We start from the raw sequence: 144,179 nt of genomic DNA, 5'->3' as shown, positions 1-144,179 counted from the left end.
GGACTGTTCCTAGAATTGGTCATCTGGCTAGACTGAGTAACCAGGTAAGAAAGACCTTGGTCAGGGAGATGACCAAGAACCTGATGGTCACTGTAACAGAGATTTAGAAGTCCTGTGGTGAGATGGGAGAGCCTGTTGGAAGTACAGACATCTCAGCAGCACTCCATCAATCAGATGTTTATTGTAAAGTGACTAGATGGAAGCCACTCTTTAGTAAAAGGCATTAGAACGTTAGAACAATCTAGACGAGAACAGTCCATTCAGCTTAACAAAGCTCACCATTCCTATCCACTTAATTCTTCTAAAGTAACATCAAGTCTAGTTTAGTTCTAAAGTTTTACTGTCTACCACACTACTTGATAACTTATTCCATGTGTCTATGCTTCTCAATGTAAAGAAAAACTTTGTAATGTTTATGTGAAATTCACCCTTAACAAGTTTCCAGCTGTCTCCCCTTGTTCTTGTTGAAGTCATTTTAAAATAATAGTCTCAATTCACTGTACTAATTCCCTTCATAATTTTAAACACTAAAGCATGTCTCCTCTCAATCTATTTTTGCTTAACCTGAAATAGTTCAACTCCTTTAATCTTTCCTCAAAATTCATTCATTCCCTGCAGTCCTTGATTCAGCGTAGTTGCTCTTCTCTGGACTTTTCCTAGCACTGCTATGTCTTTGTTTGGTGCCTGAAGACCAAAGCCGTCATCCAGATGAGGCCTCACCAGTGCATAATAAAGCTTGATCATAACCTCTTTGGACTTGTACTCTACACATTGTGCTATACAGTATAACCTAAGGTTCTGTTAGCCTTCTTAATGGCTTCTGAACACTGTCTGACAGTTGACAGAGTCCACTACCACTCCAAAATCCTTCTCATAAGGTGACCTCCCATTGTATATTCAAACCTAATATTTTTACTTCCTCTGTGTAATACTTTAAATTTACTTATGAATTTCATCTGCCACAAATTTGCCCAAGCCTATATGCTGTCCAAGTCCCTTTGTAATGACTCGACAGATTCTAGATTATCTGCCAAGCCACCTAGCTTGGTATCATCTGTAAACTTAACCAACTTGTTACATGTATTCCTATGTAAATCATTTATATATGTTAAAAATAGCAGTGTCCCTAGCACCTGTGGAACACCACTCTTAACATCAACCAATTCTGATTAGGTTCCTCGTACCATAACCCCCTACTTCCTGTATCTGAGCCAATTTTGCATCCATCTGCAAACAACACCCTGAACTAGCACTTCTTTTAGTTTGATGCCCAACCTTTCACATGGTACTTTATCAAATGCTTTTGGAAGATCAAGATAAATAATATCATAATCATAAGCTCCACTTTGATCATATCATTTTGTTGCTTCCACATAGAATTCCAGCATGTTGGTAAAACATGACCTCACTCTTCTGAATTCATGCTGACTGTTCAGTAAAATTCCTGTTCCTGTCATTTGATGCTCAATTGTATCCTTAATAATTCCTTCCATTAATTTACCTGTGATGCACGTTAAGCTTACTGACCCATAGTTGCTTGGTTCTGTCCGGTCACCCTATTTATATAATTGGATAGTTGTCATTTTCCAGTCCTTCGGAATTTCCCCAGTGAGACAACAAATATGCATCAAGGGTTTGTATATGTATTTGCTAACATCCTTAAGAACTCAATGATAACTATTATCAGGTCCTGTGTGATTTGTTTGATTTCAGCCTATTTAACCTGAGTTCTCCCTCTACAATTTACAAATCACTCAGTACCTTTAGTACTCCTTTTTACTGCTGGGAGGTTATCTTCTTCCTCACATGTGAAAACCTCAGAAAAATGTGAGTTTAGAGCATCTGCTATTTCACTCTGTATTTTTTAATTCCCCTTTACTATTCTTGCTGCACTTCACCCCCTCCTTGACTCTTCTTTTACTACTAAAATACAGAAAGAATCTCTTTGGGTCATCTTTTGCCTTATCTGCTATATTCCCCTATAACTTCCTTTTAGCCTTCATAATATCCTTCTTAATGGTTGCCCTCATGTTCTCACACGCCCTATGATTCATATTGGAGTTATTAGTTTTATACACCTTATACAGCTGTTTTTTCCTTTGTAGCTTCTTTTTCAACTCTTTATTAACCCACTGCAGAGTTTTTTTTTTCAATTTCCTACTAATTCCAAATTTAGGTATGTACTGTACCTGCTCTGCATTGTATGTAAAATGTTTTTAAACATATTCCACTGCTCCTCATTGTCTCCACATTTAAAAGCTTATCCTAGTCTATCCTCTTTAGACTTTGCCTCATCTGCTGAAAATTTGCCCCACAAGTTAAACTGAACAGTTTCAGTCTTAGCATTCGCACTCCTCCAAAACACTAAGAACTATATTATATTATGGTCGCTTGAACCTAGTGGTTCAATCACCTGTACACCCTCAGTTCTATCTTGTTTATTACAAATACTAAATCCAGACAGGCTTCACCCAGCATTGGTGCTTTAACATACTGTGTTAAAAACAGTCAGTGATTACTTCTAAAAACTTCTGCTCTTGTGCTCTTCTATTTGCAAGGTTATCCCAGTAATATCCCCCTCTAAACTTGCCTTTTTAGTATTAACAATAAGATTAACTTATTGTCTGCATTAGGCAGTCTATGACACAGTCCTAAAATAAGACCTTTTTCCCTAATGCTTTCCAGACTAGCCACATGTCCTCAACTAAGATGGGGCTCATCATCCAATTGAAGAGGACTTGTGTTTCAATTCTGTTTGACATAAACAGCAACCCCACTCCTTTTCTCTTATGTCTATCCTTTCAAAAAATGTGTATCCCTTTATGTTATTTTCTTCCCTAGCTTTGTTATTTAGCCATATTATAATTTTGCTCTGCTATATACAACTCCAACTCACTTGTTTTATTTTTGATACTTCTAGTATTAAGGCAAGGTATTTTACCTTTGCATTTAAATGTTGGGTTAGAATTTACATTACTATGTATTTTTATTTTTACACTATTGTTTGTTCTTTCATGTACAGTTCTAAACCTGGCATGTCCTAAACTCCCTGCACACCCATATCCTAGTTTAAACAATCTTTGTCTAACCTACTCATATTCGCCCCAGCACATTGATGCTCCTCCAGTTCAGATATAACCTGTTGCGTCAGAACATGTCCCATCACTCCCAAAAGGAGCTGCAATGCCCCATAAACCTATACCCGTCTATCATACACTAAGATTTGAGCCATGCATTAAGCCTTCTAATCTCCTGAATCTTATGTGGACTGGCGTGTAACACAGGCAGAACTTCAGAGAAGACTGCCTTGTCAGTTCTGCTCCTCAGCCTGGTACCTAACTCTTTAAATTTGGATCGGAGAACTGACAGACTACCCTTACGCATGTCATTTTTTCCAACATGGACAATTACCACTGTACCCCACTAGCTCTGGCCAAGAGCCTGACAACCCTTCCATGGAGGTCTTCTACCTGTGCACCCAGAAGGCTACACACCATGTGAGACTCTATGTCTCTGGAGCGTACCTATGCTTCAATTCCCCTGATGACTGAGTTCCCAGCTATCACTACCTTTCTCTTTCTGGGAACTGGTTTTGAGGTGGCACGCATTGGCTCCTCATCCCTGCTTACCACCTCAGAATCTTCAGAGACACAGTCCATGTCCACAACATTATTACTCTTCCAGGTCTGAGGATGATGGCCATGGACAGTGTTCACCCTTCCTTACCTTGTGACTGTGACCTACCTATCTTTACAGACCTATGACAGCATGCATGGAGTTTGTCAAAGGGCATTTAAAGGAATCTGGTCTCATGGGACAAAAATTGAAGTTTTTGTACAGAATTCCAAGCACTATGTCTTAGGAAGACCAGGCACTGCTTGTCACCTGCCTGATAGTTTGCCTATGGTGAAGCATGATTATGATTATGACAGCATCATACCACGGAGGTGCATCTCATCAACAGGTACAAGGAGACTGGTCATTAAAGTAAACCTGCTCCAGAATGCAAGTGACCTCAGTTGGAATGACAGTTAATCTTTCATCACTTTAGTTACCAGAAGAATACAGCCAAGATGATGCTGGAGTGGCCACGGGGAAATTCTCTGACTGTCCTTGAGTAGACCAGCCAAAGCCCAGACTTAAATTCCATAGAATATTTGTGAAAAGACCTGAAGATGGCAATTTACAGACACTTCCCTTCCAATACAATGGAACTAGAGAGGATCTGCCAGAAAACAATGTTATAAACTACCTAAATCCGGAATGTGCAAAGCTTGTAGGGACTTACCCAAGAAGACTCAAAGCTGTAATTGCTGCCAAAGGGCTTCTACAAATTACTGAATTACGGGCCTAAATACTTACAAGAATGAGTGATTTCAGTTTTTGATTTTTAATAAATTTGCAAACCTTTCTACTCCATTGGGTCCTTGAACAAGGCCCTTAACCTGCAATTGTGTTGTCCTGGGTATGAGATTAATCTACATCCAGCTCTGCAAGCAGGTCCTCCATCTTACAGTGAAAACTTGGGGCATGGTGGCAGGATTGAAACTCTGTCCATCATAAAAAACTTCACACTGTTCCAGTGTGGTGCTGAGGTGTCACTCGCTGCACTCGGGTCCCAATCCAGGTGATTAGTTGTGTGGTGGGTGTAGCAACGTGCTATTAGCACATGCTCCCAATCAACCTCTCTGAAGACTTGTTTGCTGCCTTTTATTATGGGCTATTAACTGTAGACTAAAATGTAAAAATGACACATTTATCCTTTTAAAATTAAATATACAACACAATAAAGTGTTATGAAAGTGAAGGGGTCTGAATACTTTCTGAATCGACAGTATATATAAAATACACATACAGAATTCTGCATTTCCTTAAATTTATGCATTATTACATTCAATATCCACTACTAGCTCACTGCAACTTTACCTACACCCATCTCTTAGATACATCTGAATAACACAAACACTGCCCAACTGTCTTTGCCAAGTCTGATTATACCTTTTATTGGCTAACTGAAAAGACTAAAATATGCAAGCTTTCGAGACAGCATAGGCCCCTTCTTCAGGCAATTCATACTCATTGATTACATGATTACAAGTTGCTTGAAGAAGGGTCCTAAGCTGCCTTGAAAGCTTGCATATTGTAATCTGTTCAGTTAGCTAATAAAATGTGTCATTTTTCTTGACTTCTCATTGCATCCATTATGGCTAACATGATACAACACCCTACTGCTCAAATCTGATTTTAAGTTAACTAAGTCTTTCTTCTTCATTAATTACCATTTTAGATTTTTGGTCCAAACTTTTCTGGTCCTTCATCATCCTCTGTGAGTGCCTGTAAGTATACCTTTGAAGTTGTGCCATACAGGTTGGTTTCCAGTACTCATCTCCATTTGATGTTTACAAATTTGCATTTTTGGAAATGTGAGTCCTTTCTAGACCCTGGATGGTTTTTCCTTCTACAGCCTGGTGAGCAGATAGAGTTACATGCTACCAACAACTTGGCCAGCAGGTGGCTAATGAAAACAGTACCCGGGCTCCAGCCTTGTGTAGTCTGTCAACACCAGAAGTCCTAATTAGCCTGTTCCCAGGGCAAAACAGAGATTTCCTTCTGCTTATCCTGTACCTTGCAGACAGAGCCTAATTATAAAACTAATTTAAGAGAAAAATCAGATGTCGAGACTCGAAAGCTGATGCTGCCTTATCTGTCTTCCTTACTATGGACACTTTTTTCATGAAAAAACTTCCAAATAAAGGTGCAAGTCAGTGAAAAAAGTCCTGATTGTTGTCTAGGGTCAGGATGTGATTGTTGAGAGGCATGAGAGTGATGCAGAGCTTCCTAACAGTCAGTGCCATACATGCTGCTTTACAATTGCTGTCTTGTTGCCCTTCCAGTGATTTTGCAGCCTGCCATTCCTTGTCAACATACAGGTCTAGTTTCAAAGAAACAGGCTGCATGGTTCCAGATCTTTACTGCAGAGGCAGCCAGTGTGTATGATAACAAGACATATGATAGATTCTCTTAAAGGGGCTTTTCATTCATTCATTGTTTGATTCAGTCATTTATTCAGTTTCTGAACGATATACAGATTTGCAGGAAGCTGTAGCCTCAGTCTCAGTCAGGCTAACAGGCACATGTTTAGAGTGTGAGATCACCCAGAGAAAAAAACAATTTCAAATTCTGTATAGGCTATGATTTATCCCCAGGATCCTGGAGCAGAGGCAGGAGCACTAATCATTGTGCAACCACTATCTATCTATCTATCTATCTATCTATCTATCTATCTATCTATCTATCTATCTATCTATCTATCTATCTATAACAAAATAAATTTTCTATATACCTATCTATTACATAGTTCATTTCATATTTAATAAATAGTATATTTTTATGTCTATGTTCTTTTTACACATACACTTTGCATATGTCTGTCTAAGCACTTGTTCCATCTGGAAGGTGATGGTCTTGCTAAACAGGAAACCCTGCATTCAGAAATGTTAATGGATATTTTTTTTAACTTTGAGGTAGCTTTTCTGAAGGAGGGATATGATCTTGAAACTCTGCTGCCCCCTTCTGTCACTTTGGGGTATTTTTATACCAACTTCTACCTACTGTACAGTATATAATTAAGGTAATTGTTCCCACAGGTCATTCATTCACAGAACATAATGGCTAAGCAAGCCAAAAATAACACATTTTTAAAAAATAAAAATAAAAAGGAATGAGAAACACTGAGACTGAACAACATACAATACAAGCAGATACTGTATCAGCTAAACTAATCATATGCTTTTTCAGTTGTTCAGCACAGGCTATGTAAGTATTTAAACACTTCGACATGCCCTTCTTTGTATATTTGTCATAGTGAAAGTAAAGTTGAACTGTTCTTTTTCTATTTGTCTAAGTAAATAAAGATAGAACATAACTGCTTACTTTATTTGCTATGAAATTCCTGATGCAAACCCCTGCAAATTTTGAGAAAAATAAATGACCGCTGTCATTGTCATGCAAAATTCTCTGTATAAGTATAATATTAAGTATAATCCTGAAAAGACTGTCCTCACTGTGAAGCACTGTTGTCGCAGCTTTAAGCTACAGGGATCCTGCTCTGTATCATGGTGTCTAAGAATTGTGAAGAAAGAAGACACAAAATTCTGGAGGAAAACCACCAGCAGCCTACTGGAGACTTCACATTTTTGAGAAGATTCAGTTTGTCTATGAAGATGCACATTTTCTATTAGCTATAAGGAACAATATTTTTGGCATGTTTTTTGTTAAAGACATAAATGGATCAGCTCATGTTTATACTATACAATTTACTCTATGGTTTATGTTATAAAATGTAATAATACCCATTATTTAATTCTGCGCACAGTTTGATTAAAAGGTTAAAGTCTTCTGAAAATGTACATAAATGAAATTACCTCAGGAGTTTGAGCTCAGAATTTTAATTAAGACTGAAGCCTCATTACTTAAGTGACATGGTTTGCTTCACTCTGGACAGTCCACCATTCATCCACATGATATCAAATCTGCTTAAGCCTATTGTGGACAGTCAGCCACCTCAAAAAAAGGATAAGTGTCTGTCTTCTTGTATGTAATAGATGGCATATCACAAATATTTACAGTGCATTTACAAATCCCTTACCAAAAGGCATATAACAGAGACATATGCATTGCTTGGTGCACAATAAACATTAATGTTGAGGTCTACAGTGATTACTGTATAAATTCGTGTATAAGTCAGGTCTTGAAACCCGAAAAATTGATCATAAAATCAGACCCTGACTTCAAAGATACATTTAATTTATTTATTTTTTTTTACTTCGTCTTGCTTCCTCCAATCTCGCATCAGTTTCTCAGACACATTGAATTTTGTTGCAGCAGCACAGTTACCAATTTCTTTTGCAACTTCAATGACTTTTAATTTAAAAACAGCTTTATATCTTCTTCTGATTGAACGCTCCATCGTAGATAAGTGATGCTCTTATGATAAAGGTGTATGAGGGTGTGAGATACAAAAAGCACAAAACAGTGCAAACGTCGCTTCTGAATAGTTTGGCTATTACCGTGTGGTCACATAGGCACAATACATAGAAAAAAAGGCAGTGTGCACTGTGGTTATTCTCTCAGGTGGGCTTCAGCATATCATAATCTCTTGGACCAATAGCGCGAGTTTTCCGCATCTGACTTATACAATTGACATTATTAAATACAGGAAATTATACGGTAAAAATCAAGCCCCAACTTATCCACAGGGGAACTAAAATGCGTGTATATACGGTAATTAGATTTCAACCTGTCTTAGACATATAGCACAACTAGTTCTGCAATACCCTAATAATACAATAATATTAACTTAGAATAATTTGTAAGTATTACAATATAACACACTTATAATAATAACTTATAATATTATATAAGTATATTATAAGTATTTAACTTTATCTTATTTTTATTAGTAGGAACTAATATGTAATGCAATATATTTTACTTACTGTCATAACAGTTCTATTGCATTATCAAAATGTCATAAATAAAACCAAAGGAATTAACAAAATTATTCTTAAATTTCAGGCAGTATTTCAGTAAGTAATAGTAATTCAATAATTTAATAAGCTAATATACTTGAAGAAGCCAAAATGGCCACTAGATTGTTACCTTTCAGGTAGTGTGTGTAACATAGCTGGACTATATCACATATATAAATTGTGTTATCAAAGTGTCACAATATAACATAAAATATAAATGAAAAGAAAATCAAATAATTAGAAGCATAAAATAGTTCAACCCAAAGCTGATCTGTTTTTTACGCCTTCTCTCATTTGATATGAAATAAATTGTTGAACAATACAATTTCTTATCAGATTTTGGCCTCCCATTATTTTGAATACATTTAAGCAAGTTTTTATTAAATATATGGGGAATTAATGGCCCAGAGTATTAAAATGGTGTCTGTTTTGTAGATTTTTCTGTAGTATATTTCATGCAATGTTAATATAAACCTTTAAATCACTTGCTGTATGCCTGTGGTAAGGCAGTGAAAATGGCGTTTACTACAATGAGTTAAGGATTTACTGTACAAATGATTCCCAGAAATTCAAAGTTAATATTCAGGGAAATAATTTAAATCTAGCTGCTCTAATTCATTGTTTTATTTTAAGAAAGCTGTTCCATCCATCCATCCACCCATTATCCAACCCATCCATCCATCCATCCATTTTACAACCCGCTATATCCTAACTACAGGGTCATGGGGGTCTGCAGGAGCCAATCCCAAACAACACAGGGCGCAAGGCAGGAAACAAACCCCGGGCAGGGTGCCAACCCACTGCAGGGCACACACACACACACACACACACACACACCCACACACCAAGCACACAATAGGGACAATTTAGAATTGCTAATGCACCTAACCTGCATGTCTTTGGACTATGGGAGGAAACCGGAGCACTCGGAGGAAACCCACATAGACACGGGGAGAACATGCAAACTCCACGCAGGGAGGACCCGGGAAGCAAACCCTGGTCTCCTAAGAGCTGTTCCATCCATCCATCCATTTTCCAACCCGCTGAATCCGAACACAGGGTCACGGGGGTCTGCTGGAGCCAATCCCAGCCAACACAGGGCACAAGGCAGGAAACAATCCTGGGCAGGGTGCCAACCCACCGCAGGACACCCACACACCAAGCACACACTAGGGCCAATTTAGAATCGCCAATCCACCTAACCTGCATGTCTTTGGACTGTGGGAGGAAACCGGAGCCCCCGGAGGAAACCCACGCAGACACGGGGAGAACATGCAAACTCCACACAGGGAGGACCGGGAATTGAACCCAGGTCCCCAGATCTCCCAACTGCAAGGCAGCAGCGCTACCCACTGCGCCACCATGCCGCCCAGAGCTGTTCCTACTTCTTTAAATAAAATTTTTAATAGTGTCTATTTTTGTCATAACCTACCCGCTGGTGATCATTTATAAAAGACTCAGACTAACAGGGTGATTTTACTAACACTCCATTTGATATTGATATCACATCTATAATCCTAAATGCATCCAGTCTTTTTCTGACTCTGCTTTTTACTTGATGTGGCCACAATAAGCCAAAACACATCTCAAAGATGCCAAGCACAAAGCAAAAAACAAACATGGACAGGGTACTAACTTCTCCAAAGTCACACAAATCATGGGCCAGTTTTGAATCACCACACAGAAAGTGATCAGGCTTGGAATTGAGTGCCTAAATAGTGCCTTGCATCCAACTCATCCTTTTGTTGATTTGCTTAATCTGTTTTTATCAGAAGACAGTTGCATGGTGCCTGAGCCTCTCACAGCAGCATTAGGTCTAGGGCAGGCACCAACCATAAATGGGTTGCCATTTGTTCACATACACACTGGGCTAATTTTTGAGATACCAGTTACAATAATACAATAGTCATTTGCAGGACCAGATTAAGACCTTTGGAGGCCCTCAGATATACTTGGTGCCCCCATATATATCCAATCCAAAATATAAACAATTATAAACCATAAAATACTTTTTTTTTTTCTAAATGAGACAAAACTTATAGTAAGATGGAAAATAATGTTTGTTTTGTATTTTTGCACCATATAGTCCATGGTAAATCTGGCAATGGAACATTTTTGTGGTGCCCCTCATCCCTTGATGTCTTATGCACATGCTTATTTTGCTTAATGGTAAATCCAGCCCTGGGGCCTCATGCATAACGCCGTGCCTAGAATTCGCACTATAACATGACGTAAGCACAAAAGCCGGAATGTGCTTACGCACAGAAAAATCCAGATGCAGGAATCTGTGCGTTCGCCAACTTCCGCGTTCTTCCGCTACATAAATCCCACTCAGGGTGGAAATAAACACACGTGCACGCGCCTTCTGTCCCGCCCCAACTCCTCCCAGAATAACGCCTCTTTGAATATGTAAATCAATATAAATAGCCCTTAAGCCTAGCATTCTGTGAAAAGGCAATGGCAAAAGTACGAGGAAAAAAATAAAAGAATTTCAGCAACTACCAAATGGAGGCAAAGAAAAACGTACTATTTGTTGGTTTAAACAGTTATATAAGCAACAAAAGGAAGTTGATCGAGTGACATAGCGTGTCTGAGAAACTCGAAAGTTCAAGTTCACAAAGTCGCACAGTGCCCGAAATAAAAAAGTTGTCACATATCAAAGTCGGCATGAAAAGGTGACTCGTAGCCCACCGTCTGAGTGTCATATGAAAGCTTATTAGGTTACAGACAAAAAAAAACTAGGCGCACAGTGGGAAAAAAGCACGAAATGTCAACTGTAATCTCGAAATTTCCACTTTAATCATGTAGTTTATTTTGTCATTAAAGTAGAACATCATAAACTTCATCTTAAAATCGTTTAATTTACTAGTTTCTCAAATCCCATCGTAACTAAAGTAGCACATTAAATGCTTTGTTGTGTATTTGATCTTATATGTGCTCTATGTGCCTGAATCACTACGTGCTCTTCCTCCGACAGGACACAGAATCCATTACATTCGTAATATTACAGCTCTCTGAATAATTAAAATACTGAGAAGTATACATGATATCATTTTCATGATGATATAAGTTAAAGTATATTTTTAAACATGGGAACACGGTGGCGCAGTGATTGTTCATGTCTTACAGCAAGAGGCTTTCTGCGCCAATGCGCGACCTTCAATGAAATGCTTTATTACAGACGTACTGTCTTTTTCAAACGTACTAACCCCCAATTCCTGTCCTTACTTTTCTTTCTCCAAATACCCAATCGCCACACAATCAGCTCTGTAATAGACATTAAGCCATCTGTAAGCTTAGAACGGCAATTCTTCAAAACTTTTATGGAACATCGAAATATCTTCGTAATGTTTAATTATTCTATTAATCTATCCTTCCAGTGTCGCGCCAGCCACAGCATAAATACAGCGCGAGGCACGAACAATCCGTGAACGAAGCTCAAGCTCGCTAGCACTGCGGCACCGTGTAGTTAAAGTTTTATCTGTGCAATATAATCAACTTATTTTGCTGCATTTCATCTTAAAAATGATATCGTCATCATATGTAAATACGAGCTTTATAAAGTGGCTCAGGTTGTGCAATATTATAACCTCATGGTAACTTGCAAGTACAAACAGTTCTACAAGGAGCACTTGATGGACTGATTGAGTGCGTGTATGGTTCTTGGGATGAAACTGTTTGTGAACCGCGAGGTCCAAACAGGAAAGGCTGTGAAGCGTTGGTTGGATGAGAGCAGTTCAAATAGCGAATGGCTGAGGCAGCGAGTGCTTGATGCTGTATACCAATAATTCCCTTTCTAATCGCTGTAGGTCTGTGATTCACACACAGATACAGTGATATAAATACTCCGAGTGGTGCAGTGAGAGTAATATGGAAAAAGATGATCCGCTGTGGCAACCCCTAACGGGAGCAGCTGACAGAAGAAGAAGAAGGTGCAGTGAGAGTAACAACACTAAAGCAGTTATGATATTTAGAATAGTTTGACCATTCTGTGGACCATTATATTGTTACAGGTTAATTACAATCAGATGCATTAAAGTTATGAATGATATGCAGTTAATTTCAGTGTATTTGATAAAGCCGCTGTCGTGGATGTGGATCTAAGAAAGGTTAACCACACAGGAACAGTAGCACTGCTTTGACAATGGGTGCCGCCACTCTGCAAAACCGTGCGGAGAACTTGCGTACGACAGGGTATGAGGTACTGTGGAAAAGTGCGTGGCTTTACGCCAAGTGTAGGTTTTATACATCGTGATTTGAACGTGCAAACTTTCTTACGCAACATTTCTGTGCGTATGCACTGTCGGGGGCCTCATGTATAACGGCGTGCGTAGAACTCACACTATAACATGGCGTAAGCACAAAAGCGGGAATGTGCGTACGCTCAGAAAAATCCAGATGCAGGAATCTGTACATGCGCAAACTTTCACATTCTTCCTCTACATAAATCCCGATCAGCGTGAAAAGTAACGCACGTGCACACGCCTTCTGTCCCGCCCCAACTCCTCCCAGAATTACGCCACTTTGAATATGCAAATCAATATAAATAGCCCTTAAGCTCAGCCTTCTGTGAAAAGACAATGGGAAAAGCACGGGGGAAAATATAAGAATTTCAGCGAATACCAAGTGGAGGCAAAGGAACAACGTACTATTCTTGGTTTAAACAGTGATATAAACAACAAAAGGAAGTTGATCAAGTGACAGAGTGTTGGAGAAACTCGAAAGCTCAAGTTCACAAAGTTGCACAGTGCCCGAAATAAAAAAAGAAGTCACATATCAAAGTTGCCGTGAAAAGGCGTGTTGTAGCCCACCGTCTGAGTGTCATATGAAAGCTTATTAGGGTACAGACAAAAAAAATAGGCACACAGTGGGGAAAAAAAGCATGAAATGTCAACTTTAATCTCAAAATTTCCACTTTATACACGTAGTTTATTTTGCCATTAAAGCAGAACATTGTAAAGTTCATCTTAAAATCATTTAATTTATTAGTTTCTCAAATCCCATCGTAACTAAAGTAGCACGTTAAATGCTTTGCTCTGTATTTGATCTTCTTTGTGCTCTGTGTGTGAATCACTACCTGCTTCTTAAACGGGCTTTCTCTTTCTCCGACAGGACACATAATCTATTGCATTCGTGATATTACAGCTCTCTGAATAATTAAAATACTGAAATGTATACGTGATATCTTGTTCATGATGATAGGAATGAAAGCATGTTATTAAACATGGGAACACGGTGGCGCAGTGCTTGTTCATGTCTCACACAAGAGGCTTTCTGCGCCATGCGCGACCTTCAATGAAATAATTTATTACAGAAGTACTGTCTCTTTCAAACATACTAACCTCCAATTCATATCCTTACTTTTCTTTCTCCAAATACCCAGTCGCCACACAATCAGCTCTGTAATAGACGTGAAGCCATCTGTAAGCTTAGAACGCCGATTCTTCAAAACTTTTAAGGAACATTGAAATATCTTCATAGTATGTGTTTAATTATTCTATCCGTCTATCCTTCCAGTGTCGCGTCAGCACCAGCAAGAATACAACGCAAAGCAGGAACAATCCCTGAACTAGCTAGCGCTGCGGCACCGTGTCCTCACATGTTTAATTATTAACAATATAGATTATTTAAATGAAGTTAAAGTTTTATCTGTATAATATAATCAACATATTTTGCTGCATTTCTCTTTCCAATCAGCTGCTGCTGTGATTCCCCACTCAGATACAGTGATATAAACACTCTGAGTGGTGCAGTGAGAGTAATATGGAAAAAGATGATCTGCTGTGACAACCCTTAACGGGAGCAGCTGAAAGAAGAAGAAGATTCAGTGAGAGAGTAACAATGCTAAAGCAGTTATGGTATTTGGAATACTATGGCTATTCCCTGGACCAGTATATTGCTGCAAGTTAATTACAATCAGATGCATTACACTAATAAACAATATGCAGTTAGTTTCAGTGTATTTATAAAGCCGCGTCAGGAATGTGGATCTAAGAAAGAAAGGGTAACCACACAGGAACAGTAGCACTGCTTTGACGCTGGGTGCCGCCAGTCCGCAAAACCGAGCGGAGAAATTGCGTACGCCAGGGTATGAGGTACCGTGGAAATGTGCGTGGCTTTACGCCAAGTTTAGGTTTTATACATCGCGATTTGAGCGTGGAAACGTTCGTACGCAACATTTCTGTGCGTATGCACCGTTTATACATGAGGCCCCTGATCATTTGGTTGTTTCTATTTTGTATCCTAATTTTTGAGTGATATCTGATAATTTTTTTAAGGATCTGGGAATCAACCGACTAAAAAATGCATTAGGCCACTAATAATTTCATCCTGTTACTGTTTATGGCATTTGGTGATGGAGAAATATAAGCCATTAAGGTACCATTATTGTTTTTAATTTGATTTAGAATTAGTTCAAATGGTGGCTGTCTCTTGGTGATCACCTTGAGCACCACTCAAGGTGCTGTAGTTTCCAATCACTTCCCAAACATATGCATCTTTTGGCAACCAAATGCTTAAATTTGAACATTAAGTTATCTCCCTAAACTTGCATTGTGATTATCTGGTGTCTATGGAAGAATTGAGATAATTGCAGATAGCATAGCACAATGTAGAAAGCACTCTGAAGTCAGAGAGTTAGGGCGGTGGAATTTTTACAGTATAGAACAGAAGAATCTAATCTTATTCTTTTAGTTAATGTATCAAACAATCAAAGAATAGCTTACATTGCTAAGAGAGCTTATCTCACCTAGGAAAAACATAAAAATTATCTAAGGTTCAAATATTCCTGAAAAGATGGATCAGAAATATAGCATGTGTATTGCTGATAACCTCTAATATGCACACAAGATGATAAATTTAACCCTTCATAGACAAGAAGAATACATTTATAGCTACATACCTCACAGTACATTAAATATAGCTTCTAGTTAACTTTTTTTGTATAGCATATAAATGACATGGAAGTGATTTTACTTTCCACACATCCCTGTTAGGAATGATTCCAGTCAAAAGTTCACAGGGGGGAATTTGTAACCTTCACCATGAACTGGATTTAGAATGGAATAGATTGATGGAACAAAAGTGTTTAAGATGATCATTTTTCCTTTGCACTCTCCCCCACCATAACCTTTCATCTATGGGGAAGGAGTGAAAGCGTTATATTTGTCAAAAATTTTGATCTCAATGGATCTCAAGGTTTTAGTGTCCCCTGATACTGAAAACACTGATATCTTGATGATGGGTTTGTGTCTGTCTTTGTGTGTGTTTTGAAGTTTCTTGAGGACAGTCTATAGCTAAATCGGCTGGACAGAAAAATACCAAACTCGAACCTTAAGCCTGTTATGAGATGACGATGTGCTGATTAATTTTTGAGCCAAATCATGCAAGAGAAAGAGGTACTTTAGAGAAATATAATATATATATATATATTCAGAGGAATGCCAAATACCGTAATTCTGTAATTAATTATGAATTCTTCTTGTCAATTGCTATCGTAATTATGTAGTTTATGTTCAGAAAGACCAGCATCAGAGCGGTAAATAATTACTGCAATGTTATAGAATAGTTTGGATAACTTGGTTCCTAGGGCGCAAAGCCTACAGATTTTCATGTCCAAATTTTTTTTCCAATAGCATACTTTTCAGAGTTGGTTCTAACCTGCTAGAATAGGCAGATTTATTTGATATCCTGGGATATTTTTGTTCTACAAATGGCAATGTCTAAGGTGTTACTAGACCTCCTGTACTTATTTCTGCAATAATCTTGATTGACTAGAACAAGTTGAGTTTAGCAGTCATGATCATTTGTCGGAACCTTTTTTAGTATTTATGAAATCTATCATGCTTTATCACTGAATGAATCTCCTTAATTTAATTGTTATTTAACCAATTGTTCACTCCTTCTTAGAACTCAGTGATTAAAAAATAGTCCATTCTGGCTCTATGAGGAAGGGCTTTGTAACTAGGGAAGAAGCTTGGAATGTGAACTGGGGACTGATTGGCAATAACCATCCATCTTTTAGAGTTATTGCAGCCTTTCACGTCAAGGTGAATCCATATTCTGCATTAGCTTCACTCTATTGAGTATTCATAAACAAAATTGTTCCTAGGGGAATGTAGTGATGCAAACTTTCATTACATAAGAACTTTAAAAAAATTAGAAAAGTCCATCAAGCTCATCTGGATAGCTCATAGTTGAAATGTCACAATCTTTTCTCCAAAAACTGTTTAAAAGCTGTCAAAGTTTCCACTTCAAGCCGATCTGAAGATGGACTGGTTTGAGTGTGACCCAAAGGAATACTGGCTTACTATTAAGGACTTATGTGATGGACAGAAAAATGAAGCTTTTATAAGTTATGAACAGTAATATAAGGGTAGGGTTTACTGCTGTCCTTGTGTTGTACGTTTGAAATGATATTTGTATAAGCATTACTCGTTCTAATTCCATACTGTACAATTGAAAATATAATGCCAGTAGAATTAAGTAATCATTGATTTGCAAAACCCAATTTTTCAGCTTCATTTCCCTTGCTGCTTTCAGTTCTCAACCACCTTCATAGTGGTCTTCACTGTGCCACAGGGAATGGTACAAACAGTAATGTATTTATTCATACAGTATGAAATATTTGCAGTATATATATATATATATATATATATATACATACAGTATATATTATTATGTACTGTAGGGCAATAGTAGGAGTGATTCTATCAGTGTGTTTCAAATGTTGTAGCTCCACGGCTCTGAAATGCCCTACCAGAGAGCCTGAGAACGCAGCACATTGTGGGCTGTTTTAAAAAACACCTAAAGACTTTTCTATTTAGGAAAGCATATTAACAAGAATGCTACTAATTATTGTTGTTTTGTCTCTGTTTTTAACATGTTTTGCCTTTGTTTAAACTTTTTATGTAGCACTTTGAGATTTACTACAAATGTAAAGTGCCCTATAAATAAAATGCATTATTATTATTATTATTATTATTATTATTATTATTATTATTATTATTATTATATGTAGGCTGACAAGGCCACTGGGGAGGAGAGATCAGTTAGTTTGGTCCTTAAGAGGTTATATCTAGGGCTGAGGAAAGTGCAAGAACATCGGGTGCTGTTAGAGAAACCTTTGCTGATAGGTGGGGTACACAGGAGTAGTTATGGGCCCTAACTTAAAAGGCCTTCATTCCTCTCCATCAGGGAGTTTGGAGTCAACAGCTGGCAAGGTCTCAGCTAACTCTGAGGTATACAGGTCTGTTTGATGAGGAGTGGTGGTTTGTGGAGATGTAAGGTTGACAAGGTGTGGTGCAGTATATTCCCTAGTGAATATTTAAGTTTGACTTTGTCGTAAATGTATTCCTATGTTATTGTCCCTTAGTGTAAATATTCATTATTTTATTATTAAAGCTACCTTTTTGTTTGTTTATTTTAAGTCTTGTCTCTGTCTGTGGGTTTTGGGTCTGTTTTGGAGTTAAGTGGCTTTGATAATGAGATGAGATTTTTCCACTAAACAGCTTGGATTGACCCTTAGGTGAAACTTGAATGTTTTGTATCTTCTTTAACTCTTAAGAAAGAGAATGTAGTAAGGGGCTAGTACAAACATACGCTTCCTTTAAAGCAGAATGTGGCTGAGTGACCTTTGAAATTGCCAGATTTTGTTTTGCTTAGTTATTTTAATAGAAGAGAGTCATGTTTCTCACATCTGCACATATATTGGGTGCATTTTTCATACTGGTCTGAATGTCTGGAATGAAAACAATGTACTGCACTAACAGTGAAAATACTGAAAGCTGCCAAATAAAGCAGCTTGCAAGGTTCTGCCCCAGCTCTTGTGTACACACACGTAGGAGGGCAGACTTCTGTTAGATGAAGTGAACTGTTTTTATCCCCCCTTGTTGAAATGTAAACAAGTATAATGAATCAAAAAGAAAGGAAAATATAAAATAAGTATTGAAATCATGTGAGGGGCATTTATATTTGCTTTTATTCAATGACCCTAAGCCACAGATGGGTTATTTAAATTAAATTAAGATACAGTTAAAAGAGAGAAAAAATGGTCCTCCCCATAAATGGATTGCAATCTAAGCTATTAATGTGGTATTGTGCAACATAGTTATGGTTGCTACCTCATGGCTAAGTGGACCTGTGTTAAATTTCTAACCTAATTGTTGTAGCTGTTAAGTATACACATTCTCCTTCATCTTTCCATGAGTCTCTCTGCACTCTGCTTTCCTCCCACTGTCGCTGTCAGGTTATAAAATTGAGGGTGTTCTATAGTAGATGAGTTCCTGTCCGGGGATGGCTCTTGACTTGTGCTTGGATAGGCTCTGTTAACCAAGTGATAGAAAAAAGGCATTGCAGAAAATAGAAGGATGGATAATTTGGTAACTGAAAATGGGTTAATTATAAGAGGTATTCATCACTGATGCGATCAAAATGCTATTGTTTTCAGTTGTCAGTTGAAAGTGACTGACAATTCTATTGAAGCTGTGTGTCAGCTTGTTGCTGTATGATGAAACTGCTTGAATCTTTGCCTTGTTCCTGGTTTCCTCTAAGCTAAATGATATGAATTTTGATTCTGAGCAATTCCATGGAACATCTTTAAAATAATCTGTCTAGCCACCCATTTATTATTAAACTCCTTTAATCCAGTTAAGTATTCTAGGGACAAAGGTACAAAGTAAACATATTCTATTAATTCATTATCTAACCCATTTAATTCAGTTCTGCAGCATAGGTGCAGGACATTAGGCTACTTGTGTTCTAGTCCTTTGTGCTGCAAGATTCAGACCACTGTAATGAGACATGTCCAAAGGCTGTTAATTTTGAACGACCCTCAATATTTGCAATCAACTGTCACCATAGCCAAGAGTCTTTGTACGCAAGACCTTCATCAGACCACCAGCTGTTGGGAGAAACAGTAATCCAAAGGCATCTTGGCTGACAACTGTCAACTCATATTACTCAGTCCACAATCACTTCTCATATTTTTGCCTTGAAAGCAGAAAAAGTCTGTCTGAGTGTATAAACAATCTGCTTATAATTTTTCAAGTTGAAGTAAGCCCCATACTCTGTTGAGCAGCAGGCACATAATAAGCACACTTACACCAATCAGCCACAACATTAAAACCACTAACAGGTGAAGTGAATTAAATACATTATCTTGCTACAATGGCACCGGTCAAAGGATGGGATATATTATGCAGCAAGTAAACAGTCAGTTCTTGAAGGTGATGTGTTGGAAGCAGGAAAGATAGGCAAGGATCTAGGTAAGGGTCTAGGTAACTTTGACAAAAATCAAATTGTAATGGCTAGACAACTGGGACAGGGCATGTCCAAAATGTTAGGGCATTGGTGGTGTTCCCAGTATGCAGTGGTTAGTACCTACCAAAAGTGGTCCAAAGAAGGACAAATGGTGAACCAACAAAAGTGTCATGAGTGCCAGATGCTCACTGATGTGCATGATGAGCAAAGATTTGCCTGTCTGGCCCAATCCCACAGAAAAGCTACTGTAGCACAAAATGCTGAAAAAGTCAGTGATGGTCATGAGAGAAAAGTATGAGAGCACACAGGGCATGGCAGCTTGCTGCATAAGAAGGCTGTGTGGCCACAGACAGGTCAGAGTACTCATGCTGACACCTGTCTACCACAGAAAGAACCTACAATGGACACATCAGTGTCTGAACTTAACCATGGAGCAATCGAAGAGGGTGGCCTAGTGTGATGAATCACATTTCTTCTATATAATGTGGAAGGCTGGGTGGTTGTGCATCATTTACCTGGGGAAAAGATGGCAACAGGATGGACTATGGGAAGAAGATTAGCCAATGGAAGCAGTGTGATGCTCTGGGCAATGTTCTGCTGAAAGACTTGGGTCATGGCATTAATGTGGATGTTGCTTTGACACGTACCACCTACCTAAAGATTGCTGCAGACCACGTACACCCTTTTATGGCAACAGTATTCCCTGATTGCAGTGGTCTCTTTCAGCAGGATAATTCACCCCACTCTGCCAAAATGCAAAAATTGTTCAGGAATAGTTTGAGGAACATGACAAGGTATTCAGGCTGTTTACTTGGCCTTCAAATTCTCCAGATTTCTGGGATGTTCTGGAAAAAAAAAAAGTCTGATCCGTGGAGGCCTCACCTCTCCTCTTACGGGACTTAAAGGGTCTACTGCTAGCATGTTGGTGCCAGATACTGCAGGACACCTTCAGAGTTCTTGTGGAGTCCATGCCTCGACAAGTCAGAGCTGTTTTTAGTGGCACAAGGGGGACCTACACAAATTAGGCAGGTGGTTTTAATGTTATGGCTGATCTAGTGCTTGTTCCTTTCAAACAAGACTTTTGTTTTACAGGAACTTGTTTTGTCCATATTTGTTATGACTTTGTCTCATTCAATTTCAGTGAATGAGTTAATGGGGACTCTAGATTAGGATCTATAAGGAACTTGCAGTGATTTACTGCTCCTTCAGCCATCAGAAAGGTAGCAATGATGACATTACTTTACTAAATATGTACTGTATATCAATTTTAATCAGTGTACTTCTGTCTTTTATACTTCCTTCTCAATTTTTTAGATGTTTGTAATTGTCCAATAGTATGGCTTCCTATTATTGGTCTGTTTACTGCTCTATGTATGCTGATATCCATTTTTCATGAAAAGTCCTCCAATATGCACAGTTAAATTGCACCATGGAATAGTTTTGTTGACGTATTCCCTCAAATTGGTCCTGCATCTCTGTGGCCTTAAATTATTTGGGTGCCCATGTATTTAAAATACTGAGTTTTAATATGAAGTCCTTGTTGCTGCTCTCCTTTGTGTTATGTGCTAGAGCAAAGCACCTAATGACTTATACCCTCAGCAGCTCCACCTACTGTTCACTGATATGCAGTGAAGTTCCTCTCTGCTTTTTAGACAAAGTCGAAGTTTGGCATCATCCTGGAAGGCAGTCAACCAATCAATTTACACAGGGAATTTTGACTTGTTTGAAGAATCTATGATTGTGCTGAAGACTTCAAGACAGATGAACAGATAGACAAAATATTAACTACTTAAACTTACAAATATACATGTGATATGATCAATCCATCCATCCATTTTCCAACCAGCTGAATCCGAACACAGGGTCATGGGGGTCTGCTGGAGCCAATCCCAGCCAACACAGGGCACAAGGCAGGAACCAATCCCAGACAGGGTGCCAACCCACCGCAGGACACACACTAGGGCCAATTTAGAATCGCCAATCCACCTAACCTGCATGTCTTTGGACTGTGGGAGGAAACCCACGCAGACACGGGGAGAACATGCAAACTCCGCGCAGGGAGGACCCAGGAAGCAAACCTGGGTCTCCTTACTGCGAGGCAGCAGCGCTACCACTGCGCCACCGTGCCGCCCTATGATCAATCCTTTACATTTAAAAAGAGTTAAGAAAAATTATTTATTTCAAAGGATATTTACCATTTATGGCATATGGACTCATTATAAAACTTACCAGGGCCACTGCCCAAACAAGCATGAACTGTTTTTATAACTATAGCTGTCCATCTATTCAATATCAAACCAGTTTAAACCAGTTCATCATTGTTTTCAGCCAGTACCTACTCAGCACAAAGCAGGAACCAACCCTAGATAGCTCACCAGTCCATAATAGGCCACACTCAAAATCACATCAAGCCAATTCAGAATCCCCAGTCTACCATTAGCAATACTATCCAGTATGTCACTCTGCCAGCTTTTACATTGGAGTGTCGCAATTTAGCCAGTAATTATCCCCGTACAATAGATCAAATGCCCAGGAGAGGTTAGCAAACAAGATAAGAACACAGAAGACATATGTCTCCCATTATTTTTATATGTCTAGTTCTGTAGAGTTACTTTTGAATTCTCTGAAACTCCTATATTCATGTCAAGGTAGCATCCCTTGAGGGGACAACAGTTAATTGTAGGGCCCTGTCACTCACATAAGACCATTTTAGATAGATAGATAGATAGATAGATAGATAGATAGATAGATAGATAGATAGATAGATAGATACTTTATTAATCCCAAGGGGAAATTGACATACTCCAGCGGCAGCTTACTGATACAAAAAACAATATTAAATTAAAGATTGATAATAATGCGGGTAAATTTTAGATTTGCCAGTTAATATAATTGCTAAAATTTGGGCTGTAAAAGGAAGCAGGAACCCATTATGAACACAGGAACAAAGTGTAAACACGCTGAAATATTCCTAAAGCCATACATGAATGTGCCCTACAAATGACTAGGCAAGGCTGATTCCTGCCTTGCATCTCTTGCTGCAGGGATAGGCTTCAACTCACAGACCCCTGAACTTGATTACATTGGTTTGATAAATGATAGATAGCTGGAATTATGGTTTTAAAAAAAACACTAAATGGACAATTGAATAAAAGGAGGCGAGTATAAGAACCTATCTTCGAAGAACACATTAAGAAGATGATATGGGTTGTTGCCTAAACTCTCATTCTATCCGGAAGGAAAAAAAATGACAAGAATGGAAGAAAACAGCCTTTTTGAAATATTTATCTGGTTGCAGACTAAGAACGGTTGATAATAACACAATGAGTAATGCCCTTAGGGAACCCACTGTCTCCAAAGCCAATGACCTGCAATTGATGCCACTAAATACTTAACAGATTTTTTAAACCAGTGGTCTAAATATGTGGACAGAGAAAAAAGGATGGAGCTGAGATGACCCGCTTGTGCTGCTTCTGCAGATGACAAAAGTGTTGATGATAATCTATGGACGACGTGTGAGTTTAATGAAAGACCGAGAAGCGCTGTCGTGGCCGCCACCACTATTGATACAAGCATCACGAAACACTGGCACAATTCTTATTTATGTTAAAGAACAAATATATTCGGGGACGTCCTTAGTACAATCCATAAATAAATTTGTGTACAACAAATGTAAAAACCCATATGCCAATTTGAAAGTAATTTCCGCGGTCCAGGTCCCAAATATCGTGATTTTAACGTAATCCCTAGTACATTGTAGTGAATCCGCACTGCTTTCGGAGAAGGGGCGCTGTCACGTGCCCTAGGGTAGCAAGGGACTAGCGGAGGGATACTGGCCATATTTTTTAATGAAAAAAAAATCAATCACAATCAATCACATACTGGGATCGTAATTGTACATTATATTTTGTTTGGTTCCACTTACTACCTACCCTCTCATTTATACATATTGGGCTTCTTTTAGTACTGCATCACTCCCCGGGTTTTCCCGTCGCGCACTAGTTTGCAATGCGGATGTTGACATGGAGTGATTCAGAGCAGGAGTAGACTGGCAGGCACTGTGTTTGGGAAACTGGCGCTCCGCTATCTGTTTTGCAGCGCAGAGATGCCTTTCACGGTTTAAAACTTATACGCCCTAAACAGTAAAAGGGTTATTTTATTTTCGCTTTCTCCCTTCTGTTTAACAGAGCGTCATCCCAAAATGGCACAGATACTTCCAATACGGTTTCAGGAACATCTGCAGGTAAGGCGATTTCTGGGACGGGAATGAAAATGAAATGAAACATTCAGCTTGTGCATGCTGGGCGACAGACGTGCAAAATCGAATCTGGGCTATTTTTTGTCAGTTTTAGTTAAAATTTAAAGAGCTGATTCATTAAGGCCTAACGTTGGTGATAGGGGGTGGGAAGTAAGCATGACTCGTAAAAAGATAAAAGACACTCGCAACTCGGCAGGGATTCGGTGAGATGGGAGGCCGGATGCCGTGGAAGTGGAAGTTACGTCTGTTTAAAAAGGCTAGACGCGGAGGGTCCTCCGGCAACATCCACTGTGCACCACACTCGAGTACCGGGGTAACCCCTTTTCTTTTGATTCCATGGTAGCGACAGTAGAGGGTGAACCGGGGACGATCCGAAGCGGAAATCTACCGTCTTGTTACAGCCGCCAGCCGTACACGCATGCATGACATGAGAGACAAGTGCATCTGAAGAAATACGGCGTGCAATGAGGATGCTTCTTGGGCATGTGCGCTGTGAAGGAGGAGATAATTTCTGTTCATCTCCGGGGCCCTTTGCGTATGTTTTAAAAGCACAAAACGGTGCAGTAATAGTGATGTGTATAATCTTTTATTAGGTGAGCTTTATGACCTTTTGACCTAAGCCTCCGTAAAAAAGTAGACATATTTGCAGTACATCAGAAAGACGCCGTGTAAAATCAATGAAAATGTTCACTGATCTGATTAGAATGCATTCATATTAATTTGTGGCTTTGATAAAGTAAATATCAAAACAATTTATTAATTTTATTTTTTACATAATTGATTTTACAATTTTTAGCTTTGTGGTGAGTGAATGCAGTTGGTATGTTGTTGCACTCACTCCATTTCAGCCTATACACAAATCTATGTTGGCCTCTTTTTCAATTTTTGAATAGTAATGCATGTGATTACCATTCCTGCCAAGTATGCTGTTTTGTACGTAATTGTAGATAAGGTTCTTCAGTTTGCATTGCATGCCGTCAGACACTATATCATAAAGCTCTTCAGATGAGAGCAGCAAAGTGGACAAAAGGAATGTCATACTTTGAGAAGATCAGGGAATTAAATCCCTTTATTCTTTTAGGGGGCCACCTTGGGACCTAATCAGGTCTTCTGAATTCTCAAAGGCATCAATAAAGTTGATCTAGTTGAATTTCTTTGACTAAATAGGTAATTCCATACTCAGCTGGTGGAAATTAAGGGGAAGTACAAAGATTCAAGGAAGTGCATCTTCATGCATAGAGCTGTAGGTATCTGGGATGAACTACGAAGTCATGCAGTTGAAGAGGAAACATGGACAACCTTAAAAATGATTTTGTTTGAGATAATGGAACAGCTAGGGTATTGGCTATCCAAACCAGCTTGATGTACTGAATTATCTTCTATTGTTTTTAAAACATTTATGATCTAATGACTGTGGTGTTGTTCACTTGTTTTATTTTGCAGAAAAGTAAGTATTGCATACAACAGAAGCAGGCCAGTTACAGTGAACATCTAAAAATTTCATACTGAGAATAAAGCTTTATGTGCAGCCCAATTTTCTGTGAGGTGGTATAGACTGAAAATATTTTGACATCATCATGGCCTCATCGATGTAATCTTAGGTTGAGATGGCTTTCACAATAAAAGCAGGAACCAGCCATACTGAGAAATTTAATCAGAAACTTTAGGCGAAAAGAAACCAAATTGCCTGCTTGCTTTTGGAAGAGCAACGTTTGTGTCTCATGTGTTATAAAGTGCTCTAATATAATTTCCTGCATTGCTCTAAATCTTGCCTGTTGGTTGCCTCTGAGGAACAAAGGACTATACCTTAATTTGTTTTTCAATTTAGTACCTTTTTTAATAGTAATGTGTGTTATACATATGTTTTATAAGGTGTTTTCAATAAAGGTGTCAATTTACCACATTAATCAAACCTGTATTTTGGCAAAAGTCCTGCAAGTCATACACAATGGAGAGTGGTAGGGACATTGTGTTCTAGTTTCTGACAGCCCCAGAGAAGCGTAACAATGAGCAATAACGATGGATCCACATCCAGTATAAATTTGGTCTTTAGTGTAAAGGTTAAAGAGCTATGCAGCATCTGGCACTTTATTTTGAAAGAAGTTTGGAGCCATGCTGCAGTGGAGGTTTATAAGAGCTGCTTGCATTTGGCAAAAGAAAGGGCTACTGTTTCTCATTTGTTGAAAGGCCCCCTGCTTCATTAACGAAAACTGAAGCAATGCAACCAAAAGTAGTTAACAGGCTGTTCCAGCAAATGCTGAGTGAGTGTGTTTAACAGTGATCTGAAAAATGCTGCAAGACTACCTAGCAGTGTATTGAGTCTTTCAAAAAGTCAGTTAATTATTGAATATTAAATCTGTGATATACATTCAAGTTTAGACCAAATGATATGGCAGTCACAGGGCCTGTTCTTACTGTTGCCAATGACATACTAACTTCGAGATGCAGAGTGTGTCAGACTTAGCAGTTGCAGTGGCTGGATATCATTACCTTGAGGACATTGGATTATACCCCAATCACAGGGGATGACATATTACATGACTTGCTCACAGCTTTTTGGTACAGTTTTTAGATTTCTAAAGTATCATAAGCTTTTTGCCAACCAGTGGATGCACAAGTCTTTCTCGGGTATGGAGAGGTTCAGCCTGTGTTTTTTCTTTGTCCAGTTCTTTTGTGGTATGACAAACACAAGACATAGGAGTTACAGGCCTTTATTCTGTTTTGCGTGGTCTAAATCACTGGATTTCCTTCTTTCTTTTCCTTGAAGCTGTATTACATTCAGTGGACTTCTGTATGAGCTATCAGTTGTTGTCAACAGTCATGCACACACAGGAGCCCACCCCTAAAACTTAGTGGCAAAATGAAAAATGTTGGCTGCTTTTGTGGTGGTTTGCAGAGTGCCATGGGTAAATTGCTGGGAATGTCAGGGACATGCTGCAATTGTCCATGACAAACTGAGATTATGTCAGTGAAGGCTATTACTGAAAATAGCTGTAAAAGTTGTGTAGTGTGACACCAGCCTTAGTCTGGGTTTGAGTGACCTCTTTTCAGCTTTGGAACCTTTGCCAGGATATATTTCTGTCAAGAGTTCTGTATCACTCCAGTTGTTTTTATTGTTTAGTTTGACCATACCAGTATTTCATGTTGTTGTAAGTACAGAACATGAAAGTGATTGTCTCTCCTTCTGGAACTCTGTGCTCTCTTTGTGTTTGGTGCAGAGTCTTGGGTTAGTCTGGGCCAGGGGTAGGCAACATCGGTCCTGGTGAGCCGCAGTGGCTACAGGTTTTCATTCCAACCCAATTGCTTAATTAGAAACCAATCATTGCCAATCTCAGACCTTATTTAATTTTATGGCTTGTTAGTCTGTGCAATGTAAGGCCCTTATATCGTAGATTTTTTTCCTTTCCAAGGATATCATCCAAATGATATGAAGCCTAAAACAGATCATTTTCAGTCTGTCACATTTTTCTATTAAGTGTTTTATTAAATCAAACAGTGCATGATGAACACACACAGATGTAATTGGAAAAAAGCTAGCTGGAGAACTGCTGGCTGCTTTGTCTTTTACATCTTATTGCTAATAAGGAGCAATTAAAACACGGAATGCAACAGTTTAAGATTGAAATAAGCAATTAAGGTTGGAGAACCTTAACAAGCGAGACCACTAAAATGAAGCATCAACATGTCACTTAAGCAATATGTGCTTCATCAGCAATAATTGAGTTCTCGTTAAGGAACTGGGTTGGAACAAAAACCTGCACATACTGCGGCTCACCAGGACCGATGTTGCCTACCCCTGGTCTGGGCTATAATAGTTAGTTTAGATGCTGATCTTCTGCTTCCTTAAACTCTGGGAAACTCTTATGTAAAAGAAGATTAAGTTCTGTGGTACTTTTTGACAGTAGTTAGTGTCTCTCGCTACTACCAGAGTGAATAGGTAAAAATACTTAAGGAGCATATACATACTCAGTAATGGGTATTGTCTTATGTTGTTCTGTAATTATAAGGCATTGACACAGAATATTGAACTAAATTTCGAGGAGTGCAAGTTCCTAATCTGTTAAAGTACTTGTAGAGCTATAAAGTAATATCTTAAGAGAAAACTGCCTCTGTAAGATTTTGCAAAACTGTTTTTAAAGATAAGAATGTTGTAAATTATATTTACGCTCTGCAGCAGAAGTCACATTCATTAGATACTTTAGACGTCGTAAAGTTGCAGCAAGTCTGTCAAACCCCAGTCCTTGAGAGTGGCAGTATTGGTGTCTTTTAAGGGTAAAACCTTCTTTTATCCAGACTATCAAAATCCTTGTGTAAGTAGACATTTCCTTTTTCAGTAATTTGTTTATGGATATACAGTATAAAAGACCTTGTGGTTTATCTCTGTTTTTCTTTTGTTAGAAATAAGCATGACAAAGAAGATTTTCTTTTTAGCTCCTAAGACTATGTTTGGTCTTTTTGGTTCACTGTAAAGAGGAAAATGTCAACAAGCAACTTACAGTAGATTGGATGTATTTCCGTGTGGTTTCAAGTTTAAGTTTGATTTCTAAACAGTGAAGGATAAGTCAGATTCTTTCAGAAGTATATTTAAAATTGTAACTAATTAGTGAATTGCATTTAAATCATGCAAAGTTTCTAGTTTGTATTTTGAAAATGCATGATGGACGTTTTTCATCATTTAGTTCATACATGATATGATACTGATGACAATACTGTCAAACCTCCTTAATCCAATTCAGGGTCATCGCAAAGTAGGAACCAGACCATCACAGGGCTCATACATGAATGTTAGTGGTTCTCTTATCAAGGATGGTGTATATATTGCACAGTATATTTGTTTTGTGTGCGTGTCTACATGTATGTGTGTAAATGTATGTGAAAGCCCTGAGTAAACTTGATCAATTTGATTAATTAGGAACAGAAAGAATCCTTATGGAAGAATTTCACACAAAGTAAGAAAATAATAAATATGTGTATATAACAGGAGTGACAGGTTTCTGTGCCTTGTCTGGATCCAGTGCTGATCACACATATGAAAAGTCCGGTCCTGGAGGGTACAAATAAGACTGGATTAAATATAAAACAACTAGCTGTTCCCCCACGGCTCCGCCCACGTAGTAGTGAAACGGGACAAACTTTAAAAATCAACAAACAAATGGGTATCACTAGCTAAGCAGAGGCAAGGTACACTCTAAAACGTGGCCAGTGGTAGACTGTTTCAAACGGAGGCTAGCGTGTGAGTGAGGAGGGCCCCGCCTGGCTCCCCACACCTGACGTCACGTTTCCCCCTCCCCTTGGCCTGCAGCCTCTGTCCCAGATTGGAATGAATAAATCGCTCCTGCATGTGGACTTTGATACTTGGTGCGATGACAGAAGTCGCAAAATAAACTTGAATGTTCAAGTAAATTATAGAAAAAAAACACTGATCTAAATCCTTTAAGTAGTTCTCTTGTGAAAACAGATGGACATACAGACAGACAGATTTATTTATATATATATATATATATATATATATATATATAGAGAGAGAGAGAGAGAGAGATCTAATATAGAGATGTTGCATACTTCAGACTTGAATTCAGAATGGATGAAAAGTTACTTGTCTCTCTATTATAAAAAGAAATCTTGGAAGGAGACGAGATGTGACATTCTTGGAGACATTTTAACGTCCCATGAGACAAAAGGACAGCTGCTGTACAGGCTTTTATATGTTTGAAGCGCTGCACAACATGCAGATCATGCAGCATGGCAGCGGCAGCAAGCCATCAGCTGCTTAAGCAAAGAGGAGGTAAAAAAAAAAAAATGTATTTGTTTCCCAATGTATCACCATTTAAGAGGGGGTTTTGGAGGAACAACCGCATCTCCGTAGTGTGCGTTCAGCCCACCTCTTTACAACGCAAGCGGCAGAGACGCAAAGTGACTGGCGTATAGCACGCCCTGGGGGGTGGGGGAAATAAATCATTCAGTACAGCTTTATTACTGGCAAATACCAAGAAATAAAAAATGAATGAAATGAAAATAACAATCTCTTTAAATTGTATATCCGGTTAACCAAACCCGGGGGTGGGCAAGCGAAGCGAGCAGGGGAGCTCCCTAGTAGTTTAAAACTTTAAATTCAAAAGCTATTAACGCGAAATGATCAGTGCTTTATATTGAAGACTGGAGCCAAAGATTTTTGGTATTTACATATAAATAAACCTATTGTCTGCATATGAATGTAGAGTAAATGTGCTTTTATTACTGCAAATGCTATAAACATAGCTTAAATTTTGTCATTTTTCAAATTTCTATTAATAAAACTCTACTAATATTATAAGCTGAAGAGGATTTAATGATGGTCATAATGTATACAATAATACCTTTCCACCATCCAAGATCTATTGGATAAGTGACAGTGGAAAAATAATGAAGGCTGAAAATTCAAATAAAGAAAAAAACACAAATAGAGAATTAAGCCTTACATAGTGGACTATAAAATTGTAGGCTTTGCAAACAAAGGTATTAATAGGCAGTAAAAGACTTGCTCATTGATTGTGATTTCCTCTTCAATTAATGGAATCATGCCTCACTTTAAAACATGCTGTACTCCTTTTATAGCTTCATTTTAAGCATTTCTATTAGAAGCTTAATAAAAATTAAATGAGAGTGCCCTGAGTCTGGAGTGAAGATTTCTGTTTTAATTCTTGGAATGGGCAAGTTCAATAATTTAAGCGATGACACATCAGTTACTCTTGTCTAAGAAGAAATGTCGGCTTGGCTGAGTATATGGCACATTCCTGTTTGATTGACTAATTTTCAGAATCTGTGTTTTTCAGCAGGAAAAGGGCTGGCCCACTAATGAAAAATTCCATCCCAGCACCCTCTTTAAGATGCACAGCCCAAGATGTTGATTAACTGTTTCAGGAATGTAGTGGTTATTTGTTAATTCACAATTTTAAGACTGATATTTCCTCAGCTGATAGCATTCATTTATGACTGTCTGTGAGACACAGAGTTTAAGGAAAGGGGATGCTAGAAGTTGTACAAGAGTAAAGAAAAAACTTAGGCTAAAAGGATTTTTGGTGCTGCATGTCTTTCTTGCTATATGCTATACAAAATGTACAGCACAATAGAATTGAACAGAGTGCATATCCAACCTGTTACATATTACAAATAGATGAACTGTAATAATTTTTTTGCAGTCATATTTAAAATAGTAGTAAAATATAAGGGTGGTCTGGTTAGTTAAGCCTGATCAATTTTGCCTTAATTTCAGTCAAGCTTCACAGTCCATTCACTGCCTGTTCTGCATTGCATATTGCAAAAATGCTCTTCTAGTGCAAAAGGGGCTTAAGGGGGTCTTAAAGTTGCATATTACAAAAATACTCTTCTAGTGCAAAAGGGGCTTAGGGGAGTCTTAAATTTGAATTGGATAATCATTTTTGAAAACTTTAATTTGGAGTTAATATTTCCTAGTAAGGTTTGAGAAGACCCTGAAAGAGAAATTAAAGGTTTACAATAGCTGACTTGTTATGTTTGCAGTGGTAGCCTGATTTGTTGTTTATTTTTATCTTGCTTTATATTTTTTGTAAAGCACTTTGATTTTTTTTCTATATAATAATAATGTGATATATAAATTGTATTTGCCTTTGTCATGAGATGCCATAGTAGTTGGAACTTGTCATATCAACCAGTTTCTTAAACAGAATCCTATTCTTGCTGTTGAATTGGAGATTTCATAGGAGTGGTTTTATCTACAGTAGTATTTGTTTTACCAAATAGTAATCTCCTAACAATAAGTATTTTATGAGAAAATAATTTTTTTCTAACAGCATGAATTAGAATTCTTCAGTCTTCCACTTTTTTCTTTTCCTTCCTTATTAACACTAGAATTCCCGAAGCCTACGAAAAAACTTGTAATCCTGGCCCACCTTAAATTCCTTCACACCTCTGTTGTCAGCTTCTTTTGTGTTGTAAATGTTTCAATTAGCACAAGCAGCTTGCTATCCCATCCCCCCACCCACCGCTGCAGCTCAGTTTGCAAAGAAGGTACTCAGTGCTCAGTGTTTGTCTTGGAGTGAAGTGCCTGGAGTTGTAGAGGGTAAATATAAATAATACTAGTCATTAAGCCCGTTACAATAACAGGCGCTAGAACAGTAGTGCATAAACATTAGTAGGAACAGTCTATATTAAATGGCAAGGGACCTTGACCTCATTCTGTTTGTTGGTTGTATTTTTGTGTGTCTTTAATTTTCTGTGACAGTAATACTGTCTTGTACGTCCGCTGGCTTGTACATCCGTAATACACCTTTAATTTTCTTTGGTGGTAATACAGGCGTGCGTGTTGGTAATATGCCTTTAATTTTCTCTGACAGTAATACTGGCTTGTATGTGGCTGTAATATACGTCATTGTATTGTGTACCTTTAATTTCCTCTCCTAGTAATACTGGTTTGTATTTCCGTAAAACGCCTGTAATTTTCTCTGACAGTAATATCGCGCATCGCACCGTGCCCCGCGCATGCACACTTCATCAGAAGACACACACACACGGACACCTGGACGCACACAGGGATTTTATTAAAGAGGATATCGTTATTTGGAATACATGGATTTCATTTGTGTTCTGTGTCTACAACATAATCTATGTAAACGCATTCTTAAAACAAAAACATCAGAAACATGTTTTAGTAATAATTGACAAAATGTAGACATGAAGTGTATAATGTGTGAAGCCTGAAGTCCAAATATCTAATAAACACTTTCACAAAAGGTACAAGTGTAACAAAACCAAGTGCGGTTTTATTCATAAAACCGAAGAAATATGACTATATATTATTTACCCTCTACAACTTCAGGCACTTCACTCCAAGATAAGCATTTCTGTCTTTTTGTATACATTATGAATTTGTTATTAGACCCTGATTTTCACAAAGTTCTGAATTTTTCAATTCACAGTCCCTTCAAGGTTTTTCTGCCTAATGCATGCATGTCCACTGTAGGTGAAGGTCTAAGTCATATATGTTTTTGGCTGTTTCACTATAGATTCTTTTGAGAATGATGTGAAACTCCAGTGTGGACAGAGATTGATTTTATTTCAAAACTCTTTTTAAATGAAAACAAGGCAGTGTGGCTGTAGCTTGAAACAATCCCTGATAAACATACAGTGTGTTTAGATATTAGTTTAATTCCACTCTGTATGGCATTTTTACGTGACCAGCGTTTGTATGTGTGTGTGTCTTTTAATTGGTATTGTATTATTCTTAGTGGTTCTGAGAAGACATGCAAGTACAAACTTTATTTTGCTATGTACGCTATGAACTGTATACACCGGACAATAAACTTGACCTTTATTCCTGTTTTCTCTTACTTCCTCTGTGACTCTAAATTGCCCATTGTAAGTGAGCTTAGTTACAAAATTGCCTGATGGCATTCCACCTAAGGCTGGTTTAGCTCCTTTCTGCCCTCAAAGAACTGATGAATGGAGAGGAACACCTCTTTACAGTTATTTGTCTTGAGTGTTTAGTTTTGGATTTGGAATAGTTCAAATTAACATGATTGCAGGGAGCCAGAGTCTTTCCAAGTATATACTTACATAGTGAACAACTAAATCTAGAAGTGATGCTGTTTGGTGTTGAAGGCAAGGTAGGAAAAAGATAAGTGATTTGTCAGAAAGGCCACGACTGCTATTGGAATTTCATAATATAATATCATAGTGTCCATGACTCTACCATGTTAGAGACTGGCACTATATGCAGGGTTGATTCCTGGCCTTTGTCCAGTGCTCCTGAGATTGACTATAGCCTCAACTGATCCTGAATTAAACAAGTGAGTTTAAAAAATTGTTAAATGGATGCAGCAACATATTCAGGATGACTATTATGTGTATTCAAATGTTTAAAGTAAAAGAGAGCTAAATATTCTTCAGCAGGCTCTACATACCACTACATTAGCAAAGTTCCAGTCAGTTGTGATTGTCAAATCTTAACACCATCCAGAATTCTTCTTTCACTTTGCATTTGTACCTATCATTTCTGAATGCATCAATGGCGCCATCCGCTATGTTTTTGCAAGTTCAATCTCTTTGAATGTGAGCCATCCCATATTTCATTGGATTATATTGCTTCAGAATGAAAGTTGACATATTTTATTTATTTATTTTTTTTAAGCAAAGTGCAGACTCTAATGGCTGGCAGACTATTTAGAATTGGCTAGAATAACTCAGAAACTTTACCTGTCTGGGAGATCATACTGTGTGTTGTTATACTCTTCCTGCATGTAACTTATTCTGAATGCCAAGTGAAAATGGTCCACCTTCCAAGAAAGGTTTTGACCAAACCGTTTTTGTGAGAGTTTTTGCTTTGGTATTTATACTTCTAACTGTGTTTAGTTGCAGAATCTAGGAATAAACCCAGCCAACATTGGATTCAGCTACCTGACAATGGAATCTGATAAATTCATCTGCATACGTGAGAAAGTGGGAGATCAAGCTCAGGTTGTTATTATTGACATGAATGATCCAACAAATCCAATTAGACGGCCAATCTCTGCTGATAGTGCTATCATGAACCCTGCCAGTAAAGTCATTGCTTTGAAAGGTAAACTTATCTTTGCTTTCTTATATGATGCGCAAAAATGATACAGTATCATTTATAAGAGGCATGTTTTTTTCTGAATTTTTATTACAGTAATATAAATTCTAAAAGGCTGATAATGCAGGTTGATTTTGTAATTTCTTTATTGTATCAGTCAAACTTTTGCATTTTATTCAACATTTTTTAATAAATAATGTTAATTAATATAATATAGGTAGCAGTTTAATTTTATATTGATTTAAAGGACCAGCTTTACAATATTGGTCTAAATGATAAAGATCAAAATTAAATAAATAAGAATTCTGGGATTCAATAACTTGCTTGGTTTTCAATGCTGTTGCTTTGCATTTTTATTAAGCTCCCTTGTTCTTCAGAATAATTAGTTTTTATTTTTTTATTTATTTATTTTACATGCCCAGACAGTATTTCAGATAGCACTTTTTACAAGTTAAAATTGCTTTTACTTTCCTTGTTTTTGTTACTGACTCTTTACTTTTCTTCATGCATTCTTGTCTTTAACAGATGGTGAGTCTAACTCCTTACTGTGAGCTTTTGCTTTTCAATCCCATTCCCCATTGTGGTGTAGATATATTAGTGCCCTCACATAAAAGCAAATACGAGCTGAGATAAATCTGCAGGCTTAAAATATTCATCTCTCAGTTCATCTGTTTTATATATGTTTTCAGTGATAGGCAAACTTGATCCTGGAAGGCCCAGTTTGCTAATTTTGCCATCAGTCTCTTTACTTTTAGTTATGTATGCAGATATAGTTAGTTCAGGTAAACTTTTTTTTCCCCTTAAAGGTCCCTTTTCTTATTTGTGTCTCTTGTTCAGCAACGTTATTATTGTTACATACTACTGTTTTTTTAACTTAAGGATACATCCAGGCTGTTCATTCTGAGGCTGATAACAATTTTTCCGCCAAGAAAGTACTTGATTTATGTTTACTGCAGGAACTAATAATGTGACTATTAAGGGATTTTGAGCATTTAGATAAATTTAATATTGGCATTTTGGCTCCCTTAGCTTTATTATTTAGGTAGTACAGAGTTATAGTTCTTCTTTGTAGGTTCACAGATGTAGTCTGCCTCAATGTAATCGTACAGCCCTACATCTGAAATGATATAGAATAAACAAATGTTTTATTTGCTAGTAATGCTCTTCTCTGGCCTTTACTCTTTTGTGTCTACGAAGTCTTTTCAGTTTGAGGTTTTTCAGCAAAAATCTAAAAGCTGCGGCCCTGGGACCAATTTTGCCCACCACTGATTTTGAATCACAATTGAATTGATTTAATTGTTATGTTTTTTTATTTAGTTTTAAATTGCAGTATTTAAACAGATTTTTCTTTGTGCTTTCATAATAAATTTGCATCTCAAGATCATTTCTGATAAAGTAATAAGAAAAGTAAATGGCGAAATTAACAATACACCTGCAAAATAAAATTTGGGTTGAGCATCATTGAAACATTGAAATTTGCCTCTTGTGATTTTGCTTAATTATCCTCTTTTTAACGTCATTGCCAAAACTAATGAATATATTTCTGTGCAGTGGAATCCTTGTAAAACAAGGCATTGCAAGAGTAGCATCGTGGCTAATGAAGATGTTGTTACCATTTTTACAAATCCACATTTTTATGGCAGGTTACTCAAGGTAAAAAGCATCTGACATATTGGATACTTTTAGAAAATTGAGGCAAGCAAGCCAGATTTATAACTTCAAAGTAAGGAACTGGCTTAAAATATTACCAACATGATTTGACTCACCTGTATTAGTTCATTATTTTATGATTAATGATTTAATGATTAACAAACTGTATTTTGTATAGCATCTGTCAGTTCCAAATACATCCCAATATTTCTAAATTATTGTACAGCTGTTTGAATAAGTCTACATTTCAAATGCTAGCAGGTTAAGTGACTCACTCACTCAGGGTCCCAGAGCAAATTAAAAGGTGTTGTGCTTTACAGCCTAACATAGAAGACACTAGGCAATAATTCTTAGTTATATAAGGTCAATTGAGGCTGTGATTTGTAGAAAATTGACTGTTAGATGAAGTATAGCACTTACCCCATGAATTGTTGCCATTTTTCTGTGTTCCTTACATCATGGTTGTAATATGTGGTAACTATACATTTCATAAGCATAATTGCATGTTCATTGGGCTGGATCAGTGTTTATACTTTTCCACTTTCCCAAGCTTGCACTCTCCACAAATTGTTGCTTTTGTTCAGAAGTTTGTTTTCATTAGTCTACTGCTTTCTAGCTATTGTGCTGTTGCATGTTTCAAGATACAGTACCAATGATGATGAATTTAAAACCAGAAGTGTAGGATTAGTGTTGGGTCTAGGTAAAATATTGTCTTTGTTATCAATACCAGCTTTAGGACCTTGGTACCAGTACCGAAAATGTCCTGAAGCAATTATTAGATAACTACAAAACCCCTTCATCTTACTCCAGCCTTCCTGGTGTGGCGTACAAGTGCATACCTCCCTGGTGCACTACGCACTGCTTCCCTCTTGATAGCATAAAGTTTGTGTGGAAGCAATAGAGTAGTGGCCAGGAGTGCCTTGTGAAATCTGAATCATTTTGATGCATATGGTTTCATGAAGTCTCCAGCACGTCTAAGCACATTATTCCCTGGCTGCTCCACCGATTGTTAGGTGGAGGGTTGTAACTGTAAAGTTTACGTTTATTTCCTGTACCAAAAATTCCTAATTGCAGATGCTGTACCATTTTAAATTTTGGGTTTTTCAGTACATTTGCAGTACCGAAATACCATGCATCCCCTATACTGTATATTATCATTCAGTTTTTATTTTTAAACTGGTGATTTTCAAATACAATATTATGTCTCTATCTAAGTTCAGGTTCTTTCTTTTTTTTTCCTCCACTAATAAATGATCCATGAAAGGTTCAGTTTTGAGAGTAAAAATGCCAGTAGTTTTGGAGAGGTTGAGTTGAGAGGTCATCCTTCTGGTATTTGATCATTGGTCATTGATGGTTGTTGTATTTTGGCTAAAACATTTTTAAATAAAAATGAGATGCAAATTTAAATTCAATATTGTGTTGTCATTGTTTCTATATATTAACCACTCTTGGTGTTTCCAAGAGGTGTTCTATTTTGCCTATACTCTCTTTCTTATTTGTAGTGAACATGATTGCACTGAAGCTATTTTACATTTTTTGTTTACCTAATGTTCTTTAAATGTTATGCTCATGACATCTGGTTCAGAGCTTTAAAAATCAGGTACCAAACCATCACCATGGGATTATGTTTATAGCTATCAAGGATCAAAGTGCAAAACATCTTTTAAGTGAAGGGTAGGTTTTATTCAGTGCTATCAAAGTCGTACAGATCTTTAACTTTTCTCGTTACCTGTGTCCCAGCAGCATATCTTGGCATGTATTTTTCTGACAGTTGTGACACAATGCATGCCAGTTTGGCTACTCACTAGAGGTAAGGTTTTTTTTTTATTTTTTTTTTTTTTTAGAAGAGATGGTCTAAATGGGCTGGAACAGGCTCTATGGATGGTTACTATATGGCAGGTTGAGGTGTCTCGTATGCTGCCTATTCAAAGATGACATTAGTGAATTAGTAGAAAGTTGTTGTAATTTTATAAGTAATAAAAAAAAAAAGATTTTAGCCTAAGACTATGGAGCAGGTACATGTGATGTACCCAGGTGATTTGTGCAATAAAGTTTAAATTACTGATAAATTACTGACCTGTTTCATACAATCTGAGGTTAAAATTGGATGTTTTTGATGTTTTGAATGACAAAAGGCTGTTTAAAATCGTATTTGCTGAAGTTCACTTTTCATTTGTTGCTAATTCATAAATGCACAGCATGATTTTCTATAGTGAACCCAAACAAGTGATATTAAGTTGCTGTACTTCCATCATTAAATTTTACAGCGCTTTAGTTGCAGCAGAAATGTCTTATGAAGCAGAGCTATGATGTAAGGGTGAAAATAAATAAAATTGACACTAGAAATATGTTAAGAATAAATCAAAAACAAAGACTTGCAAATAAATAGCTTTACATTTATCTTCCAGTTTCAAAAAAAGAAACAATTTTCCACTTTAATTCAGGTCAGGTTAGGGAATATGAACTGGTGCAGTGCATTGCTGCATCCACCACATGCCGAAACAGCTTGGGATTCCGGTTGGCAACCCCCCAGGCAAACACGCAGTCCAGTCTCACCCTACAGAAATGACCATCTATATGCTGCAGCTAGGTGTTACATGGGTATCTCCTTAGCCTGGTCCAGCCACTTGGGTCCTCAACATGAGGATCTTGTGAGCCGGGTCACCCTTGGGGAATCGTGCCACATGGCCGTAGTGTTGTAACTGACATTTCCTCACAATGTAGGTAATGTGCTTTATTCAGGACTCCATGAGCAACAGCTCATTCAACACAAAGTCAAACCAGTGGTACCCAAAGATTCTCCAAAGAGCGACAGTAGCGAAGGAGTTCAATCTTCATCTCGGGTCTCTGGATAGCATGCATGTCTCGCAACAATATAATCCTGTCCTGCAAACGATCCTCCAACTTGCAGGGAAAACTTGGGCGTTGGTGGCAGGATTGGCACTCCAGGCACCGTAAAAACTTTACGCAGCTCCAAAATGGTAGACAGGACAACATTCTGCTCTTCACGGGAATAGCTCTGCTGCAGCCACCCACAGTAAAGCTGCTCGAATTATGAAGGGGATGGGGGAATGCCCCTCAGCAGCCTCATTCCCAGAAAAGTTGAAACCACTGGAGAGCCAATGGGGTCAGGTCTGTTGGGGATTGGAACTAGTGTGGTGCTGAGGCATTTGGGTCCTGATTTGAGGCGGCCCATCCGGGTAAGTGCATAGAATGTCTTGTTACTTTAATTCCAGTAAATGTAAATATTTCTCATTTTTAGATACCTGTTTACAGTATGAAAGCCAGACAAATAACTGATTCATTTGTCTTTGTCCTTGGGCCATTCTGGTTGTTATTACATGCTTTTGTACAGAACTGTACCCCAAACCTGTAGAATTTACGTTTGTTCAACAAAAAATAAAAATAACAATAGAGATGAGTGACATTAACAATAAAATTTGATAATACTTCATTACATACAACATTCAACACCTCTGATCAACTATTAACTCTTAATTATTAAAAAAAGACAGACACTGGAAATAACGCAAGGATAAATTTTGTGGAGTTTTTTATTTTATGCATTGCATGTGTTAGAATTAGTTTGAACTCTCAATACATTTTTGTTTACTAATAGGAATAGTATATTGATGAGCTTCAGAGTCAGTAGAGTATACAGCTTGTGAGCTGTCTGGTGTCCCACATACTCTAATGAACGTGAAGTTAGCATGCTGTCAGGACTCGTCAACAAACCAAAAAAAATATTTTGCTGGAATTGAAAGTCCGGAACACATCCATTCACTTCAGCACTGCTCACTAACCTGCAAAAAAGCGTTGCACGCCTTTGACTAAGCATGCTTTTGTTTTAAACTACTGGCTTTACAAAAGCCAGAAATGAGTTTCCACCAGAATATCAGTATCAAAACAAAACCCACAAATATTAATAACAAGTAAATCAAGTTCCTAGCATCCGAGTATCCTCGAAGACCTTTCCTTATGATCTGCTGTATGTATAAACATTTCCTTGTAAACCTCAGTTTAATCTCTTCAGAAACTATTAACTTGCTTTAAGAAGCACGTGTTACACTTATTTCCACAAATTAATTTGGTATGTGTGGAATACATTTTCAAGAATGTCAAGAATATTTTCAGATATCTAGCTGCAAGAAATCGAACAGTAATGACTCTCAACTATAGTGACACATCATAGATAAGGGAACTGTCAATTTTTGCACAGAATATAATGTTCTTGATATACGTTTGTGATGGTGACACTATTCTTGTGTCCATGAGCAATGTGTGCACACGGCATTCTTCTCACTATTTGGAGATACTAACAACGTGCATTAAATGATTTGGTGCATTTACAGTGTTTGTTACAGAAATATAAAATGCCAGTTGTGAAACAAGTGTAGTGTACCTTGTGCATGTGGGAGTTTGTGTGTATCGATACCAACATGTTTGCATTTGCATGATGTGTGTTTTCTTGGATGCACATTAATAGATTGGTATCTGTTTTAATGTGTGCTATGTACAGTGCATTATTTTGATGTCTTTTGTGCTGTTCACACTTGGATACTGGAGGTTTCTTTTTGTGCACCACATTCATAGCTGACATAAAATGCATCTGTATATATGTGTATGAATTATACTAGATATATGTATGTATTTGTATGTAGAGATACACAAGGGGCGAATGAGAAGTTTTGACCTTGACATATTAAGTGAAATACCAATAAAACCAAGTCAGTTTTTTTTTCCATCATATTCTTCTAAGAATATACACTTGTTATAATGTATACAAAGCTATTCTATAACACTCAAAACTTCTTCCATTCTTGTGCATACACTGTTCTGTAAATGACTTAGAAGTTTTCATTATCAGTATAACATGTCCCATGGAGGTAGAGTTTCAGTTTCATGAGGAGTTTTGGATCACACAAGACAGGAGTCAGATTTATAAAACTTGCATTCTCAAAAGAAAAAGCTCAAAATGCGCACACGCAACTTTCCTTGCAAAAAAATCAAGATTTTTGAAAGAAAACTTGAAGGAAGAACTGGTGTATATTTACAGCAACTCTGAGCCATTTATATGCAATATTATGGAGAAATTGGGAAATGATTACACCTTTGATAAAGCATGGAAATGCACCAGCCAAGTGTTGACCCATATGCATAATAATGTCACTGAGCTGTTGTTATAATGTAAATGTACTAAACCTTAAAAGTAATGAATATGATGCACAGGCTCTGTTTTGTTTTCTTTTAATATATGGTCAATGCTATGTATTTGTGCAGAAAAAAAAATCCTATCTGTTGTCACTTATGAGGATTAGAAGTCAGTGCAATCACTTATGAATAATTACGTAAAGACAAACACTGGTGTGATTCACTCTCTAAAAAAGCTATAAATATATTGCCCTATAGTCTATTTGTAACCTAATGGTTTGAAACAAAATGGCTTGTTTGGTGCTACTTGAAGATCACGCAGATGGTCAGATACAACAAGAATGAGTTTTCAGGGAGTGGCAGGATTTTTTTTTTGCCATAATGATGATTGGCTTATGAGCCAATTTAGGCTCCCAAGAGGCATTGCATTTTCTCTGAACTATGTGCTGAGATCGGCCTGGAATTAGAATGACAGAGCACCTGAAATCATGCTGTGTCTGTTCATATCTAAGTTTTAATAATGATACAACAAGAATGAGTTTTCAGGGAGTGGCAGGATTTTTTTTTTTGCCATAATGATGATTGGCTTATGAGCCAATTTAGGCTCCCAAGAGGCATTGCATTCTCTCTGAACTATGTGCTGAGATCGGCCTGGAATTAGAATGACAGAGCACCTGAAATCATGCTCTGTCTGTTCATATCTAAGTTTTAATAATGGCCGGCTTTCTGTTAACAGACAACTACAAGAGGGAACTGGGTTGACAGGTCAGGAACATCGTGGTCAAGCTTCGGCTCAGTCATTCCTTCTCTGCTGGAAGTCCTAAATGACTGGCGCGGCGCTACAGCAACATTCAGTTTCAGTATAGTGTGGGTGTACAGACCAGCATAAAAAGGTCATTTTTTTTTTTTTTTTTTTTTTGCAGCAGTGTCCGGTATTCCCAATGTAATCGGACCATTTGGACTACACTCATATTTCAATAAGAGCACCTAGCAAGAAAGAAGCTGATATTGTTAACCCTAGGCAGTTAAATTCCATTAATATACAAATAATTTGTAATTCCAAGGTGAGACTGACAAATGTCATGGTTAATTCAGGTTTTTTTTTTGGTTTTTTTTTTGAGGCAAATTTGTGTTTGCACGTGACTTGCTGCTGGTGCTATACGTGAAGGCTGGCTTGTTGGAAAGTAACTAGCTGAACTCTTGGTTTTTCATATGCCTGTAGTATTTATTGTAACAGCAATCATGTCATTACATGTGGCAGGCGACAGTGGCTACCCATGCAGACATTGGTGTGCTGCATCTTTTCCCAACCCTCAAAATCTAGAGATGGGGCACTGTAATGTCATGCATGCTCGGTTGTGAAGCTCACCATTGGCCAGTGTCTGTAAGTGTCAGTTTGGAGGAAGATGTATCAGTCACTGAAGGTCTGCAGCATTGAGGCTGCATATATATGAGGTTGATTAGCATGGTCCATATATGGTTGTTTCAGTATGGCAAATGGGCGGAGTTTGAGGCACGTTCACATATGAACGTTTACAAGATGACTGTGGCTTATAAAGAGTAAATTGTGTAAGTGTGATACGGGTATGTTTATAAATGAGCTGATGATACTAGACAAAGTAGGTCACTGTTGGTATTGAAGTCACAGCTTTTTTATTTCTCTTTTTTCTTTAACATATTTCACATCTACTGGGATAAATTTCTATCCCTGACTTATTTGACTGCAGAAATCTATGATGTGAACGGCAGAGTCTTCCACGACAATAAACATCCATATTGGGGGTAAAGCAATTGTCTTCATGCTTCTCAAACAAAGTGGCAGCAGGTAGTACTGGATTTAATGGACTGCCAAGAATTATGTTGGTTATAAGTGCCCAAGTTCATATTTTTGATGGTGCAATGCATGTTTGCTTGAACACACATCCTTTATTTGCAACACATAATCCTTCCTTGTAGATGTGACAGTCCTTTTTTTAAATGTTGGTTGATGTAGAAGACTTTACCAAATGTACTTAAAAATTGCCTTGTAATAAATGCAAGGACAACTAAAGATATGGTCATTGATTTTAGGAAAATAAAAAAAGGTCCCATATATAAATGTATACTGTATATGTAATGTATAAATGGTAAACTAGTGGAATGAGTTATATTCTACAAATATTTAGTGGTTGAGATTGTTAACCAGTTGAGATTCAATGAAAGGATAATTCCATGTCAAATCATCACACTTTCGGACCCTGACGTCACAGATTTTTACAAAACTTGACATCATGTTGATTTGGTCGAATGAATTACCCAAAAGAGCAAAACTCCAGAAAAGGCTTTTTCTTGTATAAATTGAATGACTTTAGAGTGAACTGCCGCAATCTCCATATGTTATTTATCTGTTCTGTAGAGTATTCTTTCTTTTATTTGTACCTGCATCTTTGGCAACATGCGTGTCCAAGAGAAATTCAAAATCCAGCAGTGAGTAGGGTCATTAGGGTGGGATAAAAATCAGTGCAACAGCTCTAAGAGTCTCTGTTTCTTAACAACCCCCATCAAACCCTCAGTGACCCCACACACCCACCTCATTTAAAATGTAATTTTAGCTCTGTGACACTAAACAGGTTTTTGCAATGTTGAATAGAAACGTCTATGTATAAGAAATCAATTCTACTCTTAACAATTATAATGTTTAATGAAAACTGTTAACTGGGATACCTGTCAATCACTGACATGGCTAATTAATATAAGCCACTATGTTTTGTAGTGTGTCTGTCTGCATATGGATGTATGTATTTTTAATATATGTATGAATGTTGGTTTTCAGATGTATGTGATTTATGACACTGTGGTTCCTTCAACTAGATTTTTCATTCATTTTTATAATTATAAACTCGTAGGTTTATTGTTGATGTGGGGCAACAACAAGATTACCCAAATCAGAGGAGTTTGGTGGGTGATCAGGAGCATAGTGATGGAAAAGGTCATTGACGTTGTCTGGTGCAAGGCCATTTTAAAGCTTTGTAGGTTATTTAGTAGAATTTTAAATTCAACCCTGTAAGACACATGGGAGTAACTGAAGGCAAAGCAGGATGTGTGTTATGTGCTCACTGTTGCTGGTCTGTGTAAGGACTCTTGTAGCAGAATTTTGAAAGTTAGAAGGAGCACTTGCCAGTAGAGAGAGACAATAATCAATGCGGGAAATATTGCAGATGGCATATAATTTTAAATTACTTAAAGTAAGTTTGATTTGGTGAAGTTTGTGCATGCAGTTCTTATATTTCAGAGATTCTATATGTAGTTATAACAAAGAACATATTTAGGAAAGAATCTGGGAATTCAAGAGATCAGAGTTTTGATTTATAGTCTCCTTATAATAACCTGTTTACTTTCATTAATTCTTTTATTTTCCACCAAAATACAATGTTATATTACTGTGCAAAGAGGAATGGTCAAAAATCCCTGTCTCTGTATTCTCCAACCTTGTGAAATGTTATAGGAGAAGATAAAGTGCCGTCTTGTTGGCAAAAGGGGGTTGTACGAAATACTAACAGCAAGGGGGCCAATAATTGTGGCACACATAATTTCATGTAAAAAATGTATTTCTTAATGTGGATTTTTTTTCCCCAATGAATAAACGTACTTCAATTAAAGGTTGGATTTTTCTCTTTTTTGTGTTGTGTTGTGAGCCTTTATTTTTTGGGGAAAAAACCAATTTATTAGAAGCCTAAGAACACATCTTAACCAGGGGTGCCAATAATTGTGGAGGGTGCTGTACCTGATTTATGGCACAGTAGATAGCACTTTTGAATATTTGTTTCATTTTCTGTTTTGGATGTAAACTGCTTTCTACCAATTTTCTTTAGGATATTTCCATTAATTTCTACACTTTTTTTTCCTTCTTCATTTGGGATAAGTTTCATTTAGTGGACTGAGATGCATCGGTAATTTCTTTAAAGGAAATTATTTTTATAGTTGGAGCAGGTTTAAGCAAAAATATGTTTACAGGCTACCTTTCCTTTTCAAATAATATTACTGTCTTTTACACTACAGCTGCTAAGACTCTGCAGATATTTAACATTGAGATGAAAAGCAAAATGAAAGCTCATACCATGACTGAGGATGTTACATTCTGGAAATGGATCTCTGTGAACACTGTTGCCTTGGTGACTGAAACAGCTGTTTACCACTGGAGCATGGAAGGAGATTCCCAGCCTCTGAAGGTTTTTGATAGACATGCCAGTCTAGCTGGCTGCCAGATAATCAACTACCGGACAGATGAACAGCAGAAGTGGTTGTTACTTATTGGAATCTCTGCTCAGGTGAGAACTTCTCTTTGGGTGTTTATTGTTAATAATGTCCAAAAACCAGGACCAAGCCAATGTTTTTTGTATTAAGATTAGAAAGACGAAAGCTTTATTCCCAAGTTCCTCAGGTGTTCAGTGGAACCATAACTGGTAACTAATTTTTCATGTTAATACATGCAGATGCATTGTTGTATCTTAATGAGTTTCTCTCAAATTGGTGCCAATGTATTGTGCAATTAAATCTTCCTATACACAAGTAATGAACAGTTGATGTGCATGGTAAAATACAGGTCTACATTCTGCTGATGACGTTTTCACTATGTATTTTTAATTTAGTCTTTTTCTTTAGAATTTAAAAATTTATTTTAGTCATCTTGCCTGGACTAATGTGTGTGTGTGTGTGTTTTTTATTTTTATTTTTTTATAAAAATTATAAAATCCAGTGTAATTAGTCAAAGATAACCATACATCCTTAGTTATGTTTTATTCTTAATTTTCACGGGTGGACAAATTGTTAATCAATATGGTAGTGTGCTGGGCTACCAGCTTTCCAAACCTAATACTCCAGATATGCAGCTACTGCTTTATATATGGGGTTTACTTTATTTGTAAAGTATTGTTGTACAGATGTGCATAACACCCCATCTTCTACCACAATATAAACACAATTGGCATCTTGAAGAGAATATTTTAGTATTTAGATGAATTTTAAAGCATTGTGTCATGTTGGTGCTTGGTCTTTTTTCCAATTTATACAAGTGTGTGATTCTAAATTCAATTAAATACAATGGCATACAACAGCATTAACTGCTAATAATGTAAATATGATTTTTAATAAAAAATGTACAAGTATGGAGTACCACTATCCTCAGCAAGTTGCATGTTACATGCATGCATGGTTTTAGAAATATTTTAATGACAAGGTACAATATAAAATGGGCCAGAAAAGAAAAGAACCTATGATAACAGTTTGCCATGCTGTTGCTTCTTAAATGTCACAAACCACTCCTGTTGCTTTTACTTTTAGTGAACATGTATTGTATATGTATATATGTGTGTATATACATACAGAATTTGCTGTACTTATCTGTCATGACATAATTGGGAGGATAGTGAAATATGAATTGCAAACTGTCCTGAAACTTTTCCTGGAGGAAATTAGGGTGGCTTTTTTTTCCTCTCTCCAAAGGGATATTCTAGTTTTGCATACAACTTTTTCATAAAAATTTCATTTGTAACTGGATTGTGCTTATTTAAAGATGCGCTTAGTTTCCTTGACTGCATTATATGTTAATATGTATTACAATTATCTTAAAATACAGGTATCCCTTGCTTTACAAAGCTATAATCCCCGTCTGAAAAACCCTTTTGTAATGTAAAAGGAAAAGATTTCTAAGCGTTCCTTGGCCTCAAATAGTTTCAAATTAAAACTGAAATATACAGAATTAGTTATACAATAACATCAGTCCACAAAACAAAGCCTAATGACAGACATTGCCCTTCATGCAGTAGTGTATAGTAAACCTGTTCACCCGGACTTCATAACTTAAGTTGCACATTCAAAGTAATGGCCTTTTGATCTTTTTCAGGCCTTTCCAACTATTCTTTGCAATCTTTTGTGGAGCCATAATGCTCAGGGTAATTCACATAAGAAATGTGATTAACACATGTAAGAAATTGAGTGAACCATACCACTTGAACACACAAGTACACTTCTGTGAAGCCTGTGGGTCCCGCTGCAGCCCATTCAGCAGGCTGCTGTGAAGACAGCTTCTGAGTGCAGCATCAGCTGTGAGAGTGACTGAGACTGGGATTGTGCGTCACCATCTTTTAGCCCTATTCCAGACACCAACCAAGCTCAGTTCTGCATGCTGCAGTGAGGTGTACTTGGACGAATGAAAAGATAATAGGATGTTAGTGCTATCAGTGTAGACTTGGTCTTCATGTCTGTGAAAATTCATTTGTATTTATTCAGTTAGTAGACACTTTTATCCAAAGTGACATACAAAAGAGGTAAACAATTGAGTAACATTAGGCTAGGGCCTGTTTGTTTAGCAAGGGTAATAGGATGGGTAACAAAAGTTGATTGCCACAAGTAAAAAGTAAATTACAATCACTAAAGCAATTAAACTTAAACAAATTAACCAAGAGTGTGAAATATTGCAGAGGAAAGTTTTTTTTTCCTTCATCAATTCGACAGTTACTCACAGAACAAATGGGTCTTCAATCGCCTCTTAAATATATTGAAGGAGTCAGCAGTACAGATGGAAGTGGGCAGTCCATTCCACCAACTGGGAACTACATAGGACAAGGGTCTGCTACATTGTGGTTCAACAAACAAATAATATAAAGTAATATGAAAGGTCTTCTTTATATATGTGAATTATCATAAAGTAGGTTGCCTGTAATTTGGGGGAGATTTGTGTGCACTGCATGTCATTTCAAGATATATTGAAATGCGGTTCAGCTTTTCAGATATCTAAAACTCGTGCATTTTTCAAGTCAAAGTTGTTTCTTCACAAACATGATACATATGCATTTGCCATGCAAAATTGTGTTCTGAAGCTAGATGTTTTCGACAAATTTTTAAAAATATGTTGCCCTCACTGACATTTTACAATTGAGGCTAATGGTGCACCACTGGAAAATAAAAGCCTAAAAACTTAAACATGAAGTGTTAAAAGTTTTGTTATAAGAAGACATGCCTTCCATTTTGCCTGTGCATGTTTGTGATAACAAAAGGGATCTGGAAATAATCATTTTAACACATATTTCTGATGCTACTTTTGTTTTTGGTAAGGATATATTTTCTGTTCTGTATATTTGTGAGAACACACACATCCGAAGTCATTCAAAACAAAACCAACTACATGTCGCAGAAAATTAGCTGTGATTTGGTCTTCCAAGAGGAATTCATGCCCTGGAGGGTTGCTGCAGAAGTTGTGAATGAGCATGCACAGTGGATCTTTTTTTGAAATGGCCTACTCTCATAAAATTGGTGTTTTTTTTTTTTTTTGTTCAAAAGTGACATATATAAACTATTTTACAGTGTGCATGTAGTCTCAATACATGGATCAATACTTAACTGCTTAACTGTCTTCGGCATGTTTGATAAGGTTTTAAGCTCTTATTTTCTGGTGATGCTCCATGCCCAGTTAACCTTAATTGTAAAGCACCAGGAAGAGCAAGATATTTTTTAAATTTTATAGAAAGCACTTAACTTTAGAACACAATTTTGCATGGCAAATACATATAGTGAATAAATAGATTAAGAATTGACATAATCCAAATTTGAATCTAAATGTCTGTATTGTTCCTTATCACAAATTCTTGCAGGCTTTTTTTATAATTATTTTGTTCTTTATATTTATAAATGTCATTTGATGGTATGTTTTTGTTTTTTAATTTATTTAAACAATAGCAAATTGTACATGCATTGTACTAATAATGGATAATGCAGTTACACTGCTCCAGTAGGGCATGATGGTGCTTCCTGTCTTTCATCAGTACAATTATATTTTATAAAAAACTTAATTGACATTTTTAGTTTTTTAACAATTTTAATGTGTTTCTCTTCTCTCAGCAAAACCGTGTAGTTGGTGCTATGCAGCTGTATTCTGTGGACAGAAAAGTCTCCCAACCAATAGAAGGTCATGCAGCTGCCTTTGCAGAATTTAAGTTAGAAGGAAATGCCAAAACATCAACTCTCTTCTGCTTTGCTGTCAGAAGCCAGGCTGGTGGCAAGGTAATTTTTAAATGTTAATGGTTTAAAAATAATGCACAGTTCTAGTGCAGCTCTATTCATTTGCCTTTATCCATGGTTTTCCATCCTCATAAGATGTTTGATCACATATCACCTGCTACTATCATCATTTCCAGATAGCACATCCATGTTGAAGTCTGCACATTGATTTTAAAACTGTAAGCTATTTAGACGTTTTGAGCTACTGAAATTACAATAAATTGGGATGACCCTGTTTACAAGAACTACAGTAGTTAGGGGACTAGTACCAGTAAAGGAAAACTTCAGTTGTTATTTAACGCGTGCTAGATGTGGTTTTACCTTTAATGGATTTCTGTTGGGAACAGGTACCTTAAGATCATTAAATTATTTTTTTAACAACAATGTATTTAATGATAACATGTCAAATCAACATAGATCCTCATCATTGTTGTTATGAACTGTAGTGGTTGAATATTTGAATTTCACCGTGGTTTATGCATTCGGAAATGGTGTGATGCTGTTCATGGATGGTACTGTAGCAGATAATACATAGAAGCATTTCAAAAAATGTTACTTGATTGAATGCTTTTTTAATGCTTCTTACAGTGTTTCTTATAAAGAGCTGATCATAACTGTTCATAGTCATATGGGAAAAGTGAAAATTAAGTACATTACTTATCATGTAAAATATGAAAAGAAGTGAAATATTTGTGACTTAGAATTTATTGTGTTTAATAATTTGCTTCTTCTTTTAGATTCATTATTTTTCCAATATTGTACATTGTTTTTAGCAATGCAGAACGTACAGCATGCCTCACTCCTAAAGTCATAAGCTAATTAAAGAAACACATAAAATGCATAGCTGGTAGGAATTAATTTTACCTCATTGTTGTGTTATAGCTTCACATTATTGAGGTAGGACAGCCTGCAGCTGGAAACCAACCTTTTACTAAAAAAGCCGTGGATGTTTTTTTTCCCCCTGAGGCACAGACTGACTTTCCAGTTGCAATGCAGGTAAGTTTATTTTCTCTACAACCAATTTGGCTGAAATACAGTTTGACAAATTTTGAAGTACACTAAAATCAGAAATTGATACTAAAAGTAAATGGTTAACTTTCAAATTGGAAAAGTTCATCTAACGCTACAGTTGTCAAGTTTTTGTTTCTAGTGGAAATGTTTTTTAGAATTGTGAATTGCACGTGTTTCAGTTGCAGCATGTATATGGTATGCACAACAGCTACCCACACGCAGAGATCAAGATCAAAGAGAGAGATGCATGTTTGAGTACAGCTAATTTTTGTCTGCCAAGAATATTTTTATTTGTGGTCCCCCACCTCCCAAATCTCTCCTAGTGCCTGGCAGTATTACAAAATTTAAAGACAGTTTTTCTTCCTGTTGTACTTTCGTTGTAAACTGCTATACACAACATGTGATGTTTCCTAGTCTATTCACACTTAATATTAACAGTAGCTTTGCCAGCAGAAGCTTTGTCCTTGAGTGACATCCAGTCATGGAGCTTGTGAAAATGTACACTCTCAGGAACTCCAGTAAGGGAATGAATGCTATGCAAGAGGGGCTTATATTGGGGTTCATTCAAGCTCTGTTCAGAAAGATTGCAGAGACAGGCTGACAGTTGTTTTGTAATTTTATTCAATTTGGGATTTTTGCAAATATATTCACAGTATCAACTTTATTACTAAATAGTATGTTCAATTATACTGGGCAGTACATGATTCGTATTTTAGGAAATGGGGTCAGTCCACAAAGTAAGTGATGGTACTTTTTAGTGGATATTATCGTAGCTTAATATTTAGAAAAGAAGACAATAAGGGAATGTGCCGACTGCAATTACTTGTCTTTGTTGAAGTTGCAGTGCTTCAGTCAAAACTTTCACTGAATTTTCTTATTGCAGTGGTGATGTATGCATTTATAGTATGTAATGGAATGTCATTTACCCAAATTATTTGACTAACTTATTTTTCATGCTTACATTGAAAACAATTGATTAAATCAAAGTAGAAATTGCAGTTTTTTCATAAGTACCTGAACTGGAACATGTGTTTATTTAATACAGATGAATTAGCATTATGTGAAAACTACTGATGCAAAGTTCAGAGTAAAATTTCTAATCTTGTATTATAGCTGGGCTGGGTAAAAAGTACTCTTCAGTTTAACATTGATGTGTCTGTTGTTCAAATATGTGGTTAGGCTAAAAATGTTTCCAGTTGTTTTACCCTCTAAAACCTTAATTAGGTATTGCAAAGGACATTAGTGAGGTTGATTGTCACATTTTTATTTGAAACACATTATATTTCTCGTATATTTAATTACACCAAATTAAAATCTTAGTGCATTCATGTATAACCTTAAAAATTAGTCAGTTTCAAATATGACACTTCGCCTAAAATGTCAGTTTACTGGATTTTGAGGAAATTGTATCCTGTAGCTGTCTGGTGAATTTCCACTCACTGACTGTGTTTTCTTGGTTGTGGACAATTAACTATCAGTTATGTACTGTTATACCTCACTTAAACATTTAATTATGGAAGCAATAAGAGAAATGTTTGCTTGACTACTAAATGCAGCTAACTGCTAAGTTTGAGGTATTTTTTATAATGGTAACCTATATGCATTTGTAGAAAGCAAAAATAGTATTGGCCTTGTGAGTCTTATCACAAAACACTCCAAACAAGTATGACAAAGCAGGTTCATCAAAGTTACACACATAACTGGTTCGCCTAAGAAACATATTTTGCAGTTGTACTAAAATTGTCAAGTCTGCAAAAGAATGCTTTGCACAGCACAGCCAGTCTAAAGTTTTGCTTATACGTTGAAGCTTTATTGATGTTTTTTTTAATAAATTGTTTATAAAATGCTTTTCCAGTGTGCAAAACTAGCTTTGTCACCAAAGCAGTATTGTTGTCTTGCAATATTAATTATATATTTGTGGAGCCCAATATATTTTCTTTATTTGGACAAATAATTTCAGATGTGAGTGTCTGCTTGGATTTGGTTTTATCTTTGACCAGAATCTTCATTTTTATTTTTAATTTTTCTGTAGATTGGCACAAAACATGGAGTTATTTACTTGATCACCAAGTATGGTTACATCCACATGTACGACCTGGAATCAGGAGTGTGCATATACATGAATCGAATCAGTGCTGAAACAATCTTTGTCACTGCCTCCCATGAGCCAACCTCTGGTATAATTGGAGTCAACAAAAAAGGACAGGTATGGTAAGCATATTCTCAAGGTGCAATAGGCCTTTTGACTTTGAAAATAGACTTGGTTTCCAAATTTAATATATCTTAATGCTGTGAATGTTGGGATGCAGCACATCACAAAGTGCATAGTGTGTTTGCCTAGTTTAATCTCATTATCACAGGACAGTGAAGAAGTTTTTATTTTCAGACTTACATATTTTTTTAAGAATTACTATGTGTTTTAATTACTATGTATAATAGTGGATTCTTTGTGGGTGCGAAAAATACAGAAAGGCACCAACATTTTGAATACATTTTTTAATATATTGTATTATATTTCTAATATTAGATGTTAAAGAGTTGTAATTATTAAGATGACATCCTTGCTTTGTAGTCAATTATAATGTTGGTAAAATTTGTCATTTTAAGCAACATACCAAATTTCTGACTGAATAGTTTAGTCATCTACAACACTTTGCTGATATGCCTAAATTATTAAAAAAATACAGGAAAGTACTTGCACTCACAGAAGTAACTTTTTCATTTAGTCTACAGCTCTGTTGCTAAATGCTGCTTCCACCTAAGAAAGTGGGATCAGGAAAAAAGCAGATGACTTGTATGATAAAGTGCTGTACTATTTAGGTTGGGTGAAAATAAAACTTAAGACTTGGCATAATCCTGTTCTTTTTAAGGCACAACCCAACAAATTCAAACATTGCACATCTGTGCAGTTGAATTATTTGCCTAATAAAATGTCGGCCAACTATATGCTATTTTCTGATCTTGTATGAAGAATAAAATAAAAATAAGTTTGTTTGTCACATTAATGGACATTCCTACATTTTCCATCAGCTACATCAGTAGTTATTACTTTATTTTGCATTTTCAAGAAAATAAAAAAAAAACAATGAATTATTATTGTTTCTCTTTTTCCCCTCTAAATGTTATATTCAGTTATTTTATAATGAACACACATCAGATACTTTTCAGTGTTGGCTAACTTGTATGTTGTATCCCTTGATTATCTATAACAGCAATAAGCGTTAACCTGAATTTTATACGGCAGTAAAGCTTACACTTTAATTACAGAGATTGAAGAGAGCAGTTTGTGTTCAGTTAACATTAAAATCTTGATTCTAATACAGAATTAAAATAAAAACCTGTTGCCCTTCAGGACTTTAGATTGGAGACCTCTGCTGTAGAAAAATATTAAAAGTATTTGCCTAGTGTTATGAATAGTCATTTTTTTTGCCTGTAAGAGGTTTAAAGTCTAATTTGCCATTTTTGCAACTAAATCTTTTCATAACTTTCTTTGTTGTAGTCCAGTAAGTTGTTTGAAATCGTTTGATTCCTTTACAACCTGTTTTTCTGAAATAATGTGTTTTATTCGACTTTATCTTCCTGTAGGTCCTTTCTGTATGTGTTGAGGAAGAAAACATTGTTAATTATGCCACAACTGTGCTTCAGAACCCAGATCTAGGGTTACGAATGGCAATCCGCAGTAATCTGGCTGGTGCAGAAGAATTGTTCGCCAGAAAATTTAACACACTTTTTGCTCAAGGAAATTATGCTGAGTCAGCCAAGGTTGCTGCTTCTGCACCAAAGGTCAGATTTTTCTTTTTGATTTTTAGCAAGAAAATTCTACTGTTCTTAGAAATGATTTTATGGAAAAGTTTAGTATTTGTCTTTCACTGGACTTCATGAAGATATATTATATTAGTGCTCATTGGCTATTTTTTACTAATGCCTTGCTTTTAATGTATCAGTACAATGGATCCTCAAAATTGTACTAACTTTTTTGATTACGTACAGCTGTGTTATAAGATTCTCAATTCTAAGAAGTGTCTGTTTAAGCTAAAGATTTGAGTGTAGAAAATATCAGGTTTAGTGAAAAAGTAATCATGAAAACTAACCCCCTTTACTAGCATAAGTAATTATCCCTGTGAAATGGTATTTGTGTCTCACCATTAGCATTAACTGAGCATGTACTGTACAATTGGGATATTATCAAGCTGTAAAAGAATACTTGAGAGTCCCACACAGAATATTACTGCTACAACCACGTCTTTTCTTATTGTTCTACATCTGCAAGCATTATATAATTGATTTTTAAATAAAGATGAGGTCAGTAAAGTAGTGAAGTTGATAAACAAGGTTTATTCTGCATAGTATAAAATATTTTGTGAAATGAATTAAGTTGTTGCACTGTTAAATACCCCTAAAATTTGCTTTAACAATTTTCCTAATGCAATAAAAATTACTTTTTGATTTATAATTACTAGGGGGTTCGCCCCCTGCTCGCTTTGCTTGTCAACCCCCCAGCCAGCGCTATGCATCAGCCGCTTTGCATCTCTGCCACTCGAGTATGTGGATTTCACTTTCACCAAACAACAAATCTTTTGATTCTCGCAGATACACCTCTTCATTGGGAAGAAACCCTACTTTTCCATGATGGGAACACAAATTAGATAATCTTCAATTCTCCGACTTAAAATTTAAATCTGAACTATGTATTTGATCTCTTTTCACTGTTCTGTTATTTCACCGTGTAATAATTTCCGTTTGTTTGCACTAATGCGATCTTTACTATCATTTTTTTTGAGACTTTCGAATTTTAGTACTTTCATTATCTCTAACCTGCTCTGCATGTGTATCATGCCAGCGTTTTTGAACCTCTTTACAACGTTCTATTTTGTCATCTACTCTTTGTCTTTTATTTCTGGCCCTGGGCGTGGATAAATATCTTGGCACAAAGTCTCATCTTGCGGGACTTGAAAGTGTCTCTCTGAAAAAGTCATGTCTCGTCCCTGGATTTTTTTTTATTATAATAGAGAGATATATGACTGGCGAACTATGCAGAAATGTATGAAATGCGGAGTAGTTGTGATGAGAAAAAATTATGTCTATATCGATGTATTATCTATGTATTTCTCTAAATATCTGGCCATTCAGTTTATTACAAATGAATGTTTTTTTAAGCATTTGCATTCACATTCTTTGATCGTTGTTTTGTTTTAAAACATATCAGGAAAAAAGTATGTTTATTGCATCAAGAAAAGACAATCTATATCCCAGCTATCAATTTTCATAGACTGTAGACTCCAAACTTGTAGGTATCTGTGTCTTTTTTTCTTCCCAGTTGGTTTTTGAATTTAAAAGCATTAACATTTGGTCCAGAAAAAAGATGAGCTAAAGATAAATGACTGATGTTGGCTTTAAATATAACACAATTGCACAACTATTTTAAAGAGAAAAAAAAATTATCTAGCTTGCTTTTTGTTGTAGTAATTGCAAATTTTATCAACAAAAGTTTTAGTCTGTGGCTGTTAGCTCTTAATCAATTTCTTATTTTGTGCCCTGACCATATTCAGCCTTTACGAATCCTTTTGTTCTTTAGGGAATTCTTCGTACTGCTGATACTATTAGGAAGTTTCAGACTGTGCCAGCACAGCCAGGGCAACCTTCCCCTCTGCTGCAGTATTTTGGAATTCTTCTTGATCAAGGGCAGCTAAACAAATTTGAATCTCTAGAACTATGCAGGCCTGTTTTACAGCAGGGCCGCAAACAACTTTTAGAGAAATGGCTGAAGGAGGACAAGGTAAATTAACTTACATGCCTTTATACATTTCTGGGGATTTTTGTTAATACCATTTTATCTTTTTAATAGAGTTGGTTTACAAATGTAATATGTAAGTGACTGGAGTTATTACGTTATGTAAGTACTAATTGTATTTTTATACCTATGCTTGAAGAAGATTTTAAAAGTAAACTTGTGTGATTCAGAAGTAAACAAATTCTTCTGAAACTGCGCCATGTAATCTGGTAACAGGTTAAGGCCATTATAAAAAGAAACCACTTAGTCTTTATATAGCACCTTTCACAGATCACTATGCCAGAAAATGCTTTAATGAATAAGCAGAAAGTACATTTTAAAGTAACAGTACAACACATATTCATGCAACATATATGGTACAATACATTGAATCAATATTGGAAGTTTGCGGCTTATGAAATTAGTTTAGCACACGGACACTATGAGTTGGCAATGCAGTAGAACTAGCATTAGTATAGTCGGAGGATTTTTGAGGTACAGCCAATGATAAGAGGTTTGTTTTTAAGTGGGATGAGAATATGACTAGTGACAGATCCCTGCAGATAAACTTATGGTGAAAGTTTCAGAGTAGAAGCTAGGAATGCAAATTTTGATCTTAATTTCATAATCAATGGTCAGGCCCCTTTGCTTGATTAATAGCTGCTAATTGTTAAAAAGAAACACCCTTCTTAACTCAGAAAAGAATGGAAGGATACATTCTCAGAAAATTATATTTATTCAGTACACATGTGAAAATTGTTTAAACTTTAAGTGAAAAGTTTTTTATGTTATTGTTTTGGAATAGGTGTATATCATTGTTTAACTGTCGCACTGCAGTTTAGCACGAACTCTGGCATCACCAGTGTTCCAGATATGCCCAGCTAGTCTGTTATCATGATTATGTTAAATCCATCACTGACTTCAAACTTCAGTATACAGACAAAACATTCAGGGGGTGGGTAAATTAATAACATTGTTCTGTGTGTTTTTGTGAACACATGCAGCTGTGTACACAGCATCAGTTCACCTCTCAGCAAAGTTGTCAAATGTATGTCTTGTTGGATGGTGGGATTTCTGTAGTCCCACCTGTTTCATCTGTTAGTGATCATTTATGTAGTGGCATATTAGTTACTGTATATAGTTGGTTTTCAGTTCTTGCATCGCCTGGGTAACAGCTAGTGGTATTATCACTAGACGGAAGGTGGTACACTGTACTCCTGATATTTGATTGTCTGCAGAAAACCTTTGCCATACCACCTTGATTGGTTCTGTATTGTCTTGTATATTAGCATGCATCCCATGGATGATTTCCTCTGACACTGGTCAGCAGGATTTTTCTATGCTAATCCTGCTGATATGGTGTTACAAGTTAAGGCCTGTGTGTTAAGGCCTGTGTGATAATACACTGTAGATGTGCTGTTTTTGTATTTGTTGTGTTGAATTTTTGTATTTCAGCATGGCACTACACAGTTCGCTTTGAACGCTTTCACCCATTTGCTAGAAACATCCTCAAATCAAACTGCATTTATCAATCTTGCTTTTCACCTAAGGTGTCTGTTTTGGTTCTGAATGTAAAATGATCAGACGTTTAACTTGAACATTGTTCTTATGTTTATTTAAATGACATTTAAGTGAAAAACACATGCCAAATTATGTCTGCATAAGGTGCTGAGTGCAGCAAAGTAATTAATTTTCTCAACAAAAATTTAAAGGTAGTCTTTAATAAAATTGATTTATTTTTACACAAATTAATTTAAAAATAGTTGATTTTAACATACCTAGTAGAAAGTGACATATAATCTATATAATTCAACTCGAGTCTACAGTTTTTTTAATGATAATTTCATAAGCATGTCAGAATGTTTGCTCCACCTGAGGTGTAGTGGATTTTGTAGTCTGTGCAAAATTTGTGACAGTAGAATTTTTTAAAATCTTGTAGTCCATTAATATTTTTGTAGAAAGATCATTGAAAACTGAATTGAGGTGATAAATAAATTCAGTTTTTACAGTCTTGTAGTTTGTGTTAAAATTAGTCATCACCTTGACCTTTAAGTTTTCATTCCTTTGGAGACATGATGCTGGTTACATGTTTGGTTTATAATTTTGTTTTACAGTTGGAGTGTTCAGAAGAACTGGGAGACTTAGTAAAAACAGCTGATCCCACCCTGGCTCTTAGTGTGTACCTTCGGGCCAATGTACCTAATAAAGTTATTCAGTGTTTTGCGGAAACTGGACAGTTCCAGAAAATTGTTCTTTATGCTAAAAAGGTAAAGAGGTTTTTGGATTAAACAGGCATTTTTGCATTACAGAGATGGGTTGAAAGTTGTATGAAATTACATATCAACACAATATTTTGGTGATTATAGAAATTTTTACCTTAGAAAATAAACAGTTGCAGTGTATTCTATTGTGATATAAATGAAGATTTTTTTGATAAAGGTGTGTGCCAAGTACACAGAAATAATGGGAAAAAAATATGAAGTTTCAGGCCTTTTATGACACATCAATAAAATATATCTTTATAGATTTTTTCAAACTTATATTTATTATGTCTTAAACATACATGCCACTGAATGAGTGTGCTTTATTGTAAATTTGTAGTCTTGTTTTTATCACTAATGATCTGCTGTATTATTTCAATAATTAATGTTTTTACTTTGAATTATTTAGTTGTAAATTTTGTTAAACTGTTTTTAAAGGATTTGCTGAAGAGGAAAGAAATACCTTAACATTTAAAGAATTTAAACTCAACACTAAAGGCAGCATGTACATTTTATCCCTTTTTCAAACTTTATTACTAATTTTACCTTAGTTTGTCAGTATTTAGCATGATAGACCAATATCTAGTCTTAGCCTGATGTATTAAGTTATTATTTACTTATCCTACCCTAATAGTCTGATTAAAAATAATTGATTTAATCTCACTGTATGTATACATAATACGTTATTAATTTCTCTGTACGTATTGAATCGTGCTTTGTGTGTTTTGTTATTTATTTAGCTTAATTTTAATTGTTGCTTCAATAGACTGTTATTTCATCTGCCATTATTTCCCACCTTGAGCCTACTGCAGTGAGGGTGTTATCCAGCTCATCTTTGTTTTCAAAAAAATTATTTCATTTTTTGTCTGTCTTTATTTTATGCAGTACTCCTCATAGAGTAAATTGTACTGAGGAGTTTCACAAAACAAACAAGTATATTTCAAAGTATTTTTATTTGGAGATATTTACAGTGTTGGAATGGCTCATTGGGAAGTAAAAAATACAAAAGTAGAATAATGCATTAGAAATTGTGTTTCATCTGTTTGTGTTACACTTATCTGGTATATCTTTTTAATATGCATTTATGATTCACTGGAATATTTGATAGAAATCTGGTATTTTTCAACATTTGAAATTAATTCAGTTAAATTAGAAAATTTTGGAAAATCCCTAACTCATATTGGATTACAAGTAGTTTTGCTTTCTCAATATGTAGGTTGGTTATTCTCCAGACTGGGTTTTCCTTTTGAGAAATGTTATGCGAGTTAGTCCTGACCAGGGCCTGCAGTTTTCTCAAATGCTTGTTCAAGATGAGGAACCCTTAGCCAACATTAACCAGGTAATTATCTAAAGTAACCTACATTGTAGTTGTCATGAAACAATGTTGGATTCCCATTTTTTGTACAAATGGAAAAGGGTGGATAGTTTTTGCCAGTGGTAGACATTTTGTTTCCTGAGAGTATGGGATTGGCTGTATAACTTGACAGAGTATGTTTTGGTCAGCCGGGGTGGTGGCTGTATGGCTAAAGGATCTGGACTGGTAACTCAAAGGCTGTCAGCTTGAATCCTGGCAGTAACAGAATGAATGCTACTCCCTTGGACCCTTGAGCAAGGCCCTTCACCTGCATTTGCTCAAGGGGTGCTGTATAAATAGCTGACCCTGCGCTCTAACCCCAAAAAGTTGAGGTATGCGAAACATAAACTTCCATATACAAGAAATTGTAAATGACAAATAAAGTAAATACAATTAAAGCAATTTGGTTAGCATTAAAGCTTTAAGGTTTTTATTTCAGGCTTTAAGCTTTTACTGTAAATCTGATTTTCATCAATGAGCAGCTTCACACTGAGTGTGGATCGATTTGGTTTTTGCACAAAAATACTGAAGTAACAGGTACTTGCTGATTTTGATCCTTATTTAATTCTTTACAGAAAAGAGGATAGTGTATGTAAGAGGGTGAAGCTGTCGTACAAGGTCGGTTTTCCCTGCTCATCACTTATTCCATAAACTCCCCTCTGGTAAAAGCTTCAGGTCAATTAAAACTAAAACTAACAGACACCTCAATAGTTTCTTTCCCAGAGCCATAGGCCTTTCAAACCAGTAACCTAACCTGACTTCTTTGTATGCATTCTGTCAGATACTGTATGAATGTGTGTGTACAGTATGTGTGTATATATGTATATATATATATATATATATATATATATATATGTGTGTGTGTGTGTGCGCATACACACTATGCACTCACACTTTCACTTGCACATCATCATTTGCACATCTCCTTTATAATTGTACTATTCTGCAAACTTATATGAGGTTTTTATTTTTAACTTGCACTGTTTTTTATTTTTATGTGATGTGTCCTGTTATAAGCAGCTCAAAATCTACCACGTCAAATTCCTGTACATTAAGTACTGGCAAATAAAAGCGATTCTGATTCTGATTAAAGATTGATTTCCTGTCCCTCCACCCTTACTTTTACATTTTACTTATACATTTATATTTATAAAATGCATCTCCTTGAACATCATATAAGTGTGGCCAATAGGACGCAAGCCCAAATGTGACACATAAAACTTAATGAATATGTAAACCTGAAAAGGATTCACAAAACATGCCATCCCATCTATACTTTTTTAAATTGGAAACAATTAATTGTATCAAAGATTTTTGGCAGCAGCCTTTCAAGGAGAGGGACACTAGTTTTATAGAGAATGTAGCAAATTATGTCACACCGCAATTGTTAACTTCAAAAATACCAGACATGCCATTTAAAGCTACACCTTGGTAACAAAGATGCACAGTTGCTTTAGTAAACATTTTCACTTTAGATATTTAATCCTTTTTAGACAACAGGATGTCTTGAATTAAAAACACCAAGGCCCAATAAAAATTATAATACAAGATTTTTTCCTCAGTCTTGTCTTTTTAATTTTCAATAAACGTCTTGCCTGTTGTCCTGTTTACCTTTCAAGTGTATACTAAAGCTAGAAATCCATATGGATAGATTTGTTAAAAGATTGATTTGTATTGAAGTAGTTTTTCTTGTGATGTACAGCCTACCTGATTCCAGTTAACACAGGAATTTGCCCCTAATGGGTAAATTCAACTTCAAAAATGCTGAACATTCTATTTGTTAATAGAGCTGCATTTAGTAATTTGAAAGGGAGGGCACATTTCTGTTAGTTGCTCTTATGAAGCCAGGCATAGAATATAAACATGGCAATACTAAGAGGACACTGATGACAAAACCATGTATAGAAAAAGTAGGTGCAAATGCAGAAAAAAGGAAGATTACTGATCAGTAGTTGGTTAAATTGTTCATTGCAGAAATAACTATTTTATACTGCCTGCATAAAGACATAAGCACACAACCTTGTTCGACTTTGTCACCAGATAACTTACAGGTCCTGCTTCTTCCTTTGTGTCTGACCCTGATTTTTGCATTTATTTAGAGTATTTGTTTTCTTTATATTAGTTCAGTTGCATGCAGATCTAAATTTAGAAAATACCCGAATATTCTTAACTGCTTAAATACTAAAATTGTAACTGCAAAGTTACAAATGTCTCCACTCTGATTCTTTTTACTTCCTTTGCCAGTTGCCACTATGTAATTTGAACTTGTGAAATGTAATCAAGAGAGCTGTGGCCATCTTTTCATTCTTAGGGAGGAAGAGAAGTTTTCTTACTTCATATTCTTCAGTTGGAGTAATCTTAGTGAAACATCACACAGAGTGGTTGTCACAGAGATGAACTGCCAATCTTTATGATGCAGTGACTTAGTGCATGTTGTTGATTCATCTTTGAAACAATCACTGTTGACGTCCAGGTTATATAAAAAGGGCATATTTTAGAGAAATGGAACTGGAGACAACAAAAAGAGATCAAAAGGTTTGTGTAAGGTTTGACTAACACTAACAAAGTTTTCAGGTCTGCTCTTCTGCCAGTTTGGCAAATTGCAAATCATGTAGAAGAAAGTGTAGTGAAAAGCACATTTATAAAAAGAAAATCAAATCAACACTGAGACAGAATGGTAAATCCACACAGAAGACATCCCTGTTTTGAAACTTAATGTATGCCCAGTGCTTACCATTGTGCCAGTGTGCTTCTCATATATTGTATTTTTTTTCCTTTTCCTTAATTTTAATGCTGCAATATCTTGCATCATTTACAGATAACTTGTATTTAAATGCCATTGTATTTGTAAGCATCATCGAATCTATCTTTGTATCTTTCTGTGTGTCAAAATATTTATTGATCTATTTCGAATTTCCATGTTTCCCAATTTGTCTTCTCATCAGTATTAAACCTTTTTCCACATCTCAAGACATACATGTTAGGTTAATTGAAGAGTCCTGGTTTCAGTGAGTGCTGCTGTATGCATGAGTATGCCCTGTGATGAACTGGTATTGTATTTAGGCTTGGCATCTTCAGTTCACTTAGTGTTTGGGATAGAGCGACCCCCTTTTGTGCAGCTTTCAGAAAAGTAGGTTCAGGAAATTGATGTGTTTATGTGACAATAAAGCAACATTGAAAAATGAGCATTTGCCAATGATAAAATGAGTACTCAAAAGTTTTCTTTTTGAAGAACAAATAGTAGTAGTAGTATCTTTTTCTGCCATATACTGCGATGCTACTCTTTTATTATGTACGTGTTCTCCTTTTAGATTGTGGACGTATTCATGGAAAATAACTTGATCCAGCAGTGCACATCTTTTCTTTTGGATGCTCTAAAGAATAATCGTCCATCAGAGGGTCACTTGCAAACTCGATTGTTAGAAATGAACCTTATCCATGCACCTCAGGTAGGTATATTAGATTCTGTTTAACTGTTAAGTCTGTTGTTTACAATTAACAGGTCCATTATTTCATTATTTGATACCTTAAATGCTGGAAAATGAACTTCAGTGTAATGTGTCTATTTGTATACCTCTGTTAATACAAGTTGAAGGGTTTTAATTAATATTTTAACACATTTCTTAAACATGTTAGACTGAGAAAGTCCAGGAGTCATTCAGAATTGTTTTTCGTGGTTACGTAGTTTGTAGAAATTACTGTTTCAATCATTATTATACTTCTCTGTCCAAAATCTGTACATTAATTAAGGGCTGTCATATTTTTCATCACGTTTAAAACCTGAGTGGTTTAAACCAAATGGCTAGCACTGACTATCTGATAAATATTAATGGCAATTCTACCAGACATAACATTAACAAAAAAAGTTTGGGAATTTAAATTATTTACTGTTAACTATCAAGGCATACATGAAATTATTATAATGAAATGTTATTATCACTGTTTAAAATGCTACAACCATTTTAACTGATCTATGTTGAAGCAGCTTTGTTATAAGCTCAGAGTTTAAATACTTGCCTTGAGTAAAACAAAGTTTGTCACAGCTGAAATTAATTAATTTTTCAAACTAGTTGTGACCACCAGAGGGTGAATCAAAGCCCCCAAAGCAAGAGTTCTAATAAAATTATTTCATTTGCCAGAGTACCTGGACAGGCCTCTTTAAAATCAGTCCAGCACAGCATAGATGATGTATAATTCAATGTAATCATTTTTTTCTGTCCTTCCACTTTTTTCTAGTAAGCCTTATCCAGCTCCTCTTGGCTCCTACTCTCATGTAGAGGCTGGATGGTTCTCTTTACATCAAACCCAGGAGTACTTCTGGTGCCAGAACAGCGCACACCTGGTGGCTCTTGAGGAACCCAACAGGGCTGCCTACCAGAACCACAAATACCAGGCAGCCCTGCGGGTGTGCATACTAGAGCCCAGACCAAAGGAGCACTGCCATCAGTTGTGCTGGGTGAACAAATCTTACTGGTAGGCAGTTTCCCTAGTCCATCCAGTATTTTCCCTCCCCGACTAGAAAAGGGAGTAAGACAAATCCCAGCCATGATACACATCCCACCTGCTTAATCCTTCCATAGTGGCCACCCGGCCAGATAAAGGGCCATCCACTATCCCAGTCGGGTCGTCAGTCTATCTATTAGGACTATTACATAAGGGTTATGGAGAGGCCAGAATCTGTCTTGTCAACACCAAGTGCAATGCAAGAGTCATCCCTAAATGGGACTCCACTTCACTGCTGCACATGATTCCACTGTGATGTTGTGAAGCACCACTGTTAATGACCCTTCCACTGTGCCAGCCTTTAAATATTAATTCAACAGTTTGAATTTTTTTGAGGTGGGGGAAGGGGTTGTCCTCCCAGTACTCAAGGTGTCTTTGTCCTGTCTTAAAAGACATGTATGTTAAGTTGATTGGCAAGTCTACTCTATCTCGACCCAGTGTTGGGTAAGTTGTGGGTAGGTTTGTGTGTTGGATGGGTGAAGGATCCTCGAAGAGCTGATTTCCTATCAGGACCAGCTTCTACCACCTTGCAAACTTGAATTAAACAAAGTGAGTTTGAAAGCCAGTAGGTTCTTGGAGGTAAATGTCACTCTGGATGGACATAGGAAAAATATAATTTTAACAGAATTATTTCTAATGGTTCAAATTTATTTTGCTCTTTTTCATATTACAGGTTGCAGATGCTATACTTGGAAATCAGATGTTCACACATTATGACCGTGCACATATTGCACAGCTCTGTGAAAAAGCAGGACTTTTGCAGCGAGCACTGGAACACTATAGTGATTTGTATGATATTAAGCGTGCTGTTGTACACACTCATCTACTGAATCCAGAGGTATGAAGTGTATTATCAAAAGCTGCATTCATTACAGAGTGAAATTTAAAATTTTCACTAATTTGTGGTGTTTTGGGGATTTTCAGTGGCTGGTGAACTTCTTCGGCTCTCTCTCTGTAGAAGATTCCGTAGAGTGTCTGCGAGCAATGCTGTCTGCTAATATTCGACAGAACTTACAGTTGTGTGTGCAAGTGGCCTCCAAGTACCATGAGCAGCTCGGTACTCAAGCATTGGTTGAGCTATTTGAATCTTTCAAGAGTTATGAAGGTAAATGTCTATTTTTTGGCTGCTATGAACTTAATGAAAAATATTGATCTTTATACTTGAATTAAAAGAATATTCCCCCCAAAAATAATTTTTTTATGTTACTTTCCCCATGAAAAAAAAAACTGAGTCTCTCATTTTCATGCGGAATGTAGAGAAAGAAGTTCATCGCATAACAGACGTCAAACATCACCAGTTTGTACTGTGGCAAACAATGTAAAAAATATGAATAGAAAAAGAAATTAAAAAAATAAATCTAAGACTTTGAAATGTAAATCCATCAATATTGATTTTCAATCTTGGTATGTTTTCCATAAATGCTTTTAATTAAATAAATCAGAGAAATGTAATGAAGAATCATGTTAACAGGTGACTGTCAGACTCGGGGGCTCCACTGTTACACTGTGTGCACAATTATTAGGCAAGTTGTATTTTTGAGGATTAATTTTAATATGGAACAAATATAGCACTATCAGTCAATCAAAAATATTAATAAACCTGAAGCCTGAATGTTTTACAAAGGAAATGTGAGTGTGAACATTCTCAGGGGAATATATATGTGTGCACAATTATTAGGCAACTATTAGTGTGCCAGATTATTACGCAACTAAAGGAAAAATGAAAATTTTCCCATCCCACTTTTTTATTTTCATCTGTTAAAGTGAGAATAATAAACAACTTAAAATTTACAAATAAACATTTCTGACATTTCAAAAAAAAAAAAAAATCAGTGACCAGTATAGCCACCCTTATTTTCAATAACAGTCATAAGCCTTCCATTCATGGAGTCTGTCAGTTTCTTGATCAACTTTTTGTGCAGCAGCAACCACAGCCTCTCAGACACTGTTCAGAGCAGTGTACTGTTTTCCTTCCCCATAAATCTCCCATTTAAGATGGGTCAGGTGAGGAAGGGAGCCATGTCATTATTCTTTCAACTTTAAGGCCTTTACTGGCTAGCCACACAGTGGAGTACTTCGATGCATGCGATGGAGCATTGTCCAGCATAAAAATCATGGTCTTCTTGAAAGATGCAGACTATTTCCTGTACCACTGCTTGAAGAAAGTGTCATCTGAAAACTGGCAGTAGGTTTGGGAGTTGATTTTAAGTCCATCTTCAACCTGAAAAGGTCCAACTAGCTCATCTTTAATAATACCAGCCCATACCAGTACCTTGTTTACCTTCTACCTTGCTGGCGTCCGAGTCGAAGTGGAGCTCTGTGCCCATTACTGATCCAGCCACAGGCCCATCCATCTGGTCTGTCAAGAGTTACTCTTATCAGTCCATAAAACCTTTGAAAAATCTGTCTTTAGATATTATTTGGCCCAGTCTTGACGTGTCAACTTATGTGTCTTGTTCAGGGGTGGTCAGATTTCAGCCTTCTTTACCTTGGCCATGTCTCTGAGCATTGAACACCTTGTACTTCTGTGCACTCCAGGTAGGTTGCAGTTCTGGAATATGACAGCACTAGAGGATGATGGTTTCCTGGTAGCTTCACATTTGATTCTTTGGCAGTTAATTTGCATCTTTTTTTCTCAACACGTTTCTTGCGACCCTGTTGACTATTTGCAACAAAACGTTGGATGGTTCTGTGATTATGCCCCAATATCTTAGCAATGTCAAGAGTGCTGCACCCTTCTGAAAGACTTTTTACAATTTTTGACTTTCTAGAGTCAGTTAAATTTCTTTTTTGGCCCATTTTGCCTGAGGAAAACAAGCTGCCTAATAATTATGCACACCTTGATATAGGGTGTTGATCTCCTTAGGCCGCACCTTCCCTCATTACACAAATACACATCACCTGATATGCTTAAATCCAATAAACATTCAAGTTTATACAGCTTGGAGTTGGAATATATGCATAAAATGATGATATGGTCAAAATACGGTCATGCATAATAGTTGTGCAGAAAATGTAGAGTTTTTCAAAATGGTCCTCAGTCCAAAACGCTTTGAGTGCCACTGCCCCAATACTTGTATTGTTCATTTTCCATTCTTTCATGAGTATAGGTGATACTCCATATCACTACCTGGGTCGATCCTGTCATTCACAGAATCCTTAAAATATTTTGCTTTGCAAATTATGAACAAAATGTGTTTATACATTGTATACACACACACATAGTATTAATGCAAAATACTCTTCAGATGATTCTTTGAGGTATTCTATGGTAGTTGTGCCAAAAGTGTTAAATCTTGTAATTACCGCATGAATATTTGAATTCATGTTGGTACTTAATGTTCTAGCAAGAAAAGATTACGCTGTGGTTTAGTAAACTCTGTGGGAGTGTTTTCATTTTTGATGCTTAATAATCGGTAAGACAGCCATCCAGGAGGACACCATAATAATGTAGGATTGGAAAAAGATATTTTAATTTGGTTAATTATCACTTTTGCCTTCGGCAGTACTGATAATTAATCAGATAATTCGGCAAGGCTCATACTTTCTTTACCTTACCTTTCTCTGTTGTAGGAGGCAGGTGTCCGGCCTTTAGACTTGATATAGAGGTAACTGCAGCCCACTCATTTTAAGAAGTAGAATAAAACAGTTTATTGATAAACACAAGGATTATAGAAATTTGACAACTGCAAATATGGTTCCATGACAACTCCCCACCTTAGTCAATTCCCCACATTCCCAACTCCCCACAATTACAATTCCCCACATCACAATTCCCCACATTGCAATTCCCCAAATTCACAATTCCCCACGTCCACAACTCCCCACATTGGGATAATATTTATTATAACCATAGACTAATGTACTATATAAGACAGTCCATATAATGATACAAAAGCGTGCCCTCCGTTTCCCCACATCGAGCATTATTTTATTTAAAAACGCTACTTGTTAATAAATATGTAAAAATACATTATCCAAGCATGCATTTTTATATACAATTTGCCTTTTAAAAATTTGAAACAGGTAAGTTGAATTCTATTATTTTTTGAATCTTTCTTAAAACATGCTAAAACGTAACATTTTTGATTTTTATCTTTTTTAAATTACCAAAATTAAAGTTCTCAAAAATAATAGACTCTACTTATGGTGTAAAAATAAAAACACGAAATAAATCAAATAAAATTCTTCTCGCGCCTTACAAAGTATCTACGTGCTCCGCGTCGCGCGCACCAAGTTTGCACGTTTGATAGTCTGTAGCGAACTTACCCTAGTCGGGAGTAAAGATAAACCTGTACAGTGGAATTATTAGCAAATGGAATAGGACCTTATCTAATTCATTATTTTGTACCAAGCATATTTTGTATTAAACTCATTTGTTCATTTGTGTATATCAGTTACTTGTATTTTGTAATCAGTAATGCATTTCAATAAATTGTCATGAAATAAAACTTTTGGAGATTAATTACTACTATTTGCATTTTAGAATTCCTTCATTATATTATTAATTCAGTGCACTCCATATTATCCCAATGTGGGGAGTTGTGGAAGTGGGGAATTGCAATGTGGGGAATTGCAATGTGGGGAATTGTGATGTGGGGAATTGTAATTGTGGGGAGTTGGGAATGTGGGGAATTGACTGATGTGGGGAATTGTCTGGCCACCGCAAATATATGCTGACACATAAGACTGGACAGAGATAGACTAGACAGACAAACATATAATATAGGCTGGCTGTTTACTGGTATTTAGCTTACTGTTTTATCTTGGGACAGATAAATAGTTTTACAATACCAATGGATGGATGATGTCCAATTTTGGGTGGAGATGTTGCTTTGTTGTTGCTGTGGGTTCAAGTGGAAGAGTCTTCATACGTTGGAGTGCATTCATTCTTTTTCCTGTGTAATCTTTGTCAGTGCTGTGCTGCTGCTTCCTCAGCTTGCCTTCTGCTGTCATTTGCCACTGCATAGAGAAAAGTTATTACTTATTCTGGCTCAAGAGTTTACATGCTGAAGTTGCCTTCTCAAAGTCATGGCTTCTCTGTCTTGTCAGACTATAGCCACACAGATTTGGCTTGACAGAGTAGGTCTCAGCTTCAGATCCACAAAGATGGGAGCTTGTCAGATTCGGCTCTCCAAGGAAGAGTGGCTAATAGCTTTTAGTTTGAAAGAACATTTCACAAAGTCATTTTGGAGAATGTGCACAAAGTGCTCATGGAAAAAGTTCCAGAGTTCTCTAGGATTTCCCAAAGAATTTCAGTGAGTGTGTTCAGTTCACAATTCTCCAAGCTTCACTTTGCCTCTCCCCGTTTTCACACTTATAAAGCACGCTACAGCAAACAGTTGTATAGAGAGAATTCAAGTATTTAGACATTACTTGAAGCATTTTGTATAGACTTAAGAATAGGAGTCATTTAGTTTTTCATGCTAGTTCAAATGCAGCACATGCAGGCTAGAAATGGAAACAATGCACAGCTTATAACTAACACGTTGAAGTAATTCTGTTTGAAATGAATTAATTTCTACATAGGGAGGAATGCTTAGTTTTGCAAACTTTGTATAATGCAATAGGATGGTGGATAAGTGTGGAAGGTAATGATTTTTTTTTTTTTTTGACACCATCTGTTAATCAGTTATGTATCCAATCTTACTGTTGGGGCACTGTTTTAATTAGTATAAATTGTTTAAAAGCAATAGTCAATTACATTGTTTCTACTCTAACTCTTCTCTAACCCACCAGAGTCTATATAAATAATGGTATAACGGAATTTAAGGGGACTCTGAAATTTGTGCCATAGGCAAAAAACAAACTTGCACATTTAAAGGAAGTTCAGTTGTACTTGATTTAATTTTGTTTTCTAGGCTTATTCTATTTTCTGGGTTCTATTGTAAACTTCAGTCAGGAGCCAGATGTGCACTTTAAATACATACAAGCAGCATGTAAAACTGGTCAGATTAAGGAAGTGGAGCGAATCTGTCGAGAAAGTAATTGCTATGACCCAGACAGAGTCAAGAATTTTCTTAAGGTAACTTTTTTTTTTTTGCCTCTCTTTAATACTTTTGGTAAGTTGACAAACCATGTGCTATAACTGATGCTTACCAGCTGCCAGCAGAGGATTTGGCACTCTTGAAAAAGTTGAATGCAGACTAATTTGATTTGAAGCAGAAACCTAACTGAATTTATACTTTTGACTTCATTTCAGCAAATAGTTTGCATAGACATTTAGAACCTTTCAGTTATGTCCATGAGCCTCTGATTTTATTATAGACAAATGGATTCAGTAAATTGAATGGGTAGACAGAACTAATTTATTTATGGGAAATGTTATTGTCAGAATGTGAGAGGACTGTGTGAAGAATGATTTGCAAGACGGACAATAAATACTTATAATGGAAGTGGCTTTACATATAAGAGATGAATAATGCCTAATGGGATTTGTTATCTAGTATTTTGTTAAACACTATGTATAATCAGTGTTATTGTTTAGACTTAGTGTTTGAAATAAATGAATGCTTATTTTACATGTATTGTTTACTGCCTTTGTTATAGGAAGCCAAGTTAACTGACCAGCTGCCTCTTATTATTGTGTGTGACCGTTTTGACTTTGTTCATGACCTTGTTCTTTACCTGTACCGAAATAGTCTTCAGAAGTACATTGAAATCTATGTTCAGAAGGTAAGAGGGCCATATCCCATAAATTTTATTTCTAGTTTTATTGTTTTTAATGGATAATTTTATCTTGTTGGGATAGAACAAACTTACCTGTTAATCAATTACAATTTTTTTAAGCAGCTTCTTTATCTAAAGACATCGAATTTTAGTTTACTTCTGTGGATCACTCAGATGTAATAAATTCTCCATGCAATTCCTAGCTAGACAAATGTTTATCTGGCAAATTTCAGATGTCCCACTTGCCTTGTTTTGGTAGGCTTTACCAGTATATTTAAAAATGGCAGAAGAAGAATAAAAAACAGAAGAAAACAAAATTTGTTTAACATCCCCAATGACAATACCACCTAACATTTGATTTGTAAGAATGGTCGTGATAGTTCACAACTTCTGAGTTTTTTGTAATTGGGTCAGTGTTGTGTTTTAGGAAACACACTCTTAATCAGTGATGACACACTAAGCTAAGGCTTTCTATTTGCTCTATCAGCACATTGTTCTTCTTATTGATTCAGTGAAAGATGAGGTATGATACAAGATACTGTGTTCGTTAATTTAGTTCAAGCAAACGTGAATGTATGTCAGGGTGTGTAGCAGGTATTTATTGTCATTATTGTGTAGGTGTCTTAACTGTTCCCTTTTCTTATAGATTGCCTATATTAATGCAAAAAAAATAAATAAAATAATTAATTTTGTCAGGTGAACCCTAGCCGTCTTCCAGTTGTTATTGGTGGTCTCTTGGATGTAGACTGCTCAGAAGATGTGATTAAGAACTTAATTATGGTAGTAAGAGGACAGTTTTCAACAGATGAACTGGTTGCTGAAGTGGAAAAGAGAAATCGGTAAAAATTATTTTATTTTTTGGCCAAATATTTATAATTCTGCAAAAGACTGATTTAAAGGTGAAGTTCTTATTCTGGGTTAGCCCATTAATTGTGAATGAGGTTCAATTCCTTGTTAAAAGTTCTGTTTTGTACATATAAGCTTGGTGGATCATGGTTTCCACTGTTGTCTTCTATACCAAAATATGTTATATGTTCATTGCTTAGTTTCCTAAATGTGGATACATTTGTGATAAGGAATTTATTGATGTAAATTGTTTTGGATTTATTTGTTTTATTTTTTCCAGGCTCAAGTTATTGCTTTCATGGCTTGAGTCAAGAATCCATGAAGGCTGTGAGGAACCTGCCACCCACAATGCATTGGCTAAAATCTACATTGACAGCAATAACAACGCTGAACGATTCCTTCGTGAAAATCCATATTATGACAGCAGTGTTGTGGGAAAATACTGTGAAAAGAGAGACCCTCACCTTGCGTGTTTGGCATATGAAAGGGGCCAGTGTGATCTGGAACTCATTAAGGTGAGGGTGATTTTATTGTACAGTATAAAGGTACTTTCAGGGTTTGAACCAATTCATAAGTTCAGTCTCCATTTTACATAGTGCTTTTTACCACATGTATAATTGCAAAGGATTTACAACTCAAATGTATGTTAAAGTGGCTTAAAATACAACGGCAAATGTCCAACTCATAGTCAATATTAAACAAATAGGTAACAAAAGATGTGTTCCTGCTTGATTAACGTAAGTAATGTATTGTGACAGAGTAGTTTGTCTGTAGAGCCTTTTATGGCTCACTGCATACTTGAGATCTTGCACTCAGTCTCTCATTAGACTGGAGAATATTATAAGGACTTAACCAGCTAAACAAACTTAAACTTAAACTAAATTAGTTCGGAACTCTGTTATCTTTGGGGTGGTATCATAAACTCATTCTCTGCTTAAATCACAATTTTCAGACTAGTTTTTCGAAATGCTATTAACACTGTTTTCAGGAAAATCCCTTGTATCTGAAAAGCGCAGATGAAAACATTGAATATACTGTCTCTTTAGCTGCATTTCCAATGGAACTAAACATAAAAACACTAGCAGAAAAATACTTGGAAAAGACTTTTTACCACCCATTAGTCCAATTTATTGTATGTCAGTGACTTGAAGACTTGAAAGAGTTCGGTGAAATAGCTTTTGTTCTATACATTGGTGCAAGCAAATGGAATGTAATAAGAGCTGTAAATGATGTTATCAGTTTGGGACTATTTTACTGTGTGCATAAACAAATCTATATTTATGCATATACATTATGTAATTAGTAATTTGTAAAGTTTGTAATTGCTTTTTACCAGTGAAAATGTTATAGTGCTCTGAGCCTGCACTCAGTGAAGAGTGCTATACTAAAATTGAACTGAATTGTGCCACAGGGTGGAACAAGCATTAGAGATGGTGAATAAACAGATCACTGGCATATCACATTTGTCGGTCAAAATTAAGTTTACTGCTTCAGCTGCAATTATTGTAACTATAATATTATAGGATATATTTTGTTTAGTATAGTATCATAAAGAGGACCAGAGGGCACAATCCACTGGAAACTGAAAGGAAGCCTAGAACTCACAGGTTGAGAAGTAGAGAATGTACTTGGTCAGTCAAATGTAATTAGCCAGCAGTAATTGTTAAAATAAATGGCTGAAAAAAGCATTTATACAAAATGTTTAATATGCATTCTATGTGGATTTATTATTTTTCATGTTTTAATTAAAAAAAATCAAAAGTAGTAATACGTAATAAAAATTACTTTCCATCTTATCCTAAGGTCTGCAATGAAAACTCACTTTTCAAAAGTGAAGCTCGGTATCTGGTGCGCAGGAAAGACACCAACCTTTGGGCAAATGTCCTTGAGGAGAACAATCCATACAGACGGCAACTAATAGACCAGGTCAGTGATTAAGATTGTTCTTAATTCTTTTTATTGCATTTTTATTAATTTTATATATTTCAATAAAGAATAATTTAATGTTTAAACATTTTTTTAACTCCCTACCTCCTGTTTCATGTAAACCGGGCAACATTTTAATTATATTTCAAATTATTTGTAGTAGACAAGGCAAGAAAATTCAAAGCATTAATGAAAAACGTTACATTTAGAGTTTTTAGTTGTTGTAGCAATGTTTTGTATCTTATGTGAAGCAAATGTAAAAAACATACCCCATTATTGGGTAAGCGTTTGTAAAAAATGCTGCACTTCATTAGCATTTAACATGTAACACTCTTGATTGTCTTTTTATAAGATTGCTCCAGCATCCTAAGGGTTTTTTTTTTTTAATTGGACAGTAAAATGTCTTTATTTTTTATATTACAGTATACATATAGTTGCTTTTTTTTGTGTTTCTGCATGAATATGTTTGTGTCATATAATGATGTAGTATTATTGTGTGTTTGTTATTCTTTATTTACCAGACTCATTTCCTATGGTAAAAATACCTCTATTTTCCTGAAATGACTAGCCAGATGTTAAGTTTTATGTAGCAAAACAGAATGAGAGTTGCATAACATCTTGGTGAACCTGGGTAATAAAGCCCTCTCAGAATCCTCCCAGTGATTACTATCATGTGGAAGGGCATTCTCTTAACGTTTCCCAGAAGTGTCATTGCTAGTTACAGTGTGCCACAATTGTAAGCATGCAGCTGTGGCCAAAACCAGGAAAGGTGTGCTGTCCATGTGTCATTTCAGTGCAGATTATAGAGGAGTCTTTAGTGAACAAATACGAAAATTAATTTAGAGGAAGTCTTTCCACTGAATCACTGTCACATCACAGTCCAAAATGATGAAGGCTGCTAGTGAGTGTTGTTGATTTGAAATGGAACTCAGTCAATCGCTGTCATACTGTAGGCAACCAAAGACAGTTCTACTGATGGAAAAATACTAACCAGTTAAACAGTAATTCTGTTTTCCATATGTAAATTTAATACTGTCATTTTTTTCTTGTACTTGTAATTACAGTATGTGTTAATAGTAAGAATGTATTATTCAATACTATTTTACAGTTTTATTTGCTAGTTTATTTTTTTATTCAATTGCGAAAATTTTGTGTGGTTAAACGTTTAATTATAGGATGTCTATCTCTGCTCAGTTACTGGAAAATGACTGTAAATTTGCATTGTTGGTCAGATTTTCAAAGATACATATATTTGGAATCCAAAAGCTGGAAGGTAAGATGACATTATCAGGTACAGTTGTGCAAAGATGGGGTATGTACATAATATTAGACTTGGAGAGGTTATAAAATAAGGTGCAAATATGGTGGAAAAGCAGACGGTTGTCCTGACTGAAAATAGGCAAAAACAAATTATATTTGAGGAACCACTGCATATGGTATATATAGAGTGGGCAAAAGAAGCCTTGATGAATTCCTACAGTCATGTATAGCGAAAAGAGAACCATAAACTGATCCTTAAGTTGCATGTCTATAGAGTTGTATTAGAAAGGACAGTGAACAATACAATGAGGTGCAAGGGGACCTATCAAAAAGGCAGCATGCAACCCAGTGCAAAATCCATGATTTCCTGTTTATGGAAGGAAGAAGCAAGCATATGAGAAGCTGGTGAATTCAGAAGAGGAAACTATTCATCTAGAGATGAGAGCATGAGTAAATTTAATTTTTAAAAAACACCAAAAGTTAATTGGAAATTAATCCCTAAAATGATTATTACTCCTCCATTTGTCAACTTTTATTAAGAAATTTGAATGTAGAAAAATTTATATTCGGCTTTATATCTACATTTTATACCATTCTAGGTTGTTCAGACAGCCCTATCTGAGACCCAGGATCCAGAGGAAGTATCAGTAACAGTTAAGGCTTTCATGACAGCTGACTTGCCAAATGAATTAATTGAACTACTGGAGAAGATTGTTTTAGATAATTCTGTTTTCAGTGAACACAGGTGAGGGGGTTTTGGGGGTAAGTTTTGCTCTAAGCTTAGCTTTATGGTTATAAAACAAAGTTACAAGCAATTTTGACCAGTGACTTTGGATTCTGACAGAAAATGTGCATTTAATTTTCATTATAGAAAAGATGACAACATTACATACTATACAGTAGCAAAGAATGGAGATTTTTAAATTCATTTCAGAAAGAAAATATGCACAATATGTGTAACAAAAGAGAAAGTGTTTGCCTTCAGTTTGGCTCTTGTGGCTGCCTAAACAGTAGCTGCTTGGAAAAGGTTTGGGAGGAAGCAGTTAAATGCATTGAATTTCTATTCCCTTCTTTGCTGTATTGTTATAAGTGGGACTTCCATTTCATCAAAACAGTTACGAATGAATTACCAACTGTCAAAATCAGGTGCAAGGGTCCATTGTCTTTGCTGAATCTCTTTGTCCTGTCCTGAGTGTAGTACACTGATTAATATTTACAACTTAGTTTGTCTTACTGTTTTCCTAAATGTCTCAAAGTCCATCTTCTAGATAGAAAACAGTGTCCAACGCAAATGTATGGGGACATGGTGGGAGTATGGCAAGTAATAAAACAGAATTTCTGTTGTGATTGATAGAGCATGTGGAATATAATGGAAATAATTTGTAACAAATTGAAATAAAGAAAACGGCAAATATTAAATATTTGCATCATTATTGTGAAAAAAATACAATTAAATAAGTCACCAAGTTGTTATGAAATATAATTTCATCATTCTGTTTAAATAATGTAGTTACATTATTTTTTTTTTTTCAGAATTTATTTCAAATGGTATTACTTTTAAAGACTTTTTGTTTAACAGTAGAACTTTTCTCCAAAGACACATATCTGAAAGTGCTATTAATAACAGTGCTATTTGTTTCAGAATGCCTCTTTGACTACTGGCTGATCACATATTCTAAACCAAGCAGTAGCACATCAATTCCGAACATAACTAATATTTTTCATTTTAAAAATCGGGGAGTGGGTCTCTAAAGACACACTCTGCTGTTTTTCTGTGTTCTCTCTTTTCTTTGAATTCTTTGTCATGTAGTTCCTTGTGCATTGTCTCTGATGGCATTCATAGATGTTACCATTTGCATGTACGGTTTGTGCTGGTATCAAATTATGGTGTACAGCACCCATATGCTTCATCACATCCAGTAAACACAAAGAGTGTAGATATATATATATATATATATATATATATATATATATACATATATATGGAAGAGAAGGTCTGTGATACGGTTTGCATATTTGCAGTTGGAGATCCACAAAGGGAGAAAAAACGAATCACGTATCATAAAATAGTTTTATTCCTGAGCTTTCAACCCCTATCAGGGGTCTTCATCAGAGGATAATGCTTAGACTTACAAGAATCAAAGGCAATATATAGCATCACATTCAGTGTTGGGGGGGTGGGCTTTGGTGACTAAGTCAGTATGATCAAGGGGGGGGGGGTGTATCGTTTAATTAAAGTGCATATGTCCTTCTTAAGTTGGCATATGCTGGGTTTATGTCCAAGTGTCTGTTGATGGCGTTTTCATCTGATAGCCAAGACTCGGCCAACTCTCTGGCGCTTTTTGTACTGGCCTTAAATTTTACTTTTACGTTGTCCCAGTTGAATGTGTGTCCTGTCAATTTAGTATGTGCATATATCAAAGATAGTGCGTCCTTTCTTCTGACGGCGTTGCGATGTTCCTGTATATATATATATATATATATATATATGGAAGAGAAGGTCTGTGATACAGTTTGCATATTTGCAGTTGGAGACCCACAAAGGGAGAAAAAACGAATCACGTATCATAAAATAGTTTTATTCCTGAGCTTTCAACCCCTATCAGGGGTCTTCATCAGAGGATAATGCTTAGACTTACAAGAATCAAAGGCAATATATAGCAACACATTCGGGGGGGGGGGGGGGGGGGGGTGGGTGGGTGGAGGTGACTAATTTTTTGATCATACGGACTTAGTCACCTCCACCCACCCCCCCCCACTGAATGTGTTGCTATATATTGCCTTTGATTCTTGTAAGTCTAAGCATTATCCTCTGATGAAGACCCCTGATAGGGGTTGAAAGCTCAGGAATAAAACTATTTTATGATACGTGATTCGTTTTTTCTCCCTTTGTGGGTCTCCAACTGCAAATATATATATATATATATATATATATATATATATATATATATATATATATATAGAGTATGGGTGATTTGAAGTCTATTTGTAAAATTTAGCTACCTGACTATAAAGATTGAAAATTGTTAAACTGAATGTCAGATCTTCCTGTTAAATGTGTTTATAGCCAAGCAAGAAAAAGAATAAGCCTGGCAGTGTACACTAAATTTAGGAAGACTCAATGTCTTCATGGGCTTCTGGATGGCTACCAGTCCATTGGACTGAATGCAGAAAAATGTTATAAATGTTAAAATATTTATGTGTTTTTGGGGCACATATAACAGATTATTTATAGCAGTGTAACTGATGTTTGTCATTCTTGCTATTAGAAACCTTCAGAACCTGCTCATCTTGACTGCCATTAAAGCTGACAGGACAAGAGTTATGGAATACATTAATCGCTTGGACAATTATGATGCTCCAGACATTGCTAACATTGCTATTAGCAATGAGTTGTTTGAGGAAGCCTTTGCCATCTTTAGAAAATTTGATGTGAACACTTCTGCTATTCAGGTAAACTTTATTACAGAGAAGTGTGAAAATTGTGCACTTTTTAAAAGTTGTTGGAAAGTTTGAATAGCTGCTTGGTACACTCTCAAATGAAAAAGCTTTGACGGTCAAAGCCCCAAATGAGTGGCACATCTGCCTGTGTGGGTTTTTATGTGTTTTTTTGTTTTTGCATTAATAATGTAATGGATTGTTTCAACTTATATTGCTTCCATCAAGGTTCTAATAGAACACATTGGAAACCTGGACCGTGCCTATGAATTTGCTGAGCGGTGCAATGAACCAGCTGTATGGAGCCAGCTAGCCAGGGCTCAGCTACAGAAAGAAATGGTCAAAGAAGCAATTGATTCTTATATCAAGGCAGATGACCCCTCAGCTTATATGGAAGTGGTCAATGCTGCCAGCAAAAACAGTAAGATGTCATTACAACTGTTAAATGAGTATCACCATTACAGCACTTTTGTAACTGTGCATTTTTTTATTTTGATATGTTCACATTGCAGGAGATGAACATGATAATGGTTTACAAAGAAGTTACTGGTGTTTTCCTTTTACAGTAATGATTCATAAAAGATGCAAAAGTGTGTGCATGGTGTTTAAAATGGCATATGTTTATCATTTTTGATTTCTTAAGAGACAAGCAGCACTGCTGAATAGTTAGTTGTTAAACGGCACCATTTATGCACCATTCATTGTTCACAGTTTTAAAATTGCTCAGTCTTCTAGTTATTATGTTTAGATCAGTAGCATGTTTACAAGTACTTGTTTAGGCAAGTGCCATATGATAAATGCATGAAAAAGCCATAAATATTAATTGATATGTTTTATGTCCCACTTTGACATAAACAAATCCATGCCAACAAAATTAGCCCTTGAGGTTTAACTTATTTAAGTTTAAACATAACTTACTAGTTCCTGTAACTTTAGGTCTGTGTTGTTGATAGTTGGTCATAGTTTACAGATTGTAAATTGGTTGTCACTTTTGCAATTCTCTGACATTGATTGGTAATTTAAAAAGTGTGTGTGTTTGTAATTAAAGAATTTCATTATCAACTTAATGCTGTCATATTTGCTGTGTGATTTATGTGCAGGTGTCATTCTTACTCTGTTTAGTGAACTTTCTTATTGCAATAAAATAACAGGACTGCATGAGGAATGACAGATGCTCATTCAACGCTCCAGCATGTATTCTTGTAGTCTACGTTACTGCACCAGACTAACTAGGAGTACAACGCAAAATTTGTTTTAACAAATCAAATTTTGTGAGAGTAGGGCGGCACGCACGCCGTGCCTTTTAAAGTTTTTGGATTGTGCTGAAGGAAAACGAAAACTCACTCACTTAATCTAACACTAAGGTTATAGGGGATTTGGAGTCCATTCATAATTTTACTGTAACAGTCATTTATTTAAATTTTGATGTGCTCATTTATATTTGGTAACTTTTCTCCCCCAAGTAATGAGTAACAGCCCTGCTTTTATGTACTGAGACCAGTATATGCATTAGGAAAAAGAGACTTGTATTCTCTTGACCTTTCAATCTGAGGCTGCACATATTAAATGAATAGATCAGTTCTTTTTAGAATGTCTGAAGCTTCAGTGTGCTTTTTTTGTCTTATGTCAGTATTACCATTACTCTTTATTCATCTGAAGTTGTCTGAAACCATTAGCTGTCTCACAGTTAAATTTGTCACTCATTTTAATCATTTTATGCAGAGAGGAAACAGGTTTTATTATTTTTAAAACTTTTGCTAAATCATAATTGTGTTTTATAACCATTTTTTTTCCTCTTCTAGATAATTGGGAAGATCTGGTTAAGTTTCTGCAGATGGCAAGAAAAAAAGCAAGAGAGTCTTATGTGGAAACAGAGCTTATATTTGCTTTAGCAAAAACAAATCGTCTGTCAGAACTGGAAGAGTTTGTTAGTGGACCAAACAACGCTCACATCCAGCAAGCAAGTTTCCTTTTAAGTGATGTAATAGTGTAACTGGATGGCACCAGAATCCGTGAGATGCGCGTGTATCAGTGTTGTCCGACCTTAATAAAGAGTTCTGGACCAGAATCATAGCCCATGTTGAAAACTGGTATAAGCAATGGATTTATCACTAACCCACAAACAGAAAGCATTGCAACATTCAAATATTGCTTAAGGCTGTTAGAAAATGTCCTGTAAGTGTATGTAAGGATTAGAAAGAAGAGGAGAGGATCTTTTTTTTTTTTTTTTTTTTTACAGAGACTGAAGCAGTTTTAGCAGTATTTTCAAGATTTATATAGAGTTTCAAATGAAGCCATTCTTTTTTGATTTGTGTTTGTGTTCAGTCAAGTATATTGGGACACAATTTTCTGTTACTTGGTCTCCCCAGCAAATCTATAGCCTGTGCTGCATTTATGGATCTTTTGTCCATGTCTGTGTTCTTTTGTTGAGGCATGTCAAGTCGGCCAATACACAGATTTAGATTCCTCTGTCACTTAAGTGCTAGAAAAAATGTGAAAAATAACTATTGAAAATATTATTTTTACCCCAGTTTACTCTCCTTCTTTAGGTTGGTGATCGTTGTTACGAAGATGAAATGTATGAAGCTGCCAAACTGCTTTACAACAATGTCTCCAATTTTGCCCGACTTGCATCTACCTTAGTGCACCTGGGTGAATACCAGGCTGCTGTGGACAGTTCCCGTAAAGCTAATAGCACAAGGACCTGGAAGGAGGTGTGTCCATTTTAGTCTTAGCAAAAACATAAGAGCTGAGGAGGGATAGGTATTTTTAATTACTGCTGTGAAGCCAATAACCAAGTACAGTTCACATTGTAATTTGTTTCTGAAATGGTAAGTGCAGAACTGTTTTGTGTTCATTGTGTGATTGACAGACATCCAGACCATGTTTGGTTCCTGTCTTATTTTTGTAAATAATAGTTGATAAGTGAGTTATAATTAGGAGATGGATGAATGGAAGGACAAATACAGGTTGTATATGTGTAGTGATGGGAAAAAAAGACAAATGCTGAACAGCTTGGTGTATCCCCTTTGTCACTGTGTCTTTCTCTGTTTCTCTCTCAGAAATCTTATGTCGGTTTCATTTTGAAACGGCCTACTTGTGCTTTCAAGTGCCTTTAGCGAGCAAAATTTTTGCATACAAGCTTCTCTGTGGCTTATAGAGTACTGCATGTCCAGAATGTCCCTCCTGCTGTGCATGTAATCATAAAGCTACTGTGAACAAAGGAGCAAATTGTTGCAATCTAATAATGACTTGGTCACCATGAATATCTTGATCACACTTGAACAGGAAAAGCCCATATCAAGGCAACTAAATGGCATTCCAATATATTTAACCAGAGATCCCATTTATTAATATTTTGCTGATTGTTCCAGCCATGAATTCAATTGTAAATAGAATCTTCTAACTCAGGATTACATCTGTTTAAGTATTTGTATGTGATGCTCCATTTTAAGGCATCTGATTGATAAATCAAAAGGTGTATAGTAATATAAAATATTTTGCTTCTGCCTTGACTTGTGCTGTTCTTTCAAAAAGTGTATGTAATTAGAAAGATTCTAATAGAATTGCATACTGTATGATAGTTTTTTTCCGTATAATAAAGTATGGTTTTATATATTGCTCTTCAAATATCATGGTTTGTATTAAATCTAAACTACCGTTTCATTTTTATATTTATATACAACTGTTCTTTTTTTTTTTTTAGGTCTGCTTTGCGTGCGTTGATGGCACAGAGTTTCGGCTTGCCCAGATATGTGGCTTGCACATTGTCATTCATGCCGATGAGCTGGAGGAGCTAATAAGTTACTACCAGGTACAATTAAAGGGAACTCGTATGTGTTCACAGGTTATAGTTGCTCTTTACATGTAGCAGTGAGCTTGTAGATCACAGATCATATTTAAGTGAAACTTTTAATAGTGTTCTAATACCTGTAAAGAGGCTGTATGGGGCATATATCTTGATTATAAAGGAATTGATAAAATTTCTTCTGACAGCAAAGTTTATTTCAAGATAGCAAATTGTACTCTATACTTGGCTTATAATCAAAATATATTAAATTACTATAATATTTTTAACTTTGAGTAAAGTAGGATGTAACTACAAAATGATGGACATTTCTACACATAAACCAAAAGTCTTCTGAATACTGCATTTACATTTTTAATTTGAATGAAAAATATTATTATGTTAAAATTTACTGTATCGCACTTTCAGGATTTTTACAAACCTAATTTGAAGTTTCTCTGTATTTTTTCCACCATTTTTAGCAGCATTTTTGTTTTTAATTGAAAGGTTTTTTTTTTTTTTTTGTGTTTCGTTTTATTTTAGGACCGTGGCTACTTTGAAGATTTGATTGCACTTTTGGAGGCTGCCCTTGGTTTAGAACGAGCACACATGGGAATGTTTACTGAACTGGCAATTCTATATTCTAAATTTAAACCACAGAAGATGAGGGAACACTTAGAGCTCTTCTGGTCCAGAGTCAATATTCCTAAGGTTAGTTGTTTTGAACAGGTATGGACACTAGATGAAGCTTGTCACTTCTCCAAAAAGAATATTGTCATAAATTGATGTGATCTCCTTTTTACAGGTTCTTCGTGCTGCAGAGCAGGCCCATTTATGGGCGGAACTCGTCTTTCTTTATGATAAGTATGAGGAGTTTGACAATGCTATAATAACAATGATGAACCACCCTACCGATGCTTGGAAGGAAGGACAATTTAAAGACATCATTACTAAGGTAATAGGCACTGGACCTGTTATCTCTTGTGGAAAATACTGGGTCTGGGTCTAGAAGTATGATGGTGGGTTGGATAACGATATGGAAAACTGGCATTTTTTTTTTATGGCAATTTTTAGTGACTGTTTCTAATGTGCTGTTTCTCTGTGAATAAAATATTCTCCTGTTTGGATAACCTCCTCAACATAATGTACTTTGCTTAGTAAGCATTTTAAACAGAACATACATACTTTTCCATTAATAATTGTAAATTTACAAGGATGGATGTATTCAACATTGGTGATGTGTAATAAGTAATCTTTAGTAATTGTTAAAATTCATAGTGTTGTACACCATATCAAGCCAATTATATTTTTAATGTATATACTTTACCATTATATCTGGAATCAGTTCAATGTAGGTTGATCCTTCAACAGTGAAACAAGCAGATTCTGGACAATACAAGCTATACATATTATTATCTTGTTGGATTTGCAAAAAACAAGACTTTTATACTGTAAAGAATCTTTAATAGGTTAAAATAACTCAACGTGATTAAAGGTAGGGGCCCTCCTTCAGCATTACCATCTAAAAGCAGACCCAAGATATTATCTGATTTATTTATTTTGTTTCTGGGTGTTCTAAAGGATTTCATACTGGGAAACAAATGTGCTAGGGCAGGGGTAGGCAACGTCGGTCCTGGTGAGCCGCAGTATGTGCAGGTTTTTGTTCCAACCCAGTTCCTTAACGAGAACTCAATTATTGCTGATGAAGCACATATTGCTTAAGAAGCCTTAAGTGACATTTTGATGCTTCATTTTAGTGGTCTCGCTTGTTAAGGTTCTCCAACCTTAATTGCTTATTTCAATCTTAAACTGCTGCATTCAGTGTTTTAATTGCTCCTTATTAGCAATAAGATGTAAAAGACAAAGCAGCCAGCAGTTCTCCAGCTAGCTTTTTTCCAATTACATCTGTGTGTGTTCATCATGCACTGTTTGATTTAATAAAACACTTAATAGAAAAATGTGACAGACTGAAAATTATCTGTTTTAGGCTTCAAATCATTTGGATGATATCCTTGGAAAGGAAAAAAATCTACGATATAAGAGCCTTACATTGCACAGACTAACAAGCCATAAAATTAAATAAGGTCTGAGATTGGCAATGATTGGTTTCTAATTAAGCAATTGGGTTGGAATGAAAACCTGTAGCCACTGCGGCTCACCAGGACCGACGTTGCCTACCCCTGTGCTAGGGTCAAATATATCATACTTAATTGTAGTAATCCATAATAATGATAAAACAAGAATTTCATATGGCTGACTCCTCAGACGTAGTTGTTGTTTTCAGGAAACCAATGCAAAAAAGTTACATGGGATTTCCTCTAAGAAAGGTGCCATAATTCATATAACAGCCATGTTTCACCTAATTCTTTTAAAGCACTTTTCCACTTATGCAAAAGGAAAAAACAGTTAAAAAAAAAAACAACAGGATTAATTTTGACAAAAATACGTAGTTTTTTGCATATCTGCAGGTGAATTTAAATTAACAGTATGGTTTCTTGAAACATTGAAGTTCTTGTCTCAATAATTTAATTATAAACTTTGGTGTTTTACCTAACAAGATCTCTGATAATACAAAATACATAGACCTTACAATTTCATTCAGGTAGAAAATACAGTCTCCCTTGATATTTGTCTTTATTTTCTTCTGTGTGTGTGTGTGTGTGTGTGTGTGTGTGTGTCTGGATTGAAGTTTTTACAGGTGAATGCAGTTGATATCTCATTTCGCCATTCATTATACAGGTGGCAAATGTGGAGCTGTATTATAAAGCCTTGCAGTTTTACATGGATTATAAACCTCTCTTAATTAATGACCTGCTGATGGTTCTGTCACCACGTTTGGACCACACTAGGGCAGTGAATTTCTTTGCAAAGGTAACTGGAATTTAAAATTCTCACCAAGTGTCAATGTGAGCTATATTGATTTAGTTACTTCATGTTTTTAATATAGGTTCGTAAACCATTAATTAAGCCTTAAAATGTAAAATCCACATGATTACGTAGCACATTGTTTCGGTAGGTAAGGTAATCTATTTGTTTTTAATAATCCTTTTCAGATGAAGCAGTTGCAGCTTGTCAAATCTTATCTGCGGTCTGTGCAGAATCATAACAACAAGTCAGTAAACGAAGCCTTAAACAACTTGCTAACTGAAGAGGAAGATTACCAGGTACACAATAAGCACAGTACTGGAAATAATACAGATTGGGTTGTGTTTGCGCACCAGTACCAGTGTGTACTCGGCTGGAAAGAGTTTGGTTTAAAACCTAAAGAAGCCACCTCTTTGTAATAACGTGTATGATGTTGTAATAATCTGTTCTATTAAATGATTACAAATCTGACTTAGTATCCAGCTAAGAAACAAAGTACACGTCTGATTTGTCTTTTTAGAATGCTGGCATGGCCTCTCAATGTTTGGGTAAATTTAGTAACATTTACTTGAAAATGATTGTGCTTGCCTAAAATATCCATTTGGGCAGCTGAAACCTCCATCCTCCATTACCAGTTTTTAGGAACACAAGGAGCTGAAACTTGTCCCAGCAGCACTGGAGTTAGGGCAGGAAGATCCCAGGTTATGTATGTAAAATCACACAGGTTAGGCTGTAACTTAAATGCACATTTCGGCATGTTCAGAGAAACCCGAGTATTTGGAAACATGCTAACACCTCATGGTAACCAAGCTGGGCTATAACAGCACTAACTACAACATTACATTCCTGTGCTACACCAGCAGATTTCTTTTTGTATATGTTGCATTACACAAACATTTTCTAAATTAAAAAAGCCCGCCAGCTTGTACTTGAGTAAGTCAATTCCAAAGGCAGGTTTTGATTTGTAGAAGTGGAAACAATGGTGCTGCTTTTACTTGAAGAATTGGCAGTTACAGCAAAACTGCCAAATAGATGTGGGCATATTAATGATCTTGTACATATACTGCAACTGTGGGTTAGACAGTCAAAAAATATCCTAATTTCTGTTTCTTCAGATGATATTTAAACTCTGTACTAATACAATAATACATTTCTTTTTCAGTTTTGTCCATCCATTGTTTATCTTTTTCTACTACAAGGTTGCAGGTGGAGCTTATCAATGTTGCATCTCACATAATACAAGAAGAATCATGACAATTAGCTCTTCTCAGCTACATATGCCACACAGACACATTGCCTTGTCATTCAGACTAGCTGCAATTTTTAAACTATGGAAAAAAATGAGACTTCCCAGGCAGTAGGAGAGTAAAGCCCACCCAGTAGACTCTCCAGCCAGAAGTTAAAGTACTGAGAAGCAACAGTACTTGATATTTAATTTTTTGTAAATAGTTTGACAACTTTTCACTTTTTTGACTTAGTCAAGGGTCTGAAACCTTTTTCTCACCATTGTGTGTGTGTATATGTATATATATATATATATATATTTTATATATATATATATATATATATATATATATATATATATAAGTGGGGCAAAAAAGTATTTAGTCAGCCACCGATTGTGCAAGTTCTCCCACTTAAAAAGATGAGAGGCCTGTAATTTTCATCATAGGTACACTTCAACTATGAGAGACAAAATGAGAAAAAAAAATCCAGAAAATCACATTGTCTGATTTTTGAAGAATTTATTTGCAAATTATGGTGGAAAAAAAGTATTTGGTCAATAACAAAAGTTCATCTCAATACTTTGTTATATACCCTTTGTTGGCAATGACAGAGGTCAAACGTTTTCTGTAAGTCTTCACAAGGTTTTCACACACTGTTGCTGGTATTTTGGCCCATTCCTCCATGCAGATCTCCTCTAGAGCAGTGATGTTTTGGGGCTGTCGCTGGGCAACACGGACTTTCAACTCCCTCCAAAGATTTTCTATGGGGTTGAGATCTGGAGACTGGCTAGGCCGCTCCAGGACCTTGAAATGCTTCTTACAAAGCCACTCCTTCGTTACCTGGGCAGTGTGTTTGGGATCATTGTCATGCTGAAAGACCCAGCCACGTTTCATCTTCAATTCCCTTGCTGATGGAAGGAGGTTTTCACTCAAAATCTGACAATACATGGCCCTATTCATTCTTTCCTTTACATGGATCAGTCGTCCTGGTCCCTTTGCAGAAAAACAGCCCCAATGCATGATGTTTCCACCCCCATGCTTTACAGTAGGTATGGTGTTCTTTGGATGCAACTCAGCATTCTTTCTCCACCAAACACGACGAGTAGAGTTTTTACCAAAAAGTTCTATTTTGGTTTCATCTGACCATATGACATTCTCCCACTCCTCTTCTGGATCATCCAAATGCTCTCTAGCAAACTTCAGACGGGCCTGCACATGTACTGGCTTAAGCAGGGGGACATGTCTGGCACTGCAGGATTTGAGTCCCTGGCGGCGTAGTGTGTTACTGATGGTAGCCTTTGTTACTTTGGTCCCAGCTCTCTGCAGGTCATTCACTAGGTCCCCCCGTGTGGTTCTGGGATTTTTGCTCACCGTTCTTGTGATCATTTTGACCCCACGGGGTGAGATCTTGCGTGGAGCCCCAGATTGAGGGAGATTATCAGTGGTCTTGTATGTCTTCCATTTTCTAATAATTGCTCCCACAGTTGATTTCTTCACACCAAGCTGCTTACCTATTGCAGATTCAGTCTTCCCAGCCTGGTGCAGGTCTACAATTTTGTTTCTGGTGTCCTTTGACAGCTCTTTGGTCTTGGCCATAGTGGAGTTTGGAGTGTGACTGTTTGAGGTTGTGGACAGGTGCCTTTTATATTGATAACGAGTTCAAACAGGTGCCATTAATACAGGTAACAAGTGGAGGACAGAGGAGCCTCTTACAGAAGAAGTTACAGGTCTGTGAGAGCCAGAAATCTTGCTTGTTTGTAGGTGACCAAATACTTCTTTCCCACCATAATTTGCAAATAAATTCTTTAAAAATCAGACAATGTGGTTTTCTGGATTTTTTTTCTCATTTTGTCTCTCATAGTTGAGGTATACCTATGATGAAAATTACAGGCCTCTCTCATCTTTTTAAGTGGGAGAACTTGCACAATTGGTGGCTGACTAAATACTTTTTTGCCCCACTGTATATATGTGTGTGTATATATTACATATATAACACTAAGGTCTCAAACCCACTTAGTCCTGTCAGTCACGTTGATAACCAGAGCCTATCCCAGCAGCACTGGGTGCAAAGATGATTAGCCTTTGGACACATACACTCACACTCGTCCTGTTTAGTTTAATACTGTAATTGTATAAGATAACTAGTCATTTTATAGGTTAATATTGCATTTTACTTCCATTATGAAATGGAAAATTTAACTAGCTACACTTGCACAAAATCCTCTTTCAGACTTGAACCGGCAAGTGGTGTAATATGAGTGATTTCTCCAGCCACCATAAAAAACCTTACACTGTTCCAGTGTGGTGCTGAGGTGTCACTCGCTGCTGTTGGGTCCCAATCCAGGTGCTTTGTTATGTGGTGGGTGTTGCAACACACTATAGGCGCTTGCTCCCAACCTCTCTCTCTCTCTCTCTCTTAGAAAACAATATTTGATCGATTACCTCTTTTGGGACACGTTAAACTGTCACCAAAGCAGGTGTGTGCTATGGTTGACCACTCTAAAATGTGTACTTTTTCAATGTGGTGGAAGTCCTGTTTGGGGTTGGTTCCTGCCTTGTGAACTTACTAAAAGCAAGTACAAAAAATGGATGGATATTGAGTAGCACCCATGGTCCCCATCTCAATAATCAGTGAAGGCAGATTTTGAGCTTAATAATTTTTATTAAAAATTACTTTTGTGCAAAGAACACTGTACTGAAATGTACATCTGTACAAGTGTGTGTAATTTGTATACTATGTACTCTTGAAATGTGGTATTGCATTGTTTGCTTTAAAAAAAAAAAATAAAGCCTTAAAATAATTGATAGGTGGATGGATCTTTACCGAATCTCATGACAGTAACAGAAGAAAGTCAGCTCAACTGATGTGGAGCATTTTTGTTGCTATTTCTAAATTACACACATACAGATTAATACCATGTATCTTAATAATATGATGTTACCTGGGGCAAAACTAAAGATACGCATTTATTAATGTGCCCATTGACACAGTGGCATTATTAGGGACTTTATAGAAAAGGAATGTCAAACACATTTTATTAAAGTTTAAATTATTTGCATGACTCTTTTATCCATTAAGTTCTAAAATGAAGGCAGAGCATCCTCATCGACACTGATACCATCAATTTGGGCCTGCTGTTTGTCTTCACTTTCCTTCTGTTTAGCTTCACCTGAGCCTGTTAGCTATGCTTTTCACTGCCGACCCAAGTCTGCTTCTGTCAAGACTGACAAGGCAACTTTCAGGGTTGCTTCTATTTACATATTCCTGTGCAGTTCTATATATGTTATAGAAAGTAATTTTAATAATTATTTTGACAATTACTGTATCCACTGTAGGGTCTCAGAGCCTCCATTGATGCCTATGATAATTTTGACAACATAAGCCTTGCCCAGCGGCTAGAGAAGCACGAGCTCATAGAGTTCAGGCGAATTGCGGCTTACCTTTACAAGGGTAACAACCGGTGGAAACAAAGTGTGGAGCTGTGTAAAAAAGACCGTCTCTACAAGGTAAACTACAGTTCTGCTTTGCTTGCATATACATCAGATTTTGACGTTGGATCTTCAACAGATTTATATTATTTAGAAATCCATTAACATTATTGACCACTTATGGACCAATGTGATTCTGTTTTAGAAGGATGCAATTTGTGGACCCGATAACCCAAAATGAATCATTCAGTTCATATAAAATATGGCATGGTTATTAACAGTGTAAAATGCTAGAAGAATCAAGATCTTAAATTTTACATTCTTTTTGAACCACAATTGGGGAAGTTTACTTTTTCCCTACATATTTTATTTTTCATTTAATTCCACATAAAACAGTACTTTCCTGCAGTATTTTATTACTAAAATAACAGATTTATATGTCAATGCCTGGGTGTCTTGCTAATTGGACGTATTTCCTAACTTAAGTACACTTTGCCATCTAGCAGCTGTGAGTCATTGTATCTCCTCTCTGATTGCATTTATCTTTGGAGAACTTTGTTTTTTTGTTTTATTCAATTTCAGAATTGTCTCATTGCAGTGTTAATTAATTTTCAATCTTAATATTCACTGCCAGTGTCAAATCAAATTGATTTATTTTTTATTAGTTCACATACTACTTTAATTCTGCCTGTAGTAGTTAAGTGGTAAAGAATGCTAATGAAAGCAGTCACTTAACCTGATGCACAAGTGTGTTGTGCTGTGCAGACACCTATATTACAAAAAATATTGCGGCAGAACTGACTAAGCTGAGTGAGTGTTCTTTCTGTAAACTGAACAGAGCATTTTTTTTTATTAATGAAATAGGGGTTCCCTCAATCACAGTGTCTTGTATTTTCTTTTAGGATGCAATGCAGTATGCATCTGAATCTAAGGATCCAGAGATTGCAGAGAGATTACTGCAGTGGTTCCTTGAAGAGGGGAAAAAGGAGTGCTTTGCAGCTTGTCTGTTTACATCTTATGACCTGCTACATCCTGATGTAGTTTTGGAGCTTGCCTGGAGGCATAATATCATGGATTTTGCTATGCCTTATTTTATCCAAGTAATGAGGGAGTACCTAACCAAAGTAAGTGCATTTGCTTGGTGGGCCTTTATCACTTGTCACCCTCACCCCTCCTTTTACTATTATGTTGGATCCCTAGTGTGAAACATTACATACTGTCCATAAACCGTATAATACCTTATGTGTGTGTGTGTGTGTGTGTGTGCATATGCATGTACACAGTTTAGTGTAATGAGTAAGTGGGGAAAAAAAACACACTAGGCCAAAACAAGCAAACTCGACTTTCAACAATGTCAAATAAATATTGACATGCTGGTTGTTTATGTGGAGTATATGTAATTAGCAGTATTATTTTTATTTGAAAACACCTTGTACAGAGGTTATTTTTATAAAATTTCTAAATCCTTTGTACTGTTGTACCTATACATTTCTTAAAACTCAAGTGTAGCACCAGGAAATAATAAACGGCTGTTGTTTCCATGAATATCATTCCACTGTTGCAGGATCAGTTTCCTACTTTACTTGAGGCTTAAATTAAATTATATATTTATTTTCTACATAAAAGCATTGTAAATTGTTATAGTAATATTATGTATGAAAAAGTGCAATCTTTGACATACACTATTTAAAATTTCTTCAACACTCCACCTTGTTTGTAATATCTTGCTGTATTCTATTAAAAAATTATCCAATTTACTTTATTCAGGACTTCTCCCTTTTTATTTCATACAAAAAATACTGCTTGGGAAGACACAACTAGTAACTTTAGTCATTTTATCTGGCAGGAAACATAATTACAGATGCTGTTTGAACAGATGCTGTTTTTATTAAGCACATCATGCATTTTTTTTTAATAATTAGAGATTAGTTTCCTGCACTCCAACACCATATGGATATCCAGAACAAACTTTGGAAAATACTATTACTGTGTGAGTCAAAATTATGTTAACATTTGAATGGTGGGAACAATTTATTTAAAAAACATACTTTATATGTGCAAGATGATTTACAGGAATGTCTCAACCTGTTCGCCATCATGTTCAACACATGTACCATATGTGGCACATAAATTGTCCACAAAAGTTGTGCATCCGGAAAGTATTCAAAGTATATAAATTTGCAAAAACCTCAAGTAAACTTTTTTCACGTTGGCATTATGGGGTGTTGTGTGTACAATTCTGAGGAAAAAAATGAATTTAATCCATTTTGGAATAAGGCTGTAACATAACAAAATGTGGAAAAAGTGATGCGCTGTGAATACTTTCTGGATGCACTGTACATAGCAGTACCATTAGTGTTAACATAATTTTGACTCACCCTGTATAAACACATTACAGGTATTATTTATTTTACCATCTAAAACAAGAAACATGATTCTTGTCAAAAATTCTAGTTCATATGAGCTGACTTTTTAAAATTTTGTCACATACAAAAAAATGCCTTTACTTTCATTTAAAAAATAAACTCTTGCATTTCTTTTAACGGTTTCCTGTTTATTACAGAGTGAGTATTTCTGAGATGTCTTTCATTAGCTACCCTACATTGTAATGTATAATTTTAGAAAATTAATAACTGGTTTCTTCTTTTTTCAAGGTTCTGAGTGTCTGTCTTTAAAGTACAATTAATTGTTGTAAAACTGTGCCCTCTAGTGTCCAATGTGCTTATTTCGATGTTCTAGAGTCATGGTGTTTTATGGTGTTATGATATTCGGCCAAGGTCAAAGAAAACTACTAAGTAGATGGTTACTAGAATTTGTTAAACAGTCAGTGCAGAACATGTAAAAGAGCTCTAGCAAATGTCATTTATCACAGGGACAAAAGCACATACTGTATGTTATGTTAAAAGTCCTCTTACACAGCTTGGTTATTTCTTTTCTCAAGTATTCTTAAAGACAATAAGTGCTGCTGAGTACTGTAGTGCCAATTATTTTGTTAAGAAAGACATTTGATTTTGGATTTGCTTTTTAACATTATAATCAATTCTTTGGGATTGAGGCGAGCAGGTAAAAGATAGGAGAAATAAAAATGCCTTATTTTCTTTACTCATTTTTTTGTTACTTGTTAGCCCAGATATGAAGTTTCATCTGTCAAATTCCTTTTCAGGTTGATGAGATTGCGGCGAAGGTGATGGTCTCTGACTTTTTCTTTTTATTCTTTGTTTTAACATAGATTTAGGTTTCTGATGTAGCGAATACTAGTGGGAATGTCTAACTTACTCTAACACTTGCGTGTCTGTTTGTAGCATATGTACAACTAAAAAGCAATGGGACGATTCAGTTTGGAAATCCAGTTCTCTTTGTTGAAGTGCCTACAGAAAGGTTCATTGATCACTGACAATACAAATTCCATTACATTTTTGACCTTTATTTAATTTTTTTTTTTTTATCTGCCCTACCCCCCGATCATTCTAGTCTGGAACATACAGTGCAGTGTCTATGTAAGGAGGTAGCATTTCAAAGTAGCAGACAACTATATACTGTTGAGTACAGGACAGCAAGCCGAGAGCACATGTGCAACAAGCGGCACAAGGTGGACTCTTAGTGCTGAACATTGTGTGAGTGTTTTATCAATAAATGGGTTTCCAGTTTTGCTCCCAAGGCTTTGTTGTAGCAGCCAATTTCTGGTTATGGTTTGTTAATTTGTGGACATTACCTGCCTTAACAAAGTACTTTGATTTGTTCATACCTTCAGTCAAGGCTATGTAACAAGCGTCTAGGAAATGCAAGAGCATGATAAATCCAGGAATTATGCATACACCGTTGTAAGAAAGACTGCTATAGCCCATAATAAAGATTGATTAGTTTAAGTATTGGCTTGTATCCGATTAGTGAAGTTTGTCTGTAAATACAAGCTTTGAAGAAAAAAAAATTTTGCTTTTTACAGTGGTTCAAAGAATTATAGACAGGTATGACCTTTTATACCATCATCAAAATCACAGCTAGCGTGTAAACTAAAGCTCGTGCATGTGCCTGCCGCCCCACCCCGACTCCTCCCAGAACTAGGCCTCTTTGAATATGCCAATCAATATAGATAGCCCCTTATGTTTTGCGTTCTGTGAAAATACAATAGCAAAAGCTCAGGGAAAAAGAATTTCATGGAAAAGCGTACTGCAGTAATCCCTCGCTATATCGCGCTTCGCCTTTCGCGGCTTCACTCCATCGCGGATTTTATATGTAAGCATATTTAAATATATATCGCGGATTTTTCGCTGCTTCGCGGGTTTCTGCGGACAAAGGGTCTTTTAATTTCTGGTACATGCTTCCTCAGTTGGTTTGCCCAGTTGATTTCATACAAGGGACGCTACTGGCAGATGGCTGAGAAGCTACCCAGCTTACTTTCTCTCTCTCTCTCTCTTGCGCTGACGTAGGGGGGTGTGAGCAGGGAGGCTGTTCGCACACCTAGACGATACGGACGCTCGTCTAAAAATGCTGAAAGATTATCTTCACGTTGCTATCTTTTGTGCAGCTGCAGCTGCTTCCTGAAACGACATGCTGAATGGTGCTTCGCATACTTAAAACCACGAAGGGCACGTATTGATTTTTTTATCTGTCTCTCTCTATCTCTCTCTCTCTCTCTGCTCCTGACGGAGGGGGTGTGAGCTGCCGCCTTCAACAGCTTTGTGCCGTGGTGCTTCGCATACTTAAAAGCCAAACAGCACTATTGATTTGTTTGCTCCTTTGAAGAGGAAGATATGTTTGCATTCTTTTAATTGTGAGACTGAACTGTCATCTCTGTCTTGTCATGGAGCACAGTTTAAACTTTTGAAAAAGAGACGTTCCTGTCTCTCTGCAACCTCCTGTGTTTCTGCGCAAATCTGTGACCCAAGCATGACAATATAAAAATAACCATATAAACATATGGTTTCTACTTAGCGGATTTTCTTATTTCGCAGGTGGCTCTGGAATGCAACCCCCGCGATGGAGGAGGGATTACTGTATTTGTTGGTTTAAACAGTGATATAAACAACAAAAGGAAGTTGATCAAGTGACAGAGTGGTGGAGAAACTCAAAAGTTCAAGTTTAGAAAGTCGTACACTGCCCGAAATAAATTAGAAGTGGTCAGATATCAAAGTTGTAGTGAAAAGGCGAGTTGTAGCCCACTGTCTGAGTATCATATGGAAGTATACAGAGAAAAGAAAAAAAAACTGGGACACAGTGTGGGAAAAAAAAGTTGAATTTTCCACTTTAATCCATGTAGTTTTTGTCATTAAAGTAGAACATCATAAACTTCATCTTAAAATTGTTTCTTTTACTAGTTTCTCAAATCCCATCGTAACTAAAGTAGCACATTAAATGCTTCGTATTCTGTATGTTCTTCTATGTACTGTTATGTTTGTGAATCACTATGTGCTTCTTAAACGGGCTTTCTCTTATGCCTACAGGATATAGAATAGGTTACATTCATGATGTTGCATCTCTCTGAACAATTTAAATACTAAGATGTATACGTGATAGCATTTTCATGATGATAGAAATTAAAGCATGTATAAAAGATTGAGGCACGTGGGCGCAGTGGTAGCGACGAGCTGGCGCCCCTTACAGAGATTGTTCCTGCCTCCCGCAAGGTGCTTGCTGTGCCATATACGACCCTCAATAAAATAGTTTATTGCAGCAGTACTGTCTCTTTCAAACGTACTAACCCCTGATTCCTGCCCTTCCTTTTCTTTCTCCAAATAACCAATCGCCACACAAATCAGCCCTATAATAAATGTCAAGCCATCTGTAAGCTTAGAACGCTGATTCTTCAAAACTTAAGAAACATTGAAATATCTTCGTAGTATATGTTTAATTATTCCGTCTATCTATCCATCCAGAATCACGCCAGTCCCAGCAATCATACAGTGCAAGGCAGGAACAATCCCTGAATGGGGTGGGCCGCCAGATCACTACCACTGCTGTTCACCATGTTCTCGCATATTTAATCACTGACACAATACATTATTTAAATGAAGTTAAAAATGTAGTTGTATGATGTTATATATATATATATATATATATATATATATATATATATATATGGTTGAAAATAGTTTACTGTCAAATAATGCAAAGAGTACGCGACACGTGTTTCGCCCTAATTCTGGGCTCATCAGGCGTACACACTCACCGCACTCCCTTACGGGAATTGAACCTCGGACGTCAGCGCTAGAGGCGAAGTCCCTAACATTGCGCCACGGCGTGTGGTTCGTTTATTTGGCAGCATGTAGATCGATTGTGATTCAGACTACGAATGCCGTGAAAAAAAAAAATATATATATATATATATATACACACACACTTTACTGCATTTCATCTTAAAATTGATATCAGGAGCTTCAAGAAAATCGACTTAGAAGCTAGTCGTCATCATCTGTAAATACGCGCTCTCTTCTACTGAATTGAATTGAATTCCTTTATTGTTATTGTATGGTACAATGAGATTCAATATGCAAATCCTTCATAAACTTATTTTCAAATAAAATGGTAAAATAATAACAACAATAATAATAATAAGATTAAAATGCAGTGAAAAATATACAATATGAAAGCATAAGTGGCTCAGGTTGTGCAGTATTACAACTGTAATGCAAGTTTACAGTGAAGTCATTGTACTTTGTAAGTACAAACAGTTCTACTGGGAGCACTTAATGGACTCGTTTAGAGCTCTTGGGATGAAACTGCTTCTGAACCGCGAGGTCCGTAAAGGAAACGCTCTGAAGCGTTCACCGAATGGGATAAGTTCAAATACAGTTTGTGCATTGCTGAGGCAGCATGTGCTTGATGTTTATCCCGATATTTCTGCCCGCTCTTGACACAGTCTGCGGTAGAACTTTCTGATCAGCTGCTGAACAGCTGTGATTCCACAGTCAAATACACTGAGTTAAAATACTCTGAGTGGTGCACTGAGAGTAATAACACTAAAGCAGCTATATTATTTGGAATAGTTTGGCCATTCCGTGCATCATTTATATGGTTACAGGTTGATTACAATCAGATGCCTTGAACTAAAAAACGATATGTTAATTTCAGGATATTTGAAAAAGCTACATCAGGGATGTGAATCTAAAAAGTAAAGGGAAACCACACAGGAACAGTAGCACTGCTTTGCTGTCGGGTGCTGCCAGTTTGCAAAACCGAGCAAGAAACTTGCATATGCAAGGGATTGAGCTGGCGTTAAAAATGTGCATGGCTTTACACCAAGTTTAGTTTTTATACGTTGCAATGTGAGTGTGGAAACAGGCGTACACAACATTTTTGTGCGTACGCACCGTTTATACATGAGACCCCTGGTCCCTGCATTACACTCGGTATTCCCAGCATAATTTATTGTCAACTCACTATCATTTTGCATGCTGATGTTTATTTCACCAGAACTTTAATCCAAATTGTTTCATGAAAAAGTGGCAATTTATTTTCCATGCTGCACAATACTTGCCTATATTTGGTGCTTTAATTTTTTATGGTTTTGAATAAACTGTGACAGCTAATTTACTTTTTTATTTTTTTTTTATTGTTATTAAACCTCTTATGGTACCACAAACATCTATTTCTGATTAGGTGTATAATTGCTTAATTGTTTAATGAGGAAACCCTTTGGATTGTAAAAAATTCCAAGTGGCTATGACCTTTTGTTTATTTGCACCTTACTTACTTAAAAATAATTGTTTAAAAAAAAGTTTGACCTTGTGTTATTTTAAAAATGTGTCATTCATTGTGCCTTGTGACATACAATATTGCACAGCTTATTAAACTTTCAACCTAAACTAATTGTCAAACTATTCATGTAATTCTAAAGTAAACACACAAAAGTCCCAATCACATTTATTTGTCAAGTATACTTGTGTACAAGGAATTTAACTTTTTTTTTTACTTTCTACATTCAGGTACATGACAGACTTACACAAAACTGATCAGTACACATATGCAAATAATACCAAAATAAAATACTGAATTAAGCTTAAGCAAAATGTAAAAAATATTGTAAGATTTTAGGGGAGTATTTGTAAGGACAGCCAAATTGACCATTTATGAACTTGATGGCCTGTGGAAGGAAATTGGGCTTATATCTGCTTGTTCTGGTGTAGTAAAACGCCTGGCAGATGGGAGCAGTTCAGAGGAGCTGTGGCCTGGGCGTGAGGGGTAAGTGGAATAGTACAAGTACTGTAAGTTGTGAAGACTGGTGCCAGTTACCTTTTTTGGCTAACCTGACCAGTCATTGTAGCCTGTTCTTCGCAGGTTAAGTTGCTGTAGCATTGGCAGATGTGGTACAATTTTCAGTAGCCAAGTAGCAAGCTGTTTTAACATAGGCTGTTTCAGCATAGAAAAGGACTAAAGTGTCTTTGTAAAGGCCAACTTTTTAAAAGTTACAATAAAGGGTCTGCTTCTATCATCAACATTTGAAATACACTACTTGTACATTTTAAAGTCATTATATAAATCTAGACAGAGACAAGGGGTTAGAAGATGGGGCAGTAGTTACAATATAATTTAAAACACAAATTTAAAACATGATCTGCATGTATCAGTAGTAGGTTGGTCTCGGTGGTTAACATGCACCTGCTATGTTGAAAATATGGCCTGCTTTGATATGTTTCACTGAAAATTAGGTTTAGCTGCTTTGGTTTATGGTTGAGAAATGTACTTTTTTCTCTTTTGAGTAGAGAAAAGCCAAGCAAAATGACACCTTTTATTGGCTAACTAGAAAGATTACATACAATATGCAAGCTTTCGAGGCAACTCAGGCCCCTTCTTCAGGCAAGATGTAATACTCTTTAAGAAGGGGGACCGGAGGGTGTGTTCCAACTACAGAGGGATCACACTCCTCAGCCTCCCTGGAAAAGTCTACTCAGGGGTCCTGGAGAGGAGGGTCCGTCGGATAGTCGAGCCTCGGATTCAGGAGGAACAGTGTGGTTTTCGTCCTGGTCGCGGAACAGTGGACCAGCTCTATACCCTTAGCAGGGTCCTGGAGGGTGCATGGGAGTTTGCCCAACCAGTCTACATGTGTTTTGTGGACTTAGAAAAGGCATTCGACCGTGTCCCTCGGGGAATCCTGTGGGGGGTACTCCGAGAGTATGGGGTACCGGCCCCCCTGATAAGGGCTGTTCAGTCCCTGTACGATCGGTGCCAGAGCTTGGTCCGCATTGCCGGCAGTAAGTCGAACCCGTTTCCAGTGAGAGTTGGACTCCGCCAGGGCTGCCCTTTGTCACCGATTCTGTTCATATCTTTTATGGACAGAATTTCTAGGCGCAGCCAGGATGTTGAGAGGGTCCAGTTTGGTGGGCTCAGGATTGGGTCACTGCTTTTTGCAGATGATGTTGTCCTGTTTGCTTCATCAGGCCGTGATCTTCAGCTCTCTCTGGATCGGTTCGCAGCCGAGTGTGAAGCAGCTGGGATGAGAATCAGCACCTCCAAATCCGAGACCATGGTCCTCAGCCGGAAAAGGGTGGAGTGCCCTCTCAGGGTTGGTAGCGAGATCCTGCCCCAAGTGGAGGAGTTCAAGTATCTCGGGGTCTTGTTCACGAGTGAGGGAAGAATGGAGCGTGAGATCGACAGGCGGATCGGTGCGGCATCCGCAGTAATGCGGGCATTGCATCGGTCTGTCGTGGTGAAAAAGGAGCTGAGCCGCAAGGCGAAGCTCTCAATTTACCAGTCGATCTATGTTCCTACCCTCACCTATGGTCATGAGCTATGGGTAGTGACCGAAAGAACGAGATCGCGAATACAAGCGGCTGAAATGAGTTTCCTCCGCAGGGTGTCTGGGCTTTCCCTTAAAGATAGGGTGAGAAGCTCAGTCATCCGGGAGGGGCTCAGAGTAGAGCCGCTGCTCCTCCGCATCGAGAGGAGTCAGATGAGGTGGCTCGGGCATCTGATCAGGATGCCTCCTGGACGCCTCCCTGGTGAGGTGTTCCGGGCACGTCCAACCGGGAGGAGGCCCCGGGGAAGACCCAGGACACGCTGGAGGGACTATGTCTCTCGACTGGGCTGGGAACGCCTTGGGATTCTCCCGGAAGAGCTAGAAGAAGTGGCCGGGGAGAGGGAAGTCTGGGCATCTCTGCTCAAGCTGCTGCCCCCGCGACCCGACCTCGGATAAGCGGGAGACAATGGATGGATGGATGGATGGTATTAATTTCAGGAAGATTGTTATTCTTCATCTTGTTTATAGCTAAGGCATACAACTATCAACCTTTTTATTTTTTTAAAGTTGATCTTGAGATTTCTTGATTTGGGGTATAAACAAATATCTGCCCTACTCCATACTCACAACCAAAGACAGATTTGAACTGAACTATAGAATCTGTGAAGTGAATATGTACAGTATTTGAAACCTATGTGGAAGGAGAACTCTTTGTTCTTTACCTTGATTTTACATTTTAGACATTTTGCACAATAGCTGCAAATACCACCAAAATTATTTTTCTGCTTTGAAATGATGTAAGATTCAAATGTATAGTGTTCTATTTTTGATTTACTGCTGGAATAATAGCATACCACATTGGCTTAGCATTTTAAATTTCATTTTTTTCTTCCACTAACACTTTGCTTTTGCAACTCCACAAATTGTCATTTGTATGAAATGATGAAATGAGTGGTTGAAGAACCCTCTCATGTTTTCCTTTTCTTGTGCACTTAGATCTCATTTTTCTTAATTTAAGCATTTGAAGTAAAAACATGGAAGAAGCATAAAAGCAAACCCAACAGTAAATGATTCTGAGTGTGAAGTGTGCTGACCTATTAAATAACATTTTTTTTCCATTATACTGATAACTAATATCATGTTTGTGAAGTGTCATGTTTCAAGTTACACATTGTCTGAAAGAGCTTTAGCTTGATACTTTCTGTGTGTTGGCCAAGCACTTAAAAATCTCAACTTTTCAGGTGGATAAGCTTGAAGTGTCTGAAAGTCTGAGGAAAACAGAGCAGGAAGTTGCAGAGCCAACCCCAATAGTATTTGGTATGTCTTTGTAAATTTCACTCACTGCTGTATGTACAACTTGGAACTACAGTGGCACTCTGTGGAACCTGGTAGAGATAACGGAAGGTTCTCAGGTGCAGTATATGGTTTGTGCAATTCCAAATGCAGTAAATGATCTACAGCTTAATGTTATTGTAGCATCAGATTTTACATAAAAATATTATCTTCATGCATAAAACCAAAACCCTAAACTTTTTTTTTTCTTCTATACACCATTTAGGTCAGCAGTTGATGTTGACAGCTGGTCCAAATGCAGTCCCTCCTCAATCGGGATACCCTTCATATGGATATGCTCCTGCAGGCTTCACTCAGCCCACCTATGGTTACAATATGTAAATAAATCTACCGTTAATGATGTATATCATTTTTGCTAGGCCTTCTTGGCACAACCACTTGGGTTTTTAAAGAAATGACTGCAGAGCAACCAGTTCTTTAGTTTGGCTGCGCACAACACTTTTACACAGCATGAAAACGACTTCTAAAAAGTTAGTTGCTGGCAGTATTTATTATCATGAATATATTAACTGTTACGTTCCAACTTCTGAAAATGCAGCTTTTTCTATCAATTGATTTCAAATTTGAACTTGACCGCACTGAATTAGAAATGTTTCTGAAAGGATTGTTAAATTAAGCAGGGACTGCTTGTGTTGATAAAGTACTGTATCATCCTGATAGGGAGGAGATAAGGTCATATTTGAATTTTATGTGAGGGAAAGACAACCCTTGGGATGTCAGTGTTGTATGTTTTCAAAGCTGAGACTAAGCGTCTTGTTGAAGCTAACATGTTCATTGTTGTCAATACCAAAAGATGCTTTCTTTTCATTTTGCATTTTTTCTGCTTGATTCTCCCTCAGATAAAGGCTAACTTGCCCACAAAGTTATCCCTCAGAAAACAGAGCTTCTCCTCCTCCCTATTTGGTTTTTATTATAAAATGAATTTGTGACAGCTTTAATACATTATTTAATAATAATTAAAGGTACATAATGTAGTTAAAAGGATAAAAGTATTTATTTATATATATATATATATATATATATATATATATATATATATATATATATATATATATATATATAAAAATATATAAATCTAGGTTAATGGAAGTGTTCACGTTTATGTGCATGTCCTGCCAAATGGTGCGTGTTGACTAAGGAGAAGAAAAAAATATATCGGGAGCACAACTTTATGATATATGAAGCATCCAATCACAGATGTATTAGCTTAGATTAAATGACTTAAAAATGTTACTGACTGAAGGGAGGAATTTTTATGGATGCTATAGATTTTCCAGGGATTAGAAAAAAACGTGGCACTTTTTAATATAACCATTTTAATGTACTCAAATCATAATATGTATAATTTATTAACCTTGTGAGCCTCCTGATTAATCCCAAATCCTTTATAATGTAAACCCATATGTATTGTCTGCAGTTTAAGATTCTAGTCCAAAGTGAACGGATTTAGGATTTAAAAGAAAGCCATTTATTCTGTAGCACGTCTGCTTGCTGAAAGACATAAATTAAAATCTTCATAGAGTTTTTCATATTTATGCAAGAAATTAGTGTTCTGGGACCACCTTGGTATTGTGGGAGACTTTTTACACAGCTCTGTTGTCCCCTGGAGCAATAGGCGGCTGTTTCAGTAGCACCAATACAGAACTTCAGTAGTGTGGGTGGCTGCATCTTCAGTGTTACATGTTCCACTTTGCACAAAATATGGAGATTTATTGAAAGAGAGAGGTAAACAGAAGTTATGTGCGCTGTAAACATTCTGTTCCAAAATGTCTTCAGCTGAATAAATAAAAGTTTACACACCTCAAGTAGTTTTTATTTTTGTGTGGCTTTCCACCTACTGTACAAAGATTCTGCTTCCTGTCTGTGTGAAATTAACATGGAAGGATGGTTTAAGCCAGGCGTCCATTTAGGGAGTTGAACTGACTATGGCAATGCAGGCCTTTGGCAAAATAAAAATATAAAAAGGAGGAGTTAACTCAGCTTTTTAAAGAAGAGCTGCAGGGTTTTGCTGTTATCAATGTATTAAACAGAACTTCATTTTAAAAAGGGTCTGTTTTAAAAAAAAAAAAAAAAAAATCTGAACACATGTATTGTGATTGAAAAATGTATCAGTGGCACAAACGTCTACAAAAATTTACAATAATGTGTGAACAAGCTGGTCTACAAAGGTGCCTCTGCTCTCTAGTCAGTTCATTAGTGTTTTGCTGCTATTTTTCTCTACTCCAGGCTCAGGTGTGAGTGACTGTGAATGTGCAGCTCAGCTGCAGGGTCAGTTACATGCCTCTGTGTTGGTTCATTGAAGTTTAACTCCCTTATTTTAAAATGCAGAGCAAAACAGACTCAAAAAAGTGACCCACTGTTCTGACCAACTAAAATTCTCAAAACTGGTTTTCTGTTATTACATTATGTAAGCCAAACCTCAAATGGTGAATTTATGACTTAAATTGGCCTCTACTGAAGAGACTGTTTATAGTGAAAGCTTGTATTCACTGCAGCCACCACATATTGAGCTTAGCAGACAGGCCAAGGGAATTCAGTATTTTTCTCTGATTAAACATTTTTGATTTGTTGTAATTTTTCTTGGAAAAAATACCCTAAGTAAATGTCTAGTGGTTTTAGGTCTCCACTACAGAAAGAGACATCTGCTGATCCATGTAGGATTTTGTTTACCTTTCATGTATATTATTCACCCCCAACTAATATTCTGATGAATTGCACTCTGCAGTTGTACATCGATCCTGGTCTTGCTGAAGAGAACTAGAGGCTGCAGTTCCTATATTTGTCTAATTTTTCTTAATAAAATCTCTGAACAAAAAACATTGATTGAACATCAGATTGGATGTTTCTCCATTACTGCATCTTATAAACTAGCTAAGACTGTTTGAAGGACACAGCACAATCAGATAGGTTGCTTTTGGAAAGACCTACAGTAAAGCAATGGCTGCTGTGAAGTTTAAAAATACTTGCTCAATATTTCTCACGACTTCCTCTGCTGGATACATTATGCTGAGATGACTTGCCTCAAGATTCACAAAGGAGGTCAGTAGTTGCATTAAAAGTCAAAATTTTTGTTTTAATATCTAATTGATGAACAATAGCTTCTCTACCATGGTCATTCCTTTCATTCAGTGATAATTACAAAGTGTGTAATAGTCTGATGTAACATACAATAAAAGGGGTATTATACAGAAAAATTAAATGATTTAAGTTGACTTCACTTGAATGTCCAGGGTTTCTTCCGGCCTTGTGTCAAATGCTAATTGAGTAGGTTTCATCCTCTGAACAAACCTCATCTGGCAGGAAAACAACAGTAGACAATTGTTCAATCAGGAAAGTGACAAGGAAGGGTATGTATTGTGATCTCTAAGTATCTTGAGTATTAACTTAAACATCCATCTATCCTTTCATTATTTTCACTCTCTGGTATAAGGAAGGAACCATCCCTGGAGAAGTGTGCGAGTTAAAATAAAATTTTAATATAGGAAAAATTGAATTGCTGTTTTAGAATGTTTACAGTGGCATAGTGTAGTAACAATATGTTTTAAAGAATTCTTGCATTAATTATAGATGTAACACTAAGCAAAGATGTGTAATTTATGAGAATATCTGTAACAATCCCTGTGTTCTTGCTTGTTTTTTTTTATGCACGACTGTGTTTTCCTAAACCCAAATTTAAAATTTGGTGTACGAGTACTTCTCACCACAAGTAAGGCTGTTGATGTGCATTGGGGTTTTGGGCAAAGCTTCTTGGGATGGAGCAAATGGCAAGAAATACTACAGGGTGATCAAATGTAGTCATGACGTGGGGGGATTTTGCCAATAAAAACTTGATTTTTGCTGCCACATTACACAGTGTTGTACATTGATTCATCGAAAGCAAGTCGGTGAGTACATATAGATTTTAAAAATAGTACAAAGTTGATTGATCCATTTATTCACTCACTCGTCAGCAAAAAGAGTTTCCTGTACATCTAGGCCAGGCCACTAAGAAATGATATTTCATTATACTAAGTGGTAACCATGACCTCCTCCCCCCCAACAGAAAAACTACCCCAAAATCTCAAAACTATTTTGACAGATTTGATTAAAAGTTGGTGGTGTTACAGAAACAGAAAATTAGCTGGCATGTTTTTTTTTTTGGTCATTAAATGTATTTCATATTTGTTAATATTATGCTAACCTACCTGCTCTGTGTTGCACTGAGACCATGCTTTACGCAAATGAAGGGTGTGGCACAAGTGACCGATGGGCCATGCAAATAGCATCACCAACCAATAGGGTGGACAGACAGCTGAAGATGGGGTGGTGTCCTGGGCAGGATAAAAAAAAAAAAAGATGTGATCATGCTTTGAAATGGAAAGAGACAGTTTGGTGAAACTCAGAGAAGACGCAAGGGTCAGTGGTTAGCAAATATTGTTTTATACTACTGACTACCATTACTCTTATGTGTGTCCCAGCACTCATCTTGGTTATATTTAATACACAGAAAGGAGTGTAACATGTTTGTCCCATTTAGAAGCACAACAACACTAACAGCTGTACATACACCATATATATTTAGAAGTAAATGTTTTAAAGATCTAAACCGATATTTAACACAAATCATGATTATCATACAATATTAATAAATACGCATATATATATATATATATATATATATATATATAAAATCTCTCACACACATGCATAATTTTCCATCTTTGATGGGTTGAGGTAAAAAAAAAAAAAAAAAAATGCAAGAAGATACCGGTCTACAGCCTTTTCCTACCTTCCTTCATTTCTCCATAAACACATGATGGACTGGGCAGTCATCACAGAAGACCTGCAGGTTTGGGGTCCTGGCCCTGCTATTTGCCTGTCTGGAGTCTGCATATTCCACCACATGGATGTGTGTGTTGAGCCAGATACAGTCGTGAAAAGAACTGCTGTCTTGTCTGCCATTTGTTTCTGCCTTGGGCCTGACACTACAGCATATCTTCCCCCCCGCCCTCAGTTGGAGTAAGCGAGGTTGAAAATTAATGGTCAAAATGGAATGACATTAACTGACTACAAGAATGCAAGCTAACAAACTGTCGCTCTCACTTATTTACCAATCACATAATTTTGAAATTTCTGACAAGTGTGAGATATGCAAAACGCCCATCACATGCTACATACTGTATAATACTGTCCTTTTTTATGGCTTCATTTTATGTATGAATGTGTTCTGAGACATAATGGCATCCTGGCCAGGGGCTGGTTCCTCCAGGGATAGAGCCTTCCCCACTGAATGGCATTAAACCGTACACAAAGTGGACATTAATGAGACCCTCCGCCATAATCGTCTGTTGTAACTGTGAAGTGTTATAAAACAGATATGCACGAATTAGACAGGGATAGTTTTCCTCCGTATTAGTGTGACATTTATAAGAAACTTGCAAATTCCAACGTTAAATGAGGCGCGTTCCCGGCAGGACTCCAACAGTAACCATGTGGCTCAGAGTGATTCTTCTCATCGCAGCATCTTCAGTACATAGCTACCATTTGCATGGCATTCTCTTTTGGGTTTGCATTTTTTCCCTTTTCTCCATTTACTTATTTTCAATTTACTTACTGTAGCAGAGCTCGTTTTAATATCACAAAACTGTAAACACTCAGCGCTCACAAGGACCCTTCCAGAGAGAGGGGCGTGCCGTGACGACTCATAGTAAGCCTCGCGGCGGCTGCGCGAAGGGGGCGGTGCCGCTCCTTTTTTTCCCGTTCCGCCTTAAATCGCAGCGGTGGTGTGTGTTTGTTAAGGATGTGACGCCACGTGTAGAGAAATGAAAGAGCCCCGCCTCAAAGTGCAGACTCGCTAGGAGAGAAGAGGGCAAGGGTGTAGAGAAGTCAGCTGGCAGAAGGGCATAGTACTACCGGCATAAAGCGCCTCGTTCGTTCATCCGCCTGCCTACCAACCAACCAGTGCCAGGCCTCTTCACGGCTCCGTTTACAGACAGAGCTTTCTTCTCGTCCTCCTCTTCAGACTTGCTATTTCGGGCATGGCTTCGAACCGCACCTTTAGAAGCCCCTTCTACAGACCCCAGTGTTTGGCTGCGGCGGCTCCAGCGGGCAAAGCCAAACTAACTCACCCCGGTAAAGCAATTCTGGCAGGTAAGTTTTGCGGATCGGGGGACGTGCACCACGTGTTCAGTTTTTATGCATTCGTAAGGCGAACAAAACACAGAAAGCAACATGTTAGAAGTGTGAGCTTCGAGTATGCGCACACGGGCATAAACACGAAGGGTCGCTGAAGGGGGCTCCTTAGTTTCTGTGATGACTAGGTGTCTCCCTGCGACTGCGCGCTGGAGTGTTGCGCTTTTCTTGGGACTGTCACATTGAGGTACTCCACCCGATGGGAGGTGGGCTTTCAATCTCATGAGATGCTCCAAAAACAAGACGGGTGACTAATGTCAAAAAATAAAGCAAATAGCTTGCGGGCTGATTACGATTCCATCTGAAAAAGTCTCTTCACCTATTTCAGTTCTGTCAGGCTTCGTATCTTCTGTAGCTTTCGATCTCTTGTGTCCTTGCCAGAGAGAAACCCAAACGAAAACGGACGCCTCGTGACGTGGACATTGATTTTGCTTGGTGGAAGTGCATGACAATTTAAATGGAGCGATTCAGGGCCCTCTGAAGTTAATCTCCACACGAGGTTATGAGGGAAGTTATATGGTAATCTTGCCTGGCCTGTAGAGTGCTTTACAGAGTTGCATTTTGTTAATGGTTCGATATCAAATAAAAATTACTGACTGTAATGGTGGTGTAGTAGCATTGGGTACCACTCTTGCCTTTGGCTGTAAACTGTGGCCCTGCCACTATCAGTATGGCGCTTGAACGGGCCCCCCCTGCGTGTGTATGCGGTTTCTCCAGACCTTCTTCCCAATGATGTGTTCTAAGGTGACTTCAGTTTGCACCTATTTTAGGTGTGTGTGACCTGTGGTAGACTAGAATGCAAATGAACGTTTTACTCTGCTGTGTGATTTGACTGCGTGAAGAGCTTGTCTACTATAGTAAAATAGGTGTGTTCACAAAATGGATAATAGCCAAGGGGGAGGGGTCTCCAGGCTCCCTTTTCCCATCGAAACACACCTGAGTATTTTTTTTTCCTATTCTTAACTGCTTAAAAAAAAAAAAAAAAAAAAAAAACTCACAAGGGGAAATGATGTACTAGCTAGGATGATTTGCCACTGCATCATCATGGGTAATGCCTGTACTCCACTTGTGTGAATCAGCATTTCACCAAAACCTGTTCTGAACATTTCCTTGTGGGTTACAGTCCTGCTACTGACACTGTGTGACCACTAATGTAAATGATTGTATCTCATTTGTTGTAAGTAACTTACTTGGTTGACACTGGTTTCCAATGTAAAAGTAAATGTAAATGTTAAGAACCAGTTCAGAGTGAGTGCTGCTATACACAGAATATTTCCATTAAAATAATTTTTTGACTATTTGTGTTCTGGAAATTAACATTTGTAAAGGGGTTTCTGGCAGGGTAATCAGAATTCGGTATAGGGGGGAAATGTAAAGCTGAGTAAATCAAAATGAATTCCTTGCCAAATAAATGTGAAGGCTGTGAAAACAGTTCACTCTATTGGTGCTAATCTATGGTGCACCATACATCAGAGTCCAATATACACTAGAGCCTGCATAGCCAAGTCAGCCTGAAGCCACAGTTCTCTTTTCCTTCCTTTCGTACTTCTCCATAGTAGACCTCTTTCTCTGTTGTGTGGATCTAAGTGCCACAATGCCTGTCTCAGGAACCTGTTATCAGTTGTGATAATTATCTATAATGGATCATTATTTTAACTGCAGTGAGTGAGAAAGCTGGGTGTTTGTTGCACAAAGTGAACCCACACTATACCAGTATCTGCTTTGAAAATTCATGATTGAAGTTACTACGTTTCGTTGTGTTTGGGGAAATTGACAGAAATACAGAAAAATGGCATTTAAGGCTAATGAGTTGGAGAAACACCACTGTCTACTACTTTCAGCCTGTCCATTTTTCAGGAGGTAGGTTTTTAATAATAAAGAAAGGTGCATCATGTTACAATTGGTAATATAGATAGATAGATAGATAGTATACTGCTAATACTTATTAATAACACTCAATTTACTACTAGTATGTCATAATACCACTTATTAATTTTAAGATATTTATATAGTGATGTTTTGGGTAAATGCTTGTTTCATTGCAAATGCACTGAGAAAATGTATTTAGTATCTGTAACTGTTGCATGAACTCTATTCTACATGTAGTAATTACTTCATTTTCTCTGTAAGGAATTAAGGAGTACCAGTAGGAACGGGTTTTTTTTTTTTTTTTTTTTTGGTCTTTTAATATATCCATACTGGATCTCTGTAGCAATACGTATTAAGTTCAAATCCTTGATGCTTACCTACAGAGTAGTCAGTGGGTCAGCACCTGCATATATGAATACACTTGTGAGGACCTATGCTCCTTCTCACCCACTCATGTCTGTTAGTGAACAGTATCTGTTGATGCCATGTCTGCATGACATGAAATCTCAATCTGGATTATCTTCATGTGCAGCTCCAAGATGGTGGTACAAGCTACCCACCTCTGTCCAAACTCCTCCCCTCAGTGTATTTAAGAAGCATTTGAGGACTCTTGTTTTTTGAGTTTCTATATAATTGATAATGGCTCGTAACTAAGAAAGGATTACCTGGTTTTGCATTCTGATTGGTTTAGATCTCTTCACTTGTGATGATCAATTTTGTAGCCTGGTCCTGTAGCACTTGTTTCAAAACAGTCCCCCAGACAGATGTTGCTTGATCATGTTTTGACCTCTTTTGTTAGTAGCTCTGGATAAGTGTCTATTAAGCAAATAAATGTAGATGTAAATTAAACAGATTACCAAGTGGCCAAAATCTGTAGTGTCCATCAAAGGTCACCATTGTTGCTGTACCATCCATCTAAGGATGACTTTTACAGCATTGCTGTAATCCAGCATACACTCAAGATGTTACATATTAATTTAGTGACACACATGTATAACAAAAAGAACTGTCACTGAGATGAACATGGGATGTTTTATTTCTATGCATTTATATTTTTAAGTACGGAAAAAAAGAATAGACTAGTCCAAAGCATATACAGTTGTGACTGAATTCATCTTAAGCACTGTTAAGATGTAGTCTTATAAAAAATAACACTGCAATTATGCAACCAAATGATGATATATCTTTTAAAATATTTTCAGGTCACTGGTGTAGAATTATGTGTTACATGTTGTGCTGCTAATGTGGGGTTTCAGTCTATTAGCTTGTATTTGGCTAAGAGCCAGTCAGACTGGACTTGTGCAATACCCAGAAAACTCTGAACACGTTAGCATAGGAGTACTTTGTGTTGTGTAATTCGACAGGAATGGGCAGAAATGTTTTCAGGAGCAAGGTAACTGATTGACATGCCTTACAGGCAATGGCCACAGACATGCAGCCAGTGAAGTACAAGTAATGCAGGTTGCAAATTAAGCTTGGACACGAAACTGCATATTTGTATCATAAAATCCTAACAGCAGCATAGCTGACAGCAGCCTTTTACTCTCAGTAGCTACTTCATAGTACAGTAGTACTGCAGTGATTTTTGTTAGAAGCCGCCTATGAAGTTGCAGTCCTAACAGCATTTGTATATGCAGAAATAATGGTAGTTAACTGCTGATGGCATTGGTATCTTTAGAAATATGTTGCAAAGGCGCATTATGCAACTTTCCGCAAACAGTTATTTAGCTTCCAGGCTCCTGCTCTTTGGAACTCTTTCCTCATGTCTGGGTAGAGGACTTTTGTCAGTATTAAAGTTCAGTTTGCACCTGGAAGCCCAGTTTTCCTTGTTTGCACTCTAGTTTGGCTGTATGTATTTTATTTTCTTATGAAATCCTCTACTTACAGTCATGGCCGAAATTATCGGCACCCCTGGAATTTTCCTTGAAAATGCACCATTTCTCCCAGAAAATTGTTGCAATTACAAATGTTTTGGTATACACATGTTTATTTCCTTTATGTGCATTGGAACAACACAAAAAAAACAGAGAAAAAAAGCCAAATCTGACACAATTTCACACAAAACTCAAAAACCGCGCTGGACAAATTTATTGGCACCCTCTACTTAATATTTGGTTGCACGCCCTTTGGAAAAAATAACTGAAATCAAGCGCTTCCTATAATCATCAACAAGCTTGTTACGCCTCTCAACTGGAATTTTCGACCACTCTTCTTTTGCAAACTGCTCAAGGTTTCTCAGATTTGAAGGGTGCCTTCTCCCAACAGCAATTTTGAGATCTCTCCATAAGTGTTCAATTGAATTTAGATCCAGACTCATTGCTGGCCACTTCAGAACTCTCCAGCACTTTGTCTTCAACCATTTCTGAGTGCTTTTAGAAGTGTATTTGGGGTCATTGTCCTGTTGGAACACCCATGACCTCTGACGCAGACCCAGCTTTCTGACACTGGGCCCAACATTGCGCCCCAATATCTTTTGGTAGTCTTCAGATTTCATGATGCCTTGCACACAGTCAAGGCATCCAGTGCCAGAGGCAGCAAAACATCCCCAAAACATCTTAGAACCTCCACCATGTTTGACTGTAGGTACTGTGTTCTTTTCTTCGTAGGCCTCATTCCGTTTTCTGTAAATAGTAGAATGATGAGCTTTTCCAAAAAGCTCTACCTTGGTCTCATCCACAAGACGTTCGCACAGAAGGATTTTGGCTTCCTCAAGTACATTTTGGCAAACTCCAGTCTGGCTTTTTTTATGTTTCTGTGTCAGCAATGGGGTCCTCCTGGCTCTCCTGCCATAGTGTTTCATTTCTTTCAGATGTTGACGGATAGTTTGAGCTGACACAGTTGCACCCTGAGTCTGCAGAACAGTATGAATATGTTTTGAAGTTGATTGGGGCTGTTTATCCACCATTCGGACTATCCTTCGTTGCAGTCTTTTATCAATTTTTCTCTTCCGTCCACGTCCAGGGAGATTAGCTACAGTGCCATGTGTTGTGAACTTCTTGATTATGTTGCGCACAGTGGACAAAGGAACATGAAGATCTCTGGAGATTGTTGATATTTTTCCACAATTTTTGTTCTCAAGTCCTCAGACAATTCTCTGCTCTTCTTTCTGTTCTCCATGCTTAGTGTGGCACACTCAGACACACAACAGAAAGGCTGAGTCAACTTTTCTCCATTTTAACTGGTTTCAGGTGTGATTGCTGTATTGCCAGCACCTGTTTCTTGCCACAGGTGAGTTCAAACAAGCATCATATGCTTGAAATAAAACGATTTACCCAAAATTTTGAAAGGGTGCCAATAATTTTGCCCGGCCCATTTTTGGAGTTCTGTGTGACATGATGTCAGATTTGGCTTTTTTTTTGTTTTTTTGTGTTGTTCCAATGCACATAAAGGAAATAAACATGTATATACAAAAACATTTGTAATTGCAATAATTTTCTGGGAGAAATAGTGCATTTTCTGGGAAAATTCCAGGGGTGCCGATAATTTCGGCCATGACTTTAACAGATTAATTCCTACTCTGCAGTACACATACATTTATATATTAAAAAAAAAAAAAAAACTTTTGTAAGCCATTTGTTGTATTTAAATGTGTAATCGTATAACTTCATGTTGCACTTTGTGTATTCTTTCCGTCAACTTTGTTCTTGTATGCTTTGTATGGTGCATTATTAAAAATTTCCTGAAGGAGCTTATAGAATGTGGTTTAAGAGCAATGGACATGCACCTGCAGACATGAATGTGGTTCAGTGGCGGTGAAGAGATGCACTTTTGTGCTTGTGAAGCCATGAAGGTATTCTGCAGAGATGTTGCATATAGTTTTTGATGTGTTGCAGTGTGCTACATGAAGCCACTTCAGCTTTCATGTTCTCTCCGGTAGGTTGCCAGTGGATCCGTGGTGTTACAAACAAACTGGATATAATTTAGTCTAGACGTTTTTCTAGAAAAGAAGCCAGACTAACAGTTGTATATAACAGCATATAAATTGGCAAACACAGCACAACATAACATATAATAAAACTCTCAACAAAGCAAGCAGTTTAAAATTCATTTTTTTCTGCATTTTAGTTTCAGCATAGGGATATACTGACTAAAATTTACCTATCATCGGTGGTCTGTCTTCACTAAAACCACATTGTTTTCCATCTACAGAAAGGCTAAAATTAGCCACACTTCATTGTGGATGGAAGCAGAGTTTTGTGCCCACAGAGAAATTCATCTCGCAGTGGTAGATGTAGGTGGTATTTAGATGACATCTTGTTTCTTTTGGAGATGTTTGTGTCAACTAATTTCCTTCCAGACAGGATAATTGAAAAAGATTGTTATAAAGACTTTCCCTCTTGAAGTTGCCTTTCCCCTAGCATTGTCATATTTTGTGTTATGTACAGGGTTGGTTCCTCAATTTCACTTACTGCTGCCTGGACTGACTCCATTTCCCCCTGATATTGTAATATAAAAAGCTGGTTCAGAAAATCAAAATTTGAGGCTGTGTTTAAAATAGTGGTGGATTGGCACTAGCAATGAAATGACACTAACCCACCTTGTGGGTTTTAAATCTCCTGTGATGCCTCTGCCTAAAGAAAGTGACTAGCTATTTGTGTCCGAATGTACAGTCGTCTATATTTATGCAAGATGACAGATGCATCACCTGAAGGCAAGTTTGAAAGGCCTGCAAGATCACGCTTTACCAATTCAGTGGTGTAAAGTGGAGTGGAGTGGAGGTACAGTTGTAGAAAGGTAGTCTGCATTTTGTAAAAAGCATGCTTCCCTTATATCACAGGGTTTAGAAGAAGCCTGCTTTTGTGTATGTCAGGCATTACTGCCTTAAGAACTGCCAGGAAAATGAAAATCTAAATCTAGGTTTAATTAATTTTTATATGTCGTGAAAAAGACAATGTACAGCTATAAACAGTTTAGTAAATAACCACAGATGTCTTTTGCGGGTTTGAGTTAGGCTGTGCCTGTTTAGTGCATTTATTTTCACAGCCATCCTGTCTGGAGCCAAACAATTTTCAACTTTCTTTACTAAAAGCAGTAATGATAAAAGGACATTGTTTTAGTGAATATATAATATAAACCCACTCAAACAACCTCTTTGCTTCTTGTTGTATTTTTATTTCAGAATGATACCTTGGTAGTAGTGTGCTGTGATGGGGATGGCTCCATGTAGTAGTCTTTGTTAAGACTGAAGTGAGAAGTCAAGTAAAATGACACCTTTTATTGGTTAACTAAAAAAGATTGCAGAAATGTTTTTCTTGTTGTACACATGATTCAATTAGTGATTTTATTTTTAACAGAAGTAGGAGGCATTGCTGTCTGCAGTTTAAACACCTACTGTAAGTGGACAGAATGTGAACCAAGCCCTATGTCAGTATGGTCTGTGTGTAAAGGTCTTTGAAAGTAGCAGTTTTGTGCAGAAAGCCCAATGCTGGTGATGAGAGGTTAACTTTAAAGACAAGAGCTGTAGTGGAGCTTCTGAATTTAGTTTTTTTGCTTGTATTGTACCTGTCTTTTGTTTGTTTGATTGTTTCTCAATGTTTTATTAAAAATGCATGTTTTTAAGTATTTGATGACTTCAGTATGTTGCACACAGGCATGTGATGTGAAGTGTGAGCATGTAATTGAATACTTCATGCTCAATTAACATTTTTCTGTTGGGTCTGTCAGAACCATACTGCCAGTTCCAAATCCCCAAAAACTCCTGATGGTGTTTTTTTTTTTTTTTAAATAAGAGAGACCGATAAGGCAAGACTGAAAGCCCTCTTGTTTTGTTTAATAAGGCAGACTGCTAGCCTGAACCTTAGTAGTAGTTTTAGTATGGAATGTAACATTCTTTTTTTGTTCCTTCCTTCTTTAAGTTTTAGTCCAAGTGTAAAGTTCAAAGTGCGAAGAACTTGCCCACAGTGACCAACCCTCCCCTCCACCTTTTAACTGCAGTGACTCAGCAGTTGGTTAGAATCGTTCCAGGGGCGGCTCCAGCTTCTTGTATCTCTGCCAACGATAACTTTACAGTTGCATCAGATCCCTTGTCAAACAGCCTGTCAGTGTCACTCAACAGGCCTGCTTGGGCACTTTCCTTCATGGAAGAAGTAACAAATGCAGTAATTACTCAAACCTCTTGTGTTTTAGAAATCTATGTGGAAGGTGTTCGTGTGGGAGTGGTTTATAACAGCCATACATAGTTTTCTTTACCAGTGTATAGCCAATCATTGTTGCAATACTGCTGTGCAATAAATAAGCCACGTGGAATGTACCCAGCCCACACCTGGAAGTAAAAGCAGTTAAAGGACCAAACCTAAATAAGCTGACAGCAGCCCTTCTTCCAACTTTAACCACTAGAATACAAGAGACTGACATAGGTTAAATAGTCTTTTTTGCAAACTATCATTAAATCCACGTGAAAGTATTATTTAAAGTTTCTGGAGATCCAGATGTATAATCTCTGACTAAAAAGTCCTTCAGGGCAACCATCCTCTAGTGCTGTGTCACAATCAGGTTAGATTTGTGCCACTGCATGGGTGGCACTTGACTGCATCAGGAATATTTTGTATTGTGTCAAGGCAATGTTGACAAGTGGGACAAAATTACATAGTGCTGAAATTGTCTAATGAGTACCTGATAACAAAGTGTCCTTCATTTCTATGCATTCACTGAATTCACATCTTGTGTGTGCAGTCATAAACCTGACACACAAGGAACTGTAACTTTTGGGGGGGGGGGGGGGGGGGGGTGTTAACAAACCTGTTTTGTTTTTTTGTTTTTTTTCTTTTAATTTAGACAGAATGTAACTTCCCTAAAGCAACATTGTACATTCACATTCTGCATAGTAAGGCAGGTTAAAATCCTTAAGAGGATACACTGTGAAGCTGTATTGACCTTGTCTAAGGGAGTTTGGTTAATGGTAGCCCAAAGGAAATCATAAGCTACCTTGTAGTTAGCAGGATCCTTTCTGTCTAAAGTTGAAACCATTTTTGTAAAAAGAAAAGTACAATTTCAGCATTTTTCTAAGAGGTTCAGTTTATTTATTTTTAGGTTCGTTTGATACTTGTTATTATCTGTATTGCTGTTGTTGTTATACCCAAACTTGTATATACCTTTTTTTAATAATAATAAGTAGTACTAGGGTGTTGCACCGTGTTAGCCATTATGAATGTAGAGAAAAGCCAAGCAAAATGACACCTTTTATTGGCTAACTAGAAAGATTACAATATGCAAGCTTTCGAGGCAACTCAGGCCCCTTCTTCAGGCAAGATGTAATTATTATGATTACATCTTGCCTGAAGAAGGGGCCTGAGTTGCCTCGAAAGCTTGCATATTGTAATCTTTCTAGTTAGCCAATAAAAGGTGTCATTTTGCTTGGCTTTTCTCTACATTAATAATAATAAGAAAATATTAAGTCTTTAAGTTTTCTGAAGGCAGCATACAGTCAATTATTTTTGATATTTGTTTTTAATTTTTTTAAATTTCCAGGAAAATAACCTGAAGATTATTTTTTTTTTTTCTCTCTTGGTGTCCCATCTAATTTATTTGTTATCTTGGTTCTGTTTGTCAGGTGGTATTGCAGGGAGGAATTGAGATCTGCATTACTTTTCCAACAGAATATGTGAAGACTCAACTTCAACTGGATGAGAAGGCCAACCCTCCTCGATATAAAGGCATTGGTAGGTATCAGTGCAATGAACAACTGTAGTCTTCTGTATAATATGCCAGTTAAATTGAAACTCCTGGGTAATGCATTGGTTATTGTCACTTTTAAAATTTTGCAGTGCAAAAAGTAGGACAGGCAGTGCATGCAGTAGTCTATCAAGAAATATTGCCTTGTTCTGCAAGGCATCAATTTCTTATGGATGCTTTTTAAAATCCTGTGATTAATGATACAATCTGAGGCTTAGTCCACACTAATCTATTTTCATTTAAAATGCATACATTTGTCTACATTTTCACCTTTCGACCACATTACCAAATCATTGTCAACCCATGAAAACATTGACTTTTAAAAACCACTTTCCAGAATCATATTCTTCTAAAAAATATAGTGCGAGCATTTCAGATTTCATGGGTGTAAACCTGTTTTTTCCAAAGTGAAACTCTAATCACACTATGATTAGTTTTTTTTTTTTTTTTTTTTTTTTCCCTTCAATGGCCCTTCCCCAATTACATCCTGCTCTTTACAATCGATTATTCCCTGACTGATCACTCTTCACAGAAGAAAAACATTTTCCAACATAACTGGCATAAAAGAATTGCTTTCCATAGTGTGCGTTGTGCTGCTTACCTGTATGCATCTAAATTGTGTTTTGTGAAGTTTGAATACTGCATACATGTGTAAGAAGCAAATTACTCACCAGTTGCTACAGTTGCGCAATAAATCTTGTGGCCAGTGGTGTTATCGTTTATAGTGAAGAATGCAGAACCTGGTGAAAGTCAAATTGTAAATAACTTGGCTAACTGACTGTAATCAAAGTGTATTACTTGCACATTATCTGGTCAGTAAGGATGAGCGCATTCCTTAGCAAAATTAATAACCAGGCGCTTAACAAAGTGGCTGGGTGTAGAATGCAGATGAGCTCACAATAATACAGAACAGAGAGAGAGAGACAAAACACCATGCAATGAAGCAAAAACATGTATGCAAGGATGAACATGATTTATTGAGATAGTTTTAGAAATTTTCTTTGGTACAAGATGCACTCTGATATAAACTGCTTTTAATCAATCATCTTACAAATGAACATAGGCCTATGCTTTTTTTTTTTTTTTTCGCTTTAAACATTTGCTTTGTCTTTATTTAATGAGAAGACGATTGTCGCCAGTTTCTGAAAACTGTTACTTTCAACTGTAATCAGTGCATTACATGACAATTAGCTCTAGCTCTTTTAAGATTTTCTTTTTCTTTTCTATGAATGTGCTATCAGAGTCCTGCGTCTCCTGATAGTTTTAAAAGTGAATAAAGCTGACAGGTAACTGATTATCATGGGACTTGGAATTTTTTACTACATAGTCCATCAAGGAGTTTGCTGCTGATGCACGCATGCCCAATGTAGGCAGGCGTTGCCATCATTTGCATTTTCAGGCGTTTTTAGCATGGACAGAAATACTGTTGTAAATGATGCAAAAATGCCAGATAGGATAGAGATCGTTTTTGTTTAAAAAGCCTTTTTTAAATGAAAACATGGTAGTGTGGATGTAGCCTGAAATACACCAAATCAAGTATCACACCACTAAGAGTGGAATCAGTACATAAAGTGCTTGCTTTGCCTTGAGATCTCCAAAGCAGAGAACACCAATCTTGGTAAATAACAAATGATTAGAACGTCCTCTCTAAAACTGTGTACGTTTTGCAAGTGTATATTAGCAATCTCTTGGAAACTTTGAGAGCGAATGCATTACTATGTGAAAACAAAAGGGTAGATTAGATTACATTCACTGATTAATTAAACAAAAGATATTCCATCTAAATTGGGGTTAGGGATGAAACCCAGTTAACTAGGCATTGTTAAACTGTCTCTATAGTTACATCTACAGTACCATTTATAATCCTCATCTTGTGTGGTTGTGGGAGGCCAAAGCTATTCTGGCAGAATCCGGCACAAGTCGGGGGATACAGCCTTGGACAGTGTGCCAGACCATCACAGGAATGTAGGCGAGTTTACTATGCAGAGTAGTGAATCAGATAATTTGTGAAAAAACAAGTACAGGAAATCTGGTTTTTTTTTTCTTTTTTTTTCATATATATATATATAATATAAAAAAATCTTTCATTGCATTTATAATTTTGTTCTTGAATTTAGATAATGTTAGAAAATAAATGTCCCAAGTCAAAGCTGCTTACTAGCATCTGGAATGAAGTTGCTTTCTTTTAATAACAAGCTTTAACCATAGCCAGTCAGTAGGGTTAAGAAACCTATAGGAGAGCCTTTGAGGTCCAACATGGACATACCTGCCTTTTTTTAAATAAAAGCAGCAGAAAAAGTCTCTTTCACAACAGCTGCCAGCCCAGCTGAAAGACAATGGACTTGGCTGGCCAATGAAGCATGTTATCATTTGCACACTCTCAGCCTAGTATCATTTTTGAAACTTTATTCCTCCTCAGGTGAAATTTACAGTAAAACTGACATGATAGATTAGTTAGCAATAGCTGCACAGGGCAAATAATTTTATTGCTTATGCTGACTCAACTAAAGCACCTTGGCAAACAAATGACATCTGCTTGGAAAACGTAAATACATGTGCAAACACACATGCTGAGCTCTCGGTTCTTGGTAAAACTTTAAGGCTTCGCAGACCAGTAATCTGAAATATATCATGCTGCTGTTTAAAAAAAGAATCGCCCTTCTTCTAAAATCATTCCCTCTTTCATGTTTGAACAGCCTCCTCCTCCATTTTTGTCAGTTTGTACACTTCCTCGCCTGATACTCTTTTTCTACCTTCGATTACCCTTCACACAGTCTATCCACTTACTCTTTGGTCGTCCTCTTCTCCTCCATCCCAAAACTTCTATATCCAAGATTTCCCAACTTTAACTGTACCTCCAATTCCTCTAGTTCTTGATGTTATCAAGCTTTGTTTTATTTCACAAATTCATCTCAACATCCTCATTTATGTAGGCTTTAATTTTCCTTCCATGAAATGATTTAACTGCTCAGGTTTCTAATCCATACAATGATGGTCTGACCACTTTTTCATCTACTTTACCTTTTAATCTTGCGTTAATTCTATAATCACGTAACACTGGCGATACATTTCCAGTTTCCAACCTGAAAAATTATTAGTATAAGATAAAAAAAAAAGTAATTGCAAAAACAAGCATAAGCAAGTGTGTGTGGTAAATAAAATTTATTTCCACCAGTAACCATTTTCTGTTCTTCAAAAAGAGAGACGGTGTGGGGGAATCCTAATTGTACTTTGCATTTTGTGCTGACTGTGTTGTAGAATCAATAACAACCCTATTTGTGCAAAATCAGCAGTGGGTGATCATTAGAGGTCAGGTGGACTATGGACTCTTATACAAAGTTCCTGGAAGTCCCATGATCTGATTCAGGGTAAACATAATTTCTACCCCCACAAATAACCCCACTGCTACTCTGAGCTAAAAACGTATGTAGTCAGTTTGTGCTTACTGTTTTCTGATTTCTATGGTTCCTTGTATCCTTGCCAAAAAGGATTTTGAGCCCCAATAATTCATGACAGTTTACTTGAGTTACTTCTTTATAAAGTGTTCAGCAAACTGTTAATCTATAAAAATGTATGATTAATAACATAAATTAAAGCACTATTGCTTTTGCTCCACATGGTAGATTTGTTCTAGAGAGAACTTTCTCTTTGATGTGGCAGATACATTTACTTAAAGAAACTTTCATGTAGATCATTGAGGATTTTTCAGTCAGTATTTAGACCTTGTAAAATACAACTGATCTCTATTAGAACTTGAGTAACTGGGTCTTCTTGTCAGTAAACCTCTTCAGTTTCCCTATTTGATGTATAATTGGCAAACATTTTAGTGAATGAATTGGGTCACTATGATGGCAGTGATGTACTTCATGCCCATTTCACACTGTCTGTTAATATTTAGTTTCACATATCCTATTAAAAGCAAATTATGCATTGTCTGAGATATGGAGTTTAAAAGTATGAAGCATTCAAGCAGATAAAAATTTGAAATATGAGTGCTTTTTTAGAAAAGAGGCCCTGGCACAAGTGAACCGAGCCAGTGTTATCAGGTCAGTGCATGTCTTCTGAAAAACATTCACAATAAAGACTGCATAGACTGTCCTGAAGTACTCTTGCTGCCACAGAATTGACTATAAGCTGTTCTTTTGCCCTGAAGTATAGAACCACCTATTACAGTGGCACGTGATCAGCACAGTAAGAGACGGATCAAAGCCAATGTTCATTTTTCTCTGCCCTCTATGTAAATGTAGGAAGGACAACACTGGAGAATAGCATAACCATAGTGCAAAAGAATGTATACAATCATAGCTTTCCTTAAGGTCTAATAATAATAACTTGAATCCGTCTTTGATATTTCATGTGCCCACTTATACTTTATGATGGTTAAAGGTTTATCCTCTTTTACTTGTTTATCTTTTAGTTATTTGCTGACTATAGTGTCTCTCAACTAGACAGCCAATTTTGCACAGTTCTTGTCTCTAGATTCAGTGTGCTCTTTATTGTCATGGAAAAATTCTCTAATCCCACTATCGGTGCCGAGCAAGAAAAAAACTTGGAACTGCTACATGACATTGCCTTTTGATTTCCCCTACTTTCTTTTCGCAGATGTTCCCAAATATTAACATTCAGTGGAACCTTTGTCTTGTGGTGCCCTTTATAAAAATAAAGGCAGTTAAAGTGAGTTCACAAATACAGGAAATTCACCTGAAATTATTGTTCTATCCAAATAAGAGTTTCTTGGCCTTTTTCCATAGCAAGTAGCCTACCTAGGGTGGAGTGCCCTCTCAGGGTTGGTAGCGAGATCCTTGCCTCAAGTGGAGGAGTTCAAGTATCTTGGGATCTTGTTCACGAGTGAGGGAAGAATGGAGCGTGAGATCGACAGGCGGATCGGTGCGGCATCCGCAGTAATGCGGGCGCTGCATCGGTCTGTCGTGGTTGAAAAAGGAGCTGAGCCGCAAGGCGAAGCTCTCAATTTACCAGTCAATCTATGTTCCTACCCTCACCTATGGTCATGAACTTTGGGTAGTGACCGAAAGAACGAGATCTGCGAATACAAGCGGCTGAAATGAGTTTCCTCCGCAGGGTGTCTGGGCTTTCCCTTAAAGATAGGGTGAGAGCTCAGTCATCCGGGAGGGGCTCAGAGTAGAGCCGCTGCTCCTCCGCATCGAGAGGAGACAGATGAGGTGGCTTGGGCATCTGATCAGGGATGCCTCCTGGACGCCTCCCTGGTGAGGGTGTTCCGGGCACGTCCAACCGGGAGGAGGCCCCAGGAAGACCCAGGACACGTTGGAGGGACTATGTCTCTCGACTGGGCTGGGAACGCCTTGGGATTCTCCCGGAAGAGCTAGAAGAAGTGGCCGGGGAGAGGGAAGTCTGGGCATCTCTGCTCAAGCTGCTGCCCCCGCGACCCGACCTCGGATAAGCGGGAGACAATGGATGGATGGAAGTAGCCTACCTTTACAATATGTGTCCTATGGTGCTTTTCTACTAACATGATTGATTAGTTTTTCAGTCATACGCAAGAATACTGAAGAAGGCAATAGTTGTACATTCTCTACACCATGTGTTGGATATTTTTATACTTGCACACGGGGTAGAAAATTAATGAAATCGTGGGAATAAATCTATTTGCCTCTTAAGTATTTGTTTTTTTTGTACTTGTTTTTTATTTATTCTGGACTTTATTTTAAACTGTGACAGCTTTTTACAGATTCTTTGATATTATCTTTATTTTTTCACTACAGATTTAAGTTTCAGAGTAACGTATAAACACTTTCATCAGGGGGCGGCATGTTGGTACAGCTGCCTCGCTGTGTGAAGACTGCTGTTTGCATCCTGGGTCATCCGTGTGTGGAGTTTGTTTGTTCTCTCTGTGTCTACGTGTGTTACCTCTTGGTACTCTGGTTTCCTCCCACAGTCTAAAGATATACAAATAAGGTGAACTGGCAATACTAAATTGGCCCTAGTGCTTGATTGAGGTTTTGTTTGAGTGTTTGCCCTGCAAAGGACTGGCACTCTGTCCAGGGTTTGTTCCTCCCTTGTGCCCTGTGCTAGCTGGAATAGACTCATATACCCCCTATGACCCTGTTCACAACTAAGAAGGTTCCTGGTGCTAGTGGAGAAGAGGAACAATTCTTCTACAATCTCTTAAAATTTCTGTAGGCTACCATTTCCCTCTTTAGACACTATAAAAGATCCTTTACCCATCAGAGCTGTTACAGTGAAAGCTGGCCAGCAACCCGAAGTTCCTTTACAAAAAATTTAAAATGCAAACTTGATTCACTAATTTAATGTATCTAAAATTTATTTAATCACCTTTAACTGAAAAGTATGCACAATATTTGACCAACCTCTTCCGGTGGTTGGATTTATCTTTAATTGGAGATTTTTTTTTTTTTTTTTTTTGCAGCTGACTGTGTGAAACAGACTGTCGGCTCTCATGGAATCAAGGGTTTGTACCGGGGTCTCAGCTCACTACTGTATGGATCCATACCCAAAGCTGCAGTTAGGTAGGTTGCACTGTTTCTTTACTGGGGACTATTGAGGGAGTACAACCCAATAATATACACCATGTATTAACATTTTCTTTCATTCTGCACTCAACTTGAGCAGCTGAATAAGTTGTATGTTTGCCCTACTTTTCACCTGTAAATATCTGCAAATACAGAAATAAAGGATTACTAACAAAGTTTCCAGAACATTCAATGTATGAGAATTTTCTCTCTGCTTAATTATTATTCTGTTGAAGTTTTTGCACGAGGACAGAACAGAATTGAAGTGTCTTAAAATATAAATCATAAACCTGTTCCACATACCTAATGATTTGTTAAGAAGAAAACAAATCAAGACAGTTAAGGAAATTTCTTACAAATTGTTATATTCTTAAAAACATTTTATTTAGCTTAAGCGGCTTGTCCTTCAATATCTACATCTTCCTGATATAAACTAGAAATTGGGGGAGGTTATAAGAATGGAAAACCATGTTATGAAACTAAAATGTGTTCAGATTTTACTATCAGGCAAATATTCTTGTGCGCCAAAACATTAAGAATATAGGCAGAGGAGTGTAGCAGGAGAAGAGATAGGAACGTCCGAGAGGGTTTACAAAATGAGAAGAAGAAAAGCTTAAAAATGAGCTTAAAATATTTTTGATAGCCTTTCTATACCCTGAAAACTGCTTCTGTAATCAAAAAAGGAAATTGAAATTAAATGCTCAAAGTAAGTTTACTGTAACTGAGGGCAATGGGAATGTAGTAACGTAGCAATAAAAATATTCATGCAATTAAAGAGTGTTTATTATAATTTCTATTTTTTACACTGACATTTATGAAAAATTGATTTCTATTTATTGTTTTATTTAAATTGAATTCCCTGTTTCTCTTTAATTCTGACAATTTAAATAAACCTTTTACTAAGTCTCATAGATTAATATAATTTTTACTGTCTAAACTTTAGCTCTTCATACATAATGGATTCTTTTATTCACTCGTTTTCTGAACCTACTTACTGTATGTGAATACCCAGTCATTGGTAAGCTCGAGAAACAAATAACAACTACTAGTCATTAAGCCCGTTACAATAACGGGCGCTAGAACAGGTACTGCATAAACATTAGTAGGAACAGTCTATATTAAATGGCAAGGGACCTTGACCTCATTCTGTTTGTTGGTCGCATTTTCTTTGTCTTTCACCCTTTCTTTTGTTGATGTTTACTTGCTGGAGCTGACCGTTCTTCGTGGGCTGGCCATCGTGTATTGTGTGTCTTTAATTTTCTGTGACAGTAATACTGGCTTGTACATCCGTAATATACCTTTAATTTTCTCTGATGGTAATACAGGGGGCGTGTGCGTCGGTAATTTGCCTTTAATTTTCTCTGACAATAATACTGTGCTTGTATGTGGCTGTAATATATGTCACTGTATTGTGTACTTTTAATTTCCCCTTGCATAAATACTGGTTTGTATTTCCGTAAAACGCTTGTAATTTTCTGACAATAATATCGCACATCGCACCGTACCACCGCGCATGCGCACTTCACCAGAAGACACACACACACTGACAACTGGACGCACACAGGGATTTTATTAAAGAGGATATTTTCTAATATAGTTAAAACAACTATATTAGAAAAGAAAAAAAATATTTTGTGGAAGTAAACCATGGCAGTTTCCTAGATTAATATAAAGAATAAAACAAATGAACAAGAACTGTGTAAACCTTGACTATTTGGTGAAATGCAGCAGTAGTAATTGATTTATGTAGTGGCTATTGTTCCTCCCTCCATTAGCTGATAGCCAGACACTACCCTAACTATTTAATTCCTTCTACTTTGTGAAATTACATGCTGTAATAATTGCTATATACAATAACAGTTTTTTTGATGGATATTCTGTATAGTATAGAATCGATAGTCTGAGCATATATGTGATTATGCTTATTGAAAGAATTTTTAGAGAAGCAGCAATACATTCCTTTATACTGTGGTTGAACTGAGAAACATCAAAGTGTGATTTGCAGCAACATCCGGTTTTCCAAATGTAATCGGAGCAGTCAACTGCACACACATTGCTATTGCATCGGACAAGTCACTTCAGCCAGTGATGAATTACCAAAAGAATGAGCCGACACTGCATTCATTTATAACGAGAGCCTTATAAAAAACTACAACTTGCACAGTTGGCAGGTGGTTTTTTCCATAGTAGTGTGGCAAAAGACAAGCAGTCCCTTTTTAAGGATAGCGAGTCACCCTCAAAGAGCCATGTAAAGAGCAGAGAATCTCTCCGTTGGTGCCTTCAGAGAATGAATCTGCTTATGTAAATAGAAAGCATTTCCACTTATTAATTTGCTGGCACTACAGTCCACAGAAAGTGTGTCGAATTGAGCAAGCATGTTGCGTGCTGCATAATGTACCACACAACCGTGGCTTGCCTGTACCCTAGAGATGTAGGTATGATGATCCTTACCCTGACTCACCAAATGATTAGCCAAATCGGACAGCGGTACTACTTTGTTTGAATGTTAATTAGCAGAATGTTAAAACGGGTGGCCGTGCATTATTTTGTGGTCAATATCACATTGTAAGCCCGTTATTCCTTAGTTCATTGGCCACATCTCTTACAGCATCCACTATTGCATTTTGTAACTCCAGAACAGTGTCTGTACACCGCACAGCCAAATGGTTACCCAGCGGTTTCCGTGGCAGAGGTATGTGTGCAGCCTGTGCCCAAACATGTGCGTGGCCACTGAAGCAAAATCACCACCTGGAATCATGTTCTTGGCACGGAGGTCAGCTTTTTGTAATATTGTTTGAAAAATAAACAGACAGTGGGGGCCTGCAACTCACCTTTCATGTCGACTTTGATGAATGACCACTTCTTTGTTGTTTCGGGCACTGTTTGGACTTTCTGAACTTGAAATTACGAGTGTCTCTGCCATGCTGTATCACTGGCCATCCCTTGTGCGTTAGAATTTCATGTTCATTGGGGTTTTATGAAGGGGAAGTGGTGTGGAACTTGGCGTATGCATAGTTTTTATGCATCTGGATTTTTTTTTTGTGTGTGTGTATGAACATTTCCAGTTTTGTCCACACGTCAAGTGTTATAATGTGAATTCTATGCACAGAGTTGTACATGTTGTTAAATAATTCAATGTAATAATAAATAAGCAATGCAATAATAAGCCAAGAAGAATAAAATGCTTTAGATGCATACATTTTATTCTATTAATAAACAATTACTCTATGAATATTAAAGCAATAATACTAAGTGTCATTATTGATTTAGCATTTGAAGGGGCACTAATAACCAATAAAGTGCCTAAAGGTTATAGTCCTGTCCTCCTAAAATGACAGTATATCTAAATATTTGTGATGGGTCGGGGGAGAATGAAAAATTCAAAGTGCAGTCCCTTAAAACAATTGCAGGGGTATTTTTGCATTTTCATGAAAATCAGCCAGCAAGCTGTACTGTCATTCAATTTGACAGGGCTATTCACATTGCATCCCATGGTTTTGTGTATTATGAATATGTGAACATTCTGCTGACACACTCTGTTGCTTGTACTGAATTTAAAATGTTTTTGTTTTTTCTTCTGCAATGAAACTGTCGAGGAGAGAACATTTCAGCCTTTTTTTTTTTTTTTGTTTACTTATGCAGTTGTTTGGACTGCATCCTAAACACCAGTATTGAAAAAGAAGTTTAATTTATTCAGAGCCCAAATGAGGCCGCTAATCTCAGGACCTAGTTAGCAACATTTTTTATACGAGTTTTACAGTTTGGGCCTATTGTACATACCACTGTTGATGATCCTTGCAATAAGTCACACTGAAAGTGGGATAACTCGGAGACCCTGTACAGTCCAACTTTTACTGATGAACTTAAGTGAGCATGACACATTTTGATGAAGATGGCATAAAATATTACTAGCATTAAGCTGCTTCCTGTTCAGTACATATACAACACTCGCTGCCTTAGAAAGGCAACAGCAAAACTATCGCACTCGGCTATCCTTCATGGCTTCTTTTACCACTCCTCCTTTCCCCAAATGGTACATGGCCAAAGGCAGTTTACAACCAGTAGTTTCAGGGGAAGATCCTACCCACAAGTTGTAAGGTTACTGAACATTCAGTATAAGTGCAAAGAAGGTAACATAAGAGTGTGTGTGTGTGTGTGTGTATATAATATATATATATATATATATATATATATATATATATATATATATATATATATATATATATAATATAAAATATTTGCAAACATCCACCTTAACAAAAGGACAAGTGTCTGTGATATGTGTTATTCCAATAGATTGTGCATCTCAAAGAATTAATGCTGTTTTTACAAATCCCGTACCAAATGGCAAATAACAGACACATACAATTCATTTTTCATTCTAACAGATTGTGCACCACTAACATTTGTAGCAATGTATTTTATTACTATAAATGTTAGTGATGCACTATCTATTGGAATGACAAATGTAATGTATTTTATTACTAGATGCAATATAAAATGCATTCCAATATATGGTGCACTATAAACATTAACACTGAAGTTGATTACTTAGATTTCAACTTGTCTTAGACTGGTAGCACAGATAGTATTGTGTATGTAATTCTATATATGCATTGCCTGCTAAGTACACGTGTGGTTTTTTTTTTTTGGTTTTTTTTTGGTCAACTGTTATAAGATGGCATAGAAGCATGAATTTAGTTTTAGTATGTACACATGACAATAAACTGGACTATAGGCTACACAATCATTTTATTTATACAGTACTACTACAACCTAGATGTTAAGCTGAATCAGTTGTACAATTTTCATGTTGTAATCCTCTGCTTACACCTACAAGGTAGCAGAATATTCACATTAAAGTATAGTATATGTCTAAAAGTGGCACACTACAAGCACAGCTACATAAAAATAGGGATCTAATATATAAGAATTCACACTAAAACATGGAAAAGATAAAAGTGTGTATGCAGAAAAAAATTCAGATGCAAAAAAACCATGCATAAGCCAACTTCCATTCACTTGTTGCCCCACCCTGACTCCTCCCAGAATTTTGCATATTTAAATATGTAAATCAATATAAATAGCCCTTTCAGTTAAGTGTTTTGTTAAAAGATGATGGTAAGAAGCACATATAAAAAAAGAATTTCACCAAATGTGAAGTGGAGGTGATACTCCGTGAAGTGGAAGCAAGGAAAACATACTTTTTGGTGGCATTGGCAGTGATATGAGGAACAGAAGAAACTTAATGGAATGACAATCAAAAGTCGCACAGTGCCCGAAATAAAAAAAAAAGTGGTCAGATGGCAAAGTCGATGTTAAAATGTGAGTCATAGCCCACCGTCTGAGTGTCATACAGAAGAAGCGTATTAGGACACAGAGAAGAAAAACAAAATGGGGGACACAGTGAATCTTTTAGTTTATTTTGTCATTAAAGTAGAACATTGTAAATAAACTTAATCTTAAAATGTAATAATTTACTAGTTTCTCAAACTTAAGTAGCACGTTAAATTGCTTCGTATTCTATGTGTTCTATTTGTGTGAATCACTACATGTTTTCTTAAATGTGCTTTCTCTTTTGTAGACAGGAGTGCACTGGCACTGATCGATACAGAGTACATTACATTCATGATATTACAGCTCTCTGATCATTTTAGAATACTAAGATATATATCTGATATTATGATGAAATGTACAGTTGTGCTTGAAAGTGTTTGAACCCTTTAGAATTTTCTATATTTCTGCATAAATATGACCTAAAACATCATCAGAGATAAAGAGAAACCAGTTAAACAAATGAGACAAAAATATTATACTTGGTCATTTATTTAGTGAGGAAAATGATCGAATATTACATATTTGTGAGTGGCAAAAGTATGTGAACCTCTTGGATTAGCAGTTAGTTTGAAGATGAAATTCGAGTCAGGTGTTTGCAATCAGTGGGACAACAATTCAGGTGTGAGTGGGCACCTTGTGTTATTTAAAGAACAGGGATCTATCAAAGTCTGCTTTTCACAACACATGTTTGTGAAAGTGTATCATGGCACAAACAATGGAGATTTCTGAGGACCGCCGAAAAAGAGTTGTTGATGCTCATCAGGCTGGAAAAGGTTACAAAAACCATCTCTAAAGAGTTTGGACTCCACCAGTCCACAGTCAGACAGATTGTGTACAAATGGAGGGAAATTCAAGACCATTGTTACCCTCCCCAGGAGTGGTCGGCCAACAAAGATCACTCCAAAGAGCAAGGCGTGTAATAGTCGGCAAGGTCACAAAGGACCCCAGGGTAACTTCTAAGCAACTGAAGGCCTCTGTCACATTGGCTAATGTTCATGAGTCCACCATCAGGAGAACACTGAACAACAATGGTGTGCATGGCAGGGCTACAAGGAGAAAGCCACTTCTCTCCAAAAAAAAACATTGCTGCTCGTCTGCAGTTTGCTAAAGATCACGTGGACAAACCAGAAGGCTATTGGAAGAATGTTTTGTGGATGGATGACACCAAAATAGAACTTTTTGGTTGAAATGAAAAGCGTTACGTTTGGAGAAATGCTGGAATGCAGTGTTTTCTTAAGAACCTTATCCCATCTGTGAAACATGGTGGTGGTAGTATCATGGTTTGGGCCTGTTTTGCTGCATGTGGGCTAGACGGCTTACCTTCATTGATGGAACAATGAATTCTAAATTATATTAGAAAGGAAAATGTCGGGACATCTGTCCATGAACTGAATCTCAAGAGAAGGTGGATCATGCAGCAAGACAATGACCCTAAGCACACAAGTCGTTCTACCAAAGAATGGTTAAAGAAGAATAAAGTTAATGTTTTGGAATGGCCAAGTCAAAGTCCTGACCTTAATCCAATCGAAATGTTGTGGAAGAACCTGAAGCGAGCAGTTAATGTGAGGAAACCCACCAACATTCCAGAGTTGAAGCTGTTCTGTACAGAGGAATGGGCTCAAATTCTTCCAAGCCGGTGTGCAGGACTGATCAACAGTTACCGGAAACGTTTAATTGCAGTTATTGCTGCAAAGGGATGTCACGCCAGATACTGAAAGCAAAGGTTCACATACTTTTGCCACTCACAAATATGTAATATTCGATCATTTTCCTTAATAAATAAATGACCAAGTATAATATTTTTGTCTCATTTGTTTAACTGGTTTCTCTTTATCTACTTTTTAGGACTTGAGTGAAAATCTGATGATGTTTTAGGTCATATTTATGCAGAAATATAGAAAATTGTAAAGGATTCACAAACTTTCAAGCACAACTGTATTAAACATGAGGGCACAGTGGTGATAAGCTTGTACCCCATCCAGAGATTGTCTTGCCTCCCACAAGATGCTTGCTGGGAGGCACATGACCGTTGATGAAATAATTTATTGCAGCAGTACTGTGTCTGTCAAATGTCCCAACCCCCAATTCGTGTCCTTTCATTTTCTTTCATCACATAACCAATCACCACAATATAAGCTCTGTAATAAATGTAGAACCAGCTGTAAGCTTAGAATACCGATTCTTTAAAACCTTTAAGGGACATTGAAAAATCTTCATAATACATGTTTAGTTATTCTATTCATCTATCCATCCAGAGTTTGTGATAGTCCCAACATGCCCACAGAAACAGGCAGAAACAATCCCTGGACTAGGCACCAGCTCATCACTACCACTGTGCCACCATCCCTCCCACATGTTTAATTATTAACAGTATACATTACTTAAGTTAACAATTTATCTGTAAAATGTTATATACATACTTCAATGCATTTCATCAGAAAAATGACATGAAGTATACGTCCTAGTGTTCTAACAGCACACAGTGCCAAAAGGATAGCTTTTATAAATACGTGCTCTCTTCTAATGAATTGAATCAAATTCCTTTATTGTCCTCATATGGTACAATGAGATTCAATATGCAGATCCTTCGTAAACTTAATTTCCTATGATAATAACAATAATATGATAAAAACAATGAAAATATATAGTATGAAAGCACAAGTACAATATACATGTACATATAGTGCAGAAAGTGTAAATGGCTCAAAGTGGCTCAGATTGTGCAATATTACAGTTGTAGTGCAAGTTTACAGTGAGGTAATTGTAATTATAAGTACAAACAGTTCTACTGTGAGCACTTGGTGGACTGATCAATTGTGTTTATAGGTCTTGGGATGAAACTATTTCTGAGCCTTGAGGTTTGTGCAGGAAAAGCTTTGAAGTGTTTGCTGAATGGGAGAAGTTCAAATACAGTGTGGCGCATGTCTGATTCGAATTCATGCAGATGCTGGTGGCTTTCCTGAGGCAGCAAGTGCTGTATATGTCCTCCAGGGCTGTCCAATCAGCTGCTGTACAGCTGTGACTCCAAACACAAATACAGTGGGTTAAAATACTCTTCAGTTGTGCACTGAGAGTAACAATGCTAAAGCAACTATGGTATTTGGAATAGTTTGGCCATTATATTGTTACAGATGGATTACAATCAAGTGCCTTAAATTTGTAAACAATACGCAATTAATTTCGATATATTTGATAAATCCTGTTTTATTGATATGAATTTAAAAAAAAAAAAAAGGAAACCACACAAACTGTAGCACTGGTTTAATGCTGGGTGCTGCCAGTTTTCAAAACCAAGCAGAAACCTGTCTACGCAAGGGGGGAGGCTACCGTGAAAATGTGCGTAGCTTTATGCCAAGTTTAGTTTTATAAATCTCAAAGTGTGCACGTAAACGGGCATATGCAACATTTTTGTGCATATGCACTATTTATACATTAGGCCCCAGATCAATAAAATTTGTGTCTAAGATGAAATTGTACTGCTATAGCAGCCAACACAAAGAATTCAGAGTACACTCAACATTTTTTAGTAAGATAATAAATATAAAATAATGTTATTTAACAACACAACCTTAAAATGTGTAGTGTAGTTGTAGTGTAGTGTAGTCAGAGGTTATGTTGCAATTTCCAATGGCAGACGGTAACAAAGACCTTTGACAACACTGCCTATAGAACTGTGGTAGAAAAACCTTGTTCTGAAGGTGTTACTTGGGTTGACCAGAGAGTAGGGCAAATGGTTTTAAACATAGTTTGTCATAGTTGCTTCCCAAAGAATTCATGGTAGTATCCAGGTGAAAATCCAGTATCCCTGATTAATTAGGTAATACTGTTGGTATAAGATGTTCTTATTTACTGCCCCCAACATTCCACTGCATATATTTAAAAAAAAAAAAAAAAAAATTTCAAACCACATACTGATGCAAGAGAAGCTCTCCCCAGTCAAAAGGAGCCGAGGTGCATTAGGAAATACATACGTTTAACACTGGCTATTTTTGCCTATGGCTTCAGTATATGTCTTTCAAAGCAAATGTCCATGTGCACCCCTGCATACATTTTTACCTAGACAACCTCAATTTCTAATACCTGTATGAAGACCAAAGTCAGGAAAATATTGATCTTTCTGAACCCTACTGCCATTTCCTTGGTTTTGGTAATGCTGATCAGATTGACCAGTCTCCCCTATTTATTGAGGAAAAAAATCCAGTGATTTTTGTAATTTTTTTTTTTTTTTTTTTTTTTTTGTGTAATGTGACGGAACCTTTCAGACTAAGTTACAACCACTGTGGCCTAGTTATAGCATAACATAAGGAATCACTAATGGCTGTCTTGTCTTTTACACTCTGTTGCATTAGCCATTAGTCTACTTTGCCTGACAACTTAAAAATGTCAGTATAAGGCAAGTTTGCTGTTTAATGCACTTGCCGGCTTCTTTTGAATACATGCTTGAGGGATTTTACTTTTCTTCTTGTAAGTGAATTATGTTGCTTTTACTTTGGAAGCCCTCAAGAAAAAAAATGGCTGTGTGTGTTTTTTATATGTTCAGAAAAGTAAAAGCAGTTTTTCAAGGCGATGACCACATGCAGGAATTGGCAAGATGAACAATGCAATCTTAGGGTAATCTTTTTAATGCACAGTTGTTTAAAAGACAACTGAAGAATTGGCTTCAATAGGGAGACTGCTAAGGTCATTAGTATTCTGTATGCAAAATAAAGTTCTTTCAATTTTAAAGACGTCTAATGAAAAGTACAAATGTCACTTTTTGTTCAAAATGCAGTAATGTTCTACGTTTGTCATGTTATTAATTTGTGCTATATCCTAATGTTGTACTGCAGAATGTTTGATGTATCTGTCTGTTTGTCAGGGGAATCTGTCACCTGTTTTAAATTGAGCCCGTCGGTGCTGACTGATACAATAAACTCATTTTGTCTTGCAGTCATCTTTCTATAAGGGAATGAAGTGGGACTTGTTTTTAAGACTTGCAATGCTTGAAAAGAGCTGAACTGTGAAGGTCAGGTCTTGATCGCTGTTAAAGAGTGTGTGACTATTAGTAGTGGGTAGATAGCAGCTATGTTTTCAGGGGTTTCCTTACAGGCAATACATTTTGTAAGTAGTACACTAGACCTAGTGTCACTCATGAATATGATAATTGTAGCTTAAGTAAAGGGAATCATTTCAACTTTAGTATTCTAATGTTTTTTAATATTAGAAGATAATGGAATAACCAATGGAAGACTTTAAAATTTGGTTATGCTATGTAACGAACAAAACAATGGTTATACTCAAATTCTTTGTGGACAATAGTTAAGTCAGTCCCAGACCATTTACTAGATTACCTGATCAAATGGTACGTGATTTCACACAAACAGAAGCATTCTGAAAATAAATGCTGGGAGCGCTTTAGGCCAGAACCCAGTTCATTTCTTGGGGGGTTTGAAGAAATGAGATTTCTCCTCTGGGCCCAGTTGCATCTAACATGACTGTCGATACACTGACCTTTTATCCTTTAAGATGATATGTGTGTTTTCTTTTTCCTTTCACAGGTTTGGAATGTTTGAATTTCTTAGTAATCACATGAGAGATGAAAAGGGAAAGCTAGACAGTACTCGTGGCCTTATCTGTGGTCTTGGAGCTGGAGTAGCAGAGGCGGTTGTGGTAGTGTGTCCCATGGAGACAATAAAGGTAAGCAGTTTCCATGATTACTTACACTGCTAAGTCCTAGCTTGGTTGCAGGCAGGCTACTGTTCATTTTATGTTGGGTAACGAGTTTCACCCCAGTATACTCTATAGTAATATTAGCTCTGGTACTAACTAGTAAAGACGTGCCAGTCATTTAAGGAGTAATAGGGTGTGGAAGTTAGACTCTAGCCCAAATAAAACCTTTTTTTTTTTTTTTTTGATAATAACAAAAAAAAATCAAATGCTTGAGTTTCATTTTTGGAAACGCAGTCAAGTTGGATTTGAGTCTGTGTTGGTCTAGAACTTAAAACGGAGAGGAATAAATGTTCTAGTCCCAGCTTTGTACGGTTACTATATATAATACATAAAGAACATAATCAGTGTTCTATTCCATTTGTCATTTATTCTGAATGTACTTCTGCCTGTTCTGTAGGTTAAGTTTATTCATGACCAGGTGCTCGGCTCAACCAAAGTACCGGGGATTTTTCCATGGTGTGCGGGAAATAATCCGACAGCAAGGTCAGTGGAGACTGCCCATGTGATCAGCAGACAGCTGAGCCTGGTTGTCTGAAGATGTCAATTTAGGCTTCAACTTGAATATTAACATGAAAAATTAACCATTAAATTTGAAACAGAAAAAAGTAAAACAAAAATATGTTCCTCTTCAAACTTTATTTTGCAGGCCTAAGAGGAACTTATCAAGGTCTGACAGCCACAGTACTAAAGCAGGGATCTAATCAGGCAATCCGATTTTTTGTGATGACATCTCTCAGGAATTGGTATAAAGGTACTTGGGTGTTAATATATTTTAATTAAAGTGCTATTTTTTTAACTTGTGTGTATAAAATAATTTAAAGTGTGGCAAGTAGGAAGAAGTCAATGAAGTGTGGCCTTTATAAAATAGGCTCTATCATTATATTGCGCATGAAGCCTCATTGTTATTCAACAGTCCCTAAGATGTAAACCTAACAGCGTTTTGCCATTTTTAATTGCAATTATGTATTTCCTGGCAGACAAGAATTTGAACATCTGAATATTTTTTTGAGGTCAGCAGCAATACCTTCTACTCCTACCTATTGCTTCTTTCATTTGTCTGTACTAAACTGTCCTCCTTGGTCTCTAGGTGAGGCAGCAGCAGCTACCCTTTTGTCCCCATAGAAGACTTAAATTAGTTGAATGAATTGTATTTCATTAAATGGGAGAGAGGGCTGGTAGTCACTGTCTGGTATTCATTAAGATCTGGTTCAACATATAATAAATGTACTACTTGTTCTGTAGTGACCTACTTTTAATTTTGAGTTTCCTACATCAGGTGATGACCCCAGCAAGGAGTTAAACCCTTTTGTCACTGGCATGTTTGGGGCTATAGCTGGGGCAGCAAGCGTATTTGGAAATACTCCTCTTGATGTTATAAAGACAAGAATGCAGGTAGGCTTTTTAACTAGCTTCCGGGGAAGCCGCTTTGCCTTACAAAGCCTTCTACGTTTTGTTTCACAGAATGCCGGCATGAAACAGTTGTCTTTTTTTGCATGTAAAAAATTATCATTCCCTTATGATTTCAGAATGTCCATTAGAGATGTAACCTGTTTTTCTTTTAGTTGTGCAATATAATATATGCTTTGTGTTTCTCTTTTCAGGGACTAGAAGCTCACAAATACAAAAGCACATTTGACTGTGCCTATAAAATCATGAAATATGAAGGTCCCTTAGCGTAAGTATACCTCATAGTTTTTTTTTGTTTTGGTTTATTCCCTCCTCTTCATCATGCTGTGCTTGTTACATCATCAGAATGCTACTGCTAAAGGGGCTCTTGGACACAAGTACTTTTTTTGTCCACATTTAGGCAGAATTTGGTGGAATAGCTTACATTTAATTGATTATTAGTAGCTTTGAATTTTCTCCATTTGTAGGTAATGTGTATTGTGGAATGATTGATTTTAAATTACTTTTGCAACACTTAGTATTATTATTTTAGACATGTCACTCTCTTCTGAGTGCCTCTTGAATCTCTGGTTTTGGCATAATATCACTCATTTGCATAGTTAACACTAAAAGACAGTTTTTATTTTTAAATGAAGTTAGCATCTTTGATAAGCTCTTTACAGAACTTACAATCATTTACACTTAATTTGGAGAACCTTTTTCAAATATTTCAGTTTAGGAAATGTACTGCTAGAACATGTTAAAAGGTCAGCCTTTCAGTTAAGTAAAATTTTGTAGTGGGAACCAATTAGCAGATTTTGGACAGTCAGTTTTTTATTTTATTATCAAAAGTCCATTAAAGTTTATTTTTCTTTTAGTTGTGTGATTTTTTTTTTTTTATTATTATTATTTTTTTTTAATTGTTTAATAAAATATTTTCAATCCATTTCCTGGAGTAGTGAATAGCAGAAGACAACCATTAAAAACATTTAAAAATTTTACTGCTTTTGTCAGTTGTATTCTTAGAAAATATTTATCATTTTGAAACAAGTTGTTTTATACTTCAGGGGTTTTGGAGAATGAATTGGTGAAACAATTTAATAATTAGTTTCCATTATCTTTATTATGTATTAATACATTATGTATTGAAAAACATTCTTTAGTCCTGAATCTTATTCAGCCAATTCTTTCCAGACCACTGGTTATCTATTTCAGTCTATTTGAGTGCCTCACCAATATATATATATATATATATTTTTGGCACATTATCCATGACAAGTCAAAAAAAACAAACAATGGTATGCACTTTTGTAGTTAATTTTACATACTCCATTTTCAAGACAATTTTTCATTCATGGATGAAAAGTAATTTAACTGAAATACAAGATGTAGAATGTAATAAACTTGCATCACTTGAATCTAAAGGTCACAATCTGAAAGTTTTTTTCATTTGTTCAATTCACTGGCAGGTTTTACAAAGGAACCATTCCACGGTTGGGGCGTGTCTGCCTGGATGTTGCCATTGTGTTTATCATTTATGAAGAGGTGGTAAAAGTTCTGAACAAAGTGTGGAAGACTGAGTGAACCTGGGCACATGTAAACTATCTGCCGGAATTAAAGTGCTCGATCAGGTCTATTGCCTAGCAGGAAGAAATGAAGCGACTGATGAAACCAGACGTGCCTCAGGCAAAAATCACACTTGTCACTACGTGCATTTTACTAGTGACCATATTTACATTGAAATTTTACCTCCCATATAGCTGGATGCATCACATTGTAATAACTGGATTACTGCTGCCTCTGTCTGACAACATGGAAATGTGTGTAGTGGCTGGTTTTGGATGCACAGTGCTATATATTATCCCTTAAAAATTTATGTATGAAACTAATTTATATGAGAGAGGTTTTGTAGCTTATTCAGGCAGCTCACCCTGAATCTGAAGTTCACTTAGTAGCTGTACAATTGAGGAGTAGGCATAAAATGAAATACTAAAACTGAAATTCTTCACAGAAGTACAGGCCCAATCTATTATAAAACTAGTACAATGGAGCCTTTAAATTTGTTTTTTTCCCCCCACAAAGGTGGCCAAAACAGAAATCTACCTAAGTGAGAAAGGCTTAAGTTATTATTTAGCCTAAAGGGCTGCATAAAACGTAAGCGAAAGAAGGAATATTAGAAAACCAAAAATTACCCAGTGCCAGTTTTGTAAGTCCATGATTTTGGAACTTTGGATTTTTTAATTGTGTGTGTACGTGTTTTAATACACTAGTTTTAATTAAGTGCCACAAGAGCTTGAAATGCAATTGTTTTAGCTGGAATGTATCTGGTTGTTTCAAATTTTTACATTTCTCATGGTCTTAGCCTTTGGCATATCCTAAGAATGTTATTTAATTGCAAGAGTATTTCCTCTGTTTACAGATCCTCTTCATACTATTTGTTCCTGTACAGACCACAAAGCTTTAATTCTCTTATTACTTTTACATTTATATGATTGATTTTGTTATTTACATCCATTAATTGTGTGGCCTTTTCCTTTAACAGTGGCATTCAGAACCAGCCAAACTGGTTTCCAAATAAGGTCTAGTGGGTCTTAAATAATTTTAAATCACCAAGTGCTTTGCACAGTTGTCCTCTGGTTCATGAGCTAGCCACCTAGCAATTATGGGCCTTGGGGAAACCTCCCTGTAACAGTGCCAAATGCATATATGTGCCAAAACAGACTCCATTTTTATTGGGAATGTACTGTGTTGTTTTTCTTTGCATTTTGTTTGAAAAGGTTTTTTCTTAACATCACTTGTCGCTTTCCAACAAAAAGCTCTTGTGGAAAACGTCCCATAGAGGATTTGTTATGTTTTAAAATCATTCCATAGAATAAAGCAAGAATCAAAATTCATCAATGATACTAAGGGGATTTCTTTTCAAGATCATTTTGTTAAAAAAGTACTATTATACAATTTCAACTGTGAAAAGATTTTGTTAATTGTTTTTCATCTTCTCTTTATTATGGAAAATTATGGTATAATACAGTGGTTCCCAAGTTCAGTCTGGGTGCACTGTGGCTGCAGGTTTTTATTTCAACAAATTTCAAAATCAGTGTGTTATTCATACTTTTATTTAATCTCATTGTTTAGTGAGTAGCTATATCTATATTCTTATTCTGAAATATTTGCATTTTTGCCAAAGCATTAAATGCCATTTTCTTTTTTTTTTTATTTCACTTTTCTATATAATGTTCTTCCTTAAATTGTCTCCAAACGCAATTAACACTGAATGCTATTAGAAGGTCAATTTTCTGCTCATTTGTCAGAAGCATTCGTAAATGTACAGAGAAGTGGTATTGTTTGTACCCTTGTCTGCACTGCTTATTGCTAATCATCAGCCTCTGGATATAGTTAACCGAGAAATGCCACAGAGAGAAAGGTAAATTAAAAAAAAGAAAACGGCAAAAGAAGCATAAGCATTTAAAGTCTTTCCAAAAAGTACTAATGTTTATGAATTTCTTTTGAAATATTTGAATGACAGAAGACTAAATAATGAAATCAACTAAAAGTAAAAATTATACACTTGATTGGGAAATTGGTTGGAATAAAAACAATTGTACTTGGCAGGTTTTTATTAAACAGTTTACTATGCAAAACAATAACACTGCTTTGGGCAGTTAAAAATGTAATTCTTAATTTGGGAATTTTATAAACATTTGTTTGTCTTTTTTGTATGTAGCTGATTTTCTATTAAGACCTGTTAAAATGCTTAATACTCCAATTTTGTTTGGGTGCAGTCATTTCAAGTTTTCAAGTGAACTTATGAAAGCACCCCAGCCATCAATGCACAACTTTCCCTTTTAAGTATAGTAGATATTACCTTACATTAAACAATTGTTAATACACTAGCATATTTAAGAGGAATTTTTAATAGACTGGCATTAGTGGTAATATAAATTTTTAAAGTAAAATTATGAGAAATAATTCCATGGTTTTTTTTTTGTTTTTTTTTTCCTCGCCCAGTTTCAACTTTATAAAGAATTTGAGTACGTTAATTTTGTAATCTGTGTAATGGATTAGTCTTTGATATCCACAAACTTCACTGTCCCACAGTATGTTGTTTATTACTTGCAGTCCCATCAAGCTATAAACTGAAGGATACATTTCACTCCATGCATTTTACAGGTCAAGACTTATTGGGAGCTGGAGCCTTAGTTAGAAATAACTCTTCTGTAACCATTATGATCAAGCTAAGATTTGAATTCTTGAGCAAATATAAAGATGTTAAAGATGCCATTATTCTATTACAAAAAAACAAAATGGGTGTGCATAATTTCTCTTTATGGCCTTTAGGGAAAGTTATCTTGGCCAGTTTGCACATTTTGTGCTCAGTTTACTCTGCCATGATGAAAAATCTTCATGCTTACAATAGCTTTTTTTTTTAGTTTTATTTATTATTGTATTTCAAAGTTAAAATGGAACTTATCTTTTTAAACTTTTTTCCTTCCTTTGTTTGTCAAAATGGCATCAGCATTGTACAAGTGGACTTGGGAGTTTTGTGGATGCCCTCAGTCTCAATGAATGTGACTCAAAATGTGAACAGTAGCCAAAATAATGTTTCAACTTTTACATGAATGTCTAATGTTATAAGATTGAATTATGCAAACAGTATATACTGTATGCATTCTCCTGCGTTCATTGTATATGCAAATACAACTCTTTTAGAATTTTCCACAACACTGTTGTATTCCCTTTGAAGAAGCCATTGAATCAAAAATCAAGAACAAATTAATTTTTGCTTTTCCTTATGATGTGCTGTTTTAACTTTTAATTTTTTTTGCTAGATGTACTTCCACCTTGATTCCAAGGGTCACCCTGGTGCCTCAGAGCTGTCTCAGTTTACTTGCTTATTTAATGAATGTGTTGTGTGTATGTGTTTTTATAATATTCATTTTTTTAATGTGCTATCAAAAGACTCCTGCACTTCTGGCCAAATTCTGTGGTAAACATGCAAGTGCCGACAACAGAAGGGAAAGGAAAGTATTTCTCTGCTTTCTTTTCTCATGCTGTTTCCTTCTGTTAATTTTTATTACGTTTATTTTGGCAGAATATAGTCGAGCAGTGTTATCCAAATTGCAACTTCTAGTGGACTGGATATAATATAGCAACATTTAAATTATCATTAGGAGTGTAAAATGTGCATTAAATAGGTTTGTTGAGTCAGCCTGGAATGGTTTGTTCAAGTGGACAAGCAGAGTTCATGTGATTACAAAAACTCGCAATGTTTTAGAAATGACTGATGAATTGATGTTGCACAGGCCAAGTTGGGATGTGTTCATCATAGACCAATAAGCAGCACTGCCTGCATCAGCCATGTCCAGGGTTAGATCAAATGCTGCATTTAGCACAAAGTAGGGTTTTGTATATCCTGGATTTAATTGAAATATACTTGCTACCTACCCTCTTGTCTCACACAAGACATAGAAAATTGATAAATGCAAATAAAAATGTTTTTAATTTTTAATCGCATCTTCTACCTTCTTCTCTTCATGTGTTGACCAGTGTGATATCTGATGTGTCATGCAGCAATTTGCTAGGCCTAGGAGAGCCATCAATTTCCTATACGTGATAGTGTAATGGTGTATTGGTTTGTTTATAGCTGTGTTCACTGTGTCTGGTCTGGCGTGTATGTCTTAATACAGTATGTCTCTACACTGAGTGCCTCAAAAAATTTTAAATGGTTTTGCTTTAAATGAATGAATAAACAAAACTAGAAAATAAAAGTTGTGGTTCAGTTTTTCTAGAATCTGCTGAGAAGAACGCAGTAACTTAGGATGGGGGAGTGTCAAACCAAAAAAGCAATTTTGTTTTACCGCTACATGATACTTGTATGAATAGATATGAATGAGAAAGCTTGAAGAAGCATAGCAGATGCAATCATGGTCTTTCAAAACCTTTTGCAAGTCCAGGATAATGAAACCATTAGTAGGGTGTGTAAATGAGTCTATGTTCTGACTACAGCCTAGAATGGTTTGCTGGCAGGTAGACATTGGTCACTGCTGGTTTTGCATCCTAACTGCAAATAGACTGTGACATATCACAAATGGTGGTGTATCACCAACAAGCTTTAGAATAAAATTTTACAAACAGAATTGTGTGAGAGGCAGACCACTCTTGTGAATTGAACTTAGTGGAGGACTGCTGCACATTGCATATATATGCTGTATAAGATAACCTTTAAAATCAATAATTTTCATATCACTTCATTATGGTAAAGATGGACAAGCACACAGTGGTTACAGGCATAAAAGTGTCCTACAGGCTGGTTTAAAGCCCAGAAAAGAGTTAAAGAGCACACATGCAGATACTTGCAGTGTACAGAAAAAAGTGGAAGTAGTAGCTGTAGTATTGTCACATGTACAGGGAAACTTTTACTAACCAGCATGCATCATGTTGCCACACTTTAGGATATACAAGAATGTATTGAAATACGGTACATGACTTCATATTATTTAACTGAAAACACAAAACAGTTTACATAAAGTACACTCTCTATTCCTGTTCCCATATCACTTTCCTGAAGTCCTTTTGGGGGATAGAGGTGTTGTATTTAAAAAAAATAAAATAAAAAATTCCAGTATATTTAGCCTATCAATCCAGCCATGACGATGAACCCTAATTTTGTTCAATTTTGTCTCTTTGGCTCTCTACTGTTGGCAATTGCTCTTAATGTCTTTGCAAAATGGAAAGAACTGTGGTATAACATCCAATGCAACAGTGAGGGGGGAAAAAATTGTTGCATCTTTCCAATTCTCCACTTACCCAGGGTATTTCTTAAGATGATACCCTGGTTTCAAACAGTTGCAACAAGAGACAGGTTTTTTTTTCCCTCTACAGTTTAATGCACTAATGTAACAGCCTATTGCCAAGTTGAAATGTATGATTGATACTGTTATTTAGATGTCATGTACACAATACTCAAAGTGACTGACCGAAATTTCATATTTCTAAAAGCAGATTTTTATTACTGAAGTATTATTTTTATATATATTCATTTTATCTCATATAAAACAGAACCAACCAGTAAAGAAACCATTCACACTTCTAAAAGCGTAGGTGTATGACCGTCATGTTTAAGGTTCTGAAACCCTTTAAGATATATATTTAATGATTTGTTCCTGAAAGGCCCTTCTGGTCATCTGGTGAGATGCTGTGTATGTCTCAGCAGTGTAAAAGAGTTCAACTGCTGGACCTCAAGGATGCTGATCCACATCCCTAGTGATCTGTGACTGTAAGAGGGTGAGTAACACACGGACAACATGCCCTACCTTTAACTGCCAAGCACAATAAAATGCTTCCTAGAGTCATTATTGCCTTCTGTAGAGAGATACAGCATTACTTGCCATTACAGATCTTCTGTGAGAATCCTATTTAGAATGTGTAACCTCTGATACATTAAGCTCTAAAGGAAATAGTGCCACTTTTTCCTTTAGAGCTTAATCTAGCATTTAGAATGTTAAAGTCCTGCTGCTTTTTCTGGATCCTCAGTCAGTGATTTTGCAAGTTGTTCAAAGCCGACTTTTCAGATAGGTCTGTGGGTCATGGAATTATTTGTAATATCACTTAAAACCACCAGATGGCAATATTGGTAAATAAGCCATGTGCAAAATTCCAGGACACTCCAGAGTGGGTTTATGTCATGAAATGGAAAAAGACCGAGTAAATGGTTAGTGAATATTTTCCTCAACTGTAATAGTTTAAAGTTTATAATTCCTTACCAAATATATAATTATACATACATTTTCAAATTAATGAGCAACATAGAGGAATGTTTTATGTATACTGTCTTTGATAAGGGTGTCTGAAAAAACAAAGATTTTGGGACCAGGGGCCTCCATGCCACATTTAAGTTTGTCAGTCATCGAATGATCGCAGGTGGTGTCAGACCAGAGTGCCTAATGCACCTGAATCTTAGACGGCAGAAGTTTGACTTTTGATTTTTCCAGTACTAAGATATTTTAAAAATGCAAACAAAAATTGTTTGCCTTTTCTTTACGCAAAATGTCTGTGAAGCCTTCGAGTATATACTCTAGCATAACAGTAAACTGTAACAAGTGTTCACTTTAAACACTAGGAAGCCGTTACTGCACTTTTAACAGTCCCCTGTTATCTGCCAGTGACAGTGGGAGGTCATCAGAGTAGGTGAATTTTTTAACATGGCGGGTTTGATATTAACAGGTTTTGGGGAAGTAAAAGGGCATTAGCTCAAACTCACATGAAGAAGGTGCAGTGTTACTATAGGGTATACACAAGTACTGTAGGCACTTTGGTTAATGCACTGGATGTGCACAGCTGAGCAAGTCTCTCAGAAACTCTTCAGCTACACACTTGTGGGTTAAGGAACACTGGAAAAATGCCTCAGACTGTGAATATCTTTAATATCATCTTCAGTTCTTTTTTTTAGCATGTTTCATTTTTCAAAGAGACTTTAACCTAAATATTTGGAGCTGAAGGGAGATTACATTTTACAGTAAGTAGGCCTGTATATGTTTGCATTCAGTTAGACTGTGCAGTCAATGTTCTTCCACTAAATCCAAGGATTGTTTAACTATAAAAGGCATGTGTAAGTCTGTTCTTTAAAATGCTGGTTGCTTCTCAGAAGAAATCACCAGCATTAAAAAATGCAATAATGTGCTAGACTGACAACAGATTTTGAATATTAAC

At 36.6% G+C, this 144,179-nt stretch overlaps 2 protein-coding genes across 5 annotated transcripts; both read left to right on the top strand.

The window, feature by feature from the left end:
• Nucleotides 1–23,812: 23,812 nt before the first annotated feature.
• Nucleotides 23,813–102,626, top strand: cltcl1 (clathrin, heavy chain-like 1). 4 transcript variants are annotated; one of them, XM_051921115.1, is made up of 33 exons: nt 23,813–24,033; nt 34,414–34,621; nt 45,455–45,723; nt 49,292–49,453; nt 50,333–50,446; nt 52,494–52,667; nt 54,047–54,244; nt 56,037–56,237; nt 58,346–58,498; nt 59,709–59,831; nt 63,158–63,295; nt 65,023–65,187; nt 65,274–65,454; nt 70,211–70,374; nt 70,899–71,024; nt 71,715–71,857; nt 72,145–72,379; nt 73,668–73,790; nt 75,650–75,795; nt 78,320–78,503; nt 78,717–78,909; nt 80,291–80,448; nt 81,038–81,202; nt 82,195–82,302; nt 82,819–82,986; nt 83,081–83,230; nt 85,015–85,146; nt 85,329–85,439; nt 89,703–89,873; nt 90,698–90,919; nt 92,959–92,979; nt 100,710–100,785; nt 101,027–102,626. In XM_051921115.1, the coding sequence occupies exons 1-33, from the start codon at nt 23,992–23,994 to the stop codon at nt 101,140–101,142; spliced, it is 5,040 nt and encodes a 1,679-aa protein (XP_051777075.1). In that variant the 5' UTR covers nt 23,813–23,991; the 3' UTR covers nt 101,143–102,626. The 4 variants fall into 4 exon arrangements, with proteins under 4 accessions (XP_051777075.1, XP_051777074.1, XP_051777077.1 ...); XM_051921114.1 differs by having other exon boundaries at nt 92,959–92,985; XM_051921117.1 differs by lacking the exon at nt 92,959–92,979 and adding an exon at nt 91,718–91,785.
• Nucleotides 102,627–106,555: 3,929 nt separating this feature from the next.
• si:dkey-178e17.1 (tricarboxylate transport protein B, mitochondrial) lies at nt 106,556–140,963 on the top strand. The gene is given in 10 exon segments (XM_051921125.1): nt 106,556–106,973; nt 116,435–116,519; nt 122,939–123,038; nt 133,916–134,054; nt 134,485–134,508; nt 134,510–134,570; nt 134,734–134,838; nt 135,364–135,479; nt 135,689–135,762; nt 136,943–140,963. Coding segments are annotated over 10 exon segments (954 nt in total). The 5' UTR covers nt 106,556–106,838; the 3' UTR covers nt 137,058–140,963.
• Nucleotides 140,964–144,179: the final 3,216 nt, after the last annotated feature.

This window comes from Erpetoichthys calabaricus, chromosome 18 (genome assembly GCF_900747795.2).
Source record: "Erpetoichthys calabaricus chromosome 18, fErpCal1.3, whole genome shotgun sequence".
NCBI lineage: Eukaryota > Metazoa > Chordata > Cladistia > Polypteriformes > Polypteridae > Erpetoichthys > Erpetoichthys calabaricus.
The sequence above is the reverse complement of the archived record's forward strand: the minus strand, read 5'-3'. Positions and strand labels throughout refer to the sequence as shown.

Coding starts and splice junctions, on each gene's coding strand:
- cltcl1 (XM_051921114.1), top strand. CDS start 23,992: ATGGCACAGATACTTCCAATACGGTTTCAGGAACATCTGCAG. Junction 59,832..63,157: donor CCTTAGCCAACATTAACCAG/GTAATTATCTAA, acceptor TTCTCCTTTTAG/ATTGTGGACGTATTCATGGA. Junction 73,791..75,649: donor GACGGCAACTAATAGACCAG/GTCAGTGATTAA, acceptor ATACCATTCTAG/GTTGTTCAGACAGCCCTATC.